At 44.4% G+C, this 129,838-nt stretch overlaps 11 protein-coding genes and 4 non-coding genes across 24 annotated transcripts; 11 read left to right on the top strand and 4 right to left on the bottom strand.

The window, feature by feature from the left end:
- Nucleotides 1-973: 973 nt before the first annotated feature.
- On the top strand, nt 974-11,098 carry man2a1 (mannosidase, alpha, class 2A, member 1). Its single transcript, XM_063889898.1, has 17 exons — nt 974-1,167; nt 2,254-2,440; nt 2,520-2,697; nt 3,013-3,203; nt 3,325-3,522; nt 4,547-4,661; nt 4,744-4,811; nt 5,236-5,404; nt 5,532-5,768; nt 5,873-6,001; nt 6,135-6,249; nt 6,844-6,977; nt 7,208-7,349; nt 8,616-8,761; nt 8,946-9,140; nt 9,671-9,781; nt 10,132-11,098. The coding sequence occupies exons 1-17, from the start codon at nt 1,047-1,049 to the stop codon at nt 10,321-10,323; spliced, it is 2,628 nt and encodes an 875-aa protein (XP_063745968.1). The 5' UTR covers nt 974-1,046; the 3' UTR covers nt 10,324-11,098.
- Nucleotides 11,099-12,680: 1,582 nt separating this feature from the next.
- Nucleotides 12,681-20,443, bottom strand: LOC134868728 (band 4.1-like protein 4). The gene is made up of 11 exons (XM_063890031.1): nt 20,434-20,443; nt 20,263-20,329; nt 20,104-20,172; nt 19,898-19,987; nt 19,379-19,442; nt 19,206-19,297; nt 19,039-19,083; nt 18,873-18,955; nt 18,282-18,348; nt 15,347-15,492; nt 12,681-15,112 (listed from the first exon to the last, which is right to left on the bottom strand). Exons 1-10 carry the CDS (start codon nt 20,441-20,443, stop codon nt 15,447-15,449), a joined length of 633 nt encoding a protein of 210 aa, XP_063746101.1. The 3' UTR covers nt 12,681-15,112; nt 15,347-15,446.
- Nucleotides 20,444-25,836: 5,393 nt separating this feature from the next.
- On the bottom strand, nt 25,837-33,502 carry fsd1l (fibronectin type III and SPRY domain containing 1-like). Of its 6 annotated transcripts, none has more exons than XM_063889367.1 (13): nt 32,907-33,487; nt 31,834-31,929; nt 31,621-31,752; nt 31,376-31,471; nt 31,230-31,252; nt 30,921-31,042; nt 30,379-30,594; nt 30,174-30,272; nt 29,877-30,006; nt 29,107-29,195; nt 28,650-28,904; nt 27,186-27,274; nt 25,837-26,909 (listed from the first exon to the last, which is right to left on the bottom strand). In XM_063889367.1, the coding sequence occupies exons 1-13, from the start codon at nt 32,919-32,921 to the stop codon at nt 26,808-26,810; spliced, it is 1,464 nt and encodes a 487-aa protein (XP_063745437.1). In that variant the 5' UTR covers nt 32,922-33,487; the 3' UTR covers nt 25,837-26,807. The 6 variants fall into 6 exon arrangements, with proteins under 6 accessions (XP_063745437.1, XP_063745436.1, XP_063745435.1 ...); XM_063889366.1 differs by having other exon boundaries at nt 29,107-29,192; nt 31,376-31,477; nt 32,907-33,475; XM_063889365.1 differs by having other exon boundaries at nt 31,376-31,477; nt 32,907-33,474.
- Nucleotides 33,503-35,128: 1,626 nt separating this feature from the next.
- Nucleotides 35,129-61,063, bottom strand: apc (APC regulator of WNT signaling pathway). Its single transcript, XM_063889364.1, is given in 17 exon segments — nt 35,129-35,807; nt 35,809-36,748; nt 36,750-40,451; nt 40,770-40,984; nt 41,091-41,207; nt 41,463-41,540; nt 41,616-41,755; nt 45,244-45,339; nt 45,486-45,864; nt 46,840-46,926; nt 47,017-47,061; nt 47,215-47,277; nt 47,379-47,492; nt 47,786-47,894; nt 48,014-48,267; nt 55,452-55,607; nt 60,850-61,063. Coding segments are annotated over 16 exon segments (6,561 nt in total). The 5' UTR covers nt 55,587-55,607; nt 60,850-61,063; the 3' UTR covers nt 35,129-35,720.
- A 721-nt stretch (nt 61,064-61,784) lies between these two features.
- Nucleotides 61,785-70,882, top strand: fktn (fukutin). Of its 5 annotated transcripts, XM_063889141.1 has the most exons (11): nt 61,785-61,961; nt 62,602-62,747; nt 63,538-63,615; nt 63,719-63,919; nt 64,001-64,147; nt 64,525-64,655; nt 64,732-64,864; nt 64,970-65,099; nt 67,813-67,946; nt 68,056-68,180; nt 70,056-70,882. In XM_063889141.1, exons 2-11 carry the CDS (start codon nt 62,652-62,654, stop codon nt 70,267-70,269), a joined length of 1,389 nt encoding a protein of 462 aa, XP_063745211.1. In that variant the 5' UTR covers nt 61,785-61,961; nt 62,602-62,651; the 3' UTR covers nt 70,270-70,882. The 5 variants fall into 5 exon arrangements, with proteins under 5 accessions (XP_063745211.1, XP_063745212.1, XP_063745210.1 ...); XM_063889142.1 differs by lacking the exon at nt 61,785-61,961 and having other exon boundaries at nt 62,369-62,747; nt 63,722-63,919; XM_063889140.1 differs by lacking the exon at nt 61,785-61,961 and having other exon boundaries at nt 62,370-62,747.
- On the bottom strand, nt 70,727-71,678 carry ufc1 (ubiquitin-fold modifier conjugating enzyme 1). The gene has a single exon (XM_063889145.1). The coding sequence runs from the start codon at nt 71,520-71,522 to the stop codon at nt 71,004-71,006; it is 519 nt and encodes a 172-aa protein (XP_063745215.1). The 5' UTR covers nt 71,523-71,678; the 3' UTR covers nt 70,727-71,003.
- A 495-nt stretch (nt 71,679-72,173) lies between these two features.
- Nucleotides 72,174-81,414, top strand: ythdc1 (YTH N6-methyladenosine RNA binding protein C1). The gene is given in 19 exon segments (XM_063889139.1): nt 72,174-72,489; nt 74,122-74,223; nt 74,347-74,507; nt 74,509-74,643; nt 75,037-75,397; nt 75,481-75,543; nt 75,634-75,728; nt 75,831-75,939; nt 76,409-76,526; nt 76,757-76,841; nt 76,913-77,067; nt 79,231-79,310; nt 79,748-79,784; nt 80,039-80,078; nt 80,156-80,197; nt 80,199-80,222; nt 80,310-80,333; nt 80,335-80,499; nt 80,583-81,414. Coding segments are annotated over 19 exon segments (2,013 nt in total). The 5' UTR covers nt 72,174-72,461; the 3' UTR covers nt 80,772-81,414.
- A 1,565-nt stretch (nt 81,415-82,979) lies between these two features.
- On the top strand, nt 82,980-85,407 carry LOC134868649 (protein phosphatase 1 regulatory subunit 3B-like). Its single transcript, XM_063889928.1, has 2 exons — nt 82,980-83,095; nt 84,049-85,407. Exon 2 carries the CDS (start codon nt 84,061-84,063, stop codon nt 84,739-84,741), a length of 681 nt encoding a protein of 226 aa, XP_063745998.1. The 5' UTR covers nt 82,980-83,095; nt 84,049-84,060; the 3' UTR covers nt 84,742-85,407.
- A 1,607-nt stretch (nt 85,408-87,014) lies between these two features.
- On the top strand, nt 87,015-100,203 carry mfhas1 (multifunctional ROCO family signaling regulator 1). The gene is made up of 5 exons (XM_063890144.1): nt 87,015-88,326; nt 89,763-91,481; nt 91,795-92,500; nt 95,998-96,557; nt 98,883-100,203. Exons 1-4 carry the CDS (start codon nt 87,853-87,855, stop codon nt 96,177-96,179), a joined length of 3,081 nt encoding a protein of 1,026 aa, XP_063746214.1. The 5' UTR covers nt 87,015-87,852; the 3' UTR covers nt 96,180-96,557; nt 98,883-100,203.
- A 1,113-nt stretch (nt 100,204-101,316) lies between these two features.
- Nucleotides 101,317-104,349, top strand: rpl17 (ribosomal protein L17). The gene is made up of 7 exons (XM_063889907.1): nt 101,317-101,380; nt 101,794-101,843; nt 102,020-102,060; nt 103,271-103,405; nt 103,563-103,661; nt 103,916-104,107; nt 104,279-104,349. The coding sequence occupies exons 2-7, from the start codon at nt 101,804-101,806 to the stop codon at nt 104,324-104,326; spliced, it is 555 nt and encodes a 184-aa protein (XP_063745977.1). The 5' UTR covers nt 101,317-101,380; nt 101,794-101,803; the 3' UTR covers nt 104,327-104,349.
- Nucleotides 101,886-101,952, top strand: LOC134869006 (small nucleolar RNA SNORD58). Its single transcript, XR_010166367.1, has one exon. It is a non-coding gene; the product is annotated as a small nucleolar RNA SNORD58 (small nucleolar RNA).
- On the top strand, nt 102,689-102,753 carry LOC134869007 (small nucleolar RNA SNORD58). Its single transcript, XR_010166368.1, has one exon. It is a non-coding gene; the product is annotated as a small nucleolar RNA SNORD58 (small nucleolar RNA).
- LOC134869008 (small nucleolar RNA SNORD58) lies at nt 103,760-103,824 on the top strand. The gene has a single exon (XR_010166369.1). It is a non-coding gene; the product is annotated as a small nucleolar RNA SNORD58 (small nucleolar RNA).
- LOC134869005 (small nucleolar RNA SNORD58) lies at nt 104,147-104,211 on the top strand. The gene has a single exon (XR_010166366.1). It is a non-coding gene; the product is annotated as a small nucleolar RNA SNORD58 (small nucleolar RNA).
- A 1,288-nt stretch (nt 104,350-105,637) lies between the features above and the next one.
- nkx6.1 (NK6 homeobox 1) lies at nt 105,638-112,426 on the top strand. Its single transcript, XM_063890033.1, has 4 exons — nt 105,638-105,770; nt 107,533-108,030; nt 109,734-109,906; nt 111,826-112,426. The coding sequence occupies exons 1-4, from the start codon at nt 105,638-105,640 to the stop codon at nt 112,063-112,065; spliced, it is 1,044 nt and encodes a 347-aa protein (XP_063746103.1). The 3' UTR covers nt 112,066-112,426.
- The last annotated feature ends 17,412 nt before the right edge of the window (nt 112,427-129,838 follow it).

Here is a 129,838-nt window from a genome sequence, read left to right on the forward strand (position 1 = left end):
TGATTTTTTTTCAGGGGTAATCAGTATTGTGTCTCTACTTTAAAGAGTCCTCACCTGCTGATGTTCAGGTGTGTATCAGTATGTAGTGTCTCTACTGTAAAGAGTCCTCACCTGCTGATGTTCAGGTGTGTATCAGTATGTAGAGTCTCTACTTTAAAGAGTCCTCACCTGCTGATGTTCAGGTGTGTATCAGTATGTAGTGTCTCTACTTTAAAGAGTCCTCTCCTGCTGATGTTCAGGTGTATATCAGTATGTAGAGTCTCTACTTTAAAGAGTCCTCTCCTGCTGATGTTCAGGTGTATATCAGTATGTAGCGTCTCTACTTTAAAGAGTCCTCTCCTGCTGATGTTCAGGTGTATATCAGTATGTAGTGTCTCTACTTTAAAGAGTCCCTTCCTGCTGATGTTCAGGTGTATATCAGTATGTAGAGTCTCTACTTTAAAGAGTCCTCTCCTGCTGATGTTCAGGTGTATATCAGTATGTAGAGTCTCTACTTTAAAGAGTCCTCTCCTGCTGATGTTCAGGTGTATATCAGTATGTAGAGTCTCTACTTTAAAGAGTCCTCTCCTGCTGATGTTCAGGTGTGTATCAGTATGTAGAGTCTCTACTTTAAAGAGTCCTCTCCTGCTGATGTTCAGGTGTATATCAGTATGTAGAGTCTCTACTTTAAAGAGTCCTCTCCTGCTGATGTTCAGGTGTATACGTTTGAAAATGAATCTGAAAAGATCTGGACCATTCAGAAAAAACTGTGGAGTTCTTTAACAAACAGAATTCTGAAAGAAGATTGGTATCCCAACAAAAGGTAAATTCTTAAAGTATGAATTCTAAGATAAATTTGATGACCAAACAGTTTTTGTTTTCTAGATGTGTGAATATGTTTGTGTCCAACAGGAAGTGAAATTTGTTTTCCTTTTTAAGTTAGATTTAAACTCAGGATATTGTAATCTTTAATGCGGACGATGTCATTAAAGGTTTGCTAACATCTGTCTGCAGGTGTGAAGCCGAGCAGCGGTTGGGCGATTGACCCGTTTGGCCACTCCCCCTCCATGGCCTACCTGCTGAAGGGGGCGGGGCTTAGCAACATGGTCATCCAGCGCGTTCACTACGCCGTCAAGAAGGAATTCGCCCGGCAACAGACGCTGGAGTTCCGGTGGCGGCAGAGTTGGGGTGGGTCGCTGTACGAGTCATCATATAAATACTGCAGTATTCAGTGCTCTGAGGGAGTACTAGTACTACAGAAACATATAATAATATATAAAGAAATAATAAATATTGTCCAAGGGATCTGAAATCAAATTAAATCAAGTAGTTTCTTTCTCTTTTTGAATAAAATTGTTTATATTAAATAAAAAGGTTTTAATTTATATTTAGTGACTATTTTTTAATATTGACACTGAGGTGTTCTATTGTTGTTATTGATGGGGTGAACATAAACAAAGCTTTACTGATGAGTTAAAAGAGAAGGTCTAAAACATACCTTTAAAGAAGATATATTTAAGAAACTGTTTAGCGTGAGGACAGAACACGAGTATTTACACCAAATTAAAATATTCAAAAGAACGTAAGCGCTCTGAATCAGTGCTGCTGCGGTACACAACAGACACACGGTTCCGTTGGGTCTTGCCGGAGGGCGTATCTGACACTTGGGGTTAACGCGACCGACAACCAATCACATTAATCTCCCACCTCCGGACACTCAAAGCAAAACAGCCCGCTTTCTAGAGCTGGATTATTGGGAAAATGGATTTATATGAAGATTTATGGCATTAATGTCTACGGCGCTATTCTATGCAACATGCCATGCTAGCTTAATATACTGTCCGCCTGCTAGCTGTCCGTTCAGTGTTAAAGTACACTGAATATAAACTCCCCAAACACACACATTCCAGTTTCACCTACTGTTTCTGCCACCTCCCTCCATGCCTGGTTCCTCCTGTTTGTGTTCCTACACTTATCATTTTTCTTCCGTTTCTGGGTAAATGAGGAAATGAGTTGGGCTATGGCTCTCCCCACATTTTTACATACACGATTTGATTGGGTGGCACTTCCGTCAACGCTTGAAAAGTTGAACTTTTCTCAACTTTCGACGCGAGCAACGGAGCCGACGCGACGGAACCACAATGCAGTTCAGCAACGTCAAGCGTTAACGGAACGGAACCGTGTACACCGGCCGTTTCAGAGCGGAGGGCAGACCAAGCATCTGTCAGGACTGAGCTGTCAATCATTTCTCTGAGATTCTGTTTGATGTTTCAGACTCCTCCCCCCGCAGTGACATCACGTGTCACATGATGCCATTTTACAGCTACGACGTGCCGCACACCTGCGGTCCCGACCCGGCCGTCTGCTGTCAGTTTGACTTCCACCGGCTGCCCGGGGGGCGGGTCTTCTGCCCCTGGAGGATCCCCCCGCAGCCAATCACAGAGCAGAACGTCCAGGAGAGGTGCCAATGAGCCTGGTTATTATCAGCGTTACCATTATGGGATCTTCTCATGTTCAATCTTTTATTCAAATAAACTCAGGGCCCTCCTGCTGTTGGACCAGTACCGCAGGAAATCCCGCCTCTTCCGGTCTCCGGTGCTGTTCGTTCCTCTCGGAGACGACTTCCGCTTCGTGGAGTCGAGCGAGTGGGACGCTCAGTTCAGAAACTACCAGAAACTCTTCGACTTCTTCCAGACGCGCCCCGAGCTGCACGTCAAGGTCCCCAGGGTCTTTACCCGTCTTCATGTGTCCCTACCTGTCTCTCTGACTGTCTCTCTGACTGTCTCTGTACCTGTCTCTACCTGTCTCTGTCACTGTCTCTGTCCCTGTCTCTCTAACTGTCCCTACCTGTCTCTCTCCCTGTCTCTCTAACTGTCCCTACCTGTCTCTCTCCCTGTCTCTCTCACTGTCTCTCTAACTGTCTCTACCTGTCTCTCTGACTTTCTCTCTCACTGTCTCTCTAACTGTCTCTACCTGTCTCTCTGACTTTCTCTCTACCTGTCTCTCTCACTGTCTCTTCTTGTCTGTTGTCAGGCTCGTTTCGGGACGCTCTCAGATTACTTCGAGGCTCTGCAGCGCCGCCTGGTGGCGAGGGGGACGGCGCTGCCGACGGTCCGCGGCGACTTCTTCACGTACGCAGACCGGGACGATCACTACTGGAGCGGATACTTCACCTCCAGACCGTTCTACAAACGCCTGGACCGCACGCTGGAGGCCACGCTGCGGTGCGCCTCGGGATGACCTTTAAATGGATTTAAAATAAAAAGAATCATACTTCAGTCGTGTGTGTGTATTAACATTTATAATGTTTTTACTTATTTCTTCTGTCTCTGTTTCTCCCGACAGAGCCACAGAGATCCTCTTCACTCTCACGCTGGCTGAAATGCGTCGTTTCCATGGCGATGGTCGTCTGGTCACAGGATTCCCGGCGCGGGATCACTTCCTGTGTCTGACGGAGGGGAGGCGGAGCTTAGCTCTGTTCCAGCATCATGACGCCGTCACGGGCACAGCCCGCGACCCCGTCGTCATCGACTACGGCACCAGGTGGCTACTTCCTGTTAGCATGGAAATATGTTAGCACAACAACACACTAGCATGTTAGCATGTAGTCAGTTAACGTTGGGAGATTAACCCCCCCCCCCCCCCCCCCCCCCCCCCCCGCAAACAATACATACATACAGGTATATAGATAAATAAATACTGACAGCCAGTGCAGAATGCTACGCTGCTGCCAAGCTAATCTCTCTTCGGTTTAATATCGAACTCTCAGCTCAGAGAACAGATTGAACATATTCAAGTGGACAATAATTTGCATACGCATTATCGGAATGCAAAGTGGGGGGGGGGGGCATGTCCCCAGCGTCCCCAGTATAGACAGCTATGGATACCAGGTACACACGTTTGGACACAAGCTTCCTGTTCGCACTTTAGCTTTGGCTCCTTGTTTATTAATTGTGAACACGTGATGACAGATCGATGAAAGTCTTTATGTAACAGATGTTTATGTTATTTTATATTTTGGACAGTTTTATTTGGGGAAGATTATCCGAACTTCATGACTTTTTAGCATCTTTAGCGTTAGCATGTGTTTTGTCTCATTTGTCCCTCCATGCTTTCCGTTGAAGGACGACGTCGCCACTGACAACGGTAACAGGAACCGCCGCGCTGACTGTTAGCTGTTAGAATTAGCTTCCCAGCATACCCATTCATTTAGTATTAGCATCTAACATTAGCTTCCCTCCATTAACCATCTGTGTTAGATTTAAAGAGATGTGGAGATTTAAATAATCATCCCAAACTTTTATTAATCAACCAAGTTAATATTTTATAAGAAATGAACCCTTCGTAGTATTTGTGTTTATTTCCATCACAATAACACTTTATAGATAACGGAGAGATCTGACTTCAGACTGACTATTGAAACTAATGTTTGTCACTTTTTTATTTTAAAGAAAATGTATTAATTAGAAATACCATCGTTTAATTCGGAAAAATATCTTGAGCTCAGGAAATAAATAATAATATTAACTTAAACGCAGAGTGATTCAATAATTGTGTTGTCGGGCAGATTGTTCGAGTCCATCCTGAAGCTGCGGCAGGTTCTGCAGAGCTCCGCCCACTGGCTGCTCCTATTGGACAAGAGCCAGTATCACCACGACCAATCAAAACCCTTCCTGCTCACGGTGACCTTTAAGCTTTTGATATTGAAATTAAATACGATAAAACATTTCGATGAAAACACAGATGTAATAAATCCTGTTTTAGGACGATGTGATGTCGGCACAGGACGCGCTGCCGCAGAAAACCAAGCTAACGCTGAGCGACGAGCCCAGGTGAGGGGCGGGGCTTTACGAGGGGGTGGGGCATATATAGAGGGGAGGGGCTTGGGTAGAAAGGGGAGGGGCGTACAGACAGTCATTAGCAGCATTTATTATAACAATAATAATGTTTTGTTTAAATTATTTTAAGGTCATTAAGAGTCTTTTCATTGATAATTATTATTTGTATTATTCTTTTAAAGTTCAATTATACTATATTTAAGTGTTCTGAAAGATTTGTGTTACTGTTTCTAATGAACTAATAACAGAAATAATTTTTATATTTCTTTATTTTTTATTTTATTTGGTTGTTCCTGTTTCACAGTAGACATGTTGTTATGCTAAGCTAACTGAGGTTATTAACGTATGCTTTGTAATTTAATATTTTCAGGTTGGTTGTTACTAACGGTTTTATTTATTCCCGATGTTTTTGCGCCAGGACGTTGATCGTCTTCAACCCGACGGAGCAGATGCGATCGTCGGTCGTTAGCTTCGTTGTCGATTCTCCGGACGCTCGAGTAATCAACGCAGAATCTGGTCAACCAATGGCTGCGCAGATCTCTGCTGTGTGGACGGAGCCAAGCCGGGCGTCCGCAGAGAGCTTTCAGGTGATTTAAACAACGATATCATTAAATGATTATTATACTTGTATCAACAATTACAGTTTGATAACAGAGATAATTAATAATCAGTGTGTTGATGTCTATAATTATATGAATATTTCATCTCCTGCAGCTTGACTTCCTGTCTGAACTTCCTCCTCTGTCTCTGGTCGTGTATCATGTGACCCGATCCTCTGCTGGCTCCGCACCCCGGGCTCGGTACACCTTGCATCGCCGCGGCAACCCTCCTACCATTCAGAGCGAGCATTTCCAGATGTCCCGCCCCGATGGACCTGAGGCCAATGCCCCCCTGTCGCTAAGCAACAAGCACATCCAAATATGGAGCTCCCCGGAAACAGGCCTGCTGCAGGTCGGATTTTCAAAATAAAAGCCTTTCAGAGAATTAGAAACACACTTTATAAAATGTGATCTTCAAACCTGGGATTCCTGAAACTGATCTTATGTGACGAGCAGAAGCTGCGTCTTCGTTCGGGTCTGGAGCGCCGGGTCCAGGTCCGCTTTCTGTGGTATGGAACCAGAACTGGAGCCAACCGGGACAAGAGCGGAGCGTACCTGTTCCTGCCGGGGGAGGAGGGCGCCCAGGTGAGACAAAACCAGAGCCAGGGTCAGAATCGGAGCCAGAGTCAGAGCCAGAGCAAAAATCAGAGCCAGAGTCAGAACCAGAACCAGTCTGACCAGGTATACAGGAAAAACTAACTGCCTCCCCCCCCAACAGGTGTACTCCTCCTCAGAACCTCCCCTGGTCCGGGTCTCCAGAGGACCGCTCTACTCTGACATCACTTCATGTCTCCCTCACGTGACCCACACAGTGCGGCTCTACCACCTGGACGGTACCAGCTCTACTTCTCTTACTGACTTCACAGTTCCTCTTCAGGTCCACTGACATGTTTACAGGGTCCAGGTTAAGATCACCTGTGAGCCAGCAGCTGATCCCAGCAGCCAATCAGAGAGCAGTGTCACACCTGAGACTGTGACTGATAACTAAGGGTTAGAGAGAGAGATGCAGATCTCACCTGTACCTGAGAGCAGCGTATCATCAACGTGCAGCTGGACCTGCAGACCGGAGTCTGAGTTCTGATCAGCTCTGGACCTGCAGACGCTGCACACTGCAGAACCTGCAGACGCTGCATGCTGCAGAACCGGAGGCTGAGCAGCAACAGGAACAGAATGTTCTTTCAGAATTTTAAAATAATAATAATTTTCAGAAAAGTCAGAATCCTAAAATCTCTAAATAAAATCACACTTTTGAGATTTTCAGAATAAAATTGTTGTTGAGTTTAGGAGAAATCTGTAGACAAACAAAGTTAGTGAGATAAAGCCCTGGAGGTTTTATTTGAGATGAATATTTAACCTTGTGTGTTTCAACTTAAATCTAATTTAAATTAAGTTGAAAAATAAAAGTCTCCCGTCTGCGTCCACCCCAGGGCATGCTGGGAGATCCCTGGAGATTTCCAACATGGTGGACATCAGGTCGCAGGTCAACCGCGAGCTCGTGATGCAGCTCGTCTCCGACGTTGCCAGTGGCAACCGTTTCCACACCGACCTCAACAGTTTCCAGGTTCGCTGCCTCCTGCTTTTATTTTGAAAGTCAAAGCTGACACTTCACGCAGTTTATTTATTATTTACTTTTATTTATGGTTTTATTGATTAATGATAATGTATTGTTTTTTTTACTTTTTATAGAAAGCTCATTGATTATTTGTTATTTCTTTATTGTTTATTTATTAATGGTTAATTTGATTGATTGTTTATTGATATAGAACTTTAATGTGTGTTGTTGATGTTTAGATGCAGCAGCGTCGCACCCTCTCTAAACTCCCCCTGCAGGCCAACTTCTACCCCATGACCTCAGCAGCATTTCTGCAGGACATCGAGACCCGCCTCACCCTGCTGTCGGCTCAGAGCCAGGGGGTGGCATCCCTCAAACCAGGTGAGTCAGGGTCGCATCCCTCAAACCAGGCGAGTCAGGGTCGCATCATTCACACCAGGTGAGATAGGGGGTCGCATCCCTCAAACCAGGCGAGTCAGGGTCGCATCATTCACACCAGGTGAGATAGGGGGTCGCATCCCTCAAACCAGGCGAGTCAGGGTCGCATCATTCACACCAGGTGAGATAGGGGGTCGCATCCCTCAAACCAGGCGAGTCAGGGTCGCATCCCTCACACCAGGTGAGATAGGGGGTCGCATCCCTCAAACCAGGTGAAATAGGGGGTCGCATCCCTCAAACCAGGTGAGATAGGGGGTCGCATCCCTCAAACCAGGTGAGATAGGGGGTGGCATCCCTCAAACCAGTTGAGATAGGCCGTCGCATCCCTCAAACCAGGTGAGATAGGGGGTCGCATCCCTCAAACCAGGTGAGATAGGGGGTCGCATCCCTCAAACCAGGTGAGATAGGGGGTGGCATCCCTCAAACCAGTTGAGTCAGGGTCGCATCCCTCACACCAGGTGAGATAGGGGGTCACATCCCTCACACCAGGTGAGATAGGGGGTCACATCCCTCACACCAGGTGAGATAGGGGGTCGCATCCCTCAAACCAAATGAGTCAGGGTCGCATCCCTCACACCAGGTGAAATAGGGGGTTGTATCCCTCACATCAGGTGAGATAGGGGGTCGCATCCCTCACACCAGGTGAAATAGGGGGTCGCATCCCTCACACCAGGTGAGATAGGGGGTCGCATCCCTCACACCAGGTGAGATAGGGGGTCGCATCCCTCACACCAGGTGAGATAGGGGGTCGCATCCCTCACACCAGGTGAGATAGGGGGTCGCATCCCTCACACCAGGTGAGTCAGAGGGTCGCATCCCTCACACCAGGTGAGATACGGAGTCGCATCCCTCACACCAGGTGAGTCAGAGGGTCGCATCCCTCACACCAGGTGAGTCAGAGGGTCTCATCCCTCACACCAGGTGAATCAGAGGGTCTCATCCCTCACACCAGGTGAATCAGAGGGTCTCATCCCTCACACCAGGTGAGCCAGAGGGTCGCATCCCTCACACCAGGTGAGCCAGAGGGTCGCATCCCTCACACCAGGTGAGCCAGAGGGTCGCATCCCTCACACCAGGTGAGCCAGGGTTGTACCTCTTTTTTACACTTTCACCTGTCTCACCAGTGTCTCACTTGTCTCTCACCTGTCTCGCCTGTGTCTCCCCTGTGTCTCACCTGTCTCCCCTGTCTCTCACCTGTCTCCCCTGCAGGTGAGCTGGAGCTGGTGTTGGACCGGCGGCTGCAGCAAGACGATAACCGTGGACTCGGTCAGGGAGTGACGGACAACAAGAGGACGGCCAGTCTCTACCAGCTGCTGCTGGAGGACCAGAGGGGGGGACAGGTGAAGGGGGCACAGGTGAACTCATCCAGAAAGAAAGATTTAATTCCAGTTAAAGTCGTCTAGTGTCTTTGATTTTGCGATCCTCGTTTATTATTACGTCTTTTTAGTTTGGATATATTTTACTATTTGTATTCATTTATTTGTTTTATTTGAAGTTTGCTCTCAATTGTTTTGTTTTGTATCTGTTGTTCTCGGACAGGAAGTGGGCGGGGCCTCAAGTGAACACCTGTCTCTGCTCGCCCACCTGACCTCGCTCTCCCTCTCACACCCGCCAATCACCATGGTTGCCCCGGGCACCGTCCAGGTGCCGAAGCTCCGCCCCTTCCTGCCGCTGCGCTCCTCGCTGCCGTGCGACGTTCACCTGCTGAACCTGCGTACGCTGGAGGACCCGCAGGTAACCCACATATCATCACAAGATGTTAGAGCCATTCTTGGTTTAGACCATTTAGATTCACTTTTGTATGCCACTTTTCTGTTTAGAATATTATTAGTTATTGAATAACTTATTTAATGATATATCTTTGTGCGCATGTCTGTGTGCCCTTACATAGCGGGGCAACCCCACACAGCGGGGCCTCAGACGGAGCCAGCATAATGTTTTTGACCGTGCTCTTTTTGTAATTGTTTGGACACGGAGACATACCTTTTATTTTACGTTAAAACAAGAAAGCCTATGTTCGTTTGTATGCCGGATCAACCGAATAAATCTGATTCAACTCGATGATCTCGGTTCGTGTTTTTTGGTGCGTCACGAATCCCGGCATCTCGAGAGGGGCCTTTTAATTCGAAAAGGAAAGGACTAAAACGCCACGACACAAGACATTAAAGTAGAAAATACACAAAGCCTAGGATTCACTTTTGAATACGTCTAAAGTTTATTGTTTACATTAAATGTCACTAATAAATGTTGTTTGTGATCAACAGGAAACAGGAAGTCCATCACGGGAAGTGGCTCTGCTCCTCCACAGGAAGGGCTTTGACTGTAGCTCCGCCCCCGACCCTGCATTGCAGTGCACGTGGAGTGCACATGAGGAGGTGCTCTCACACACACACACACACACACACACACACTAATTTATTCAGTATTTCTTTAAATAATTTTCTTAATTATTTAAGATTTTTAAACATCTTCTCAAAATGTCCTAGAAATTAAGATAATTAAATATCCGTTTTTTATTTTCTTTCAACATGATCGTTCTGTATTTTATTAAATGAAATTTTAACAATTGGTCTTCTTTATCTTTAATAATAATAATCATTGACAAACGGCCAAAAGTTTTATAAAATAACTGTTACCACTCCTCTACTCTGTATTCCTTTATAATATTTATATAGAATATATATCAAATATACTGTAGATGAAAACGATACTGTATATATTTCAGGTGGATCTGGACGTTCTGTTCGCTCCGCTCCGCTTCTCTTCGCTCCGCCGCTCCGGCCTCACTCTGCTGCGACAGGACGACGAGCCTAAATCTGCCCAGCAACATCAACCAGAGTCTGCCCGGCAACAGCAGCCACGCATCACCAGCCTGCGACCAATGGAAATCAGTGCTTTCCGTGTGGAGATCGAATGAGAAATGAGTAAAAAGTTAAAAATCCACCCAAACTCCACGACATAAATACAGATAAATGTTCAAAATCAAAAGAATTGTGGAATTAAAATAACAAAATGATATGCAGAAAAACATTATCAATACAAATATATAAATGTATCAGACTTTTAATCTGGAATTAAAAAGGGAAAAATATAAACATTTACAAAGTAAAAAAAGGGAGGGCAGTTTGTTTTCTATTTCAAAATCCTTGAAAAATTCACATTTTTGCACCATAAATACACCTTCACCAGAAAACAGGTCAGTCTGGAGGTCAACGGAACAATATGTGAAAAACACTGAAGTCTACCGACAACACTAAAGGACGTGTGTGTGTGTGTGTGTGTGTGTGTGTGTGTGTGTGTGTGTGTGTGTGTGTGTGTGTGTGTGTGTGTGTGTGTGTGTGTGTGTGTGTGTGTGTGTGTGTGTGTGTGTGTGTGTGTGTGTGTGTGTGGGGACTTCCTGTAACTGCTGTTACTGAATGTGAAGTTGTGTGTAAACTGTATTTTATTTTGTAATTTTACTGAATGTAAATGACTACTTTAAATAATTGATGCTTTTATTTTGTAATTTTCTGCTTTACTGTGAAAGCGACACTTGGGAAAGTAATAAATCTTCGGGTAATTTTTTCAATTTAGAAACTATATATTTTCTTGGGTTTATTAATGAGAAATTAAGTATTTAAGATTGTATTCCTTCTTGTTTATTTTGGGATAGCTTCCTGGTTTTATTTTGAAATAAATTATTTTTAATTGTTCCGTTTTGTTGACTAATTCTGTAGTTAAGATTTGTTAAAAGAGCTTCGTTATGACGTTTCTGTCAGCACCTGTGGTCCCTTCTGTACCCAGCATGCACCTGGTGGCTTTCCTTCAGCCTGTGGTGTGATTTCACGGTACGGTCGAATTGTCAAAAAGTCAGCTCGTATCTTCTATTCTGTTGTGTTCAAAATTTCTCAACGAGGCAAGGAGTCCAAACGAAGTAGTAAGGTTATGATAAAGCTGATTTATTTCCATTTCATGAAGAAACACATTCTCAATATTGAGGTTTCTGGGTTTAGTGAGCCACAGGCTGCAGGTACTGTCTTTCATTTCCACCCAGAGCCTCGACATGTGACATCACACCATATTTATACTTTGTGAAAGAGAACAGGGGCGGTCCTTTGTGACATGTTATATGTATGTTTGTGAGTGTGGTGCGTGTTGTTTTCTGGTTGAGGACAGGCGGAGTCCTCGCCTCTTGGATCCCCGAGTTCCGGGTCTGCATCACTTAATCCTCCTCTTCTCTATCATATCTTTCCTCTCATGTGCAGCACCACTATCTCTGTCTGCCCTCTCTTTGGCCTCTTGGCTTTCTCTCACAATTCTGGAATGTGCAGTTAGTGTTCAGCCAGCAAGCTAACGTTAATTTCAGCTGTTAGCCAGCAAGCTAACATTAATTTCAGCTATTAGCCAGCAAGCTAACGATAAATTCAGCTGTGAGCCAGCAAGCTAACGATAAATTCAGCTATTAGCCAGCAAGCTAACGATAAATTCAGCTGTGAGCCAGCAAGCTAACGTTAATTTCAGCTATTAGCCAGCAAGCTAACGTTAATTTCAGCTATTAGCCAGCAAGCTAACATTAATTTCAGCTATTAGCCAGCAAGCTAACGTTAATTTCAGCTATTAGCCAGCAAGCTAACGTTAAGTGCAACTGTAAACCAGCAGGCTAACGTTAAGTTCAGCTGTTAGCCTGCAAGCTAACGTTAAGTTCAGCTGTTAGCCAGCAAGCTAACGTTAAGTTCAGCTGTTAGCCAGCAAGCTAACGTTAAGTTCAGCTGTTAGCCAGCAAGCTAACGTTAAGTTCAGCTGTTAGCCAGCAAGCTAAAAGCAAGACTCTGAACTTTATCCCTGATTATTTTACTGTATCATTATATGTTTGATCAGAAGTGATTATATGTTATTCTTGAATATTTCTGTTTCTGAAATGAACTTTATATCTGATTATTAAACTGTAATTCCTTTAATAACATGTGTTTCATAAATAATAGAATGAACCCTGCATCTTCACGTCAGGAACATTAATATCATGCTTTCAGTTCAATTCACTAAATTCAACCCTGTGCTGTGATTCTGTCCCGGAGACTATAACTATATAGATATACAACATGTATTCAGGATCAAACGGATGTCTGCATGAAGGGAAAACATGTGGTTTATCTTCAGACTCTTTTACAAAATATGAATAAAGGTAAAACACAGTGTGAAAAACGTATATAAACACGTATTTGAAAAAAACGATTTTAAAGTCAGAAAAATGAAAATGAATTATAGTTTGTGAGAGGAACGAACTCAGACACAAGATACAGACACATTTTATTGCTAGAGGCCACACACACACACACACACTTATGTGTACCATCATGTAAACAGTACAAATGTGACGGTTGCCTCAGGGGCTTCTGGGTAATCCACAGGAAGTGTCAGTCGCCGTGGTAACAGGAAGAGGCGGAACCATCTTCGAACTAAAAAGAAAAACAACATTGAGACATTTTGTTAATCTCGACTACCCCAATATAAACCATCTCATATTTATTCAAGCTACGTTAGCCTCCTTTAGCTTAGCGGTGGTGACGTGAAGTCATGTGACCGTGCTGTAGTTCCTTTATAGCCCAACATTAGCCTCCTTTAGCTTAGCGGTGGTGACGTGAAGTCATGTGACCGTGCTGTAGTTCCTTTATAGCCCCACATTAGCCACCTTTAGCTTAGCGGTGGTGACGTGAAGTCATGTGACCGTGCTGTAGTTCCTTTATAGCCCCACATTAGCCACCTTTAGCTTAGCGGTGGTGACGTGAAGTCATGTGACCGTGCTGTAGTTCCTTTATAGCCCAACATTAGCCTCCTTTAGCTTAGCGGTGGTGACGTGAAGTCATGTGACCGTGCTGTAGTTCCTTTATAATCCAACATTAGCCTCCTTTAGCTTAGCGGTGGTGACGTGAAGTCATGTGACCGTGCTGTAGTTCCTTTACAGCCCAACATTAGCCTCCTTTAGCTTAGCGGTGGTGACGTGAAGTCATGTGACCGTGCTGTAGTTCCTTTATAGCCCCACATTAGCCACCTTTAGCTTAGCGGTGGTGACGGGAAGTCATGTGACCATGCTGTAGTTCTTTTATAGCCCCACATTAGCCACCTTTAGCTTAGCGGTGGTGACGTGAAGTCATGTGACCGTGCTGTAGTTCCTTTATAGCCCAACATTAGCCTCCTTTAGCTTAGCGGTGGTGACGTGAAGTCATGTGACCGTGCTGTAGTTCCTTTATAGCCCAACATTAGCCTCCTTTAGCTTAGCGGTGGTGACGTGGAGTCATGTGACCGTGCTGTAGTTCCTTTATAGCCCAACATTAGCCACCTTTAGCTTAGCGGTGGTGACGTGAAGTCATGTGACCATGCTGTAGTTCCTTTATAGCCCAACATTAGCCTCCTTTAGCTTAGCGGTGGTGACGTGAAGTCATGTGACCATGCTGTAGTTCCTTTATAGCCCAACATTAGCCTCCTTTAGCTTAGCGGTGGTGACGTGAAGTCATGTGACCGTGCTGTAGTTCCTTTATAGCCCAACATTAGCCTCCTTTAGCTTAGCGGTGGTGACGTGGAGTCATGTGACCGTGCTGTAGTTCCTTTATAGCCCCACATTAGCCACCTTTAGCTTAGCGGTGGTGACGTGAAGTCATGTGACCGTGCTGTAGTTCCTTTATAGCCCAACATTAGCCTCCTTTAGCTTAGCGGTGGTGACGTGAAGTCATGTGACCGTGCTGTAGTTCCTTTATAGCCCAACATTAGCCTCCTTTAGCTTAGCGGTGGTGACGTGAAGTCATGTGACCGTGCTGTAGTTCCTTTATAGCCCAACATTAGCCTCCTTTAGCTTAGCGGTGGTGACGTGAAGTCATGTGACCGTGCTGTAGTTCCTTTATAGCCCAACATTAGCCTCCTTTAGCTTAGCGGTGGTGACGTGAAGTCATGTGACCGTGCTGTAGTTCCTTTATAGCCCAACATTAGCCTCCTTTAGCTTAGCGGTGGTGACGTGGAGTCATGTGACCGTGCTGTAGTTCCTTTATAGCCCAACATTAGCCACCTTTAGCTTAGCGGTGGTGACGTGAAGTCATGTGACCGTGCTGTAGTTCCTTTATAGCCCAACATTAGCCTCCTTTAGCTTAGCGGTGGTGACGTGAAGTCATGTGACCGTGCTGTAGTTCCTTTATAGCCCAACATTAGCCTCCTTTAGCTTAGCGGTGGTGACGTGGAGTCATGTGACCGTGCTGTAGTTCCTTTATAGCCCCACATTAGCCACCTTTAGCTTAGCGGTGGTGACGTGAAGTCATGTGACCGTGCTGTAGTTCCTTTATAGCCCAACATTAGCCTCCTTTAGCTTAGCGGTGGTGACGTGAAGTCATGTGACCATGCTGTAGTTCCTTTATAGCCCAACATTAGCCTCCTTTAGCTTAGCGGTGGTGACGTGAAGTCATGTGACCATGCTGTATTTCCTTTATAGCCCCACATTAGCCGCCTTTAGCTTAGCGGTGGTGACGTGGAGTCATGTGACCGTGCTGTAGTTCCTTTATAGCCCCACATTAGCCACCTTTAGCTTAGCGGTGGTGACGTGAAGTCATGTGACCGTGCTGTAGTTCCTTTATAGCCCAACATTAGCCTCCTTTAGCTTAGTGGTGGTGACGGGAAGTCATGTGACCATGCTGTAGTTCCTTTATAGCCCAACATTTGACATCACACACGCGTCAGGACTCCATCTATAGAGGAGATAGCATAAGCATTAGCGTTAACATTAGCATTGGTGGTCTGGTGCGCTAACATCACACAGCTAGCATTAGCGTTAGCACAGATGATGTTCATTTATAATCTGCAGTCAGATCTCCGGTCCTCAGAACCATCGCTGGATACAAACAGGAAGTAGATCAGTACAGAAGAGGGGGGGAGGGGGGGGATGTTCTGTCAGTAGTGGTGAATTAATAAAGTTTGGTTACCGGCTCCTTCTCCTTCTTCTTCTGCGGCGATCGCTCGTCGTCTGCTTTGATTCGCTGCCGCTGCTCATGTTTCCGTGGGAACGAGACCTGACCAATCACATCAGATTATCCTGTTTGGTCGGTCTCCATCCAGACTCCGGCTCCGCCTCAAAGAAACACAGAAAACATTTCATTATTAATTAATTTATGATTCTATTTATTTAGTACGGCGTGTCTTAATACCAAGAATGCAAAGAACGGACTTGTGTACTTGGGGAGAACGTTCTTGCAAGTTGTTCTTGGAAGAATGAACTTGCAAGTTGACGAGCACACAGAGCGCTGTTGGCGGTTTGACACGATGCATACTTGCGCAATACACCCAGCACACAGGCCGCCTGTAGTTCTCCAAAATAATATAAAATTTAAAATATCTTACAGTTGTGCGCCTGCTGTTCGTCTGCCATTGTACTTTTTATTCTGTGTGGTAGCGGGAAAAGACGGGTCTGTTAGGCGCTCTGTGAGCATGACTGGCCGACTGGCAACCCAGCTACCTCCGCAAGCATTTGTGGAGCTTCTCACCTCCGAAAACGTTTAAGCAGATTTTGAATTCGCCATCGATTTTCGTAAAACGGCTAATATTTGAAATCTAAACCCTTGATTTCTCGCCTCAAAGTGAATTTGTAGTGATGAAATAGCATACGAAAATAGTAAAAACGTACCGTTGTTCAACGGCGTCGAGTAATTTTCCGCTCCTCGATTGAATGCCGAAATGAATGCTGGGATATATTCGCTGCCGAGTTAACACAAGTTAGCATCCGATGCATCTTTGGTAAAATTGGCGTGTCGAGAACGTTTCCGGGAATACAGTGGGGCAAAAAAGTATTTAGTCAGCCACCAATTGTGCAAGTTCTCCCATTTAAAAAGATGAGAGAGGCCTGTAATTTTTATCATAGGTATACCTCAACTATGAGAGACAGAATGGGGGAAACAATCCAGGAAATCACATTGTAGGATTTTAAAGAATTTATTTCAAATGATTGTGGAAAATAAGTATTTGGTCAATAACAAAAGTTCATCTCAATACTTTGTTATATACCCTTTGTTGGCAATGACAGAGGTCAAAGGTTTTCTGTAAGTCTTCACAAGGTTTCCACACTGTTGCTGGTATTTTGGCCCATTCCTCCATGCAGATCTCCTCTAAAGCAGGGATGTTTTGGGGCTGTCGCTGGGCAACACGGACTTTCAACTCCCTCCAAAGATTTTCTATGGGGTTGAGATCTGGAGACTGGCTAGGCCACTCCAGGACCTTGAAATGCTTCTTACGAAGCCACTCCTTCGTTGCCCTGGCGGTGTGTTTGGGATCACTGTCATGCTGAAAGACCCAGCCACGCTTCATCTTCAGTGCCCTTGCTGATGGAAGGAGGTTTTCACTCAAAATCTCACGATACATGGCCCCATTGATTCTTTCCTTTACACGGATCAGTCGTCCTGGTCCCTTTGCAGAAAAACAGCCCCAAAGCATGATGTTTCCCCCCCCATGCTTCACAGTAGGTATGGTGTTCTTTGGAGGCAACTCTGCATTCTTTCTCCTCCAAACACGACCGAGTTGAGTTTTTACCAAAAAGTTCTATTTTGGTTTCATCTGACCATATGACATTCTCCCAATCCTCTTCTGGATCATCCAAATGCCCTCTAGCAAACTTCAGACAGGCCTGGACATGTACTGGCTTAAGCAGGGGGACACGTCTGGAACTGCAGGATTGAAGTCCCTGGCGGCGTAGTGTGTTACTGATGGTAGCCTCTGTTACTTTGGTCCCAGCTCTCTACAGGTCATTCACTAGGTCCCCCCGTGTGGTTCTGGCATTTTTGCTCACCGTTCTTGTGATCATTTTGACCCCACGGGGTGAGATCTTGCGTGGAGCCCCAGATCGAGGGAGATTAGCAGTGGTCTTGTATGTCTTCCATTTTCTAATAATTGCTCCCACAGTTGATTTCTTCACACCAAGCTGCTTACCTATTGCAGATTCAGTTTTCCCAGCCTGGTGCAGGTCTACAATTTTGTCTCTGGTCTCATTTGACAGCTCTTTTGTTTTAGCCATAGTGGAGTTAGGAGTATGACTGTTTGAGGTTGTGGACAGGTGTCTTTTATACTGATAACGAGTTCAAAAAGGTGCCATTAATACAGGTAACGAGTGGAGGACAGAGGAGCCTCTTAAAGAAGAAGTTACAGGTCTGTGAGAGCCAGACATCTTGCTTGTTTGTAGGTGACCAAATACTTATTTTACCGAGGAATTTATAATGAATTCTTTAAAAATCCTACAATGTGATTTCCTGGATTTTTTTTTCTCATTCTGTCTCTCATAGTTGAGGTGTACCTATGATAACAATGACAGGCCTCTCTCATCTTTTTAAATGGGAGAACTTGCACAATTGGTGGCTGACTAAATACTTTTTTGCCCCACTGTACATCCGGGAACTTTATCCGTTGTTGGTGAAAGCGAACTTGGGTTTGGGACAGTACTTGGGCAGCAAGAGACGACGTTTCACAAGAACACGAGAACAGACAAGAACACACACACACACATACACACACACACACACACACACACACACACATACACATACACACACACACACACACACACACACACACACACACACAAACACACACATATACACACACACACACACACACGCATGAAGACACACACGAACACACACACGCATGAAGACACACACGAACACACACACACATGGACACATTTCACCACACACACTTTTACTATGATTTCTCCTTATCCTTTGACCTGCAGGCACAGGGTCACAGGGTCAGCAGTGACAGTGAACTTTGCCATGTGTTTCTGTGATAGATGAAGGACCTAACACTGATTAAAGGAGGAACACAAACAAATGTTATCACATGACTTCATGATGACCAATCAGATCCCTCTCTCACCTCTGAACAACAGGGGGCGCTGTCTGAATCTCCATTGGTCTTTCCGGGAGACTCGCCCTCTGATTGGCTGGAGGAGACGAGGCGGAGACAAACACATTATATAGTAAATAAACAAATAGAAGGAGGAGGAGGAGGAGGAGGAGAGGAAGGGGAAGTGGGGAGGAGGAGGAGGAGGAGGAGAGGAAGGGGAAGTGGGGAGGAGGAGGAGGAGGAGGGGAAGGGGGGAGGAGGAGGAGGAGCAGGAGGAGGAGGAGGAGGGGAAGGGGGAGGGGGAGGGGGAGGGGGAGGAGGAGGAGCAGGAGGAGGAGGAGGAGGGGAAGGGGAAGGGGAAGAGGGGAGGAGGAGGAGGAGGGGAAGGGGAAGGGGGGAGGGGGAGGAGGAAGAGGAGGAGGAGGAGGAGAGGAAGGGGAAGTGGGGAGGAGGAGGAGGAGGAGGAGGAGGAGGAGGAGGAGGAGGAGGGGAAGGGGGGAGGGGCAGGAGGAGGAGGAGGAGGCGAAGGGGAAGGGGGGAGGAGGAGCAGGAGCAGGAGGAGGAGGAGGAGCAGGAGGAGGGGAAGGGGAAATATTAATATTATAATAATAATGAACATACTGTGTTTTCTGGTTGTTCTGTTGATGGTTTTGTTTCTCAACAAGCCCACGTTCAGCCGAGGAGGAGCGGGCGAGCGAGAAACACTTCAGTGATGGAGAGACAGAGTGTGTATTTGATCAGAAAAATAAAAATCACTTTAAACTCTAAAAATGATCCTGAGATTTACCTGCTGTGTTTCAGCCTGAACGTTAACGGATTCAACGCAGACATCCTGAAAACATGACACAATGTGAGCTCATCTGTGTGTGTGTGTGTGTGTGTGTGTGTGTGTGTGTGTGTGTGTGTGTGTGTGTGTGTGTGTGTGTGTGTGTGTGTGTGTGTGTGTGTGTGTACCTAAAGAATGCGTGATGTTCAACACAACCCCTCCACAGACGTTTACAGTCAGATCGATTTAAGGCATGGAAGAGGTAGGACGTCTCTGAACCCTGAAATACACACACACACACACACACTTTACTAACATTAGCAGTATTGTTAGCATTAGCATGATTAGCGGGGTTACTCACATCTTTGGTGGCGACTCTGAGTTCGAAGGTCTCGTCTCTGAAATGAAGTTTAGAGATTTTCTGCCTGAAGAAAAAGATGTGTTTAAATTATTCCGATGTTTGTTATTTATTGTTACCTGTAAACATGTTTTCATTAAGCACATTTTAATTTGTTAATTTATATCATTGAAACATATATTTCTGTTATTTATCTTAAAGAAAACATCTTAACATTGTGTTTGATTATTAAAAGATATATTTATACTTCAACACATTAAACACAAAAACATTTGTTTTTAATCATATTTATTCAAATACATTTATGTTGTTTATTTATGGTTATTCAAACTTGTATTTATATTTGTATTTTTATAATTGCGAGAATATATTTTTGGTGTTTCTTTTTTTATAAATCAAACATATTTATTTATAAATTAACGCTCAGCGAAGATATTGTAGAGGTCTCTCTCTGACAGAAATCACAGACTTTATATTTGTATTTAACAGAGAACAAAGACAGACGAGAGGTCTCACTCCTACCAGAAATATATCCCCACCAGTTCTGTGTTCCTGTAGACCAGTACAGGGGCCGGCGTGGGGACCCAGGAAGAACTCCGCCCGCCCCTCCCCCTGAAACACACACAATTAATTTTTTAATAATAACTAAATATGTGAACTGACAAAGACAAAAAGCAAGATATAAACTGAATAAAATACAGTAAATTTAAGAAAGTGTTTCTTCTCACGTAGACGGGGAACAGAGAGACTCCGAACATCTGCAGAGCGCTGCAAAGGGACAGGAAGTGACGCTGCGCCTGGGGACCGGAAACACCGCTGCACACGGAGAGATTATATTAAATTATAATAAATTATTTTATATATTAATTATATTACTATCACTGTACCTGAGGGTTTCACACAAGGTCTTTATTTCCTCAGTCGGCTCCGCCTCGCTGCGCTCTCCTCCATCCACTGCAGGGGTTAGGGTAAAGATAAGGTTTTCATAATCAAGGACTGCTATACTCACTGAAACAAATCAGTGAAGGAATAAACATCTGACACCAAAGTGTTGTTACCGTGCAGCATCAGGGCGGAGAGGCGGGGCTGCAGATGGGGGGGGGGGGGGGGGGGTTGGCACGGCAGGCGGCCATGACGGACGTCCTGACGTACCTGCAGGTACAACTGACACCTGCGGAACACAGTGACATCACTATGAGATCTATCAGCAGCAGAGGACTCTTTAAAGTAGAGACGCTACATACTGATATACACCTGAACATCAGCAGGAGAGGACTCTTTAAAGTAGAGACACTACATACTGATATACACCTGAACATCAGCAGGAGAGGACTCTTTAAAGTAGAGACACTACATACTGATATACACCTGAACATCAGCAGGAGAGGACTCTTTAAAGTAGAGACTCTACATACTGATATACACCTGAACATCAGCAGGAGAGGACTCTTTAAAGTAGAGACACTACATACTGATATACACCTGAACATCAGCAGGAGAGGACTCTTTAAAGTAGAGACTCTACATACTGATATACACCTGAACATCAGCAGGAGAGGACTCTTTAAAGTAGAGACTCTACATACTGATATACACCTGAACATCAGGAGAGGACTCTTTAAAGTAGAGACGCTACATACTGATATACACCTGAACATCAGCAGGAGAGGACTCTTTAAAGTAGAGACACTACATACTGATATACACCTGAACATCAGCAGGAGAGGACTCTTTAAAGTAGAGACACTACTGATATACACCTGAACATCAGCAGGAGAGGACTCTTTAAAGTAGAGACACTACATACTGATATACACCTGAACATCAGCAGGAGAGGACTCTTTAAAGTAGAGACTCTACATACTGATATACACCTGAACATCAGCAGGAGAGGACTCTTTAAAGTAGAGACGCTACATACTGACATACACCTGAACATCAGCAGGAGAGGACTCTTTAAAGTAGAGACACTACATACTGATATACACCTGAACATCAGCAGGAGAGGACTCTTTAAAGTAGAGACTCTACATACTGATATACACCTGAACATCAGCAGGAGAGGACTCTTTAAAGTAGAGACTCTACATACTGATATACACCTGAACATCAGCAGGAGAGGACTCTTTAAAGTAGAGACACTACATACTGATATACACCTGAACATCAGCAGGAGAGGACTCTTTAAAGTAGAGACTCTACATACTGATATACACCTGAACATCAGCAGGAGAGGACTCTTTAAAGTAGAGACTCTACATACTGATATACACCTGAACATCAGGAGAGGACTCTTTAAAGTAGAGACGCTACATACTGATATACACCTGAACATCAGCAGGAGAGGACTCTTTAAAGTAGAGACACTACATACTGATATACACCTGAACATCAGCAGGAGAGGACTCTTTAAAGTAGAGACACTACTGATATACACCTGAACATCAGCAGGAGAGGACTCTTTAAAGTAGAGACACTACATACTGATATACACCTGAACATCAGCAGGAGAGGACTCTTTAAAGTAGAGACTCTACATACTGATATACACCTGAACATCAGCAGGAGAGGACTCTTTAAAGTAGAGACGCTACATACTGACATACACCTGAACATCAGCAGGAGAGGACTCTTTAAAGTAGAGACACTACATACTGATATACACCTGAACATCAGCAGGAGAGGACTCTTTAAAGTAGAGACTCTACATACTGATATACACCTGAACATCAGCAGGAGAGGACTCTTTAAAGTAGAGACTCTACATACTGATATACACCTGAACATCAGCAGGAGAGGATTCTTTAAAGTAGAGACACTACATACTGATATACACCTGAACATCAGCAGGAGAGGACTCTTTAAAGTAGAGACACTACATACTGATATACACCTGAACATCAGCAGGAGAGGACTCTTTAAAGTAGAGATACTACATACTGATATACACCTGAACATCAGCAGGAGAGGACTCTTTAAAGGAACTTTAACCTAACATTAGGGATCATTATAAACTTCACAGCGTAGACTCATCCTCCAACTTTGACGGATCCTAAGCATAAAACTTCACCCCGAAATAGAAATGTACGGTGGCCCGACTGTGACAAACAGAGACAAAGAGAAAACTGTTTTATAAATTAAATTACAAAGTTTATTTGTCATATCATTTATTATACCAACAAAGCAAACAGACAAGGATTTTCTTTCTTTAAAAATGTAATACAGATATCATTTATCTGAAAACCAATTTCATTTTTTAAAATGATTTTAGATTAAATTAATTTACGTCCCGAGGTCTCGATGCTGTGAGAGTTTTCTGAGGATCCAACCAAGTCTGAAAATACATCAAGTTATTATTTTATCTAATTTTAGGCAGCTAAAAGCACTTCATCACAACTTTAAATAAAATGTGTTTTGAAAACAGAAAATAAATCATTAAAGTACATAATATTAATAATATTATTAATATTAATAATAATATTAATAATAGTATTTATAATATTAATAATAATATTATAAATACTATTATTAATATTATTAATAATAGTATTATTATTGTTATTATTATTAATATTATTATTAACAATAATAATATTAATAATAATATTAATATTATTAATATTAATATTAATAATAATAACAATAATAACAATAATAATAATAATATTAACAACAATAATTAACAATAACAATAATAATAATAATAATATTAATAATAATAATAACACTAATAATAATAATAATAATAATAATAACAATAAACACTAATAATAATAATAACAATAATAATAACAATAATAACAACAATAATAATAATAACAATAAAAATAATAATAACACTAATAATAATAACAAGCAATAATAATAATAACAACAATAATAATAATAATAATAACACTAATAATAATAATAACACTAATAATAATAATTATAATAACAACAATAATAATAATAATAATAATAACAACAATAATAATAAAAATAATAACACTAATAATAATAATAACAACAATAATAATAATAATAATAACTAATAATAATAATAACAATAACAATAATAATAACAATAATAATAATAACAATAATAATAATATACTTATAATAATAATAATAATAATAATAATAACAATAATAATAACAATATAATAATAGATAATAATAATAACAATAATAATAACACTAATAATAAATAATATAATAATAAAAACAATAATAATAACACTAATAATAATAACTAATAATAATAAATAATATACACTAATAATAATAATAATAATAACAATAATAATAATAATAACAATAATAATAATAATTATAAGAATAACAATAAACAACAATAATAATAACAACAATAAAAAGAATGATAATAAATTAATAATAATAATAATAATAACAATAATAATAACAATAATAACAACAATAATAATAAATGAATAATAATATCAATAATAACAATAATAATAATAACAAGAATAATAACAATATTAACAATAATAATAATAATAATAACACTAATAATGATAATAATAACACTAATAATAATAATACACTAATAATAAATAACAATAATAATAACAACAATAATAATAATAATAACACTAATAATAATAACAACAATAATAATAACAACAATAATAAATAATGATAAAAATATAAAAAATACATATACTTTTAAAACTTTAAACTAAATTTACTAATTTGTAGAACAAAAAAAACGCATTTTAAAAGATGTAGTTTCAAAGGTTCTGTCTATCCTTACTGCTTGCTGATTTTTGTTGCAGAATCTCAAACCGAAGAATTCAACTTGACGGATTTTTAGGTGAAAAAACACGATCTGCAAGATGGCCGCCGTCTTCGAAGACTTCTGAGGACACAGAGAGGTAATAAATAAATGATAAAAAACATAAAATGATTATTATAAATGTCAATAGAACACCTTTATTTGAGCTATTTATATTTATTTTACCTCATGATAACTCGCCCTGATGCCCTGCTCTGACGTCAGGCAGATTTTGCTCTCGTCCAATAGGAGTACTTCTCCATAGAAATCTTCCCGGTTGCCACGGAAACACGCCATTGTTACTAAGCACGAAAGAAAGTCACATAAATTGAACGAGAAATCAACCAATCAGGTTCAGCTTAGGTTCAGAAAAAATTGTCAAGTGTTTGTCAAAGTGTTTGTTTGTGTGCCCCCCCCCCCGAAATAAACGTTAATTAAATGTAACTTTGAGTAAGACAACGTCATTATCATTAGTTTACCCTCCCCTCCTCTCCTCCTTCTCTGACGCGCTCTGTTGTTCTGTTGCCATGCAGACAACCCCCTGGCCCCGCCCCCTCCCCTGTCTCATTTAAATGTTCTGTTTTCGTTTCTTAATTAATCATTTTTATATTCAGATTGTTTGATTTTCTCATCATTCAGTCTGAAATATTTTAGATTTTTTGAACATAATGATTATAGAATAATGATGATTTTAAATTAAAAGTCGATGATAAATGTGAGCAACAAATCCGGGTACTTTATCCTCTAGGCAAAGGCCCGCCCCCTTTTGGGGGTGGAAACACTCATTGTCTTGTACCTGGCGGGAAATACTGATCCATTAAGAAACCTGCGTTCTTTTATCTACAAGGAGCCTGGATATGAGGGTCAGACCGGATGACATTACCCAAGTTAGTGGAGATCCATGATCGATTCCTGGTTTGATTTGAGTAAATATGGGATGGATGTCCAGTGGGTCTGCCGGGGGACCAGTGGCAGGCTGCAGGCTGACTGAGATTTCTGAATTACCTGTGAGGTATATCTTGTAGTGATGTTTGTGAAGATGATGAAGAAGTCTCGGAGACACCAGCTTGTATATAATAAGGTTTATTACAACAGCGTAGTATCAGACACCAACACGGGCCATACGAGGTTCCCAGAGACAATTGTGGAAGTCCCCCCGAACTGTCTTTGTGCATACAAGTTATGGGAGAAAAATGTGTGTGTGCATCCAAAGTGTGTGTGCTCACAGGAGGTAATCAATGACAATGCATGCCTCACTAAGTGACATGTGTCCGTTCATATTCCACTCTCCTATCACCCAACATTCCTCTTACCCTACCTTTGACCTCAGAGAGTATCTACCTTTGTATATCACCAGATTTGATACACCACACATCCTTTCTTTACGCTCCTTTCTTCTGGAGAGGAAGTGAAGGAACCGGAGCTCTGGATCTATTTGTTGTTGGAGGAGCGATATCTGACTAAACCAAAAAACCTGATGTGATGGATAGTTCACTAACATTACGTTGTGTATAACGATGATTTCATCTTTAATTTAAAGGTGAATAGTCTATTTTTAACTTCTGTCAACAATACAACACCTTCTGCGGTTTTTCTAATTGAAAGCCTTCATATAAAGGGAACAAAGCAAGACTTTTTCATGTGAAAGTCAAACCTTCGACACAAATTATTTGAAATATAGTTTTTACAGCATCAATGACATTTATTTTTCAGTTTATCAAAATATTTGTTGATATAAAACATTTACACACGATAATAAATTAACACAATAGTTCTGTTTTCTGTCAAACTTTTGTGATTTTAACATTTAATTCAATACAAACAGGAAATAAAAATCATTCAGTCAAAAACTGGAAGTTCTCACCTTCGAAATAAGAGCCAGAAAGAATGCACAACACTAATTTAGTCTTTGACAATAAAAGTAGTTCACATAATTAAACACAGAACCTCTGATAGGTTTCAAAACGAAGTACATCTTGGAAGAAATGTCAAAATAAAAGCCAGGCGAAATACAAGACATTAACTCTAACGAGGTCTTTCACATAAATTAAACAGGATTTTATAGGTTTCAAAATAAAGGACATCTTGTTAGAAATTTCACAATAAAAGCCAGTCGAAAGGCATGACAATATTAAAGTCTTTCAAACTATTAAAAACATATATTCCTCATGAATTTCAAAATAATGTATGCGTTGTTACAGCCTTCAAAATAAAAGCTAGAAGGAATGCAACACAATAACTGAAGACATCTTTCAGAATAAAAGTATTTTAGGTTCTAATGAGAATTGATCAGAATGCAAGCCACACCCAAAGAAAAGAATAGTAGATTTTCTAAATAAAAGCCACTTTTTTCTGTTGCTTCTCCAGCTTTGACATAAAGTGACATTCCCTTCACAATAAAAGCACTCAAACTTAATGTATGGCTTCAGGTCCAGAATTTCATAATCGAACAGGAAATAAAATATATATTTTTTGTATTATATCATTTAATTTAAATATTTATTCTAGATGTTTAATATCAACAATTCACAGGTAATACATCTGTAATAACATTTACTGTAATAAATTAAAACTCATAACTACAAATGTATAAAAGAATAAATGAATGATAATTAACAGCAGTGAAATGGAAGCAGCTGATTGGAGGTGGATCTACGGTGACAGGTTGCTCAGGCTCTGATTGGTCGAGAGGAAATTAGCCATGAAGCTTGGCACCTGCAGGCCTGTCGTCAAGGCAATACCACCGCACCAAACCTGCAACGCAGTTTTAATAGTCAGGTTTAATACGGCCAGTACTGGAGCCACAGATGCAGTCATGTATGAGGTATTAGTACGATTACATGCGTACATATTTTTTAAATAAAGACCAGTTTGTGGCAACCTTCAAAATAAAAGTATGCCATTCAAAAAATCTGTTGCACTAAAACTAAAGCTTAAAATTATGACCTTCAAAATAAAAAATGGCCATAATGTTTAATAGTTCAAATTCAAATAATAATAAGATTTAAGTTATGTTGGTTCAGTACTGACGGTGAAGGCGGGGACGAGTGGCTGGCTGAACTTTGTTTTGAAGGAGTGAAGAAGACGAAGACGATCGACATCGATGAAGAGTAAATCTCCTGAAACAGAGACGTCAATAACTGAATAAAATACCAAAATATTAATACTGTAAATGTATATATATATATACACACAGTATCTCACTAAAGTGAGTACACCCTAAGTGAAAATGGCCAAATTTTGCCCAATTAGCCATTCCCCTCCCCGGTGTCATGTGACTCGTTAAGGTCTCAGGTGTGATGGGGAGCAGGTGAGATGGGGAGCAGGTGAGTTACATCTGGTGTTTCGCTCTCACACTCTCTCATACTGGTCACTGGAAGTTCAACATGGCACCTCATGGCAAAGAACTCTGAGGATCTGAAAGAAAGAGCTGTTGCTCTACATAAAGACGGCCTAGGCTATAAGAAGAGAGAGCACCCTGAAACTGAGCTGCAGCACGGTGGCCCAGACCATACAGCTGTTTAACAGGACCGGTTCCACTCAGAACAGGCCTCGCCACGGTCCACCAAAGAGGTTGAGTGCACGTGCTCAGCGTCATGTCCAGAGGCTGTCTCTTGAAAATAGACGTATGACTGCTGCCAGCATTGCTGCAGAGGTGAAAGGGGTGGGGGGTCAGTCTGTCGGTGCTCAGACCATACGCTGCACACTGTATCAAATGGGTCTGCATGGCTGTCGTCCCAGAAAGAAGCCTCTAATAAAGATGATGGACAAGAAAGCCCACAAACAGTTTGCTGAAGACAAGCAGACTAAGGACATGGATTACTGGAACCACGTCCTGTGGTCTGATGAGACCAAGGTAAACTCATTTGGGTCAGATGGTGCCAAGTGTGTCTTGGCTACAGTCGAGCATGGTGGTGGGAGTGTCTGGGTTTGGGGCTGATGAGTGCTCCCGGCTGTGGGGAGCTACAGTTCATTGAGGGAACCATGAAGGCCCACATGTACTGTGACATACTGAAGCGGAGCATGATCCCCTCCCTTCAGAAACTGGGCTGCATGGCAGTATTCCAACATGATACCGACCCCAAACACACCTCCAAGAGGACCACTGCCTTACTAAAGAGACTGAGGGTAAAGGTGATGGACTGGCCAAGCATGTCTCCAGACATAAATATATACACACACACAGTATATATATTTATACATGATACTAATATATATATACTGTATATATAAATATATTTATATATATAAATATATTTGTATATATAAATATATTTATATATATAAATATATTTATATATATAAATATATTTATTTTTAGCTTACATATGCATTCTGCATTTTGTATATTTTGAGAGTAATTGCCGTTGTCTCATTTTGTTAGTTATTTTATTCAAAAGGTGTGTGTTTTCGGTTGTACATGTTGTGTATTAAGCTCAATAAAAATTTGATCACAAAAAAATATATATATGGAGCAGAATATTTTCTCTGTACCGTTGTCGTAGTCGCAGTAGATTCCTATTCGCTGAGGCAGCGGCCAATCAAGCGCCTTCGCCCGGTTGTTGTGCTTGGCAGCGAGCGAGCTCTGCAGCCATTGGCTTGCATAGAAACACCAGGAACCAGAGCTTTTTCCTAATTGGTCGAAGCGTCCGAGGGTAGAGCGATAGGCCACGCCCACACTGAAGGACTTCCAGTCAGCGAGGGGGCGGAGCTCCCAGTAGTGGCCGCCGCCCACCATCTCCTGGTCGCCTAAATAATATACATTATCTTCATTTGAATCGGTACAGATCTCAGAACCCGGCTTAGGGACCACAGGTGAAGAAAATAAGAATAAAACCATTCATTAAAATGTTGAAATATGAATGAATTATAAAATATGAACGATTTTATTCTTTATATTTAACAGATATTTTGTAAAGCATTAGCATTAGCATTAGTTAGCATTACTCACCCAGCACGGTGTACGACTCTCCGGCGAATCGGTCGCGTGCGCCTCGACTCCCTGCCGTCTTATTGGGTGAGGGCGTGGCGCTCCTGCTGCTGATAAATACGATACAGGTTTAAGTGGAAAATATTTAAAACCCTTTCAACTGAGAGTGAGTAAAAGTGAGGAACCAGGAAGTGAAACAGCCAATGAGACGAGCCGAAGCGATGACGCAGCGAGATGAAAAAATGTGAATAAAACTCATAATATTAAATTAAATGGATTTAATAAGATTTATAATTATTATTCTCTACACATATTTTAACTAAATACAAAACATCTTAAGAAACAAAAATAAAAGTTAGTTTTTCTATTTATAATAAATCTAACAGAAATGGTTAATATATAAAATATTCATTATTTCTTATTTATTTAATGATGTATTATTACTAATTGAAATGTTTCTTTCATTGGAAAACACAACACGAATAAATGGTGCCACAAACAGATCTGAATATTAAATAAGGTGCAAATGATGTCAGCGGTTGCAGTGATGTGATTGGCTGAGCAGGAAATGGCGGATGGAGAACGTAATTGGTCAGCGAAGACGTTTCTACCTGAGCGTGTGGCAGCGGACGCAGTACGGAGACTGAAGAGGGACAAAAAGGTCAGCAGCAGAAAGCAAACTGAGATTAATGAGAGTTTAAATGTCCAGCGTCCGGCGGGTGACCTGGGAGAAAAGGCCACCAGTGAAAAGCTGCAGAACAGACTACAACTCCCACGATGCCCAGCGGTACCTGCTCTTGTTCTCTTTTCCTCTCAGCCGGGCGTCGTGACCTTTGACCCCCTGCGGCTCCCAGCTCACCATGTCGCCCCGAACCCTCAGCTCAGCGTGAGCCGACGCCGCATCGAACCCAAACGTATAGGCTGAAATATAAGGAGAGGAAATCACATTAAAATAAACAGTAACTAATAAAACACACATTTAAAAACAACAACAATAACTTAGACGATAAAGAAACATTCAAACCATTATTTATATTATATGGAGCAATACAAATAATACTGCAGTAAAAACAAAGTATAAAACCCACCTCTGGTCTCCATGGTGACGGGCTCGGAGAAGTCGCCGGCGGCCGCTTTGTTCCTCGCTCGGACGCGAACGACCACGAAGCGGGAATCGAACTTCAGACCTGAAAATAACTTCATGTTTTAATATTTGATATCAAATCATTTAAATCATTCAACATTTTCAGATTTGATATAAACTCTTTGAATATTGCATCGTCTGATTCTCACCTGAGACGGTGGCGTGAGTCTCTGTGATGTCAGGGATTTTTTCCCAGGATGCCTCTCCGGCGGCCCTCAGCGAATCCTCACGGTTTGTCTTCCTGTATTCCAGATCGTAGCGTTCGATTCGTCCGCCGTCGCCGTCGCCGGCTGGTCGCCAGGCCACCGTGATGCTGTTGTCCCGGGCAACACAGCCGGAGGCGTTAATCTCCGGAGCTCTGGGAACTGAGAGGAAGACTTTCAAAATAAAATACCGATATTCATCCTGAGCGGGAAACAGGCTGTGAGGAAACGGTTCCTCTTACACTGGCGGATCATTTTATACATTTGTAAAAAACACACAAATTAAAATAAATGATACATTGACTGAAACACAAAGTAAAACAATTCTTACAAATAATAAATAAAACCAGGCAAAAAGAAAACACAAACAAAAAGTACAAATTAAAGACTCAATTAAGAACAACAAAAATGTTAGAGAAGAATTTAAAAAATGACAAAATATTAAAATAAAAAACAGTAAAACAGAAAGCACAGAAGGAGAGAATCACCGGGCAGGAAGTGGAGTCTCTGAAGTCCCGCCCTCTCTGCGCTGAAGTCGACGGTGAACTGCGACATGTTCTCCGACACCGCCGGACGGGTCGTCAGGCGGAACGCCGGGGCCATGGTTACCCTAGCAACGGGGGTTAAAGCTGAGTTGTGATTGGGTAAAACGTGTTAGTGGTTCTACCAATTTAATTAAAAAGTGTTAAATAAAAATCAAATAAAGCAAAAACAACAAAGAAAGAGCAAAATAAATAAACTGTTAAAGATCCCACCAACAAAGTATTTCATAACTCAAACTGAACGGTTTGACAAACCTCTCTTTGATTTGTTTCGCTGCCTGAAAAGAAAACAGAGGAACAAACTCAGCTTTTAAATCAAAAATGTATAATTGTATTTATAGTTTATTTTATGTTTGCTTGAAATTTGTCTTGTACATGTCATCATTATCCTCCCTTCCCACCTTGAGGAATTCTTCTTCATTGGTGATCGTCAGCGTTTGGTTTGCGAACTCAAGGAGTTCTTCGCCCGACCGCAGGGCGAACTTCCCCTCCGACATCTGCTTCTGAGGACACAAACCACAGCGTTTCAATATTATCAATTCATTTATACAAACAATGATAGAGTCAAAAAATGTAGAAACGGACAGAAAAGTCAAAATTAAATGAAAATTAAATATTTCTAATTAGAATAAGTGTCCGTCTCCACCTGAAGCTCCGCCTCTTTCCTCCGCTTCTCCTCTGTGATGACATCACGGAGCCCCGCCCCTCTCTCCTCCAAGGCCGAGTTTAGCTGTTCGAGCTCCGCCTCCAGCTCTGACATCACCTTACATGACTCCTCCTGATTGAACAGAAAACTTTCCTTAAATTAAAAAGAATAAAACCCCTCCCCGTTCTAACTCTGAGCCAATCAGCTGCTGACCTGCAGGCCCATCAGTGTGTTGTCGACGGTTTCCAGGAAGGTTTGCAGCTCTTCATTCTTATTGGCTAGTGTGCTGATGATCCGGCACAGAGCTTCCTGTTTGACACACACGAGATTATATTTATGAAATATTTAAAATCTCAGATTCATTTATATTATTGGATATAAACCAAGTAGACCTGTACGTGTGATCTATAAACGTCTGGAACACATTCAGTTGCATATTTATGGTATGTAGGCATTTAAAATATATTATAAAATGAACATATTTATATTATATTTTAGAAATATTAAAATCTATATAATCCATTTTTACAACAATAAAAATGTGATTTAATGATATTATGTTTATTTATATATTTAGTTTCAGCCCTGTGTGTGTGTGTGTGTGTGTCACACGTCAAGTTACTGACAGAGGTCGAGTTACCTGTAGAATAGAACACCTGATATTTATTGAAACACACAGGTAGGAACACCTCACAGAGCTATCCAGTGCTAGCTGTAGCAGAGGCTAATCTTAATCTGTAATCTCATGCAAAGTGAACCAGAGACACAGACATGCTAACAGCTAACCGGATCTCATGGAGAGTCCTCCGTTCGTTCCTATGAAGCCGCTCAAAGGCGCATGAAGCTATAATGTACCCGGATATGGGCCCACAGAGCATGCGCAGTGAAACTGGAACACACACACACACACACACACACACACACACACACACACACACACACACACACACACACACACACACACACACACACACACACACACACACACACACACACACACACACACACACACACACACACACACACACACACACACACACACACACACACAGAAATTGTTTTGCCCAACATGGCGTCATGCTACTTGCAGTACTACCGTTTGACCACTACAGAGGTTCCTAATATGGGCTTCAGCGGCCGGCAGTGGTTCAGGAGCTAACGGCTAACAGCTAATCCTGTCCTCTAACCTGCTGCACGGAGCGGCTTCTCTCCGGCAGAGGACCGGTGAGTTCACAGACTGACGGTCAACCCTCACATGAACACATGATGTTATATTCCATCCTCACCTTCTGAGAGTCCATCACCTGAGAGGACGCTTCCACAGTGACGACACCACTGTGAAAGCGTCCTCTCAGCTTCCGGTGTGGAGTTTCAAAATAATGGTCAGAAGCTTTCAGTAAAAAATTCACTTAAATGCAGGAAAATATATTTATACTCATTCTTAGAAATAATAACCCATTATATTTAAGTAAAATGATAATAGTTATATCTCTGTTATTATATAGCGCTATCATAATATAGTTTTGATGTATAATGTAATGTAATCTTTTCCAGAAAACGCGAGTATTTTGGGATATCTTTCATCATGAGAGTCTTCATTATTTGTATATCTATTATAAGTTTGAGTATTGTTGTTAGATAAAAGTTGATCATTATATTATATTTATAATTATATGGATCTTCTGTGATGCACACAAATACTTCTATTTATGTCTTAAAGTTCAGGTGTATATCAGTATGTAGCGTCTCTACTTTAAAGAGTCCTCACCTGCTGATGTTCGGGTGTATATCAGTATGTAGCGTCTCTTCTTTAAAGAGTCCTCACCTGCTGATGTTCGGGTGTATATCAGTATGTAGCGTCTCTACTTTAAAGAGTCCTCTCCTGCTGATGTTCAGGTGTATATCAGTATGTAGAGTCTCTACTTTAAAGAGTCCTCTCCTGCTGATGTTCAGGTGTATATCAGTATGTAGAGTCTCTACTTTAAAGAGTCCTCTCCTGCTGATGTTCAGGTGTATATCAGTATGTAGTGTCTCTACTTTAAAGAGTCCTCTCCTGCTGATGTTCAGGTGTATATCAGTATGTAGAGTCTCTACTTTAAAGAGTCCTCTCCTGCTGATGTTCAGGTGTATATCAGTATGTAGTGTCTCTACTTTAAAGAGTCCTCTCCTGCTGATGTTCAGGTGTATATCAGTATGTAGTGTCTCTACTTTAAAGAGTCCTCTCCTGCTGATGTTCAGGTGTATATCAGTATGTAGTGTCTCTACTTTAAAGAGTCCTCACCTGCTGATGTTCGGGTGTATATCAGTATGTAGCGTCTCTACTTTAAAGAGTCCTCTCCTGCTGATGTTCAGGTGTATATCAGTATGTAGAGTCTCTACTTTAAAGAGTCCTCTCCTGCTGATGTTCAGGTGTATATCAGTATGTAGAGTCTCTACTTTAAAGAGTCCTCTCCTGCTGATGTTCAGGTGTATATCAGTATGTAGAGTCTCTACTTTAAAGAGTCCTCTCCTGCTGATGTTCAGGTGTATATCAGTATGTAGTGTCTCTACTTTAAAGAGTCCTCTCCTGCTGATGTTCAGGTGTATATCAGTATGTAGAGTCTCTACTTTAAAGAGTCCTCTCCTGCTGATGTTCAGGTGTATATCAGTATGTAGTGTCTCTACTTTAAAGAGTCCTCTCCTGCTGATGTTCAGGTGTATATCAGTTTGTAGTGTCTCTACTTTAAAGAGTCCTTTCCTGCTGATGTTCAGGTGTATATCAGTATGTAGCGTCTCTACTTTAAAGAGTCCTCTCCTGCTGATGTTCAGGTGTATATCAGTATGTAGAGTCTCTACTTTAAAGAGTCCTCTCCTGCTGATGTTCAGGTGTATATCAGTATGTAGAGTCTCTACTTTAAAGAGTCCTCTCCTGCTGATGTTCAGGTGTATATCAGTATGTAGAGTCTCTACTTTAAAGAGTCCTCTCCTGCTGATGTTCAGGTGTATATCAGTATGTAGAGTCTCTACTTTAAAGAGTCCTCTCCTGCTGATGTTCAGGTGTATATCAGTATGTAGTGTCTCTACTTTAAAGAGTCCTCTCCTGCTGATGTTCAGGTGTATATCAGTTTGTAGTGTCTCTACTTTAAAGAGTCCTTTCCTGCTGATGTTCAGGTGTATATCAGTATGTAGCGTCTCTACTTTAAAGAGTCCTCTCCTGCTGATGTTCAGGTGTATATCAGTATGTAGAGTCTCTACTTTAAAGAGTCCTCTCCTGCTGATGTTCAGGTGTATATCAGTATGTAGTGTGTACACACACACACGCGCACACACACACACACACACACACACACACACACACACACACACACACACACACACACACACACACACACACACACACACACACACACACACACACACACACACACACACACACACACACACACACACACACACACACACACACACACACACACACACACACACACACACACACACACACACACACACACACACACACACACACACGTTTGCAGCTAAAATGTAGAATTTATTTAATAACATTTCACCAAAGACGTTCTCCTCCAGCACAGACAGTGAGTGACAGCATGAAGAGCACTGAGGAACTCTTTTTGGCAAAAAACATTTTAAATTATGTGCTTCAAAGTTAACAGGTTTTTAAGGTTTTACAGCATTAACTTACGTTACAGTGTTATCAGAGTCACTGAACCCCCCCAGAAACACTTACAGACGTCCCTCTGAGACCTGCACTGTTTGATAAACAGGAAGCGGATTCCCCCGTGTCTCGTTAGAAATAAATTAGTTTGTACGGCGGGAGAAACACCTGTCTCAGATCCAGACTCAGACACACAGCTAGCAGGAACAGCATCATCGTTATCACCATGGCATCGTTAAGGGGGCGGGGCCATGCAGGGACACAGGCAGAGGGGGCGGGGCTAAGCGCTACACATGGTTTTAGTAGTAGTGGTATAAAAACATAAAAAGTTCATGTAAAGTCATTCATTAAAAGCTGGACTGACAGGTGGGAGGAGCCAAGGAGGAGGGTGAGGGGCGGGGCTTAAATACTCCCTGTACAGTTTATATCTACACTGAGTCTCTTTTCAAACGGACGTCACAATGTACGAGCCACGCTCTCCCCCCGCCCCCCCGCCCTCCCCTCCTTTAGGTTCCCGCTTCTTGGTGACGGGGGGTGGGGATGAGTGATGGCCGCGTTGGGGGGGTTGTGGACGAAGAGGAAGAGGAGGTGGTGCTAGTGGTGGTGGTGGGCGGCGTGGGGGGGGCGGAGGTGGTGATTTCGGCGCTGCTCTTCCTCGGGCTCGGTGTGTAGTTAAAGGGGGAGACCCGGGCCGCCACTGCGCCGCGAGGCTGCGACCCGCCACGCTGTGGGGGGGGCTGCTGCTGCTGAGGGGGAGTCTGCAGTTGCGGGGGGGTCTGTGGTTTGTCATCCAGACTCTCACAGCTGCGGCGCAGGTTGAGGTTGGAGGACGAGGACGAGGTGGAGGACGGGATCTTTGAGGGGGCAGGGCTGATGACGGGGGGGCCGTTGGGGGAGCGGGGGTTGTTGACAGGACAGTCTTCCAATCGGACCCAAACGTCTTCCGCTCTGTCGCTGAAGCCCCGCCCCTCTCCCCCGCTCTTCGCCCTCCTCCACGTCCCCTTCCTGTCCTCCTGGCCTCGCCCCTCCTGGCTCCGCCCCTTCTCACTGGACTCTGAGGACGCAGACAGGACGGAGGAGGAGCTTCCTGTTCTCTTCCAGGTCCCGACCCGAGGCAGCGAGGTTGAATGTTTCCCGCTGCTCCCCCCCCCGCCCCCGCTGCTGCCACTTTCACGCTTCCAGGTGCCGGTGCGGCTGAAGCGTGATGATGTCACTTCCTGTGGACGTGCCGGGCTCTCGGAGTGCGAGCGGTTGAGGTCGTGTCTGCGCGGGGTGTCAGGGCTGGTAGGAGACTCTGGTGCCCCCGCGGACTCCTCCAGCTTCCTCTTCAGGGTGGGGCTCGGAGCCTCTTTGATGAAGGTCGACTGCCGGACCAGCGCCGGCGGCTTCTCTGGCTCTGCCTTCGGTTTCTTTGCGGCCGCGGAGCCACCAACACGAGACGCCGACTCGCTCCTGGGGATCCCGCCGCTCCTCGACATCCCCGCTCTGTTTGGCTGGTCTGGACGCTGAAGATGATGAGGATGAAGCACTTCCTGGAGATGCGGTGCGTGGCAGCATCTTCCCTGCCTTCTGATTGGCTGTGGAGGAGCGTGATGGGGTGGAGTCTCGAGAGGAGCCTCGCTCGGCGTCGCTGCTTCCCGGGGGTTTGGCGGCGGGCAAGGCTCTGGGTTTGCTCCTCCCCCTCGCTGATGGCTCCGCCCGAGGCTTCCCGGTGATCAGACTCCGGTAAACCTTCTTCCCACCACGCAGCGCCTTCGCCTCTTCCTCCTCCTCTTGTTCCTCCTTCTTCTTCTTGGCTTCCAGAGTGCTGCGCTCGCCGGGCTTCAGGATTCGCCCCCCTCGCTTCCCCTCCTCCTTCTCCCCCTCCTCTGCGCTGTGATTGGACGGTGGCAGGCGGAACGGTGAGCCGACAGACTTGAGCGACAGCACCGAGTCGGAGTCAGATGACGGCTGGCGGGATAGTGGTGCAGCGGCAGCAGCGTTCAGGCTGCTGACGATGGAGTTCGCTCCTTCCTGGATTGCCTTCCAATCAAAAGACTCTGAGTCGGGGGAGGCGGGGCTCCGCGGCCCCTCTGAAGGCTCCTCTTCGGCTAATATTCCGTCGTCTCCTTTAGGAAGAGACAGCTGCGTGGAGGCGGCGGCCTTCTTCTTCTTCTTGGGCATGGCGGAGCTGATGCACTCCTGCAGGAGGTCGTCCTCGGAGTCGATGCTCAGAGAGGACAAGGAGGAGTTCCTCGAGAAGCAGACGGGCGTGTCTTCCACGTGGAACGCTTTCGGGGCGTAGCCGCTCGCCGCTGAAGGACGGGACTTCAACTCTTCCTGCGGGGAGGGAGACTTCCTGCCTGCTTTGCCTCCCTCCTGCGGCTCCAGCGGTGGGGGGGGTGCAGCGAACTCCTTGTTGTTGTTCTCCTGGTCGATGTCGCTCAGCGAGCTGAGAGAGGAATTCCTGGAGAAGCAGACGGGCGTGTCCTCGATGCAGAACTTCTGTCTCTCGTCCGGCGCCGGGGGGTTGGCAGCGGGTTTTGTTCGGGGAACAACTGCGGCCGTCTGCTGCTTCCTCTTCCTGTTGTCCTCCTCCCTCGCTCGCTTCTCTTCGTCCTTCTCTACGCCATCGTCTTCATCGAAGTCGAGCGAGCTGAGCGAGTCGTTGCGTGAGAAGCAGCATGGCGTGCCCTCGATGGGGGTGTAGTGATGGGGTGAGTCAAAGGAGAAGCCTGGCTTAGCTTTGGCTGCGGTTGCTGCAGCGATGCTGTAGGGCGCCCTCGGGGGCATCGGTTTCACCGGCGACGTTGGTTTCTTCTTCTGTGGGCCGAGCATAGGGGGGGCCGGGGGGGGAGGAGGGGGGGCCTGCAGCAGCTCGCCGGCCGCCGCTCTGACCGGCTTCCTGAGTCGGGCTTTAGGCATTGCGGCGCTGATGCACTCTGCCAAGATGTCGTCACCGTTCTCGCCCTCAGGAAGCCCTGCCCCCCTGCTCTGGTTCGAGGGTTGAGCTGTGGGCGCAGCTGCCTCCTCATTGGGCGGCGAGTCGATGGTGAGGTCACTCAGCGAGGTGGCGGTGGAGAAGTTGAGCGGCGTTCCCTCCACGCAGTAAATCCTCGGCACCTCTTCCGATGGGGCATCCTTCCTCTGCTGTAATTGGCTGCGGCCCTGCGGGGGGAGGAGCTTGTACACAGGAAGCTGGCTGGGTTTCCGCGGCTCCGGCGGCTGCTGCTTCTTTGGTTTCCGAGATGACTTGGGCATGGCCATGTTGATGCAGGCCTCTAGGATCTCGATGTCGTCGTCGTCATCCGACTCGTCCAGTTTTCCCGCCTCCTCCTTCCTCTCGTCGCTCGCACACCCCTCCTCCTCCTTCGCCATCTCCGCCATGATGTATGGCTCGTCCACACTGAGCGCGCTCAGACTGGACGCTCTGCTGAATCCATGCGGCGTGCTTTCTGTGGCGAAGTGCAGCATGACGTCAGCGCTGCTCTCCTCCTCCTGCTTCTTCTTCTCTTGCTTGTTGCCGGGCGGCGGCGGTGGCGTCTTGGCGCGACTCGGCGGCATAGTCTGCCCCGGGCTGTCGGGCAGATCGCTGGGACTCACGACGCCGCTCGGCACGCCGCTGCATGGCTCGCTGCTGCGGACCGACGAAGCGATGGAGGAGGTGGAGAAGCTGTCAAGCGAGCTGACGGATGTGCAGCGGCTGAACATCAGCGGTGTCTCCTGAGCGTACGGCGGCTCTGGGGGGCTCTTTGGAGTCCGAGCGCCGGATGATGTCACGTGGTGGTGGTGATGGTGGTGGCTGCGTCTCCCCCGGGAGGCAGCGGCAGCTGCAGCGGCAGCGGAGGAGGTCTGACTCTCCGCCTCCTTCTGCTTCCGCTGCTGCTCCTCCTTCTCGCTGACAGGAAGTGTGGGGTAGTCGCTGCCGCCCCCCCTCCTCTTCCTCCCGTCCTCTTCCTCCTCCTCCGATGACAGCGAGGACAGCGAGGAGCCCCTGGAGAAGCAGATGGGCGTGTCCTCCACACAGTATGTCTGCGGTGCTTCCTGGCTGCCTTTGGGTGGTGGACGCTTGGCGGGCGGTGGGGGGCGGAGCTTGTTAGCGGAGGAAGGCAGGGGAGAGGGCGCTGAGGGGGGGGCGCTACTCTCCTCGGGTTTGTACAGCGGTTTGCGGACGGCGTCGACGCCGTACTTCAGGCTGTAGTCGATGGGTTGCTCCGGTGCCGCCTCGACACTGAAGTTTGAAGAAGCTGTGGCGACATATCGTTGCTGAGGGGCGGACGCCATCCGGTTTCCTTTGGGAGCCGAACCGTCATTGCGGCGTCGCAAACACGCGTCCATTGGCTCGTCATCCTCGCTCTCAACGGCGCCTCGGTGGCTCGGGCTTTGCCGGCCGGAGTTCAGCTGCTCGTCGGAGTACTTCAGGCTGTAGTTGATGGGCGTGTCCAGCTCGCCGCCATCATCATCCGCCATGTGGTTGGCGCTGCGTATCTTGTGTGCCAGGTCGGCCGGGTACTTCCTGTAGACGCAGCACTTGTTGCCGCCATTTTCGTCAGAGGAGTAGAACGGCTCTGTGGACGGTTTCGTTTTGCCACGGTTTCCGTAGCCGTCGGCACTCGTCACGCTGTTCAGGCTGTCACTGGACGCCCGGACGCTGGGTGGGAAAACAGGCCGGGCGAACGGCTCCTCGCTCGTTCTCTTTGACCCATCCCCGTTCTTCGGGCTGGACAGCACCGGTGTGTTGGTGTAAGAGCGCGTTGGGCCGCCCACGCCCGCGGCGCCGTTGCAGCCCCTCCCCTTCCTGTGCGCCGCCTTCGGGCTCAGGTTGTCAATGTTGTCGAACGTCTCCGACAGCTGTTGGGATGCCAGCTCCTCGAATAACGCCTTCTGTTTGCGGGCGTGCAGCGAAGGGGCCCCGGCGCCCGGCGACACCACACTGGCGTCTTTGTAGCGTGCTGGCCGGTTGGCCATCAGGTTGCGCAGGGCGGCGGCGCTGCCCATAGCGATCATCTTGTGGCGGGAGTGGATGAGGTTGCGCAACATGCCAACAGCGCCCAGCTCCCACAATGCCTCCTGGTCTTTGGCGTCTCGGGCTGACAGGTTCCAAAGCGTGCCGCAGGCGTTCGACACGATGGTCAGACTGTGAGACTTCAGGTGCTGCAGCAGTGTCGGGAGGCAGCCGTGCTCACGCAGGATCTGCCTGCAAGGCAACGCACAGGTAGAAGAAACCATCAGCCATTAGTGGTGTCACACATTACAAGTCATGTGATCTCTACAGGTGTGCTCTACAGGTGATCTCTACAGGGCTGCTTTACAGGTAATCTCTACAGGTGTGCTCTACAGGTGATCTCTACAGGGCTGCTTTACAGGTAATCTCTACAGGTGTGCTCTACAGGTGATCTCTACAGGGCTGCTTTACAGGTAATCTCTACAGGTGATCTCTACAGGTGTGCTCTACCGGTGATCTCTACCGGTGTGCTCTACAGGTAATCTCTACAGCTGTTCTACAGGTGTTTACCTGTGTGCCTCGTTCGTGGCGATGAGGCTAGAGACGTTGCGCAGGATGCCTCCTCCGCTCTCGATGATGGCGAGAGTGTTGGTGTGGCTGCGGTGTGTCAGCGTTCCCACCAGGAAGGCCAGCGCTCCGTCCACAGCGCAGATATCGGCCTTGTTCTCCGTGCAGTGAGCCGACAGGTTCCAGAGAGCGCTGAGCACCGACTTCAGGGTGGACTCCTGGGGGAGGAGGAGAAAATCAGACACAGAGAGACAGAGACAGAGAGAGACAGACAGACCGACAGAGAGACAGACAGACATGAGGGCAGAATGGTTTTATTCTTACCTTCTGGACTTCCAGGGCGCAGCCGGTCAGCGCTCGGACACTGCCGACCTCCCGCAGCGTTTTCTTGCTGTTCACGTCGGCGCGCCACGACAAGTTCCTGAGCACGCTCGCTATCACCTGAAACAAGAAGTCATAATGTAAATGAAGGACAGTCCAGAGGACACGATTTTGGGATGTGATCAAAAGTTAAACACTTTTCTGAATTCTGACTTTAATATCAGACTTTTCAACAACAGACTTAGAGACGTTTCCACAGGTTGTTGTTATGAGAATTTGAAATGTGAATAAAGGTGGAGAGGGGCAGGATCTGGAGAATACCGAGACTAATGCACTATTCAAACACTAAAGTCGGTAAGAAGTGGAGGAGGTTACCTGCTGCAGGTCTTCACTGTCGGACTTCAGCTGCGCCACCATCGCCCTCATGCAGCCCTTCATGGAGCACAGTGTGGCCTGATGGGAAAACACTGAGTCAGAGGTGTGTGTGAGAAACATGAAGGTAGGCGTGCTGTGTGTGTTTCCTCTTACCTTGTTGGCCACGTCTCCAAAGGTGAGGTTGGTTAGGCCCATGCCGGCATAGCGTCGCAGCGTCACGCTGTAGTGATCGCTGCTCAGACCGAACATCTCACAGTCCACCTGCAGCAGCTCGGCCACCGCCTGCAGACCACCTGCAGGGCACACACACACACACACACACACACACACACACACACACACACACACAGACACACCACACAGTCGGAGAGACCACTTAACAATCAGCAAGACCAGAGAGACCAGTTAACAGTCAGAGAGACCAGAGAGACCAGTTAACAGTCAGAGAGACCAGAGAGACCAGTTAACAGTCAGAGAGACCAGTTAACAGTGAGAGAGACCAGAGAGACCAGTTAACAGTGAGAGAGACCAGAGAGACCGGTTAACAGTCAGCTAGACCAGAGGGACCAGTTAACAGTCAGAGAGACCGGTTAACAGTGAGAGAGACCAGAGAGACCAGTTAACAGTCAGAGAGACCAGAGAGACCGGTTAACAGTCAGCTAGACCAGAGAGACCAGTTAACAGTCAGAGAGACCGGTTAACAGTCAGCTATCAGAAAGACCGGTTAACAGTCAGAGAGACCGGCTAACAGTCAGAGAGACCAGAGAGACCAGTTAACAGTCAGAAAGACCGGTTAACAGTCAGCTATCAGAGAGACCGGTTAACAGTCAGAGAGACCGGTTAACAGTCAGCTAGACCAGAGAGACCAGTTAACAGTCAGAGAGACCGGTTAACAGTCAGCTAGACTAGAGAGACCAGTTAACAGTCAGAGAGACCAGAGAGACCAGTTAACAGTGAGAGAGACCAGAGAGACCAGTTAACAGTCAGAGAGACCAGAGAGACCGGTTAACAGTCAGCTAGACCAGAGAGACCAGTTAACAGTCAGAGAGACCGGTTAACAGTCAGCTATCAGAAAGACCGGTTAACAGTCAGAGAGACCGGCTAACAGTCAGAGAGACCAGAGAGACCAGTTAACAGTCAGAGAGACCGGTTAACAGTCAGCTATCAGAGAGACCGGTTAACAGTGAGAGAGACCAGTTAACAGTCAGCTAGACTAGAGAGACCAGTTAACAGTCAGAGAGACCAGTTAACAGTCAGCTAGACCAGAGGGACCAGTTAACAGTGAGAGAGACCAGAGAGACCAGTTAACAGTCAGAGAGACCAGAGAGACCGGTTAACAGTCAGCTAGACCAGAGAGACCAGTTAACAGTCAGAGAGACCGGTTAACAGTCAGCTATCAGAGAGACCGGTTAACAGTCAGAGAGACCGGTTAACAGTGAGAGAGACCAGTTAACAGTCAGCTAGACTAGAGAGACCAGTTAACAGTCAGAGAGACCGGTTAACAGTCAGCTAGACTAGAGAGACCAGTTAACAGTGAGAGAGACCAGAGAGACCAGTTAACAGTCAGAGAGACCATAGAGACCGGTTAACAGTCAGAGAGACCAGTTAACAGTGAGAGAGACCAGAGAGACCAGTTAACAGTGAGAGAGACCAGAGAGACCAGTTAACAGTCAGAGAGACCAGAGAGACCGGTTAACAGTCAGAGAGACCAGAGAGACCGGTTAACAGTCAAAGAGACCAGAGAGACCAGTTAACAGTCAAAGAGACCAGAGAGACCGGTTAACAATCAGAGAGACCGGCTAACAGTCAAAGAGACCAGAGAGACCAGTTAACAGTCAAAGAGACCAGAGAGACCGGTTAACAGTCAAAGAGACCAGAGAGACCAGTTAACAATCAGAGACCGGCTAACAGTCAAAGAGACCAGAGAGACCAGTTAACAATCAGAGAGACCGGCTAACAGTCAAAGAGACCAGAGAGACCAGTTAACAGTCAAAGAGACCAGAGAGACCGGTTAACAGTCAAAGAGACCAGAGAGACCAGTTAACAATCAGAGAGACCGGCTAACAGTCAAAGAGACCAGAGAGACCAGTTAACAGTCAAAGAGACCAGAGAGACCGGTTAACAGTCAAAGAGACCAGAGAGACCAGTTAACAGTCAGAGAGACCAGTTAACAGTCAAAGAGACCAGAGAGACCGGTTAACAGTCAAAGAGACCAGAGAGACCAGTTAACAATCAGAGAGACCGGCTAACAGTCAAAGAGACCAGAGAGACCAGTTAACAGTCAAAGAGACCAGAGAGACCAGTTAACAGTCAAAGAGACCAGAGAGACCAGTTAACAGTCAAAGAGACCAGAGAGATCGGTTAACAGTCAAAGAGACCAGAGAGACCGGTTAACAGTCAAAGAGACCAGAGAGACCAGTTAACAGTCAAAGAGACCAGAGAGACCGGTTAACAGTCAGAGAGACCAGAGAGACCGGTTAACAGTCAAAGAGACCAGAGAGACCAGTTAACAGTCAAAGAGACCAGAGAGACCGGTTAACAGTCAAAGAGACCAGAGAGACCAGTTAACAGTCAAAGAGACCAGAGAGACCGGTTAACAGTCAGAGAGACCAGTTAACAATCAGAGAGACCAGAGAGACCGGTTAACAATCAGAGAGACCAGAGAGACCAGTTAACAGTCAAAGAGACCAGAGAGACCGGTTAACAGTCAGAGAGACCAGAGAGACCAGTTAACAGTCAAAGAGACCAGAGAGACTGGTTAACAGTCAGAGAGACCAGTTAACAATCAGAGAGACCAGAGAGACCAGTTAACAATCAGAGAGACCAGTTAACAGTCAAAGAGACCAGAGAGACCGGTTAACAGTCAAAGAGACCAGAGAGACCAGTTAACAATCAGAGAGACCAGAGAGACCGGTTAACAATCAGAGAGACCAGAGAGACCAGTTAACAATCAGAGAGACCAGAGAGACCAGTTAACAATCAGAGAGACCAGAGAGACCGGTTAACAGTCAGAGAGACCAGCTAACAGTCAGAGAGACCGGTTAACAGTCAAAGAGACCAGAGAGACCGGTTAACAGTCAAAGAGACCAGAGAGACCGGTTAACAATCAGAGAGACCAGTTAACAATCAGAGAGACCAGAGAGACCAGTTAACAATCAGAGAGACCAGAGAGACCGGTTAACAATCAGAGAGACCAGAGAGACCAGTTAACAATCAGAGAGACCAGAGAGACCAGTTAACAATCAGAGAGACCAGAGAGACCAGTTAACAGTCAAAGAGACCAGAGAGACCAGTTAACAGTCAGAGAGACCAGCTAACAGTCAGAGAGACCGGTTACCAATCAGAGAGACCAGAGAGACCGGTTAACAGTCAAAGAGACCAGAGAGACCAGTTAACAGTCAGAGAGACCAGAGAGACCGGTTAACAATCAGAGAGACCAGTTAACAATCAGAGAGACCAGAGAGACCAGTTAACAATCAGAGAGACCAGAGAGACCAGTTAACAGTCAAAGAGACCAGAGAGACCAGTTAACAGTCAGAGAGACCAGAGAGACCGGTTAACAATCAGAGAGACCAGTTAACAATCAGAGAGACCAGAGAGACCAGTTAACAATCAGAGAGACCAGAGAGACCGGTTAACAATCAGAGAGACCAGTTAACAATCAGAGAGACCAGAGAGACCGGTTAACAGTCAGAGAGACCAGCTAACAGTCAGAGAGACCAGGTAACAGTCAGAGAGACCGGCTAACAGTCAGAGGAAACGGTGAGTCATGAAGGCTCACCGAGCTCGTTCATGGCGTGTCGGTGCTCTTCATCGAAGGAGAGCTTCATCAGGACGCAGACAGCCGGGCAGATCTGATGCTCCACCGGAGACGGCACTGAACACACAGCGATATATATTATATTACAGTCAGAATACTATACAGCTATTATTATTACACATTATGATTGTTTATGTGTGGTCATGTGGGTGCAGGCTGCCTGTGTGGGCTTCTGATTGGCAGGTGTGGGTAACATCACTCACTGGGGTTGTCCTCTTGGTCGATGCCCCTCTCGTGGTTCTCCTGCCAGCTCCAGCACTCCTCACAGTAATGCCTCACTTGTTCCAGAAGGTGGAGCACTCTGATCTCCCGCCGGCCTCTCTTATCGTCTGGCTGGCTGTGCACGATGTTATGCAGCGCCGCAGACGCCCGTGCACGAGCCTCCTTACTTCCGCGGGAATTACCTAGCAACAGGGAGTCCTTGTCGTTGCCGTGCAGCAGCTGGATGAGCAGCGGCAGGCAGCCGGACTGACGCATCGCGATGCACGAGTCCTGAGAGGAAGACATGGCGAGCAGCGTCCGCGACATGTCGTCCTTATCGTGAGTCCCCAGCATAGACAGCAGGCTGTACACCATCTCCACCTGCAGGGGGCGACACTGCACCGTTAATAACTGTATACACCCCCTCCACCTGCAGGGGGCGACACTGCACCGTTAATAACTGTATACACCACCTCCACCTGCAGGGGGCGACACTGCACCGTTAATAACTGTATACACCACCTCCACCTGCAGGGGGCGACACTGCACCGTTAATAACTGTATACACCACCTCCACCTGCAGGGGGCGACACTGCACCGGTAATAACTGTAACTTATACCACCTCCACCTGCAGGGGGCGACACTGCACCGTTAATAGGTGTACACACCACCTCCACCTGCAGGGGGCGACACAGCACCGTTAATAACTGTGTACACCACCTCCACCTGCAGGGGGCGACACAGCACCGTTAATAACTGTGTACACCACCTCCACCTGCAGGGGGCGACACAGCACCGGTAATAACTGTAACTTATACCACCTCCACCTGCAGGGGGCGACACTGCACCGGTAATAACTGTAACTTATACCACCTCCACCTGCAGGGGGCGACACAGCACCGTTAATAACGGTGTACACCACCTCCACCTGCAGGGGGCGACACAGCACCGTTAATAACTGTGTACACCACCTCCACCTGCAGGGGGCGACACAGCACCGTTAATAACTGTATACACCACCTCCACCTGCAGGGGGCGACACAGCACCGTTAATAACTGTGTACACCACCTCCACCTGCAGGGGGCGACACAGCACCGTTAATAACTGTGTACACCACCTCCACCTGCAGGGGGCGACACAGCACCGTTAATAACTGTGTACACCACCTCCACCTGCAGGGGGCGACACTGCAACCGTTAATAACTGTGTACACCACCTCCACCTGCAGGGGGCGACACAGCACCGTTAATAACTGTGTACACCACCTCCACCTGCAGGTTATTCTTTAAAGTGGGCTTGACAGTTCTGGTTGCTGATTGGTCGTTGAATGGATAAAATGGGCGGGGTTACTCGCCTTGGTTCCAAGGTGGCTGGTGATTCGTCGAGGCACGGAATAGCTCGCCTCATTGGCCGGCTCATGCTCCAACCGGCTGCTGGAGCTCTGCAGGAAGAAACATCAGAAACTTTAAATACATTTGTAATGTCAACAGCAGAAGAAGAGGAACTAGCCAACAGGAAACAGGAAGCTGACCTGAGCCCCAGGTAAGTCGCTGCTGTCGCTCTGAGCTTCGTCCCCCTGCAGACACAAGAGTTAAGAAATGAAACTGGTATATAAAAATATATGAATGTGTAAAAAAAAACCTCCATAATTTTGCACAATTTAAAAAGTAAAACAAAGAACAGTTCAGAGAGAGTTTTATTGAGGATTAGTTTTCAGGTGGAGGCTCACCTGCAGGCGAGCTCCCAGCCGCAGGATGTCCTTCTCGATCTGCTGGATGCGAGACACACGGGCCTGCAGAGACGAGAGAGACTCCTCTCAATCAGTATCTTAACGACAGGTGAGTTTACCTGAGCTCTGCTCTCCATCAGCATCTTCACGACAGGTGAGTTTACCTGAGCTCTCCTCTCCATCTCCTGACAGGATCCCAACTGCTCCTCCATCGCTGAGCGGATCTGACGAGCCTCGAACTCCAGCTGACGGCGACTCATGTCCGTCTGCAGGGTGAACTGACACACACACACACACACACACACACACACACACACACACAGAGTTATTTATAGCGTGTGTATGAATTGTGTGATTCCTGCATATATATTTTTTAGTACCTTGGTGAAACATTAAGCTGTCTTTGGCTCCTTCTGCTGTAACAATGCAAATTTCCCCTCTGTGGGACTATTAAAGGTATTCTGAATCTGAGTGAGTGTGTGTGATGGTATGTGTGTGTGTGTGTGTGTGTGTGTGTGTGTGTGTGTGTGTGTGTGTGTGTGTGTGTGTGTGTGTGTGTGTGATGCCTCACGTTCTCGGTGAGAGGCAGGCTGTCGATCCTCTTGGTGAGGTTCTGCAGCTGAGTGTAGTACCAGTCCTTCTCCTTCTCCTCCTTCTCCAGCTCAGCCAATAGGAGAGCTCTGTCAGGGGTGGCAGCCAATCACAGAGAAGAACACAGAGGAGCCAATCAGAGACAGACAAATCTTTTGTGCAATATATAATTATTACACTGTAATAACTGTGATATCTAAACCAGTACCTCTCCTTCTCCAGCTCCTCCAGGCAGCGCTCCGGCTCTCTGCCCGCTGAAGGAGCCCCTCTTCTGGGGAGGCTGCCGGCCGCCGCCCCCCCAGACGCTCCAGAGGAGGGTGGGGGCAGCGGAGTCTTGGCCCTGGGCTTAAACCCTGACGATTCCAGGCTCATCTCTTTTAGTCTCTCGATGAGCTCCAGCTGAGAGCCGGACGCCTCTCCGGACTCTTCTTCTATGGTGCCCTGCAGCTGCTTCAGCACTTCCTGTTGAGTCGAGAAAATAAAAGCCTTGAGTTTTCATCTTAAGTCTCTGAGGGGAGAGCGTTAGAGGAAGACACGTTAAACACTCAGAACAAAACGTATTAATCACAAATAGAAACACTGTGTCTCTGTCCTCAGATTTTCAGAATAAAACATCACAAACACTGCGTCTCTGTCCTCAGATTTTCAGAATAAAACATCACAAACACTGCGTCTCTGTCCTCAGATTTTCAGAATAAAACATCACAAACACTGTGTCTCTGTCCTCAGATTTTCAGAATAAAACATCACAAACACTGCGTCTCTGTCCTCAGATTTTCAGAATAAAACATCACAAACACTGCGTCTCTGTCCTCAGATTTTCAGAATAAAACATCACAAACACTGCGTCTCTGTCCTCAGATTTTCAGAATAAAACATCACAAACACTGCGTCTCTGTCCTCAGATTTATTTTCAGAATAAAACAATAGAATCACAAACACTGCGTCTCTGTCCTCAGATTTTCAGAATAAAACAATAGAATCACAAACACTGCGTCTCTGTCCTCAGATTTTCAGAATAAAACAATAGAATCACAAACACTGCGTCTCTGTCCTCAGATTTTCAGAATAAAACAATAGAATCACAAACACTGCGTCTCTGTCCTCAGATTTTCAGAATAAAACAATAGAATCAGAAACACTGTGTCTCTGTCCTCAGATTTTCAGAATAAAACATCACAAACACTGTGTCTCTGTCCTCAGATTTTCAGAATAAAACAATAGAATCAGAAACACTGTGTCTCTGTCCTCAGATTTTCAGAATAAAACACCAGAATCAAAAACACTGCGTCTCTGTCCTCAGATTTTCAGAATAAAACAATAGAATCACAAACACTGCATCTCTGTCCTCAGATTTTCAGAATAAAACAATAGAAACAGAAACGCTGCATCTCTGTCCTCAGATTTTCAGAATAAAACAATAGAAACAGAAACACTGCGTCTCTGTCCTCAGATTTTCAGAATAAAACAATAGAAACAGAAACGCTGCATCTCTGTCCTCAGATTTTCAGAATAAAACAATAGAAACAGAAACACTGCGTCTCTGTCCTCAGATTTTCAGAATAAAACAATAGAAACAAAAACACTGCGTCTCTGTCCTCAGATTTTCAGAGTAAAACATCAGAAACACTGCGTCTCTGTCCTCAGATTTTCAGAATAAAACATCAGAATCAAAAACACTGCGTTTCTGTCTTCAGATTTTCAGAATAAAACATATCAGGATCAGAAACGCTGCATCTCTGTCCTCAGATTTCCAGAATAAAACAATAGAAACAGAAACACTGCGTCTCTGTCCTCAGATTTTCAGAATAAAACAATAGAAACAGAAACACTGTGTCTCTGTCCTCAGATTTTCAGAGTAAAACATCAGAAACACTGCGTCTCTGTCCTCAGATTTTCAGAGTAAAACATCAGAAACACTGCGTCTCTGTCCTCAGATTTTCAGAATAAAACATCAGAATCAAAAACACTGCGTTTCTGTCTTCAGATTTTCAGAATAAAACATATCAGGATCAGAAACGCTGCATCTCTGTCCTCAGATTTCCAGAATAAAACAATAGAAACAGAAACACTGCGTCTCTGTCCTCAGATTTTCAGAATAAAACAATAGAATCAGAAACACTGCGTCTCTGTCCTCAGATTTTCAGAGTAAAACATCAGAAACACTGCGTCTCTGTCCTCAGATTTTCAGAGTAAAACATCAGAAACACTGCGTCTCTGTCCTCAGATTTTCAGAATAAAACATCAGAATCAAAAACACTGCGTTTCTGTCTTCAGATTTTCAGAATAAAACATATCAGGATCAGAAACGCTGCATCTCTGTCCTCAGATTTCCAGAATAAAACATATTAGGATCAGAAACGCTGCATCTCTGTCCTCAGATTTTCAGAATAAAACATATCAGGATCAGAAATGCTGCATCTCTGTCCTCAGATTTCCAGAATAAAACAATAGAAACAGAAACACTGCGTCTCTGTCCTCAGATTTTCAGAATAAAACAATAGAATCAGAAACACTGCGTCTCTGTCCTCAGATTTTCAGAGTAAAACATCAGAAACACTGTGTCTCTGTCATCAGATTTTCAGAGTAAAACATCAGAAACACTGCGTCTCTGTCCTCAGATTTCCAGAATAAAACATCAGAATCAAAAACACTGCGTTTCTGTCTTCAGATTTTCAGAATAAAACATATCAGGATCAGAAACGCTGCATCTCTGTCCTCAGATTTCCAGAATAAAACATATTAGGATCAGAAACGCTGCATCTCTGTCCTCAGATTTCCAGAATAAAACATATCAGGATCAGAAACGCTGCGTCTCTGCGTCGTTCCTCACCACGATGAGACGGCAGCGCTCGTACAGCGACATGATGGAGACTAAAACACTCACGCTGTTTTCTGCTCATCCACAGTAAACAGGAAACAGGAAGCAGGAAATGGGAAGTGAGGGTGAGTTGGAGAGGAAGGACGGGACAATAAAACTAAAAATAAAAAAGGGGAAGAACACAGACCAGAGAAGAAGAACACAGACCAGAGAAGAACCCAAACCAGAGAAGAAGAACACAGACCAGAGAAGAAGAACACAGACCAGAGAAGAACCCAAACCAGAGAAGAAGAACACAGACCAGAGAAGAAGAACACAGACCAGAGAAGAAGAACACAAACCAGAGAAGAACACAGACCAGAGAAGAAGAACACAAACCAGAGAAGAACACAGACCAGAGAAGAAGAACACAAACCAGAGAAGAAGAACACAGACCAGAGAAGAAGAACACAGACCAGAGAAGAAGAACACAAACCAGAGAAGAAGAACACAGACCAGAGAAGAAGAACACAGACCAGAGAAGAAGAACACAAACCAGAGAAGAAGAACACAGACCAGAGAAGAACACAGACCAGAGAGGAACACAGACCAGAGAAGAAGAACACAGACCAGAGAAGAAGAACACAGACCAGAGAAGAAGAACACAAACCAGAGAAGAACACAAACCAGAGAAGAAGAACACAAACCAGAGAAGAAAAACACAGACCAGAGAAGAAGAACACAGACCAGAGAAGAAGAACACAAACCAGAGAAGAAGAACACAGACCAGAGAAGAACACAGACCAGAGAAGAACACAGACCAGAGAAGAAGAACACAGACCAGGGAAGAAGAACACAGACCAGAGAAGAAGAACACAGACCAGAGAAGAACACAGACCAGAGAAGAAGAGCACAGACCAGAGAAGAAGAACACAAACCAGAGAAGAAGAACACAGACCAGAGAAGAAGAACACAAACCAGAGAAGAAGAACACAGACCAGAGAAGAAGAACACAGACCAGAGAAGAAGAACACAAACCAGAGAGGAAGAACACAGACCAGAGAGGAAGAACACAGACCAGAGAAGAAGAACACAGACCAGAGAAGAAGAACACAGACAGCAGAGATAGAAGAAGATGGAGCACACACTCACTTTCCTGAGTCCTGAGCTGCAAATCAAAGATCCTAAATCTCACAAACATCTCGCTCCCGACAACAACAAGGAGCCGCTGTACAGCGCAGCGTGTGATTGGTGGAAAAAAACACAGGCTATTCTGGGGTTATATGTTTGGGGGGTACCGTGAGCAGTATTTAGTGTGAGCAGTATTTACTGTGAGCAGTATTTACTGTGAGCAGTATTTACTCCGAGCAGTATTTCAGCAGTACTGTGAGCAGTATTTACTGTGAGCAGTATTTACTGTGAGCAGTATTTACTGTGAGCAGTATTACTGTGAGCAGTATTTACTGTGAGCAGTATTTACTGTGAGCAGTATTTACTCTGAGCAGTATTTACTGTGAGCAGTATTTACTCCGAGCAGTATTTACTGTGAGCAGTATTTACTGTGAGCAGTATTTACTCTGAGCAGTATTTACTGTGAGCAGTATTTACTGTGAGCAGTATTTCAGCAGTACTGTGAGCAGTATTTACTCCGAGCAGTATTTCAGCAGTACTGTGAGCAGTATTTACTGTGAGCAGTATTTACTGTGAGCAGTATTTACTCTGAGCAGTATTTACTGTGAGCAGTATTTCAGCAGTACTGTGAGCAGTATTTACTCCGAGCAGTATTTCAGCAGTACTGTGAGCAGTATTTACTGTGAGCAGTATTTACTGTGAGCAGTATTTACTCTGAGCAGTATTTACTGTGAGCAGTATTTCAGCAGTACTGTGAGTAGTATTTCAGCAGTACTGTGAGCAGTATTTACTGTGAGCAGTATTTACTCTGAGCAGTATTTACTGTGAGCAGTATTTACTGTGAGCAGTATTTACTGTGAGCAGTATTTCAGCAGTACTGTAAGCAGTATTTCATCAGTACTGTGAGCAGTATTTCAGCAGTACTGCGAGTAGTATTTCAGCAGTATTTCAGCAGTACTGTGAGCAGTATTTCAGCAGTACTCTGAGCAGTATTTCAGCAGTACTGCAAGTACTATTTCAGCAGTATTTCAGCAGTACTGTGAGCAGTATTTACTGTGAGCAGTATTTCAGCAGTACTGTGAGCAGTATTTAATGTGAGTAGTATTTACTGTGAGCAGTATTTCAGCAGTACTCTGAGCAGTATTTAATGTGAGTAGTATTTACTGTGAGCAGTATTTACTGTGAGCAGTATTTCAGCAGTACTCTGAGCAGTATTTAATGTGAGTAGTATTTACTGTGAGCAGTATTTAATGTGAGCAGTATTTACTGTGAGTAGTATTTCAGCAGTACTCTGAGCAGTATTTCAGTAGTACTGTGAGTACTATTTCAGCAGTACTGTGAGCAGTATTTCAGCAGTACTCTGAGCAGTATTTCAGCAGTACTGCAAGTACTATTTCAGCAGTATTTCAGCAGTACTGTGAGCAGTATTTACTGTGAGCAGTATTTCAGCAGTACTGTGAGCAGTATTTAATGTGAGTAGTATTTACTGTGAGCAGTATTTCAGCAGTACTCTGAGCAGTATTTAATGTGAGTAGTATTTACTGTGAGCAGTATTTACTGTGAGCAGTATTTCAGCAGTACTCTGAGCAGTATTTAATGTGAGTAGTATTTACTGTGAGCAGTATTTAATGTGAGCAGTATTTACTGTGAGTAGTATTTCAGCAGTACTCTGAGCAGTATTTCAGTAGTACTGTGAGTACTATTTCAGCAGTACTGTGAGCAGTATTTCATCAGTACTGTGAGCAGTATTTCAGCAGTACTGTGAGTAGTATTTCAGCAGTATTTCAGCAGTACTGTGAGCAGTATTTCAGCAGTACTCTGAGCAGTATTTCAGCAGTATTTCAGCGGTACTGTGAGTAGTATTTCAGCAGTATTTCAGCAGTACTGTGAGCAGTATTTCAGCAGTACTCTGAGCAGTATTTCAGCAGTATTTCAGCAGTACTGTGAGTAGTATTTCAGCAGTATTTCAGCAGTACTGTGAGCAGTATTTCAGCAGTACTCTGAGCAGTATTTCAGCAGTACTGCAAGTACTATTTCAGCAGTATTTCAGCAGTACTATGAGCAGTATTTCAGCAGTACTCTGAGCAGTATTTCAGCAGTATTTCAGCAGTACTCTTGAGCAGTATTTCAGCAGTATTTCAGCAGTACTCTGATCAGTATTTCAGCAGTACTCTGAGCAGTATTTCAGCAGTATTTCAGCAGTACTCTGAGCAGTATTTCAGCAGTACTGTAAGTAGTATTTCAGCAGTGTTCTTGAGCAGTATTTCAGCAGTACTATGAGCAGTATTTCAGCAGTGTTCTTGAGCAGTATTTCAGCAGTATTTTAGCAGTACTCTTGAGCAGTATTTCAGCAGTATTTCAGCAGTAATCTGAGCAGTATTTCAGCAGTACTCTGAGCAGTATTTCAGCAGTATTTCAGCAGTACTCTGAGCAGTATTTCAGCAGTACTGTGAGTAGTATTTCAGCAGTACTCTGAGCTGTATTTCAGCAGTACTGCGAGTACTATTTCAGCAGTATTTCAGCAGTACTGTGAGTAGTATTTCAGCAGTACTCTGAGCAGTATTTCAGCAGTACTGCAAGTACTATTTCAGCAGTATTTCAGCAGTACTGTGAGTAGTATTTGAGCAGTACTCTGAGCAGTATTTCAGCAGTACTGTGAGTAGTATTTCAGCAGTACTCTGAGCAGTATTTGAGCAGTACTCTGAGCAGTACTCTGAGCAGTATTTCAGCAGTACTGTGAGCAGTATTTCAGCAGTACTCTGAGCAGTATTTCAGCAGTACTCTGAGCAGTAGTTCAGCAGTACTCTGAGCAGTAGTTCAGCAGTAATCTGATCAGTATTTCAGCAGTACTCTGCGTAGTATGTCAGTAGTACTCTGATCAGTATTTCAGCAGTACTCTGAGTAGTATGTCAGTAGTACTCTGATCAGTATTTCAGCAGTACTCTGAGTAGTATGTCAGTAGTACTCTGATCAGTATTTCAGCAGTACTCTGAGCAGTATTTCAGCAGTACTGTGAGCAGTATTTCAGCAGTACTCTGAGCAGTATTTCAGCAGTACTCTGCGCAGTATTTCAGCAGTACTGTGAGCAGTATTTCAGCAGTACTCTGAGCAGTACTGTGAGTAGTATTTCAGCAGTACTCTGAGCAGTATTTCAGCCGTATTCTGAGTAGTATTTCAGTAGTACTCTGAGCAATATTTCAGCAGTACTCTGAGCAGTATTTCAGTAGTACTCTGAGCAGTATTTCAGCAGTACTCTGAGTAGTACTGTGAGCAGTATTTCAGCAGCACTGTGAGCAGTATTTCAGCAGTATTTCAGCAGTACTCTGATCAGTATGTCAGCAGTACTCTGAGCAGTACAGGTAGTATTTCAGCAGTACTCTGAGTAGTATTTCAGCAGTACTCTGAGCAGTACAGGTAGTATTTCAGCAGTACTCTGAGCAGTACAGGTAGTATTTCAGCAGTACTCTGAGTAGTATTTCAGCAGTACTCTGAGCAGTACAGGTAGTATTTCAGCAGTACTCTGAGCAGTACAGGTAGTATTTCAGCAGTATTTCAGCAGTACTGTGAGCAGTACAGGTAGTATTTCAGCAGTACTCTGAGCAGTACAGGTAGTATTTCAGCAGTATTTCAGCAGTACTGTGAGCAGTACAGGTAGTATTTCAGCAGTATTTCAGCAGTACTGTGAGCAGTACAGGTAGTATTTCAGCAGTGCTACCTTCATATTCTCGGCCTCAGACTCAAGCAGCGTTAGGTGGTTGGAGTTGTCCTGCAGCTCCTGCCTCAGGGTGGTGTTCTCCATCTTCAACACCTCCACCTGTCTCAGCAGCTGATCGTACGACGCTGCCGCCATGACGGAGGAGCCGCCGCTGACCTGAGTGGAGACACAAAACACAATCATATTAAGAAACAAACATCTATTTATTAAATCTTTCTCTGTTTCAAATGAAAAGCTCTCTGGGCTCAAAAGGCTTTTATTGTGAAGGAACCTAAAGATGATTTACTGCAGTATTTTAGTACACCTCATTTATTCTGCGTCTTGCTGCACTGTTTACCATTTATTATCTGTATTATGTTTTAACTTCAGCTCCATAGAGGTGTTGTTACTGTGGGACTGAAGCAGAGAGCCTTCATTATTAACGCAGAATTTCATTTTCATAAAGATCAAACCTAGAAACCCACTTAAGAGTTTGTTGTGATTTCATAATCACAAATAGATTAAATCCTGGTGGAGAAGAACTTGTGTGTGTGTGAAGGTATGTGTGTGTGTGTCATGTGATGCCTCATTACAAACACTGATTTCCCTGTCTGCCTGTCACATGATTCAGCAGATGAACGCAACAGCTTTCAAACAGAGTTCACGACTGCATCAGAAGTACAGCACTGAGAAAGGATCACCATTTAAAAGTATTATTACATTATTAATTGTTAGGAAATAATATCAGTCTTTGAGTTATATTATTAAATTAACTTAAAATAATCATATCAATATTATTAAGTTCATTTTCAATGATTCCTACATTGCTTTAAATTACTGCAAAATAAACTAAATTATTATTGAATTATTTTAACATACGTGTGTCATCTTTAAAAGGATTTATACATTCCTGTGCAATTCATTTTAAACGTGATTCATTATTAAATGATTCCTCAATAGAAACCAGGTGTGTGTGTGTGTATTCCTCTCATCTGGAGGTTGATGCTTTGCATTATAGCTAACATCTTCAAACACATCCCCTTGGACACACACACGCCTCTGCAGTGCCTGATGTCCTCTCCTCAGAACTACAGGTCACCCAAAGAGAACTACAACTCCCAGACTCCCCTCTGCTGCCAGGATCAATCAGCCCATTGTGGTGGAGGACAACCAGAGAAACAGCCTCCATCCTCCATCACCAGTCAGCCATTTTCTCTCTCCTCCATCCTCTCCCCATCCCTGCTCTCTCCATCTCACCACACACACACACACACACACACACACACACACACACACACACACACACACACACACACACACACACACACACACACACACACACACACACACACACACACACACACACACACACACACACACACACACACACACACACACACACACACACACACACACACACACACACACACACACACACACACACACACGGCGGAGAAGCAGAGATCCAGCGAACACCAGACAATGACAGAAAAAAGAGGAACCTACGCTCATCCTCTACCCCCTCCTCTCCTCTCCTCCACCCCTCTGTCTCCCCTCCAGACACAAACACACACACACACACCCCCACAAACACACACACACCCCCACAGAGTTTGTGTTCTGAGGTAAACAGAGTAAAGAACAGATTAGGATGCAGAAAGAGAAAATGGCAGCTCACCCCATCGCTGTAGCCTCCATCACTCCCCGTCTCACTCTCTCCCCCTCCCACCCCGTCTGACAGTCAGCTGGGGCCTCCAACAGCCAATCAAGAGGCAGGACACAGAGGGGGGAGGGAGGGGGCTGCCTCTCCCTCCCCCCTCTGCTCCCAGAATGCCTTGCAGCAGCTGCAGACTGGGTTACTGACACACACACACACACACACACACACACACACACACACACACACTGCAGTCTGATCAATTACAGGGTTCAGGTCATGGATGCTGGACGCGTTACTTGATGATGGGCTGCAGGAGAGGACTGATATTAAAGACACTGGAGCGGATAAAACCAGATGAGATCCCGTTCCTGATTAAACCAAAGTGATTCAGTATGGAGCACAGAGTTCAGTAGAGCTTCACAGGTTGCCACTGGAATCCTCTTCCACTCCTCCATGACCACATCACAGAGCTGCTGGATGTTACAGACCTTGTGCTCCTCCACCCTCCGTCTGAGAATGCCCCACAGATGCTCCACAGGGTTTATGTCTGGAGACATGCTTGGCCAGTCCATCACCTTTACCCTCAGTCTCTTTAGTAAGGCAGTGGTCCTCTTGGAGGTGTGTTTGGGGTCGGTATCATGTTGGAATACTGCCATGCAGCCCAGTTTCTGAAGGGAGGGGATCATGCTCCGCTTCAGTATGTCACAGTACATGTGGGCCTTCATGGTTCCCTCAATGAACTGTAGCTCCACACAGCCGGGAGCACTCATCAGCCCCAAACCCAGACACTCCCACCACCATGCTCGACTGTAGCCAAGACACACTTGACACCATCTGACCCAAATGAGTTTACCTTGGTCTCATCAGACCACAGGACGTGGTTCCAGTAATCCATGTCCTTAGTCTGCTTGTCTTCAGCAAACTGTTTGTGGGCTTTCTTGTCCATCATCTTTATTAGAGGCTTCTTTCTGGGACGACAGCCATGCAGACCCATTTGATACAGTGGGCGGCGTATGGTCTGAGCACCGACAGACTGACCCCCCACCCCTTTCACCTCTGCAGCAATGCTGGCAGCAGTCATACGTCTATTTTCAAGAGACAGCCTCTGGACATGACGCTGAGCACGTGCACTCAACCTCTTTGGTGGACCGTGGCGAGGCCTGTTCTGAGTGGAACCGGTCCTGTTAAACCGAAGTATGGTCTGGGCCACCGTGCTGCAGCTCAGTTTCAGGGTGCTCTCTCTTCTTATAGCCTAGGCCGTCTTTATGTAGAGCAACAGCTCTTTCTTTCAGATCCTCAGAGAGTTCTTTGCCATGAGGTGCCATGTTGAACTTCCAGTGACCAGTATGAGAGAGTGTGAGAGCAAAACACCAGATGTAACTCACCTGCTCCCCATCTCACCTGCTACCCATCACACCTGAGACCTTAACGAGTCACATGACACCGGGGAGGGGAATGGCTAATTGGGCAAAATTGGGCCATTCTCACTTAGGGTGTACTCACCTTGTTGCAGCGGGTTAGACATTAATGGCTGTGTTGAGTTATTTTGAGGGCTCAGCAAATGTACCCTGTTATCCCAGCTGTACACTGACTACTCTACACTGGATCAGAGGCTCATCTCTTCAGGGTTGTCCCAGGAGAAGATATAATAACATATACACAAAGGGGAGGGGGTACTCGCTTTAGTGAGATACTGTGTGTGTGTACACACACACACACACACACACACACACAAATGTGTGTTTGGTAGATTATTTCTTTGGTGTAACAAACGTACCTTTTTAAATGGTGCTACATCTGTGAGGAACATGCATTTGTGGGAGTAGCCGCAAAGCTGAGTATGTGGGTTGCGCCCATGAAAAATGTGACAAATCTCCTCTGCCACTGTGATTCTACGATCCAAGAGCCGGAGGCAGGATCTGGACTCAGCAATGAACATAATGTTCCTCCACATGTTGAGGTTCCATTAAGGCCGACAGTGAAGGGCAGTCCAGGCAGGCCTCCTGGCGGCCGTACGAGAGCGCTGATTGGCTGCTGTTTAGCAGAGGAGATCTGTCACGTTTTCCATAGGCACAACCCACACACTCCGCTAGGTAAGAAAAGGTAAGAAAACAGGCTTTCCACGTTATAAGATTTCTTGCCAAAATGCTTTGTTACAACATAGAAATAATCTGCCAAACACACATTTCATATAAACTTAACACAAAAAGGAAGGAAATGTGTGTTTTCTAGATATCCCGAGCAGTCCTCCCCCAGAAACCATAGCGACAACAGTCCTCCAGAACCAAGTCCTCACCAGAAACCATAGCGACAACCAGAAACCATAGCGACAACAGTCCTCACCCAGCAACCACAACAGTCCTCACCCAGAAACCATAGCGACAACAGTCCTCACCCAGAAACCATAGCGACAACAGTCCTCACCCAGAAACCATAGCGACAACAGTCCTCACCCAGAAACCATAGCGACAACAGTCCTCACCCAGAAACCATAGCATGACAACACCTGGCCAAAAGGTTTTGAGGTCAGGACCTCTTTAATTCCAGTTAATATGTGTGTGTGTGTGTGTGTGTGTGTGTGTATGTGTGTGTGTGTGTGTGTGTGTGACCATGTTTCCCCCACGGGGATCAATATAATGTTCCTGATCTGATCGACACACTGCTATTGTGGCGCAGCTCGGATCAACACATCGAGGTCATAGTGAGAACAACAGTAAACACCAATAACTAATACAGACAACAGTAAACACCAATAACTAATACAGACAACAGTAAACACCAATAACTAATACAGACAACAGTAAACAACAATAACTAATACAGACAACAGTAAACAACAATAACTAATACAGACAACAGTAAACAACAATAACTAATACAGACAACAGTAAACAACAATAACTAATACAGACAACAGTAAACAACAATAACTAATACAGACAACAGTAAACAACAATAACTAATACAGACAACAGTAAACAACTAATACAGACAACAGTAAACAACAATAACTAATACAGACAACAGTAAACAACAATAACTAATACAGACAACAGTAAACAACACTAACAGAGGAACAGACTGGAGATTACTGCGTGTCTCCAGTCTGGATTCAGCAGCTTGACATCAGTACTGCAGAGGAACTTCTCTAACAAAGACAACCTGCACCTCTCTCTTCTTCTGTGGTGTTCTCTCTCCTGTAGTTCTATAGTTAGTGCATGTCAATGGTCTGCAAACACTAAAAGCACTGTCCAGAGGAAGTTCCTCTCCCAGTAATTTACTGATATGAAGATTTCATTTAATTCTGATATATTGAACATAATCTATAGTACATTTTCCACATTCTTCTTTCTTATAGCTATCGTTATAACGCAAGTGTGTATATATATATGTATACTCTATATACGTACTACTTAGATACAGTATATATTCAGTACTCTAGCGTTAAGAAACTGTACTGTATCTATATGAATACTGTGCAGTATATACAAGTATACGTTTTTTTGACAAAAGCTATGTTAGCAGTTAGCCTCTAGCTCAACAGAACAACTCACCCGTTACTTTTCCCTCACTTTTCCCACAATAAATCCAGAACTACCGCAGGTCTGTTGGCTTATTAAACACCCTTTTTCCCGTCCACCCCACGGTTAGAGACGGTAACCGTTAAAACACCGTTAAAAAGGCCGTTAAAACACCGACTAACAACCAAAACAAACCGTAAGCATGAAGCTAACGGTTAGCATTAGCTCTGGTTCTTACCTTTAAAGACAAACAAAGAGCTCCAGAGTCACGGGAACATGACCAGGGATACCCTCTCTCAGCCGGTACCGAGCCGTGAGAGCCTCCAGTACCGGCTCCTGTCTCCGGACACAGCGGGAACAGAGTTACTAAAGTCAGGAGAAGTTTTCTCTCTCGGGCCTCACTGTGAGAAACTGCAGCTGGCCGCCATCTTGTGCCTTACTGAGCACCAGAGGTGGGGAAAGTATTCAGGTTCTTTTCCTAGAGTAAAAGTACTAATACATACTGTACAAATACTAATACTCACTGTACACATACTAATACTCACTGTACACATACTCCAAGTAACAGCACTGCATCAAGGGGCATACTTAGGTACAAGTACTTTAGTACGATGAGGAAAATGTACTTGAATTATTCAGAGTTAAAGTAATTTATATTTTAAAGCAAATCTTCACTTTTAAGAAGCTGGAACTGTGCAATATTTTTGAACATTAAACCTCTTTATTCCGATTAATGTTCTGCTAACCCACACTGTTTGATAGTTTAATCCAGCCCAAATAGTGTTGTGTCTTCTGTAAAGTTGTGTAATTGTTGTATATATTTTTGTATTTTGTTGTAACAGTAAGCTGTCTTTGATTCTTTTTTGCTGTAACAAATGAAAATGTCCCCTCTGTGGGACGATTAAAGGATCCTGATTCTGATGTAATAGTCTAAATGCTAATCAGCGGGGTTAACCCTAACCCTTTTTGCAAGGTTATATTGTTCGTAGCATTTAAAAGAAGCCTATTTAAATCTATTTATTATAGAAAACATAACTGTATTACTTAAGTACACTCTTTAATATTTGAGAAGCAGATCATGTGTTTGTTGTGATTTAAATCTCTTTATTATAGAAACCATCTCTAACTTTAGTACAACAACAAAGCTTCTCACAAACTGTTTCCTCCATGCTTTTATTCTGAAGGTCCCAGCAACAGGAAGTTGGGTAGCTTTTGGAGCAGCAGCAAAAACATCACCATTAAAAATAAATAGAATACAATATAAAGTATTGCGGCTACTATTGGAGCTTAGCCAATAGCATTGATAGCCAACCCCTATCAATGCAGCTCTGAGACACCTCTGGAGGTCAGGTGAGAGAGACGCTCTTTCATACTGGGTCACAAGGAAGTGGGGGTGGGGGGGCATATCACAAACAGAAAGCTATACAAAAGGAAATAGCAATACCCGTTTCAGTTGGAAAGGGAGAAGGAAAAGCAATAATTAAGTTTGGCAATCTGTCAGAAAGGGTGGGAGGAAGACCAGTAAGGGAGGGTCTACCACAGAAATCAGTCCAAGACCTATAAAGAGAGGAGGGAGGGGGGGGGGGGGGGGGGAGCCATGTTTATAATGAGGAGAAGTGAACCTGAAGGATGCAGGGGGGTGGAGGGAAAGAAACCTGGAGCACATCATGTTACATTACATTATACTATAACAGTTAAAACAGAGAGGTAGACTGGAAACAGACCAGGAAGGCCCTCTTTCAGTATTTAGGTGAAACGGGGCTGACTGGAAGAATTTAAACTCAGGTCTATTCCCACAGTTGGTGATAGGGAGGCCTGGGGACACACACTCCTGTACACTAGGTGGCAGTATTAACCTTTTAAGAGGTTTGCAATTCGCCAATAACAGAGAGAAGAAGAAGCAGGAAGTTGGGGTTTTAAAGATGGCGCCGGTTCTCTCCACTGCTCGGCTCATGTTTTTCCCGCGTGTTTTCCCCGCCGTTATTACCAGAGCACCGGTGAGGGTGTGATGAGGATCCGGTTACCGAGCAGAGTCACCGGATGCCTCGCGCTCACCGGACGGTGTTATGGCTGCTGGTCGCGTGCAGCTCCGCGTTCCTGCTGTTCCAGCTATACTACTTCCGGAACTTCAGCAAGGTGAGAACCGGAAACTACAATAAACAACAAATACAGCTTGTTTGTATTTTTTTATTTTAATATGTTCTAACCTAATTTTTTGGTTAATATATTCCCACATTTTCTGAGTTGATCCTCTAAATATTCCACATTTTTTAAATATAAATCTCCTAAAATATTCCAAATGTTCTTTTTTATTTAAATTTATATTAAATTTTTTTAAATCACAAAAATATAGTCCAGATGTATTTATTTATTTGAATTTACAAAAAAAGACTTAATTTTTATTGATTTATTTAAATATTCCATCTCTTGTTATAAATATGTCTATTATATATTCTTTTATAAATATCCATATATATTTCAAAAATATAAAATGTAGTTCACTTTTTATTATTCACAAAAAAGGAAAGGTTAGATTAATTTTTTATTTAAATGTTCCGTATTTTCTATAAATATGATATTTTTTTAATATTATATATTCCAAAAGGTTCCAACAATGTTTAAATATATATATTCAAAAATTCAAAGATTTCTGAAAAAATAAAAAAATTCCACCTTATTTTAATTCACTAAATGTCTGTAAAGAACAGAATATTTTAAATTAAAGAGACCTTAAAAGTACAAAACCATCAAAAACTTCCCTCTATGTAAATGGAGGAAATGTATTTCTTTACTAAAACATTTTAATTGGGTTGTCAAACAAAACAAGAAATACAAATAATTATTCTTTCTACACTGCTGCAGTTTGTCCTTATTTATTTTTGTGTATTTAAACGACTTCATGTTTCTATCGATAACTTAAAGCCAGTATCATAACCCTCTCCTGCAGCCGGGCCCTCACATCCTGAGCCGCACGGGTCACCTGACGGCGAGCGACGTCCAATGGGTGAGCAGCGCTAACGTCAGCAGCAGAAGAAAAAGGCTTTTATTTTGTAGTCAAACTGCTTCTGGTAACGTTGCCATGGCAATGCTCTGTGTTGTCCCCGCAGCAGACGGTGAAGACGTTCCTGGCGTTAGCACGGCGCTTCGGGCTGCCGCTGTTCCTCGCCGACACTGCCGCGCTCACGCTGCTCTCACATGATGCTTTGCGGCAGCGTGACCAGCTGGTGCGCGAGCCGCATTGCAGCTTCCTGTGCACCGGCCGGCCAATCACAGCCTTCGCTTTGCACGCCAACCTTTGGAAGTACGAGGTGAGTGTCTCCTGGTGTATGGTATCAATTAACCAATCACAGTCCTGAGTTCTTATTCCACTGATGATCACGCTCTCACAGGCCGGCTTCCTATTGGCTGCTGAGCAGAAAGGCTTTGAGGTGATGGAGCTGCGCGGAGACGACCCGCGATTGGCCAGTCTGGACACGCTGTCAGGAAACCAGATCCCCCTCCACTTCCTGCTCCGCCTCCACAGTTACATCATCCAGGTGGGTTGGGTTACCTGACTCAATAACACACATGTGGTGCAGGTGGGGTTGGAAATACCTGTGTTCTGCAGGTGGTGTTGGAAATACCTGTGTTCTGCAGGTGGTGTTAGATATCCCCGTGTGTTCTGCAGGTGGTGTTAGGTGGAGTTAGATATCCCTGTGTGTTCTGCAGGTGGTGTTAGGTGGAGTTAGATATCCCTGTGTGTTCTGCAGGTGGTGTTAGGTGGAGTTACATATCCCTGTGTGTTCTGCAGGTGGTGTAAGGTGGAGTTAGATATCCCTGTGTGTTCTGCAGGTGGTGTAAGGTGGAGTAAGATATCCCTGTGTGTTCTGCAGGTGGTGTAAGGTGGAGTAAGATATCCCTGTGTGTTCTGCAGGTGGTGTTCCTGTACGAGCGCAGTGGGAACTACCTGTGGCATGGAGCGCTACGCCTGAAATCCGACATGGACCGAAGCTTCGCTCCCTTCAAACTGCTCGACTACGGACGCCATGCCGGAGCTTACAACCGGTATAACCTCGCCTGATACTGGCACAGTGAGCTGTTGTTGTTTATTCATAGTTGTTTGTGTTGGCGCCCCCTGCAGGCCGGAACTCGTCCTTACGGTCCTGGACGGCCTCGACGTCCGAGTCCCCCGAAACGTTTCCCGTTTTCTCTCGGAACAGAAGCACGCTCGCTTCTTGGAGTGCCGACACCGAGACGCACGCAACTTCCTGCAGGTCAGACGGGCTTTTATTGTGAAAGGGAGAAAAACTGAAAAGCCTATTTTTGGATATTTGGAAGGATTTTAGAGAGAAAGTTAAATTAAAGGAAATGTTCCGCAGCTGTATCCGGACGACTCCTCTCCTGAGGCGGTGGATTTTCGGCGGAAAGTGAAGTCGTTGCTTCATTTGGCAGCTCGGACACTCGCTCCCCTCAACATCCCATTCTGGCTGAGCAGCGGCACCTGCCTGGGTAACATGCTAACGTTATAGCATAGCATCAAATAACATGCTAACATTACTGCTGAAAGACATATAACATGCTAACGTTACTGTACAAAGACATATAACATGCTAACGTTACTGCACAAAGACATATAACATGCTAACGTTACTGCACAAAGACATATAACATGCTAACGTTACTGCACAAAGACATATAACATGCTAACGTTACTGCACAAAGACATGTAACATGCTAACGTTACTGTACAAAGACATATAACATGCTAACGTTACTGCACAAAGACATGTAACATGCTAACGTTACTGCACAAAGACATATAACATGCTAACGTTACTGTACAAAGACATAACATGCTAACGTTACTGTACAAAGACATATAACATGCTAACGTTACTGCACAAAGACATATAACATGCTAACGTTACTGCACAAAGACATGTAACATGCTAACGTTACTGTACAAAGACATATAACATGCTAACGTTACTGCACAAAGACATGTAACATGCTAACGTTACTGCACAAAGACATATAACATGCTAACGTTACTGTACAAAGACATAACATGCTAACGTTACTGTACAAAGACATATAACATGCTAACGTTACTGCACAAAGACATATAACATGCTAACGTTACTGCACAAAGACATATAACATGCTAACGTTACTGCACAAAGACATATAACATGCTAACGTTACTGCACAAACACATATAACATGCTAACGTTACTGCTCAAAGACATATAACATGCTAACGTTACTGCACAAAGACATGTAACATGCCAACGTTACTGCACAAAGACATGTAACATGCTAACGTTACTGCACAGACATGTAACATGCTAACGTTACTGCACAAAGACATTTAACATGCTAACGTTACTGCACAGACATATAACATGCTAACGTTACTGCTCAAAGACATATAACATGCTAACGTTACTGCACAGACATATAACATGCTAACGTTACTGCTCAAAGACATGTAACATGCTAACATTACTGCACAAAGACATATAACATGCCAACGTTACTGCACAGACATGTAACATGCTAACGTTACTGCACAAAGACATTTAACATGCTAACGTTACTGCACAGACATATAACATGCTAACGTTACTGCTCAAAGACATATAACATGCTAACGTTACTGCACAAAGACATATAACATGCTAACGTTACTGCACAAAGACATGTAACATGCTAACGTTACTGTACAAAGACATAACATGCTAACGTTACTGCACAAAGACATATACCATGCCAACGTTACCGCACAGACATATAACATGCTAACGTTACTGCTCAAAGACATATAACATGCTAACGTTACTGCACAGACATATAACATGCTAACGTTACTGCTCAAAGACATGTAACATGCTAACGTTACTGCACAAAGACATATAACATGCTAACGTTACTGCACAAAGACATGTAACATGCTAACGTTACTGCACAAAGACATGTAACATGCTAACGTTACTGCACAAAGACATGTAACATGCTAACGTTACTGCACAAAGACATGTAACATGCTAACGTTACTGCACAAAGACATATAACATGCTAACGTTACTGTACAAAGACATGTAACATGCTAACGTTACTGCACAAAGACATGTAACATGCTAACGTTACTGCACAAAGACATGTAACATGCTAACGTTACTGCACAAAGACATGTAACATGCTAACGTTACTGCACAAAGACATATAACATGCTAACGTTACTGCACAAACACATATAACATGCTAACGTTACTGCACAAAGACATATAACATGCTAACGTTACTGCACAAAGACATATAACATGCTAACGTTACTGCACAAAGACATGTAACATGCTAACGTTACTGCACAAAGACATGTAACATGCTAACGTTACTGCACAAAGACATGTAACATGCTAACGTTACTGCACAAACACATATAACATGCTAACGTTACTGCACAAACACATATAACATGCTAACGTTACTGCACAAAGACATATAACATGCTAACGTTACTGCACAAACACATATAACATGCTAACGTTACTGCACAAACACATATAACATGCTAACGTTACTGCACAAAGACATATAACATGCTAACGTTACTGCACAAAGACATATAACATGCTAACGTCACTGCACAAAGACATGTAACATGCTAACGTTACTGTACAAACACATGTAACATGCTAACGTTACTGCACAAAGACATGTAACATGCTAACGTTACTGCACAAAGACATGTAACATGCTAACGTTACTGCACAAAGACATATAACATGCTAACGTTACTGCACAAAGACATATAACATGCTAACGTCACTGCACAAAGACATATAACATGCTAACGTTACTGCTCAAAGACATGTAACATGCTAATGTTACTGCACAAAGACATGTAACATGCTAACGTTACTGCACAAAGACATGTAACATGCTAACGTTACTGCACAAAGACATATAACATGCTAACGTTACTGTACAAAGACATGTAACATGCTAACGTTACTGCACAAAGACATGTAACATGCTAACGTTACTGCACAAAGACATGTAACATGCTAACGTTACTGCACAAAGACATATAACATGCTAATGTTACTGCACAAAGACATGTAACATGCTAACGTTACTGCACAAAGACATTTAACAGTGGAGGACATTAAATGCTAACCCGTGTTGATTGGTTGTCTTCTGAAATGCGCCCCTGCAGGCTGGTTCAGGCAGTGCAGTGTGATCTCGTACAGCCGGGACGTCGATATCGGTATTTTTATCGCAGACTTCCGGTCGGACATCATCGCAGCGTTCAGGAATGCCGGGCTGTCGCTCAAACACAAGTTTGGAAAGGTGGGAACTTTTTTCTGTTGTTCTAACCTTAGATTTTCTCTACAGCTGTTCACTCTGACGCAGGTGAGTATTTACCTTGTTAAGGCATGTGTTTTATTTTGAAGGGCAGGTGGAGGACAGTCTGGAACTTTCCTTTCTGAGTGAAGACGTCAAACTGGACATTTTCTTTTTCTATGAGGACGGAGACACTGTGTGGAACGGAGGAACGCAGGCGAGGAGCGGCAGGAAGTTCAAGTAAATACAATCAATAGCCGATGATTGGCAAAACATTTACTGAGCAGCAGAGTGAGGAGAAGTCCCGGCAGACTGAAGGATTGTACGAGGGTTTTTTTTTTCTTCCAAAATGTGTTTATTGAAGCTTTTCTCAAGACACAAACAACCCACAATAAAAAACACAACCACTAACTGCAAAATAAAGGAAAGGGAGAAGAGAGAAACGAAATGATGGCACACACATTGGAACAGAGGTTGAAGGGTGATATGGCTTACTTATGCCCACTGGCTTAATGGAGGGGTAGTATCACTTTAGGGCATTGAGAAATTCTGGGCCCCTAACAAAGTCCAAAAAGGAAGTCCACATTTTTTCAAACAGAGTATTTTTCTTTCATTGAATATGTTATTTTTCCATTGCTATAACTTGAACAATGTCCTCTAGCCAGCATTTCGTAGTTGGTCTTTGTGTAGATTTCCAACATTTTGCAATTGTCCGTCTGGCTTGAAGTAGACTGAGGGTAACCATATTCATGTTGGCTTTGCTGAGGATAATTTCCTGAGGTATAAGTCCCAAAACACACATTTTGGGGCACATGGGAAGATTCACCTCAGAAGAAGTTGAAAGAATATTAATAACTTCTCTCCAGAAATTGTTGTAATTTTGTACAGGACCATAAACAATGGAATAGAGTCCCTTTATGTGCATCACATTTAAAACATACAGCAGGAATATTACCATTGAAATGATTCAGGACTACAGGAGTGATATATAGCCTCATAACCCACTTATATTGTAAATCTGAGACCTGAATTGTATGTTTGTGCCTGAGAAATGTTACAAATGGTTAGTCATTCAGGCTCAGTTAATTCTTCCTCTAGGTCAGCACACCAGGCAAGTCTCTTATAATCAGATGACTCCTGTGACCCTGACATTAGAGTCCTATAGAGAATAGAGATACGTCTTCTCTGGGGGTTAGGGCAAGCTACCACCTTTTATATTGCTGACAGATCAGGCAAGGTGAGTTTTTTTTTTGTCTTATAAATGAAGTCTCTAATTTGAAGGTACTTGAAAAAAATGTTTTGTCTGATATCTTCAAAAGACATAAGAACACCTCCATGAAAAAGATCTGATATTTTACAAATACCTTTGTCTGCCCAAAGTTTGAGTCCTCTGTCTTTTTCCCCTGGAGGGAAATTGTTGTTTCCCCAAATGGGTTTGAACTGGGACATTTTATGGGAAACATTTAGGTATTTATGAACTTCATGCCATACACGGATAGTATTTGAAACAAACGGATTGCCTGTGGCTTTCCGTAGTTTTGCCAGATCACTAGAGTAAAGATACAAATGTAGAGGTAGGTGAGAAGTTTCTCTCTCAATATGCACCCAAGAGAGGAATGAAGTAGATCTAAACCAAAAAGAGGTTGTCCACAGTTGGCTTGCCCAGTAGTACCATTTGAGGTTGGGGAGTTTCAGCCCAGCCCTGTCATAAGGTAAGTAGAGCAGGGAGAGACGCAGTCCTGCTCGTTTGTTATTCCGAATGAAATTTCTGAAAATGTTGGTCATATTTGAAAACAAGTTAGTTGGTGGTGGTAATGGTAAGCATTGGAATAGGTATAAAAATGTAGGTAGGACATTAATTTTAAGGATATTAATTCTGCCAATCAATGAAATAGGCATTGCTGACCACCTCTTAACGAGGCTAGTCACTCCTAATATCACTGGATCATAATTAGTGGATACAAGGTCATCTGTTGTAGGTGTGATTTTGATCCCCAGATATATAAAACTTCCAACATTATTAAATGTGGTCACTACTGGGGGGGTATGATGCTTTTTAGTTTGGTACACCTTCCCTCATTTGTTTTAATTGATAACGTTCCTGTTTCTCTTCAGGTACAGCTTCCCCCCGTTCTCTCTGTGCTGGGCAGAGCTTCTGGAGCTGAAAGTTCGTGTTCCCTGTGAAACTCTCGACTACGTGACGGCGAACTATGGCGCCATGTGGAGCGTCCCGGTGAGGAGCTGGGACTGGAAGTCGTCGCCTAGCAACGTGCAGCAAAACGGGGTGTGGCCTGTATCGGAGTGGGCGGAGCTTATCCAAGTTTATTAGAACTACAAATAAAGAGGAAAACTGATGTTTTTTATTCTGAACGCTTCCTGCAGAGGACCCCACCTGCTGCTGCATCATCTTCATATGAATACAGGGATATCATTCATTGATACCTGAGAGCAGACCTTCCTCTGGTATGATAGGACAGCATGTCGATTATAAATAACATTCACATGTACAGAGTGCATTTTCAAAAGCTTAATTTCTGTATGTCTTCCTGTGCAACGCTATCACAATAAACAGGATATGGTGAAAAAAATGTGCAAATATTAGGTGAAGCAAAGACCAAAAGAGAGTTGGAAATGAGGTGATCAGATATTAAGAAAACCCCTGTGTTCATGCTCTCATCGTCATGTGTTCACGAGCACCTCTGTCAGATCCTGGTTAAGCTTCACCGGACCAACAAGGTCATTTGTTTGTGCTAAATTATTTTTTATGATTCAGTAAAACCTCATCATCACTTCCAAAAAAACACTTCAGTTTTTTATTTTTATAATTTACTTTTTATTTCAGCCCCACCTCAGTTCATCATCACTTCAGTTTCAGGTCCACCTTACCATTCTGTTTGTGTTAAATTATATTTCATAATTAAAATAAAGTCTCATCACCAGTTTATTTCTCTGTGTTCAGTTTCAGAGACTTTCCATCAGAACTGCAGGAAACTCTCAGTTTCAGAGACGTTCCATCAGAACTGCAGGAAACTCTCAGTTTCAGGTGTTTATTAGTCTGTGAAGTCACTCTGCCGCTGCTGCGTCACTCTGCTGCTCCCTGTGCACCACGAGCCCTTTGCCGATCAGGTCCGGAATTTCCACCGCGAGCCAGGGCGCGAGCCCCAGCGCCATAAGGTGCGCCAGCCCAAAGCGCGGCGCGTTGCGCGCCCAGAGTGGCGCGAAGTGATCAGTGAGGCAGATCTTCCCACCGCGGTACATCTTCGCGGTCTTCCCGTCCAGCTCCGGTATCGCCACCTCCGGGGCGGTTACCGGATAGGTTACCGGGATGTCGAACTCTACGCGGAACTCGTACCTCAGCAGCTCGTGGATGAACCAGCAGCTGCCGCTCCAACGCGTCCCGTCTGCATTGCTCTCCAGGCGGAACCAGTCACTGTCTGCCGCCTTGTTCGCCTCCACCGAGCGAATCAGCGCCTGGTATTCCTCTTTCAGCCGCGCGGGCCACAGCGCGCGGTCCCGCGGCCCCGCGTGCGTCTTCAGCAGCGGTACCTGCGACACTGCCCTGCGCGTGGCCTCGTCCGCCATCTGAAGGAGAGCTTTAAATAAAGCCGGTTTTAAAATAATTTAAACTCGGGTTTAAACTACAAAAGTTCAACTACAGTCCGAGGTTCCGTCTAACTGACGTGGATTTCCGCTCCGACCGTGCTCAGAGCAACACAAAGCACATCCTGTACGGGATTTTCAAAACAAAGGCTGAGCTAATTTAAAGGCGCAGTCCTTTATCAGTCTGTGTTTACATAGCGCCACTTACCGTAGGATCGAACACACTGACACCAGCATATACCAGGGGTTTCATACTCTCCCTTGTTTGTTAGTTGATGTGTTTCTTTGTTATGAGGTTGCACTGTGAGCGTGATGGATGAATGTATTTGTATTGCTCTCAGGGTTTGTTTTTTCTTCAGGTTCATGCTGTTTCCTTGTGTTATGTTGTAAAGAGTATTGTGTGATATAGAACAGAGCAGAGCAGGTGACCTCCAGAGGAGAGAAACCGGCTGTAGAGTACTCCCTGATGGAGTCTGTGTTCAAACACAGGGCTGGATCTCTGGATGTCTGACGCTAACAGGTTCTCCTACCACCGTGTGGTACATGGTTTCATTTGGTGTTCGTTTTGTTTGTATATTTATACTTTTTTTTTTTTTATTGAGCTGCTGCAATGTAAAAATGTCCCAAATTGGGATCAATGAAGTGTCTGTCTGTCTGTCGGTCCGTCCGTCCGTCCATCCATCTATCTGCATGGACTGGTTTGGTAGCAGTAAGTGAATAAGTAGCAGCCTCCGGCCGGGGGGGGGCGCTGCTGGAGGAGCAGAAGAAGAAGAAGCTCCAACAACAGATCACTCCGCCATTTCCTCTCTGCTCCGCTCGCGGAGTTGTTTCTTTATATCTTTATTTCGTGTTTAAATCGGAACATCTGCTCACCTGCAGCGTTACCTGAGCGCGAGACAGGAGCACGTGAGAGCGGCTGTGATGGCGGCCGAGCGGCGCGAGGACAAAGGTGAGGCGCGAGCTGACTAATCTGTTAGCATTAGCTTAGCATTAGTGTTAGCATGTTGCTATCTTTGTTCTGCTGCAAAGGTTTCACCTCCCTTACCCAGCAGCTGTAGTTTCCTGAGGCCCCCCCAGCCACGCTACAGGAATACATTTCAGACATTAAACATGAAATAGTGCGGGAGAAGCGAACTGTAAACATAAATAAATAGTCAGATGCTGTTGTTGTTCTGAGGCAGGTTGTTTGTAGGTTCAAACACACGAGGGGAATGTGCTGCACAAACATGAACACAGATCAGAGCTTAGAAAAGGACAAATGCATCAAAACTGTTTACAAAACTGTGGGGAAGTATCGCGATATTTACGTAGGCTATAACTACGAGTTTACATGGAATAATATGTGCAGTGTTGGTATGACAGCATGGAGACATCTTAGTGTAGCTGGGATCAGTAATCAGTGGGGGGTCCATTTATTATTTTAAACACATTCACATGTGACTAATTAGTTAACATTCTATTCTATCTTCTATCTATCTTAACATGATAGTTAACGACCAGCAGCTATAGCTCCAAACAGACTCCCCTCAGAAATAATGTGAAACTGTATTCATCTTGGCAGAGTGGAATAAGGAGAGCTCGGTATATTGAGCTGACATACCGTGAACCTCAAATACAGTTGTTTCCTCCTTCACGTGCAAATCATGAATATGCATGACAGCGGTAAAACGGGGAATTACAACACTCCCTGTGTGTGACGTCACACACGGTAGTCCAGCCCCAACATCTGCACACATCAGCTGCTGGAACACGAACGCTAACACTCACCACTCCGTAACCCTGCTCTCTGACCTCCGACCAACTGGCTGTTCTTCAGATCATCGGTTTCCTCCTCCGATAAAGGCTCAGACTGTAAGGTTGAGGCAAACAGCCTCCATGGTTCCTCTCACAGTTTAGCAAACTTCACTTACTTCTGCGGGCTCTGAGGCAGCCAGCGGTTGCTCTTTGTAAACCAGCCAATCAGAGCAGAGCTCGTCATCATTATTTAAATGATCCCCAAATAAGACAATCAGCTCGTTTCATTCTGGGACCAAATCACACATCTGGAACTTTTTTGGATCAAAGTTATATACCTTCTTTGTAGACATCAGAGAACATTTAAATATCAGATAGTTCTGTTGTCATGATACCAACATTTGCGTTTCGATACCGATACCAAGTCAAGAATTGCGATTTCGATACTTTTCTTAAAAAAAGGGAAACCGTCCTAAATGTCATTATTGTGCTTTATTTCCAACCTGGAGGAGAAAAATCAGTCAAAGTACTTATAGTAGATGAACTACATTATTCAAAAGTTTACATTAACTTTGGATAATAGTACAACTAAACGGAGCGCTCTCCCTCTCCCCCTCTCCCCCTCTCCTGACAGCCAGTCGTATCCGTCTCGTGCAGCTCAATGATCCAGTACTGAGTGACAGTGAAGAGTAATATTAATAACTAGTTTAGCTCGTTGCAGATGGAGATGAGATAGTTAAGTGTGTTAGGTCTTTAACTTGAAGTAGGTGTTTTGCTCCGCACACCGGTCCCGTCACAGCGGGCGGATGCTGACTGGTCAATGATGTAACTTCTGTTCTTGTTTAAGATGGAGAGTTAAATGTTCTGGAAGATATTCTGACTGAAGCTCCAGATCAGGACGACGAGCTGTACAACCCGGAGACGGAGCGCGCCGTCAGCGATAAGAAAGGTGCGTCTGCAGAAACGCTGGATTCACCTTTTTAATAATTAATAACTATTAATGTTAGTGATACTTGAATCTCATTTAACATTAAATAGCACTGACATGTGAACCCTGCGCTGTCTCTGTCAGGAACCAAGAGGAAGAGCGAGCGCTCCGACAGCCGGGACCTGAAGAGGCTCCGCCCCTCTGCCGGCCATGCCCCCGCACGGTCCTCTTCCACCAATAAGAGGGCTTCAGGCCCGCCCCCCTCCGCTTCTAAGAAGGTGGCCTCCAGCCCCCGCGCTCGCCACCCCCCCCGCCAGCTACCGCCATGAATACTATGAGGAGAGGAAGGGCAGACGAGGAGCGCGGGAGCCAATCAGGAGCCGGGCGGGGGAGGAGCCCCGCAGGAGGGAACCCCCAAGGAGCCTGGAGGGCCTGAGCCAGGTAAGACTCAAAATGTTAAACAGACACAAACAAACAAAACAGACAACAACACAGCACCCATCAGCCAATCACGTTCACTCGGCACCCATCAGCCAATCACGTTCACTCGGCACCCATCAGCCAATCACGTTCACTCGGCACCCATCAGCCAATCACGTTCACACGGCACCCATCAGCCAATCACGTTCACTCGGCACCCATCAGCCAATCACGTTCACTCGGCACCCATCAGCCAATCACGTTCACTCAGCACCATTAGCCAATCACGTTCACTCAGCACCCATCAGCCAATCACGTTCACTCAGCACCCATCAGCCAATCACGTTCACTCAGCACCCATCAGCCAATCACGTTCACTCAGCACCCCAATCACCACTTCCTGTCTGTGTGCAGAAGCTTCGGAGAGCCAGTCCCGCCCCCCCAGAGGACGACCGGTCGGAGAGCGAGGCGCCGCCGGAGTTTGGGTCGGATGCAGGATCAGGAAGCTCCTCCCCCACTGCCTCCCACGCAGAGGAGGAGGAAGAGGAGGAGGAAGAGGAGGAAGAAGAAGAGGGCATGGAAGAGGAGGAAGAGGAAGAGGAGGAGGAGGAAGGAGAGAAAGAGGACGAGGAGGAGGAGGAAGAGTACGAGCGCCGTGGCGAAGGAAACGACTACGACACTCGCAGCGAGGCGGGAGACTCTCGCTCCGCCTCCTCCGTCAGCTTCTCCGACGACGGGGAGTCGGTTCACTCAGGCTCCGCCTCCGAGGCCTCAGGTAACGGGAAGAAGCTAAATACTTTCTAAACTTCACCTCTCAAGGAGTGGGAGCTGACTGAGTCTGTGCTTTTATTTTGAAAGGTTCAGAGAAGAAGCAGGAGAAGCTGTCGTCGTCGGTCCGAGCTGTGCGCAAAGGGATGGAGAGTAAGACTTTTATAATCCGATCACAGCTTCTGTCCATCATTCAGATTACATTACTTTCCCTCTGAAGTAATCGGATTACTCTTGTTTCAGCTCCAACCAGCAAGCTGCGCTACATCCTGCGAGACGCTCGCTTCTTCCTCATCAAGAGCAACAACCACGAGAATGTCTCTCTGGCCAAAGCTAAGGTCTGTTTACCTCTGTGTTTGTTGTTGTTTACCTCTGTATTCCTTGTGGTGTTTGTTGACTACGTGTGTGTCTTTGTTGACGTGTAACACGTGTTCCTTCAGGGCGTGTGGTCGACGCTGCCGGTGAATGAGAAGAAACTGAACGCAGCGTTCCGCTCGGCGAGAAGCGTCGTCCTCGTCTTTTCCGTGAGGGAGAGCGGCAAATTCCAAGGTGATCCTCCTGTTAGCCTCCCTCTGCTAGCCTTCCACTGTTACCCTCCCTCTGTAAGCCTCCCTCCCTTAGCCTCCCTCCCTTAGCCTCCCTCCCTTAGCCTCCCTCCGTAAGCCTCCCTCCGTAAGCCTCCCTCCCTTAGCCTCCCTCCCTTAGCCTCCCTATGCTAGCCTCCCTCCCTTAGCCTCCCTCCCTTAGCCTCCCTCCGTAAGCCTCCCTCCCTTAGCCTCCCTCTGCTAGCCTCCCTCGGTTAGCCTCCCACCGTTAGCCTCCCTCCATTAGCCTCCCACCGTTAGCCTCCCTCCGTTAGCCTCCCTCCGCTAGCCTCCCTCTGCTAGCCTCCCTCTGCTAGCCTCCCTCCGTTAGCCTCCCACCGTTAGCCTTCCACTGTTAGCCTCCCTCCGTTAGCCTCCCTCCGTTAGCCTCCCTCCGTCAGCCTTCAGAGGTTCTAACCCGGTCTTCTCTTCAGGTTTCGCCCGGCTGTCATCAGAGTCTCATCACGGTGGCTCTCCGATCCACTGGGTTCTTCCTGCCGGCATGAACGCTAAGATGCTAGGCGGGGTGTTCAAGATCGACTGGCTCTGCAGGTAAACAGCTGAGATGCAGGAGAGCTAACGTAGCTGTCAAATCCAGATGAACATAAAACAGATGCTAGAGAGAGTTAGAGCGTGTTTAATATGCTAACAGGAACGGTATGCTAACAGTGATGGAGTAGAGTATGATGGAGTTCCTGGACTTATTGTCTTGTGTTTTATATCTGAAAGCCCCATCTCGGTTCTAACGGATGCTGTGTGAAATATGTCCTTTTATTTTGAAGGAGGGAGCTTCCCTTCACGAAGACAGCCCACCTGTCCAACCCCTGGAACGAGCAGAAGCCAGTTAAGATCGGACGAGACGGACAGGTGCACTCCAGCCCCTCCCTCAGTATTGAAATGCTTCAGGAGTTTTTCTCTAACCTTTAACCCTCTCTCAGGAGATCCAGCCGGAGGTCGGCGCTCAGCTCTGTGCTCTGTTCCCATTGGACGAGAGCGTGGATGTCCACCAGGTCGCTCGCCGAGTTCGTCACAAGCGCCAGACGCCGTCGGAGCCGCGTCCTCGAGGTCGTCCGCCGCAGCGCGAGCCGGGAAGGTTAGCCAATCACCAAGCTCCTCCTCCCGCTTCCTGTTCTTCTTCTTCTCCTGCTGCGACCATGGCGCCGCCCGCCGCCGGACCACGGAGATGCCCGTTAGCCGGCGGCTAGCTAGCATCGCAGCTGGCATCGCTGGCTCTCTGGTTGTTGTTGTTGTTTTTCCAGTTCGGAGTTTTCCACCGGAGTGACACCTCGCTCTGCGTCCTCAAAGTCAGGCAGGAGGTAGAAGCCTCACTGGGGGGGTGCACGGTTAACAGAGGCTCAGATTAATTTAAATGAAGGAGTAAGTAACAAGGTTTCACTTCCTGTGGTTACTCTGCAGATTCTTCCTCACAGGAAGTAAACAGGGTTGGCTTTCAGCCGGACTATGGCTGACCTTTCAGAATAAAAGCAGAGAGGACGAGCGTCACTGGACTGACGGAGGGGGGAGAGGCGGGGGGGGGGGGGGGAGCAGAGAGGGAGGGACCGACCCAGCGGACTGATCTGGTTTTTGAGAGGTGGTGGTTGGTCACGCAGGGGGCGTGGCCTCTGGACTGTAACCAATGAGAGAGGGGAGTGTACGTGGGGGCGGGGCTTCCTCACTTTATCCAATGAGGTAAAATTACAGGAAAAGATGGACAGGATTTAAAAAGTATTTCCTGTTGGACTGAAAGAGTGAGGACCCCCCCCCCCCCCCTCACTGAAAGGACAGTTATCGTCCCCCTCCTCCCCAGTACACACACACACACACTGAATCAGGACCTAAGAACTGTTGATGTGTGTGCGCGTGTGTGTGTGTGTGTGTGTGTCGCTCTTATGAACTGAAATAGGTGTGTGAGGAAACAAGTTCTGTCGCTTTAAGGACTGCTGGAGGGGGCGGGGCGTTGAGAGGGGGCGGGGCTGTGGTTAATGATTGACAGGACTGCACCATCATCATCACCATCATCACCCCCTCCACCCTTTCAAAATAAGAGGGTTTATAAAAAGCCTCACATGGACTGAGGAGAGAACTGTTGTTAATGTCAGAGTGTCCTCCAGCGGAGCGGTATGTGTCCTCCAGAGGCTTCTTCTTCTTCGTTTGTTTTTTTTATTGTGTGTGTGTGTGTGTGTGTGTGTGTGTGTGAAGCTAATGTGTCAACATGTGCTCTGGCTTTGGGAACCAGTGTCAGAAAACAGCCGGATTAAAGATTCCCTCAGACGAACAGGAAGTAGAATCAGAAACTGAAAATAATCTCAGGTTTTGATCAGTGTTTCTGTTTAAAATCACAGTCGATCTTTGGGTTTAAACGTGACAAAACAGTTGTTTAACTTCCTCTAAAGTCTTCCTGGGGAGCTAAACAGAATGAGGCTAAACTTTATAAACATCGAAAGCGAAATCAGTGAATGTGACAGCAGGTCGGCCATCTTTGGAGGGAACCAGCGACCCTGTCACTGGCTGTAAACACTTTAAACATGCTGGGTAGAATCCCCCCCCCCCCCTCACCGATGGATCCAACAGGATCAGGTATTATTATTGTAAACAGGAACTGCTGAGTGTGTGTGGGCCTACAGGACGTACTGGGAGCAGGATAGAAACAGGAAGTATGGCAGCTTACCCTCTGGGATATTAATGATGCTCTGAGTTAGCGTAGCATTAGCTGTCTGACCGCGACAGGCTTTAAACCTCAGAGCTTTTCTTTCTGGAGACGCTTATATTCCCCACACACTTTATTCATTTCTGATGCTGACAGATGAGCAGCTGATATATACTGATCAGTATAAATATATATGTTTTTTTATTCACGGCTGATGGGGTTGTAGCGCTGTCCTCCAAAGATGCCCCCCCCAGAATGCAGTGCCTCCTGTTCCCTTTAATTGAGCCAGGGTCAGTCTGCAGGCTTCAGAGGTGAGGTGCTAATGAGTCCAGAGGTGAACACATGAAATATAAGCCGGCTGTCAGAGAGGACGTGCTAACGCAGAGTCTGCTGGAGGTGTAGATGCACTTGTGTGTCCAGGTGGGGGGGGGGGGGGGGTAATGACAGAATGAGTACCTGTAGTTTAACTCCAGTGAAGCGTGTGGGTGAGTAAACGGGAAGTACTGTGAGATTCTCCTCCAGGTTAAATGTGAGCACGGTGTGTTTCCAGGAGTGTGTATCACTGTGTGTGTGTGTGTGTGTGTGTGTTAACGGTGTACTGTCTGCTAGGCGTCGTCCTGAAGAGTTCGATGTCCATGGCAGGAAGCGGCCGCGAGCCGACGGTCCACCCGACTTCAACCAGCGAGCAGGTCGTTATCTGATAAGCCCCCCCGCTGTTAAATATCCCGCTATCATTCAAGCGTTATTAACCTGTGAAGTCTTTCAGGGAGATTATTCAGCATCTAATTATTCTAGTTATTTTAAAGTCAAGTTTGATTACTTTTTAGATGAAGTTCTTTTCTTTTTAATTTGTTTATTTTTTATACTTTTTATGACTTTTCAGTCTTGCTTATACATTTTATGTATAAATAATATTTTCTCACTAAGTTATTTTACATTTTTTATGTTGATTTGAGTTATTTGAAGGTTTATTCGAATGAATGAATGGAATTTTAGTTCATAGCGTCTGAAGATGGTTCTAAAGTGTTTGTCTGGACAGCAGTTTCTGTTTGTCCTTGATCTCCAGCCCGGAGCTGAAGGAGAGAAATGTAAAGATTAACAGAAGAATTTATTATTTCATTTTTAGGGTTCATCCAGGACCTTCGTAACCAGCCTGTGGACAGGTGAGTGGAGAAGAGTCTCAGAGATTAGGTCTGAGAAAAGGTTAAATTCTGAGGAAAATTCTAGAACTGAGAAGAAGACCAAAAAATCTGAGAGAAATATATTGAAGTCAAATTTGAGAAAAAGAAACTGAGGAAAAGTAAAAACAAAATGAGGAAATAATTCTGAGATTAAAATGAAAGTCTGAGCAGACAGAAGTTTGTGTTCTTCACTTTGTAAAACTTTGAAAATCATTTAGATTTGAACTTTGTTTCAGACGGTTCTCCAGCGTGAGGCGAGACGTGTTTCTCAACGGGGTGAGTTACACGTTAGCTTAACATTTACCTGTATTCCTGTTAGCTTAGCTTAAACTTCACTGTGCTTCCTGTTTCAGTCCTATAACGACTACATGAGGGACTACCATCACAGCGTGGGCCCCCCCCGCTCCCTGGCAGACTCTGGTGACCCCCCCCCCCCCCCTTCATATCATCTCTCAGTAAATATAAATGTATTATTGTTCATCACAGTGACGGGTGTTTGTTCTGCAGGCGGCGTACCCCGGTGTCGAGCAGCCCCCCCCCCCATCACCCCCCCTACTACCATCACAGCCACCCCCCTCCACCCCCCCACCAGGCATACCATCACCACCATCCCCCGATGCCGCCTCATGAGGCTCCGCCTCCCCGCTTCCGAGACAAGCAGCGAGCGCCACCACACCGCGCCTTCGCCTCCAGCCCGGTTAGTCACATGACCTCTCCGCTCTAAAGTTAGGGTCTCTCTGACCTCTGACCTAACCTTTCCTGTGTTTTCCCTTCATGCAGCACGACTACGACATGCGCGTGGACGACTTCCTGCGGCGGACGCAGGCGGTGGTCAGCAGCCGGAGGGAGAGAGACAGGCAGAGAGAGAGAGAGAGAGGCGGACCACGGCGGGAGAGAGAAAGGGAGAGGGGGAGGGACAGAGAGAGGGAGAGAGAGAGAGACAAGGAGAGGGGGAGGTACCGCCGCTGAACCGCAGGGCTTTTATTTTGAAAGTCAGCTGTGGGTGTTACCTGTTTTTTGTTAGGAGAATTATGAATTGATGACGTCATCGGTTGCTCTGCGGAGTGAATATAGATAAACTGTCAAAATAAATAAATAATGAAACCAGGTGAGAAACTTCATTTCCCAGAATCCTCTCTGTTGAGTCGCCTTTAGAATCCCAGATTTAGATGTTTTTCAGTATTTCTGAAGCTCAGGTGATCTGAGAGGTCTCACAGAGCCGAACAGGAAACCAGAAAATGTGCTTTATTTTTCTGTAGTTGCTTCTCTTATCTACAGGTGAGACAGCTTCCTGTGAACTCCTTCAAAGTAAAAGACAATCTTTGAAAACCTCCTGATTTTTATTTGTATTCATTTTAAACATGGTTTCTCTTCTTAACGTTAGATTCATTTATTTATTTAGTTTCCTGGTTCACCTTAGACTCCCTGAGCTTCAGTTTAAAGAGAATCACGTTTTATTTTGCTGAAAATCTGCTTCCTGTTTTTTTAAGTGCAATTTCCTGTTTGCTCCTCTCTGATTGGTTGTTACCGTGGTGACCAAATGTCAGCTGACTGAAGGTTAAGACTTTGTTTCCTGTCTGTTTTTGTACAAAATAAAAACTAAAATCTTAAATCCGAGGATTTCTTTCAGGTAATGTGATCAAAGTTGATCAGGTAACTAGTGATGTAATCTGATCGATATTAAAGATGATCAGGTAACTAGTGATGTAATCTGATCGATATTAAAGATGATCAGGTAACTAGTGATGTAATCTGATCGATATTAAAGATGATCAGGTAACTAGTGATGTAATCTGATCGATATTAAAGATGATCAGGTAACTAGTGATATAATCTGATCGATATTAAAGATGATCAGGTAACTAGTGATATAATCTGATCGATATTAAGGTGATCAGGTAACTAGTGATGTAATCTGATCGATATTAAAGATGATCAGGTAACTAGTGATATAATCTGATCGATATTAAGGTGATCAGGTAACTAGTGATGTAATCTGATCGATATTAAAGATGATCAGGTAACTAGTGATGTAATCTGATCGATATTAAAGATGATCAGGTAACTAGTGATGTAATCTGATCGATATTAAAGATGATCAGGTAACTAGTGATATAATCTGATCGATATTAAGGTGATCAGGTAACTAGTGATGTAATCTGATCGATATTAAAGATGATCAGGTAACTAGTGATGTAATCTGATCGATATTAAAGATGATCAGGTAACTAGTGATATAATCTGATCGATATTAAAATGATCAGGTAACTAGTGATGTAATCTGATCGATATTAAAGATGATCAGGTAACTAGTGATATAATCTGATCGATATTAAAGATGATCAGGTAACTAGTGATATAATCTGATCGATATTAAGGTGATCAGGTAACTAGTGATGTAATCTGATCGATATTAAAGGTGATCAGGTAACTAGTGATATAATCTGATCGATATTAAGGTGATCAGGTAACTAGTGATGTAATCTGATCGATATTAAAGGTGATCAGGTAACTAGTGATGTAATCTGATCGATATTAAAGGTGATCAGGTACCCCCCCCCCGTGCTTTAAAGCATCATTTCAAATTTCCACATATGGTGCGTTCAAATTTCCACATATGGTGCGTTCAGGGACAGACTGTAACCCTGAGTAAATATTTACAGGATTACATTCAGACCTGTTTCATAAGGCTGCTCCACAGAGACTCATTATGGTCAATAACTAACCTGTCCACACAACCCCCCTCATACACATGCTAACAGTACATATCTGTGTCTATACATGTATAAACATGGCTGGGAAATAAAGCTCTGAATAAATAAATGGGTTCTTATTTTTAACTTTTTATTCTGAAATATTCTTCTGGCAAAGGGACTGCTAATGAGAAATAGCATTTAAGCTAACGAAGGTACTTTTGATTCAGTGTGGATTGATAACGCTTTTGGAATAAAGCTCAATAAATCATAAAGTAAACAAAAGCAGCTTTTATGGACAACATTTTCACAAATAATAACGAGTGGAAATGACTTCGATATTTGTAATTTAGAAATTAGGTTAAATCTCGTTTTTACACCAATGAGTTTCCATAGTTCCCAGCCGCGCCCCTCTGACGTGGCCATCACTCCGGCAGCTCGTCCTCTGATTGGCTGTGCGCAGGTGTTCACGTGAAGCCGGTGTGCTCCTCTCTGTGGTCTCGAAACAGAAGTAAGACACTTTCAGAGCGCGAGAGAGCCCCTCGCGAGCGACAGACCATCGGGAACCCGGCGCATGTTGCTCCTCACGAGCGGCTGCAGGTAAAACGACTTCTAGTCCGGTTTTAACTGCCAGGTTCTGGTTCTGGGTCTGAAGAGATGGAACTTTGGGAGGCTGTTTCTGACATTTGAGGGACTCATTTATACTTCTGCATTTGGAAGCTACATTCTTTTTACTCCTTTTATTTTACAGAATATTTTTACAAGTTACTTTTTTTCTTTAAACTAGTCAGTCCTAAACCCGTTTTAAACCAGTCAGTCCTAAACCCGTTTTAAACCAGTCAGTCCTAAACCCGTTTTAAACCAGTCAGTCCTAAACCCGTTTTAAACCAGTCAGTCCTAAACCCGTTTTAAACCAGTCAGTCCTAAACCCGTTTTAAACCAGTCTCTCTTTCGCATTTAGTCTGAGCAGCTGAATATGAATCCATGTGTCTCTAGTTATTAATCTCCTGAAGGGAGGGGGGGCGGGACAGGTTCATCCGAGGTCACGTTGGGGGGGAACAGGTTCATCTGAGTCCAGTTTCAAACATGACCGTACTCAGGATTTATAAATACCCAGGTCCAAAACCCTCCTGCTATAGGGGGGATCAGGGTCTTCTGCATGCCCCCGTAGGGACCTGGCTTGGGAACTGGAAGGTCACTGGTTCAGGTCCCTGAAAGACCAAGGTCTACTGAGGTGTCGCTGAGTAAGGCACCGTCCTCTACACTGCTCCCTCAGCGCCGTACATATGGCAGCCCACTGCTCCCAGCACTGGGATGGGTCAGATGCAGAGTGTTCCTCTCTGTGGGACCAGTAAGGGCTCCTCTGTGGGTCGTGGTGTAGTGACGGGGGATCTGAATGTTGAGGTTAACTGCTCTGAGACTGGGGGGGGGGGCGATTAAGAGGGTCCTCTGGTTCTGGTACCATAGCAGAGCCACTGCAGAGCTCAGGGACCCCCCCCAGCAGAGTGCTTTGTGAGGTCCTGATATGAAGACCTGTTCCCCTCTCTCCTCAGCGCCCCCCCTTCATGCCCGTCGACATGCTGCCTCTCTTCCTGTCCCCGTCCTCTGAGGATTTCCTCTACGCCTCGTCTCCTGAAATCCGAGAAACGTCTTCGGCCTGTGGCGGCCCGGCTGGGGTAGACCCATCCTGCAGGAAGACCAGGAAGCAGGTGACATTTGCAGACCATCGGGGCCTCTCTCTGACCCGGGTCAGGGTCTTCTGTCCGTTCAGCGATGTCCGGATCCCCCTGAGGGTCTGGCAGAGTCTCAGCACCTCCCTTCAGGACTCTCAGGACCCTCTGGTCCTGGACTTCGACCCGCCGGCCTCAGACTACCTGAGTTTCCGGTGGCGGCTGGATTCGGGCCTGGTGTGTCTGGCCCGGTGTGTGCTGGGGGGGGGGCTGCTGAGCGGGACGGTGCGGGTCAGGAACGTGGGCTTCCAGAAGGCGGTGAGGCTGCGGCTCACGCTGGATGGCTGGCGGACTCACCGGGACCTGGACTGCGACTTTGTGATAGACCCGTACCCAAGCGCCGGCAGCGACTCCTTCTCCTTCAGCGCCGAGCTGCCCCCCCGACTGCAGCACGCAGAGTTTGCCGTGTGCTACCAGGTGGGGGGGCAGGAGTACTGGGACAGCAACCAGGGCCAGAACTACCGCATGGTCCCGGCCTCCATGAAGACCCGCCGCCCCCCCCACCAGCGGGTCTGACTGCGACCGGTACGGCAGCCCCTCCCGCTCTCACGGGACCCTCCCTGATTGGCCGAGCTACGCCGGGTACGAGAACACGGGGCCGTACTACTGACAGGAAGTGAGGTCACGTGACTTTACTGACCAAGCCTCTCGAGAGAAACAACTCGACTAAAAACCTGCAGCTGGACCGGGTCCAGCTGGACCGGGTCTGCTGGGTCCTGCTCAGAATGAAATGTAATAACCAGAGGAGAGCAGTTTATTTGAGAGGCTGAAACTCCTGCAGGAGAGGTTGTATTTTATGATCTCTTTCTGCAGCCTTCAGGCAGCTCCTCCGCTGACGGGGAGCAGCTCCTCCGCTGACGGGGAGCAGCTCCTCCGCTGACGGGGAGACATAGAAACCTTTAACTGTGAATTGATTTTTAATATTTGCAGATTTCTCAACCCTTTATCTCTGCTCCCAGCCGGCTCCCAGAGCCCAGGTTACACCAGACCCAACATCAGCCTGACTTCCGCAGAAGCACGAGTTCAGAGTCTCAGTGAATATTCATTTATTCTTATTTTAAATGATATCCCATCATGTGATCACTGTTTATCTGAGAAATGCTGCTCAATAAGATCCTTTTTAATTATTAAATGTCATTAAATGTTTGAAATGTATTTGCTGTCTGTACAAAGGGATGAAAAATAAATAAAGTGAAATATTTTTATAATTTTGGCTTCAGATGTTTCGTTTGGTTTTTCATATACAACAGTCAATAACAACTTCATTCAGAAAACAATTTTAAAACTGAAAATATACAAATAAAACATTTAAAAACAACTTAACAAAAATGAAAACTGCAGAAAATAAAACGATAAAAACTGAAAAATGTTTAAAAAGAAGAGAAAAACCTGCAGTAATACAGAAAGAACTGGTAGAAACATTAAAGACTTGTTTTGAATGTGATTAAACAGTTTGTGTCCCCTGCAATTTTATAAAAACTTTTTTCTAAATTCAAACTCTGATTTTGTTCAGGCAAACATTACCTTAAGAATATTACAAACGATATGCCTGAACACTCAGAAACGCTGCCTCTCCTGCCCTGAAGGGGGCGTCAGAGTCCTGGTTGTTATTATTGAACTCTGTCCTGTCTACCTTTTCATTTACATCACACAATTAAATTATATATAAATGTATATATATATATATATGCTGAATACACACTGATAAATAAAAGCACAAAGTGTGGTTCTTTGGGTTTAACAAATCAATTATTTTGTCAAAATATGTCATACACAAATACCAGTTGTTGCTGAAACAATATATGTTTTATTGTAGGAGAAATATTACATTATATTACAAGAATAAAAAAGACTGCAAAAAAAGGAAGAAATACTGCAGCTTACGGAAGAGGATTAGGGCCACCTGAAATATGTGTGGCCCTAATCCTCTTCCGTAGCAGCTTCATCAAATAAACAACACAAATAAATGACAAATCATGGCAAATACAAATGATGCTTCTTTAATCAAGTGTTTTTATAGAACATTTTAAACAACAATAAACAACAATAAACAACAATAAACAACAATAAACAACAACTAAAATAATAATAACATTTTATTTTTACCCCCGTCCCCAGTCCTAACCTCTCCAGCAGAAGGGCGGATGAAGTGAGCAGGAGGGGGGGATAGGGAGAGGGAGAGGGAGAGAGAGCGAGAGAGGAGGAGAGGGAGAGAGAGAGAGAGAGAGATAGGAGGAGAGAGAGAGAGAGAGGAGGGAGAGAGAGAGAGAGAGAGAGAGGGCGGGGAGAGGCAGAGGGAGAGAGAGCGAGAGAGCAGGGAGAGGGAGATAGAGAGAGAGATAGGAGGGAGAGAGAGAGAGGAGGGAGAGAGAGGGCGGGGAGAGGCAGAGGGAGAGAGAGCGAGAGAGCAGGGAGAGGGAGAGAGAGAGAGAGAGAGAAAGAGAGAGAGGGCGGGGAGAGGCAGAGGGAGAGAGAGCGAGAGAGCAGGGAGAGAGAGAGAGATAGGAGGGAGAGAGAGAGGAGGGAGAGAGAAAGAGAGAGAGGGCGGGGAGAGGCAGAGGGAGAGAGAGCGAGAGAGGAGGGAGAGAGAGAGAGAGATAGGAGGGAGAGAGAGAGAGAGAGAGGAGGGAGAGAGAGAGAGAGGGCGGGGATAGGGAGAGGGAGGGCAGGGATAGGGAGAGGGAGGGCGGAGAGAGGGAGAGAGAGGGCGGAGAGAGGGAGAGAGAGGGCGGGGAGAGGGAGGGAGCATCCGGGATCTGACGCAGTGATCTCCACTCCCTGCAGGAAGAGGGACCAGGCTGCAGAGCTCCAGGAAAACACGCAGATATTACCCGGGCAGAGAGCTCCAGAGGACGGCTTGAGGAGAACCATGAGGCCCTGGAGGAGAGGAGAGAGACCTGTGGTGTGGCGCTCAAAGAGCAGACTGATCCTGGACCTGTACCCGGAGTCTGGAGCTCAGAGAACGGACTGATCCCGGTTTGTGTTCATTGTGTTCGGACAGCAGGAGGGGAGGATGCTGCACATGCTCCCGAAGAAAAGCTGCTTTTCCCCGGGACTAACGCTGAGACACCCCCCCTCTGGATCCTGCAGCCCGCTGTCCACCATGCTGAACGCCCCGTGAAAACTCTCCATGATAACAACAAGGTGGAGGGGGGGGGGGCATGGATATAAAGAGAGCTGGAGCTCGGTTCACCTCTATGGAGCTGCTCAGGGGCGCATGAAGCCCAGAACACCCACTCTGGAGAGCGGGAGTACCCGGATGCTGGCCCACAGAGCATGCGCAGTGGAGTTTCCCTTAAGCCCCGCCTTCTGTCAGTCAGACGAATGAGTTATGAGTAAATAACTCTGGATTCAGATTGTAGAGACTTTCCAGCTTTGACTACCTGAGGATTTAAAAAATGACTAAACAAGAGCCCGTGCTGGGGAGTTTATTCAGCTCAACAATGTAAGTCAATGGGGAGGAGTATTTTTGGGCCAAAATGACGTCACGGAAGTTGTAGTGCCACCGTTTGGCCACAACGGAAGATTTGCTTCACTGTCCGGAGCACTTCCTGGTGGTTCCTTTACAAACCAAAATACACCCCCCCCCCTCTCTGTTTCCTGAAGCAGAACTATGTTGCCCCCCCCATGAAAACACTTCATGACAACAAGGAGGAGGAGGAGGGTGCCCCCACGGAGGAGGGCGCCCCCATGGAGGAGGACCTGAAGGCGGCCCGGATGTGGCGGGATGCTGCCCTGAGATCCAGGAAGCTGCGGAGCGACCAGCGCCAGCTGACCCTGAGCTCCAAAGACAACCAGATTGTCTTGCCGGAGGACGTGTCCCAGGTGGAGGTCCTGAACCTGGGAAACAATGCCCTGCAGGACCTGCCTGACGTACTGGGATCGAGCCTCAGCAATCTGCGGGTCCTGGTGCTGCGCAGAAACCGGTTCTCCACAGTTCCCCGGGTGGTGCTGGAGCTGGGCCAGCTGGTGGAGCTGGACCTGAGCCACAACCTCCTGCTGGGTCTACCTGAAGACCTGGGCCGGCTGAAGGCCCTGAAGAAGCTGTGCGTCAGCCACAACCAGATCCAGGTCCTACCCGGTCAGATCGGGGCCCTGCAGGTGAAGTAGAACCTCCATACTACATGTGAACACACATAGATACTAAGATAAAGATTAGATTTACTTCCTTGATCCCAATTTATTAAAGTTTCCTCACAGTGAAGGCAGTGCACACAAGGTTTCAAAGGTTCAAAGGTGTTATTGGTCATATGCACAGCAGATACAGCATATAGGTTGGCAATGAAATCTCATGTCCCATGCTCCTCCAACAACTCAACATACATGGTGCAGATAAGATAAATAAAATAGTGCAAAAAGAGAGAAGAATATTTACAGTAACAACAGTAAAGATTTGAGGATGTGAAATATATACATATGTGGAATACATTGAGAGTATTTACACACTTTACTCTGTGGAATGAGGAGGTATGGGCAGATGCATATATTATGTATAACAGATGTTATGTATAATATATAGGTATGTGTACTATAAACAGATATGTATGGCAGATGTGTATAATATATATATATATATATATATATATGTATGTGTGTACTATAAACAGATGTGAGTAGACATTCACACAGCTCAGGAGTTCAGCAGTCTTATAGCCTGTGGTATAAAACTGTCTCTGAGTCTGGTGGTCTTGGTCCGGATGCTGCGGTACCGTCTGCCAGACGGCAGCAGACAGAACAGATTGTTGCTGGGGTGATGGGGGTCCTTTAATATCCTACCGGCCTTCTTCCTACACCGCTGGGTGTAGAGGTCCTCCATGGATGGCAGCTCCGTCCTGGTGATGTGCTGAGCAGTTTTCACCACCCTCTGTAGAGTCTTACGGTTGAGGGCGGTGCAACTGCCATACCAGGCGGTGATGCAGCCAGTCAGGATACTCTCGATGGTGCACCTGTAGAAGTTGCAGAGTATCCTGGAGTCCATGTTGAACTTCCGCAGCCTGCGGAGGAAGAAGAGCCGCTGTCGAGCCGTCTTGGATATGACCCTGGTGTGATGTGTCCATGTCAGGTCCTCACTGATGTTTACCCCGAGGAACCTGAAGCTGCTGACTCTCTCCACAGGAGTCCCGTCGATGGTGATGGGTGTGTGTGCTTCTCTCTGCCTCTTCCTGTAGTCCACAATCAGCTCCTTTGTTTTGCTGACGTTGAGATGGAGGTTGTTGTCCTGGCACCAAGATGTCAGGGCTCTGACCTCCTCTCTGTACGCCGTCTCGTCGCCGTCTGTGATCAGGCCGATGACGGTCGTGTCGTCAGCAAACTTGATGATGGTGTTGGAGCTGTGTGTGGCCACGTCACAATTTGAGAGAGTAGAACACAAACAACCCAGGATCACCTGGAGGTCACCAGGAGGTCACCTGGAGGTCACCTGGAGGTTACCAGGACCTTGATGTTACAAAATATAGAATTTAAAGGACCTGAGTTCCAGTACAGAATAAATCCTGTTTGTCTCTCTGATATGAACATGGTGTTCTCCTCCCCTGCAGGTCCTGGAGGAGCTGGATCTGAGCTTCAATTCCCTGCAGGTCCTGCCCCGGACCCTCTGCAGCCTCATCAAGCTCCGGACTCTGGATGCTGACCACAACAAGCTGAACCAGTTCCCCCCCGAGATACTGTCCCTCTCCGAGCTTGAGGAGCTGGACCTCTCAGGGAACAGGTTCCAGGCCCTGCCGGCGGACATCCTGAAGCTGCGTAGCATCAAGATCCTGTGGCTCAGCAGTCTGAACCTGATCCAACTGCCGGACTCCTTTTGCCTCCTGCAGCAGTTGGAGAGCCTGATGCTGGACGGGAACCAGATTTCCTTCCTGCCAGAGGACTTCAGCAGGATGCAAAGACTGAAGATGCTGAACCTGTCCTCGAATGAGTTCCAGGACTTCCCAGAGGTCATCTTAAGCATCACAGGGCTGGAGGAGATCTACCTGAGCCGGAACAGACTGATCCAGATCCCAGAAGAGGTCGGGGGTCTGGTGAGGCTCGCCAACCTGTGGCTGGATAACAACCGCATCACATTCCTGCCGGACTCCATCGTGGACTTGGAGCGGCTGGAGGAACTGGTCCTACAGGGGAACCAGATCGCCATCCTGCCAGAGAACTTTGGGAAGCTGTCCAGGGTCAACATCTGGAAGGTGAAGGACAACCCTCTGATTCAGCCCCCCTACGAAGTCTGCATGAAGGGGATCCCCTACATCGCAGCCTACCAGAAGGAGCTGGCGGACTCGCAGCTTGCAGTAAAGCCGCGTCTGAAACTGGTCCTGATGGGGGCCAAGAACTCGGGGAAGACCCGACTCAGAAGTAGTGTGGTGGGCCCTCAGCAGGAGGTTCAGGACCTGCAGGGGGATGGGGGCATCGAGGTGACGGACTGGGTGGCAGACCGCGGCCTCACCTTCCTTGTCTATGACCTGTCAGGAAATCAGGACCTCATCAAACCCTTCCTGCTGTCCCCGGGGGCCCTGTACCTCCTCGTAGTGAACCTCCAAACCTACACCCCCAGGACCTTCTACACCCACGTTGGTTACTTCCTGCATGTCCTTGGGGCCAAAGTCCCCCATGCGGTGGTCCTGGTGGTTGGGACTCACTCGGACCTGTGCACAGAGGAGGATCTGGAGGAGAAAAGTCTAGACCTCCACCGGCAGATCGGCCTGCAGGAGCACCGGGACCTGCAGGTCCTGAGGGCCGAAGTCCTGCAGGTGGACCGCGCCCTGCAGCAGGGCTTCAGCGTCCGTTCCTCCAGCCCCCACGTGGTCTTCTACGGCGTCTCGGACCGGAACCTGAGGCGCAGGAAGTCCCAGCTGCAGTACATACTGAACCGGCGGCTGCAGGTCCTGTCGCCCTTGCTGAGGACAGGGGTCCACAGGAACCTGCAGAGGCTCCGGGAGAAGCTGATGCAAGTGGCGGACCACAGGGAGATCTTCCCGAACTTGCACCGCATCCTGCCCCGGTCCTGGCAAGTCCTAGAGGATCTGCACCTAGGGGCCCCCCAGCTGTGGCTCTCCTGGTGGGACTCGGCGAGGCTGGGTCTGCAGGCCGGTCTAACGGAGGATCGGCTGCAGAGCGCCCTGTCCTACCTACACGAGTCCGGCAAGCTGCTCCACTTTGAGGACTGCCCCCCCCTGAAGGACTACGTGTTCCACAACCTTCCCCGGTTCATCCAGATCCTGAACCTGTTCTTCATGTTCCTGGAACCAAAAACTCCCAGAAACCTGCAGGTGGGTTGGATCCAAACTCTATATTATCCTCATCATCATTATGAAATCTGCTGGTTTTAATTCCCTCTCTCTTCAGCTGCTTTACTGCGTCCTCTTTTGGCTTCGCTTCTTCCCCCACAGATATTCCAGAAATATTAACCATAATTCATCCAAATTTTACTAAAGAAGTTTTCACCTTTTACTTTTGGGTTTAGTGCGCTGACCCTCAGATCAGCTGAGCACCGGTTCAATCCCACACACCACAGTTCCTCCTCCAGTGGTTCAGGTTCAGGTTCAGGTTCCTATTGATGTAAATAAAGCTGTTGTCTTGCAGAGGGACGAGCTGCTGGACCGGCTGCTGTCTGGCGGTGGGGGGGGGAGTCTGGTGATGGACGACGAGACGGGGGAGGCCCTGAGGGTGATGCAGAACCAGGTGGAGGGCTTCCTGCAGGATGGCCTGCTGCCCTCCCCCCTGATCCGGCTGCTGCTGGGGCCCCTGATCCAGAGCCAGCAGGACCTGAGCCTGGTGATGGAGCTGCTGCAGAAGATGGGGGTCTGCTACTGCGTCAACAGGCCCCGGGGCCGGCCTCTGAACGGGGCCACGGTCTGGTACAAATTCCCCAGTTATGTGAGTGGCGAAGCCCCTCTGGGGGGGCCTTTGCTGCCCCCCCTGTCCGTGGAGCAGCTGCACATCCAGTATCGCTTCCACTTCCTGTTCCCCCCCGGTCTGTTTGAGCGCTTCAGCGTTCAGATCAACGGCCACGTGGTGCAGCGCTCCGACTGCCGGGACCGGGTCCTGGCGTACCGTGGGAAGGTCCCGGTGCTGGTGAGCCGGCAGCGGGGCCCTCTGAGGGGGGGTTCGCTGAGCATCGCCTCCCACGCCTCGCTGCCCAACATCTGGACGGCCTGGCAGGCGGTGACCCCCCTGCTGGAGGACCTGAACGCCCTGCTGCAGGAGTGGCCCGGCCTGCTGTGCTCGGTCCACATCCTCTGCTCCAAGTGCCTGAAGAGAGGGGCCCCCAGACCCCATGCCTTCCCAGGTAACCCCCCCTCAGCTTACTCTCGTATAGAGAAATACCTTGTCCTGTTTCATGTGAGGGGGGGCCGCTGAGCCGCTTCACGATACTGTCCGTTTTGGTTCTGGAATAAATCAGTTCCTATTATTAAGAATGAGTTATTCATATTTCTGTCCTCTGCAGCTGATCGATCAGACTGACGCAAAACACATTAGAGAGGCAGGGGGGGTACTGCTGTGTGTGTGTGTGTGTGTGTGTGTGTGTGTGTGTGTGTGTGTGTGTGTGTGTGTGTGTGTGTGTGTGTGTGTGTGTGTGTGTGTGTGTGTGTGTGTGTGTGTGTGTGTGTGTGTGTGTGTGTGTGTGTGTGTGTGTGTGTGTGTGTGTGTGGTGATGTCATCGCTGTCAGCAGCAGTTTTTTGGAGCTTCATTAAAATCTTAGCAAGAGAAAAACAACAGGTTCAGAACACACACACACACACACACACACACACACACACACACACACACTCAGAAAGACCAGATGAATAATAGAAACGCAGACGGATGTTTGCTCCGCAGCGACTTCACCATAACTCGCTAGAGCACGCTAACCCTTTGTTTCCAGTCTTTATGCTAAGCTAACGGGCTGCAGCCCCCCCCAGAGAGGACTGCACTCGGCTCATTAATTCAGTTAGGCATTGATTTATAACCCCACCCCCCCTGCCGGTCACTTCCTGTCTGCCTTATTGAAGCACTCTGAGCTTTTATTGTGGCGGGGTGATGTTATTCATCAGATCGTATTTCAGATCTACAGCGAGCTGATTTCAGACTCACTTTTTTTATATATCCTGTACTGGTTCTTCTGTACTGGTTCTTCTGTACTGGTTCTTCTGTACTGGTTCTTCAGGACTGGTTCTTCTGTACTGGTTCTTCAGGACTGTAGTGTTGGACTCTCAGGTTTGACTGCATGAACTTTAACACTTGTAAAAGGAATCTCTAAAAATAGGAATATGACTGTTTCAGGTTACAGAGAGATCAGGTGAACACACACACACACACACACACACACACACACACACACACACACACACACACACACACACACACACTCTCTTTCTCCTTGTATGGTGGTGGTATTGTGGCTGCAGAGCAAAGCGTGTAAACGTTTTGCTCTGCAGCCACATCATTGTAAGAGGTTTTTATTAAAAGAGTCCTCTCTACTGTGACATAATTAAACTCAGCTGTGAACATCAGCAGGAGAGGACTCTTTAAAGTAGAGACACTACATACTGATATACACCTGAACATCAGCAGGAGAGGACTCTTTAAAGTAGAGACGCTACATACTGATATACACCTGAACATCAGCAGGAGAGGACTCTTTAAAGTAGAGACACTACATACTGATATACACCTGAACATCAGCAGGAGAGGACTCTTTAAAGTAGAGACACTACATACTGATATACACCTGAACATCAGCAGGAGAGGACTCTTTAAAGTAGAGACTCTACATACTGATATACACCTGAACATCAGCAGGAGAGGACTCTTTAAAGTAGAGACACTACATACTGATATACACCTGAACATCAGCAGGAGAGGACTCTTTAAAGTAGAGACTCTACATACTGATATACACCTGAACATCAGCAGGAGAGGACTCTTTAAAGTAGAGACTCTACATACTGATATACACCTGAACATCAGCAGGAGAGGACTCTTTAAAGTAGAGACTCTACATACTGATATACACCTGAACATCAGCAGGAGAGGACTCTTTAAAGTAGAGACACTACATACTGATATACACCTGAACATCAGCAGGAGAGGACTCTTTAAAGTAGAGACTCTACATACTGATATACACCTGAACATCAGCAGGAGAGGACTCTTTAAAGTAGAGACTCTACATACTGATATACACCTGAACATCAGCAGGAGAGGACTCTTTAAAGTAGAGACGCTACATACTGATATACACCTGAACATCAGCAGGAGAGGACTCTTTAAAGTAGAGACTCTACATACTAATATACACCTGAACATCAGCAGGAGAGGACTCTTTAAAGTAGAGACACTACATACTGATATACACCTGAACATCAGCAGGAGAGGACTCTTTAAAGTAGAGACTCTACATACTGATATACACCTGAACATCAGCAGGAGAGGACTCTTTAAAGTAGAGACTCTACATACTGATATACACCTGAACATCAGCAGGAGAGGACTCTTTAAAGTAGAGACACTACATACTGATATACACCTGAACATCAGCAGGAGAGGACTCTTTAAAGTAGAGACACTACATACTGATATACACCTGAACATCAGCAGGAGAGGACTCTTTAAAGTAGAGACTCTACATACTGATATACACCTGAACATCAGCAGGAGAGGACTCTTTAAAGTAGAGACTCTACATACTGATATACACCTGAACATCAGCAGGAGAGGACTCTTTAAAGTAGAGACACTACATACTGACATACACCTGAACATCAGCAGGAGAGGACTCTTTAAAGTAGTCTCAGGAGAGTTTTGTGTCTGCAGGTTGAGACCTGCATATCTGACAGGAAGTGACATCATGAGTTGATCTCTCTGGTTGTAATCCTGTTACATCAGAGCAGTAATCTGAGTATTATCTCAGTCATGTGACCTGCAGGAGGCCGAGAAGGAAATAAATAAAGAGTCACCAGAGAAGAAGCTGTGCAGAAATCATTTTATCATTTTAAATAAAGGAAAGTTGAAAGAAATCCCCCAAAAAATCTGTTTTTAAACCAAAATGTTTTATAATTCATTTTTTATGTCAAAGCCAAAAAATGATGGTGATCTTTTTATTGAATCGATTGTTTCTCTTTGTGTGTGTGTGTGTGTGTGTGTGTGTGTGTGTGTGTGTGTGTGTGTGTGTGTGTGTGTGTGTGTGTGTGTGTGTGTGTGTGGTGTGTGTGTGTGTGTGTGTGTGTGTGTGTGTGTGTGTGTGTGTGTGTGTGTGTGTGTGTGTCTGTGTCCTGTTGCATCATGGGAGCTGCTTCGTTCTGTTTGGGCTGACCTGGATTAAACTCATTTTCCTGAGAATAATCCATAATCTGGTTCGAGGATCTGTCAGCCTGACCTCGATCTGCTGCAGGAACTCTATTTCAGGAGCAGGGAGTAAATATTTAAAGTGTCTGGAGGACGGTGACGCAGAGAGGAGACGCACATCTTTAAAGAGTCCTCTCCTGATCCTGTTTTTATATTTTGGAAAACAAATCTGAATTCTGAGAAAAAAGTCCAACTTGTGTGATTGGTCAGCCTCTCAGAGATGTCCCGCCCCTGAACCGTGTTCCTGAAGTAAACAAAGGAGAAACTGTTTTAATTTTAAACTCAATCAATGATAACAAACACATATTCTTATTCTGATATTCAATGATTCTCCTCCGTCACACCCAAGCACTGTCAGGAACATCTTTCATACGTTAATCAATAAATACTTTCAAATATGTGTGTGTGTGTGTGTGTGTGTGTGTGTGTGTGTGTGTGTGTGTGTGTGTGTGCAGGAGAGCTGCTGAGCCAGCCCCGCCCTGACGGGCTGCTGGAGGTGATCTGTCCTCAGGACGGAGCTGAGAGGGTCAACGTGGCTCTCATCTTCCCCCCACCCCCACCATCAGCAGCCCCGGCAACAACTGAGGACACACACCTGCAGCAACAACTGAGGACACACACCTGCAGCACCAGCTGAGGACACACACCTGCAGCACCAGCTGAGGACACACACCTGCAGCACCAGCTGAGGACACACACCTGCAGCACCAGCTGAGGACACACACCTGCAGCACCAGCTGAGGACACACACCTGCAGCACCTCCTTCTTCATCTGCACCAAAAACACCTGAACCTGCAGAACATCCACCTGCTGCCCCTCTACCTGTAAACCACCACCTGCATCACAACCACCTCCACCTCCTGCTGTACCTCCACCTGCACCTCCTCCACCTCCTGCTGTACCTCCACCTGCACCTCCTCCACCTCCTGTAACTCCTTCTGCACCTGTGCCTCCTGTAGCACCTGCACCCCCCCATTAGACTGAACGTCCAGCTGCAACAGCACTGCCTCACAGGTACATATCTGATAATGATGTATTTGTTCTCACAGAAACACATTACAGATATATATTTCTTGAGACGTTTTTACATTTTCTAATTGAAAACACTTCAAACTTCAGGTAATTATTTAAGTGTTGAAAATAATTAGAATTATTGTTATTCTTATTTATTTCTTACCAGAATAACCTTTTTATTATTATTGTTTATTTTATTACGTTTAGTATAATTTAGTTACTTTATTACTGTAATGATTGTTATTCCTTTATTTAATATATTCCTTTATTTAATATATTTCTTTATTTAATATATTCGTTTATTTAATATTTTCGTTTATTTAATATATTTCTTTATTTAATATATTCCTTTATTTAATATTTTCGTTTATTTAATATATTTCTTTATTTAATATATTTTATTTAATATATTTCTTTATTTAATATATTCGTTTATTTAATATATTCCTTTATTTAATATATTCGTTTATTTAATATATTCCTTTATTTAATATATTCGTTTATTTAATATATTCGTTTATTTAATATATTTCTTTATTTAATATATTCCTTTATTTAATATATTCCTTTATTTAATATATTCCTTTATTTAATATATTTTATTTAATATATTTCTTTATCTAATATATTCGTTTATTTAATATATTTCTTTATTTAATATATTCCTTTATTTAATATATTCGTTTATTTAATATATTCGTTTATTTAATATATTTCTTTATTTAATATATTCCTTTATTTAATATATTCCTTTATTTAATATATTTCTTTATTTAATATATTTTATTTAATATATTTCTTTATTTAATATATTCCTTTATTTAATATATTCCTTTATTTAATATATTCCTTTATTTAATATATTCCTTTATTTAATATATTCCTTTATTTAATATATTCCTTTATTTAATATATTCCTTTATCTAATATATTTTATTTAATATATTTCTTTATTTAATATATTTCTTTATCTAATATATTTTATTTAATATATTCTTTATTTAATATATTTTATTTAATATATTTCTTTATTTAATATATTCCTTTATCTAATATATTTTATTTAATATATTTCTTTATTTAATATATTCCTTTATTTAATATATTCCTTTATTTAATATATTCCTTTATCTAATATATTCTTTATCTAATATATTTTATTTAATATATTTCTTTATTTAATATATTTTATTTAATATATTTCTTTATTTAATATATTCCTTTATCTAATATATTTTATTTAATATATTTCTTTATTTAATATATTCCTTTATTTAATATATTTCTTTATTTAATATATTTCTTTATTTAATATATTCGTTTATTTAATATATTTCTTTATTTAATATATTCCTTTATCTAATATATTTTATTTAATATATTCCTTTATTTAATATATTCCTTTATTTAATATATTTCTTTATTTAATATATTCCTTTATTTAATATATTTTATTTAATATATTCCTTTATTTAATATATTTCTTTATTTAATATATTCCTTTATCTAATATATTTTATTTAATATATTTCTTTATTTAATATATTTCTTTATTTAATATATTCCTTTATTTAATATATTTCTTTATTTAATATATTCCTTTATCTAATATATTTCTTTATTTAATATATTTCTTTATTTAATATATTCCTTTATTTAATATATTCTTTATTTAATATATTTCTTTATTTAATATATTCCTTTATTTAATATATTCCTTTATTTAATATATTCCTTATTTAATATATTCCTTTATCTAATATATTTTATTTAATATATTTCTTTATTTAATATATTCCTTTATTTAATATATTTCTTTATTTAATATGTTCCTTTATTTAATATATTCCTTTATCTAATATATTTTATTTAATATATTTCTTTATTTAATATATTCCTTTATTTAATATATTCCTTTATTTAATATATTCCTTTATCTAATATATTTTATTTAATATATTTCTTTATTTAATATATTTCTTTATTTAATATATTTCTTTATTTAATATATTCCTTTATTTAATATATTCTTTATTTAATATATTCTTTATCTAATATATTTTATTTAATATATTTCTTTATTTAATATATTTCTTTATTTAATATATTCCTTTATTTAATATATTCCTTTATCTAATATATTTTATTTAATATATTTCTTTATTTAATATATTCCTTTATTTAATATATTCCTTTATTTAATATATTCCTTTATCTAATATATTCTTATTTAATATATTTCTTTATTTAATATATTCCTTTATTTAATATATTTCTTTATTTAATATGTTTCTTTATGTTTTATTATTCTCTGTTTTCTTGCAGGTTTGCAGGTTTGCTGTTTTTCTCGTTTTGGATTTGTAAGTGTTTCCCAGCAGCTTGAAGAACACAAACTTTGGCACCACGTCAAAATAAAACGTCTCTGGTGATTTTGTTCTGAAACTCTGAGACATTTAACTCTTCTGAGGTTTTTATGAGACGTGGACTGAGATATTCTGCAGAGTTTAGAGGACGAGTCCGTCTGTATGATCTGTGTCTGAAGAGGAGCTGCAGCTGTGGAAACATCGTTCAATGATTCAGAAAATACTATCTTAGATTGTCTGTGATGGACTGCTTTCTCTCAGCCGGACCACTTCCTCCACCGAGGTGATTCCTAACGAGCTGGTTCCTAACGAGCTGATTCCTACCGAGCTGGTTTATAACGAGCTGAGTGTTCCTGTTAAACAGATAAATAATATTTAATATATCCAGATGTGAGAGACAGCTGCAGCTCCATCAGAGCAGGAGGATAATCTGAGATGTACAGCTGGGGATTAAAGCCATTGGAGGTCATTAAAATGTGATATTATGGAGCTGATTACATTTCTAATTTCAAATGAGGAAAAAAAGCAATAAATATTTGAGATAAAAGTCATTTATTTGCCAAAAAATAAACTTGGATATTTTCTAAAATAAAGTCATAAATTAGCTATAAATTAAATAAATCTGGACAGAAATGAGTTAAGAGGTTGGTAAATTCACGAGTTTCTTCTCTTGCAAATGTAATAATTAAATCTTTAATAATATTTAGCTTTTTCAGGTAAATTTGTAAAAATAATGATTGTGAAGTTTCCAGTTTTATCTCCCAAAATCTTTACATTTTTAATATATATTTTTGAGATTTTTCTTGAGAATTTACCACCTGAATTTTGGGTTCCCTCAGACTATCCCCGCCCTCCTCTGACTCTTTAATTATTATATTGTCCTGACTCTGATCCTGGTCCCGTTCCTGGTCCCGTTCCTGGTCCCGGTCCTGGTCCCGGTCCTGCTCCCGGTCCTGCTCCCGGTCCTGCTCCCGGTCCTCGTCCTGGTCCTGGTCCTGGTCCTGGTCCTCTGTGTATAAAGGGTAAAGTGTGTTTGAGTCTGGTCTAAATCTGACGAGGGTTTCCTCGACTCTCAGATATTTATCTCCTGCTTCACTTTTCCTCCGATCGTTTCTCACTGAGCTGTTGTAAATAAAATCTTTATTTTTGTAAGTGGATTATTAACAGTGAAAGGGCGTGCATGTGAGCGTGCGTGCACACACACACACACACACACACACACACACTTTTATATTGAGTGTCACACAACAGGATATACCAAATAAACCAAGAACTGGCTTTAAGACGCGTGTGTGTCTTTATTATCTATGTATTGGTCTGTATTTACCAGTCTAACTATATAAGTTCAATTACTTTAATACAGGAGCATAAACACACTTTATCTTCAGGCCAATTTGAGTTTATTTTCATGTCTTTTTTGAGGTTGTCATGTAAAAACCTTTTTCTTTCAATGAATAATTTAAAACATGTAATTGGGATTCCTCCACTTTAATAACATGATATATATATTTTTACCATACATTTAATCAGTTTTATTATATATTTTATATTTGATAATCATGTTTTATTCTTGAAATTCTCACAAAAATGCAGTGAAATTGGGTTAAAACATTTGTATTTACAGTTATCTTTGTAAATATAATATAATTCATAAATTCGAAGTGAATGTAATGTGCTGAAGAGAGTGGAGAGACCCGGATGTGATGCAGTTAAAGGGAACAGCTGTCCACACACACGTCCTGCAGCAAGAGGTTTGTGTGTGTTGTTTATTTATCACAGTTTTTAATATGTTTACACTTATTATGCACGAGAAATAACCTTTGCACAAGGTATGGCATCTGGAAACATTAAAAACATAAATCCAAAAATAAATATTTGACTTAAATTTGTTGATTTATGTAACTTTATGCAAAATTAAATATTGTATTAAATTACTTTTTGACATATTGTGCAAAACAACTCATGCAATTACTGTTGGAGTTTAAATAAAAGGTAGAATATTTTTACACATAACACTTTATGCACTATTGTTGAATTACATAATAGTGACGTTTAATAATTATTAGCTAATTTTATTACGTTTTTTATTTATAATAATTCAATATAAGTGATTATTTCAGTGACCGATTTTATATTATTTTCTTTTTTTTATTTTCTACAAAATAAAAGTTAAAATGTAATAACCAAGAGTAATTGAGAACTAATTGCTAAATATTGATTTCCTATTCTTATTTATATATTTATTTAAGAACCTAAATCACCTTCTGATGCATCCTTTTTCTGATTTAAAACACTGTTTCTGGTTGTTTGTATATAAATAAAAATATAAATAAATATAAACATGAAATGCCCCGCAGTGACGCGCCTCCTCCTCCGGCCTGCAGGGGGCGGTGCGGCTTAAAGAGGCGGAAACCCGGCTCCCTGTCCCCGGCTCTTCCTCTTCCCTCCGCGGCCTCAGAGGTAGGACAACATTCTGATCATCTGGAACACAATCTGCTTTAAATCAATTATAAATCTTCTCCATCCTGATTATTAAACACTATCCGTTTCTTTAACAAAGTCTGAACTCATCGGAGGATGTTATATTTCTGTGTTTTGAGGAAGGATTATAGTTTAATGTGGATTTTAAGGAGACGCCGGTTTGGTGGCTAACACGTTAGCTGTCCGCCATGTTGGATCAAACTGCTGTTTTTAAACCCGTTTGTTTTAACTCGAAATCCTCCACGTGTTTCATTTCGTTTAGTGTAGACCAGGGTTCATTCTCAGGGTGTTTGTGGGTTAGTTATAACGCTGTAATTGAGCTAATGCTAGCAGGAGTCGCGTTGAGTCGCATCTTTAACAGACTTTAGTTTAATAACGTTTTGTTTCCTCAGATATCTGAAGATGGTCCGCTACTCTCTAGACCCCGAGAACCCCACCAAATGTGAGTAAAGAAGCAAGACGTGTTTAAATACCGACTGTAAAGTGGCTGTGATGACTTCTTAGGACACCTTTGGATTACAAATGAAACCACTCTATGCAAACTGAGCTGCAGTTTGGTTTAATATATTTAGTGTGAATAAAGAGCTGCTTTAATAAGGTTATTTTATTTCCTCACAGCATGCAAGTCCCGGGGCTCCAACCTGCGCGTGCACTTCAAGGTAAGACTGCAGACACTGTGTGGGCTTCACTGTCTGCAGGAAGCTTCTGTGTTAGACCATCCTCACGTTGGGGTCTTTAATGTGTTTCCAGTGTAATATTCCCTCAAACCAGCGACGCTTGGTTTAATCCTCATTATGAGAAACTGCAGGGGGGGAAACCTGAGAAATGATCATTAAAAGAGGTGCTGTGTAGATTTGTAATGCTGGTTCACCTTTAATCCTCACCTCACATATGTTTAATGATTAGAAAGCAGTTTGGTGTTTCTCAAACATGAGAAAGGTGCTGGGAAACATTAACTGCATTAAAAGTGAAGTATCTAAAACTTGCGCAGCATTATGACACATCAGGAAACCTTTGAATTACTTTAATAATAATATAAGAAATACCTGTTGAGGTCAGGACCAGGTAGATTACTTCTCAATCAACATGTGTAATATGAAACGGCTGTATTGTCAGAGTGACTGCACATGAAATGCTTTAAATAAAGACTATAAATCAGACTACCTGAGCAGTGGGGGGGCTGGGAGATGCTTGAGTTTTGGAAAGGTGCGGTTACCTGTGTACTGATAGTGTGTATCGGACAGAAGTACACTGTGTGTAGTTTCCCCTGGCTGTGTGTGGGGGGATCTGCTGTGATGACATATTAGGACACCTTTGAATCCTCGTGAAACTCAATCAGAAATCTGAGCGGCTCCTCCCCCACACTGAGGATGAGATTTATTTTACATGTCACATTTTATTCAGAGACCTTCAAAAGTCTGAAATGGTTTTGAAGTAATGCGTGATGTTTGAGTCTGAGAGCTGCTGCTGAATAATACAGATCAGATGTCTCTGTTGCCGGGTAGAAACCTGCATCTGTTTGAATAATGGAAGTGAACTGATTTGAATCTGAAAGCATTAAAGTGTGAGCTTGTAACGGAAGATAAACTCATGATGTATAGATCAGACCCCTGCAGGAGCAGCGATCAGGGTCCCTCAGACTGAGACCCCCTGAGGCTCTGAAGGAACCAGCAGATACTGCAGGGTCTGTCTCAAGAAGACATGCCATCCTTGCACCAAGTGTTGTTGTCTCTGCTCCTCCTGTTGTTGTTGTTGTCTCTGCTCCTCCTGATGTTGTTGTCTCTGCTCCTCCTGTTGTTGTTGCCTCTGCTCCTCCTGTCGTTGTCTCTGCTCCTCCTGTTGATTTTTGGACGCTTGTCTCGTCACCAGAACACCCGTGAGACAGCTCAGGCGATCAAAGGGATGCACATCCGTAAAGCCAACAAGTACCTGCGTGACGTGGTTGTGAAGCACCAGTGTGTCCCCTTCAGACGCTACAACGGTGGGGTGGGCCGCTGCGCTCAGGTAACCCACCTTCATATATTACCCATCATGCACCTCTGTTCTGCTGCCAGGGTTATCTCTGTATCCTTAGGACACCTTTGGATTCAGGATGAAACTAACTTCTGGTCTGAGCTGCTGCAGAGATCCTCTCTTTAAAGAGTTACACTTTGTGTTTCAGGCCAAACAGTTCGGCTGGACTCAGGGGCGCTGGCCCAAGAAGAGCGCAGAGTTCCTGCTGCACATGCTGAAGAATGCCGAGAGCAATGCCGAGCTCAAGGTACACACACACACACACACACTCACTCATCTATAACTGTCATTCTGCAAGGCGCTGACTTAAGGAGTGCTTTAAGGCGGCAGGTTTAGGGTGGGGAGCTGCTGTGATGACACATTAGGACACCTTTGAACCCTCATGAAACTGAATCAGAAACCTGAGCGGCTCCCCCACACACTGAGGATTACGTTAGTAGATTAGGAGGGTTCAGTATGACCCCAGGCTCTGTCAGATATTAACCCCTGCCCCCCCTGCAGGGTCTTGACGTTGACTCCCTGGTGATTGAACACATCCAAGTGAACAAAGCCCCGAAGATGCGCAGGCGGACGTACCGCGCTCACGGGCGCATCAACCCCTACATGAGCTCCCCGTGCCACATCGAGATGATCCTCACCGAGAAGGAGACCATCGTCCCCAAGCCGGAGGAGGAGGTGGCCCAGAAGAAGAAGGTATCACTACATTAGACACTGATGTATATTAATAACCCGCTGCAGTGATTACAGCTTAGGACACCTTTGGATCAACCATGAAAACAAACTCTACTCTGAGCAGCTCTTACAGTGGTGACTGTAATTCCACTTCCTGTCTGCAGCGGCCTGACTTCCTGTTGTGTGTTTCAGGTTTCACAGAAGAAGCTGAAGAAGCAGAAGCTGATGGCACGAGAGTAAATAATAAACTCCACTTCATCACCGCCCCGTCTCAGGCTCTGTTTGTCTTCTGATGGTTTAAGGTTCTTAAAGACGTGTCTTTAGTTCAGGGTTTATTTTGGTAATGCTGTCTTCAATGAGATAACCCTCATTTCTACTATAATGCTAAAGTATGATGGTCATTTTATTTATATCGGAGAACTTCAGGCTCATATTTCTGATACAAGAACATTTCACTGAGGTGAGGTTTATACGTAAAATATTTAGAAAATCACTTTACTATAAAGTTTAAGTATTGAATTTACTTTGTTTTCAAGGGAAAATAAACTCCAATATAACGTGTGTATTTGTGTTTCTGGTTTTGAAAGTACGGGAGTAGATGCTGGTAGTGGTTAGCTGGTCAGCTCTTATGATTGGTCAAGCTCTTATGATTGGTCAACCGCTTAGAGATGTCCCACCCCTCAGCCTCTCATGTATAATGTGTCCCGACGCCAGCCAATAGGATGTCTCTCTTTCCTCGCACTGCAGGGTTTAGTTTCCTATAAAGACTTGATATTTATTGAAGTGACACAGGGACTTCCTTTTGGTCCAACAGATTGAACGCAAACAAATATGATTTATTTTGACTAAGATATACTGTTAAACCTCTACGAAAAATATTCAGGGATTTTTTCAAATATATTTAAAAATATGAGTTAAAACAGTCGTCCATAAATATAAAATAATGATACTATAAAATATTAACTTTGATTTCGGTCAAAGAAAGTAACAGCAGTGCAGCTGAAGACACTGAGAGAAAGTGAAGACAGCCAACAGAACACCGGCAGTGTCGGGAAGAACAGGTCCTAATGGGATTCACCTCAACTACGGACAACCCTCCCAAGGAACTGGGCTTTCTTTGCTTGGAGTCAGAGGAAGGATAAAATAGTGGGACGTTTCTAAAAGTAGAAATTTAGATTAAAAGTTAAACAAGTCATATTTAGGAAAAACTGGACAGAGCCTTCCTTATCAGTCTCTTCCTGTCAGCCCCAGCAGAACACACCATAGAAGGTGGCTGATCCTGAAGGAGTACCCCCTGCCCCCCAAAGGACCTCAGTGTCTTCAGCACTTTGAAATGGTAATACATTTGTCGAAATAAAATACCTAATCTATATTCAGTCATTAGCAACGAATCTAATAAAGATTGGAATGGAGTGAAGGAGAAGTATAAAATCAAACCATTGGCAGTTTCGCTGTGCAGTGATGTGTCTCACAGCAGGGGGCGCTGCTGCTCTGCCCTGTGCAGTGATGTGTCTCACAGCAGGGGGCGCTGCTGCTCTTCCCTGTGCAGTGATGTGTCTCACAGCAGGGGGCGCTGCTGCCCTGCACTGTGCAGTGATGTGTCTCACAGCAGGGGGCGCTGCTGCCCTGCCCTGTGCAGTGATGTGTCTCACAGCAGGGGGCGCTGCTGCTCTGCACATCACAGGTTCTTAACAGACAACTTTCTCTGACGGGTTTAATAAAGAGTACCTGCAGACCACCTGACCACTCAGGTGTGGACCTCTGTCCTCCAGGATTGACTCTTTATAAAGCATACAGAATAAATAATCTCCCAAATGAGTTTGAAGCAACTTTATAAAAAACTGTATCCTAATTAACTCCACAAGTCTGACTGCGTTCTGAAAATGATGGTCAATAGTAAACCTGATTCTGAATAAAAAAAGGAACAACGGTTGAGCGATTTTACAGATTGATCCCAGATGTTATGAATTTGAATAAACACCAACATCTTAATGAAAGGATCATCATTATGTTCTCATGGAAAAACATGATAGCAGGTTAATTTCCACAAACATAAATGAGCCTTTATACCAACAGGAAGTCAAGACTTTAATATGTTTATTAAATATGAAATAACAAACAATCTGAACTTTTGCACTCGACAGGAAAGCGAACAGTAACTCAGACTGAGGCTGTTTCATCTTCAGATGAGAGGATTCCTCTCGGTGTTGAAATGAGCTTTCCTTTAGTGTGCATTTGTAAATCCATTCTGTGAGTAGAGACGTGTTCTCTGTAAAGTGAGGATCCATGATTTACGTTGATATTTCTTACAGTTTCTCACTTTGATAATCTTGCATCTCTGATTGGTTGTTCTGCGGATCTTTATGATCAACCTGTCTCTTTTGGTGATTTATTTGATATTTTCAGATATTGTGTGACTTGCCTTAAGGTTTTGCGATCTTTGTAGACATGTTTCGACTCTTTAACTTCTATTTTGTCCCATTTCATTGTTTTTCTCACTTAATAGTTATTTTACGTCGTTTTTTGCCTCTTTTTTTGGCAGCTTAGCATCTGATTTCAGACCTTCCTCGTCCTTTTTCTTATATTTTGTCATTTGGCTGAAGTAACATCAGTAGTAGTAGACTTCTATACAGTCGGTCTTCTTTCCGCCCCCTGCTGGTTGTTGGAGGGATGTAGGTTAAAGGTCAGCATTAGCTAACTCTCAAAGTCAACGTATGACCTGCAGGTGAGGGTCACCTGAGCCTCGAGCTAGCACAACTGCTAAAGAGCTAATCTGCTAGCACACTTGCTGCCGGCTGGACACGATGTGAAGAAGCTTTTTGCCACGATAAAAGAAATCTGAATGTTAATCTAAAAACTCACAAAAGGAGTAATTAAACAATGATATTAACACAACTAAATAATAAATACATAATCTAACAATGAAAAGCAAAGAAAGGTAATTCATATTAATGATCAAATATATTCTGCATAATTTGTGAAACCTCAAACAAAAAACTGCCGGGAGAGAACAGAGTATTTCTAACAACGAATAAATAAATACATTTACAGAATTAAATTGAACTAATTATTATTCAAACATAAAAAAATCACTCTCATTTTTAATGAAAACTGATCCTTTAAATAAATAACCTTAATGTCAGATTTGATTAATTATATGAATTATTAGCTCTTCCAGGATTAGTGTCGAGCCTCGTAGCCAATCAGGAGGCTCCCCTAAATCCAGCGGCCTACGTCACCTTCTGATGAGCCAATCAGCGTAACCACCCTCCCTCCCACCCCCCGTGGTGTCCTGAGTAAAGTTTGCTGTGCATCTCATAGACAGCACGATCATGTTTTATTATCTCACACACTCCTCACACACTCTCTCTCTCTCCCTCACACACACCTCCTCACACACCCCTCACACTCTCTCCTCACACACTCTCTGGATGTCCCGGCCTGAGATGGACTGTGCTGCCGGTCTTGGAGCTCCAGTTTCCCGGTGGTCCTGGTTGTGATGTTAGCGATGGACCGACAGAGCTTCCTCCTCAGCACCCCCCCCCTGGCCGCTCTACACAGCATGGCTGAGATGAAGACCCCCCCCCTGTACCCGGCCTTCTCCTCCCCGGGATCCGGGTCCTCCTCCACTTCCCCGAACCCGGGCGGAGTGGCGGGCTCCTCCCCGGGCCTGAAGAGCTGCTCCTCGGCTCTCTTCTCCTCCGCGACCCCCCACGGGATTAACGACATCCTGAGCCGGCCCTCTGCGCTGCTGCTGCCCGGCGGGTCCTCTTCCCCGGGGCTCTTGTCCTCTGCGCTGCCCCGGTGTCCACCCCCCGGGCTCTATTTCAGCCCCCGGTACCCGAAGCCCCTGACGGAACTGCCGGGCCGGACCCCCATCTTCTGGCCGGGGGTCCTGCAGAGCCCCCCGCACTGGAGGGACGCGCGGTTCTCCTGCTCCCCCCGTGAGACTGATTTATATTATATCTTATATTATATTATATTATATATACTAAATATAAGATATAATATAATATAATATAACATCTTATATTATATATCTTATATTTAGTATATATAATATAAGATGTTATATTATATATACTAAATATAACATCTTATATTATATATACTAAATATTATATATAGTATATATAATATTTAGTATATATAATATAAGATGTTATATTATATATACTAAATATATAGTATATATAATATTTAGTATATATAATATAAGATGTTATATTATATATCTTATATATTATATATAAGATATATAATATATATTATATATAAGATATATAATATATATTATATATCTTATATATAATATATATTATATATCTTATAATATATATTATATATAAGATATATAATATATATCTTATATATAAGATATATATTATATATAAGATATATAATATATATCTTATATATAATATATATTATATATCTTATATATATATTATATATCTTATATAATATATAATATATATTATATAAGATATATAATATATATTATATATCTTATATAATATATATTATATATCTTATATTGAATATCTGAGGAGACAACCCGGATATTCGTTAAATTAATTCAGTGATTAAAAAAGCATCCTGGTTCATTTAAATAATATTACTTAGTTTCCTTAAGAGTTAATATATTCACATTTTAAATATGAAAGCATCTTTAAATGTATGAGACTAATAAAATGCTCTTTGTGCAAACAGGTGATTCTTAAAATATATTTACATTTAAAACAAATCAGACGAATCAGAGCTGAAGGTGGTCCTTCACATTCAGAGCCTCTCTATTCTTCCTGTTCAAACCCTCTGTTTGCACACAGAGAAACACAATGAAAAGCGGAGTGTAAATATGTAAATTATAAAAGCCTTTCAGATAATAAAGTCTCTGCAGGCCGGAGAGCAGTCTGCTTATTTTGATCAATAAAGAGGAAATACTGAAATAATTTAAAGCCAAATTCAATTAATTTATCACCGCGATTCATCAACTTCGTGGGGAAAACGAGCTGTGTTTATTCCTCTCCACTTTTACTTATGTCTAAATGTTCCTGCATCACGTTTACTAATGTCTAAATGTTCCTGCATCACTTTTACTAATGTCTAAATGTTCCTGCATCACTTTTACTAATGTCTAAATGTTCCTGCATCACTTTTACTAATGTCTAAATGTTCCTGCATCACTTTTACTAATGTCTAAATGTTCCTGCATCACTTTTACTAATGTCTAAATGTTCCTGCATCACTTTTACTAATGTCTAAATGTTCCTGCATCACTTTAATTCATTCACAGTTTCTCTCAGATTGTGAATGTGCGGTTTTTATTCGTCATGCTCTTTTGTCTCAAAGGACTTTTTTGGACCATTTTTTATGCACTTAATTCCTCAAAGTCGTATCTACCTCGCGCACCGTTATTCCTTCTGCTCCTATTGGTGCATAAATGATGTTTTAGCACATTGTGGTTCCCCGAGATCCTGAATGTCTGCAGAAACCGCCTCTCTGTTTTACGGTGTTCTGCCTCCAGTGTGTTTGTGTGTGTTTGTGTGTGTGTGTGTGTGTGTGTGTGTGTGTGTGTGTGTGTGTGTGTGTGTGTGTGTGTGTGTGTGTTGGTGTTTATTAACAAGAGTGTGTGTTCCTGCTGCAGACCACGGCTCGGTGCTGCTGGATAAGGACGGGAAGCGGAAGCACACCCGGCCCACTTTCTCCGGGCAGCAGATTTTCGCTCTGGAGAAAACCTTCGAGCAAACCAAATACCTGGCGGGACCGGAGCGCGCGAGGCTGGCCTATTCTCTGGGAATGACCGAGAGCCAGGTCAAGGTACGAACACACACACACACACACACACACACACACACACACACACACACACACACACACACACACACACACACACACACACACACACACACACACACACACACACACACACACACGCTCCTAAATGATGTTTATTCTCATGCATTTTCAACATGCTCTCTGCACGGTGAAAAAAAGGCAGAACCAAGCTACATCTCACCTCAGGCATTCAACAATCCAACAGATATACTTAGGTTTAAACACTCCGCACAACACACACTTCTCAACATGCATTCAGTGTGTTGAAGAGCAGGAGAAAACCTGCAGATCAAAATAATGATTCTGAAAAACACACTGAATTTAATGCGTTCAAAATAACATGAATGAATCCATTCTGACTCAAAAACACATTTCCTAAAATGCATTTCAGAAATCCACTTTTACAAAAATCTAAATCCTGAAAAAGATAAAAGCGATTTTAGGTTTAAAGTGTCTTAAACGCGCCTTCCTCCAGACTGAAGAAACTGAATTCATTGGTCAGGTATTCTCTAAACACACCCTGCTCCTTTACTCAGTATTTCAACATTTCCTCTGATTGTATGTAAACTATACCCCCCAACCCTAACCCCCCCCCCCCCCCCCATCACCTCACTTTAACTCATGTTATTTTGAAGCTTAACTTCTTTAAATACATTTCATTTAATGCAGTAAGACGTTATGAATCTTACAGAGTTTCTGTAAATCAGGAGCAGCTGGTTCTGCAGGGTTAGGGACATATTCCTCTGATCCAGATCCAGGACATTAACCAGGAGGACAGGGACCGGACCGGACCGGACCGGACCGGACCTCTGGAGCCGTGTGTGAGCGCATGGGGCTGTCTGCCGCGCGGGAAGTAAAAAGTAGACTCCTTCCTCCTGCAGCATGAGTTTAGTGCCAGGGTTTGGACCTGCAGAACCCCGGGACAGAGAGCTCTGCCTGTCTCAGTCTTTTTGTTGATCCGGTAGATTCTTCAGTTTGTGGTTCTGCTGCACCGGATCTGATCGTTTTTTATTAAGCCATGCAGAGTCCAGGTCTCAGGAGCCCCCTTCCGTCCCGTGTCTCTGCAACTTCAAATATCACAGCTTTTATTTCCCTCATCCTGCAGACTGACTCTGAGGTCTGTGAGATCAGAACTCTGCGGGGTTTATTCTATAGTTTTCTGAAGCACCGAATATATTTTTGACTGACTTCAGTTTATAGAGTTTTATTTTGATCCTTCAGAGTCTCAGATAAATCCTGTTCACACAGACTCCTACACCGAGTGAGTTTTCAATGGTAACTCATGCAGAAAGTGAGTTCTGTGTGTTTGAATTCTGTATCCTGAGGCTCAGTTAGTGGACCTGGAGACAGAGCCGGAGGACAGGAGCGGACTCTGTGTGTTTCTGTCTGAGTGAACCCGGGAGGTAGTTCTATGAGGAGGCAGAGGCAGAGGACTGCTGCACAGCTGGCTTTCTGGAGCCCCAAATACAGGTTTTAATTTCAGCGTTAAAGGACCGGACTCTGTTCTGGGCCTGTGGGTCTGAAGGAGAGAGCGGACCTCTGCTCCACAGTGTTGATTTGTTACGGCTCGAAATAAATAAAACATCATGTAAAAATTAAAAGTAAAAAGTGTGACTCATGTCTTCAGGTGATTGATCAGCTGGTCTGTGTGTGTGGAAATACATCCTGATATTTTCAGTTTACATATCCAGGAGCTGATCCTGCTCACCAGGAGCTCTGCGCCAGGTTTCCTGCAGGTTCAGATTCTGAAAGCCAAACCGGGCCCACTCTGCCTGAGAGCGTCTCTTTACTCCCTCACCCTGCAGACCGCTGCATCAGGTGTTTGTGTGTGTGTGTGTGTGTGTGTGTGTGTGTGTGTTAATGACCGAGTTTATTAATGTGTGGGTTATCTGTGCGTACAGGTGTGGTTCCAGAACCGGAGGACCAAGTGGAGGAAGAAGCACGCGGCGGAAATGGCGACCGCGAAGAAGAAGCAGGACTCTGAGACGGAGCGCCTGAAGGGGGGGTCTGATGAAGAGGAGGAGGACGAAGATTATAACAAACCTCTGGACCCCAACTCTGACGACGAGAAGCTGCATGTGTTGCTCAAGAAGCACAAGCCCGTGCACGCGCTGCACGCTTCGGACAATGACAGCTCCTAATCTGCACATAAAAAATTACATTTATTTTATTCTTAATTTCTTTTGTTTTTATTTGTTTTTATTTCTGTTTCTGGAGGTGAACACGAACTCTCCGAGTTGCACATTTTCAGATTATAAGGATTTTCTTTTTTGCAAGCCGATGGATCCGTTCGGTTCTTCTTCGGTAGACTTTCGGTTCCGGTTTTTCGACGGACCTCCGGCTCCGGTTCGACGGACCTCCGGATCCTGTTCGACGGACCTCAGGCTTCGATTTGGACTCTTGTAAATAAGAAAAGCCCCCGCTGTGACTCTCCGTGTTTTTGTACAGACCAGCTTTCATTTCCTTTTGTATTCACTGCAGAGACTCCAGTCGGTTCCTGAACGCACCACATGTACATACCCCCCCCACCATTATTTATATGTGTGTGAAGCCTGTGTATCACGGCGGGTTCAAATGTAATGCACTTTTATTTAATAAAATCTCAAATACTTCCTGTTGTCCCCCCCCCCCCATCAGTACGCCTTAATTAACTCACCTGGTTAATTGACTCACTCATTAATTAATGACGTCATTTAGTCATTAACCAATTCATTAATTTAACAGTCCATTTATCATCTGATTTAATTAAATACATTTTTTTTTCTGCTGCAAAGCTGTTTTCAAATATCGCATAATCATATGTATTATTATTATGGGATATTCTGCTGGGATCATTTTAGATCATTTTGTTTTTGGTTTTGAATTTTTTAATCTTAAATTCAAACTTTAAAACATTTCTGATACTTTTTACGGATCAGATATTAATAAGAAATGATTTTATTAACCGGTCTTTAAATAAAACAGAGGCGTTTAATAATTAAAAAACACTAAAGTGAGAATTAATAATAAAAAGTGTTGCCGGGCAGATTCAGAGCTCTGATTAAAAGCAGCCAGGCGTCTCAGCAGCTGCTCATCCAATCAATCCTCCATCTGAGCTGCAGATAAAATACATTCATTAATGAAGAAATGGAAACTTCTGGAAGGTTTTAAATGCAGCATTTGTGTTTCGACCACAAAAAGAACAATCTTAAAGTATGTATTTTTCAAGCCGGATAAAAACCAAACATGCAGATTTTTAAAAATTAAATCAGCATTTTTACAGAGAAATGAAAAAACACAATCTTTATTTTCATTTCTGTATTCGATTAATTCACGGTGAAGCTGCAATTCAAACATAAAACATGCATTCAAATGTTAAGGGTTTTCTCTCATTTGTTGGATTAATTGACTGAATTGATTTGACAGTGGGCTCCTAATAACACATGAATACTGCTGAGTAATATCTGTTCACATATATGTGTAAGAAGTAAAACAAGCTCAAGTTTCAGGTGGGGCCGTAGTATATAATACTTTTAGAATTAGCTGGGGGCCCCTGGGCTGTAGTTTGGACCCCCCTGCTCTAAAACATCAGTCCACCCTCAGATTTAATAATCAGTAATTAAATTAAAAAGCACTAAAAGGCTGACCTTCACACTGTGACTCGGCAGTTTGAGTCATGACGCGGTGGTTTTCTGCAGCTAGAAGGTGACTTTTTATCCGAAAAAATTAAAACAAGAGAAAAGAAGCTTGAGAAATAAACACAGAAACAATGGAGGCGTTAAATACTTCCAGTTTCCTGTCCCAGAGGAGGGAATACAACAGGAAATATAAAAGTGAAACAGATCATTTGTATGTTTATAGACTGGTTAATAGTTGAATCAAATATTAGAATATTGTTATAAAAAATGAATAAAGAAAGTATGACAGAACTGTAGATTTAATCTGTGCAGATTAAACATCACCCTCGCTCTCTGAGCCGGCGACATCACTTTCTGTGTTCCAGGTGTAAACAACATGCCCCCCCCCCCTCAGGGACCCTGCAGCATCTGTTCACTTCATGTCAGCATGCACCCCCCCCCCACTACCAGCCTCCAGAAAACATAAAGCCTGGGGTGCTAGTTCCACGTCGAGTCAGAGCTTTGGATCATTAATCAGAAAAACTCATTTCCTCTTCAGTGATGAAGTGAATCACGAGGCTGGAACAATGTGGGCAGCATCTTCAGAGAGAGAAATATCCGATGTGATACACAAATAAAAAGTTCATACATTTTGAAAATGTTGTAGAAAAAAATCTGAAAATGACTCCTTTGTTTACTTCCTGAACATAGTGACATCACTACTTCACCACATCGTAGGTGGGGCGGGACATTGCTAAGCGGTTGACCAATCACAACAGAGCCGGACAGCTGACCATCAGAGCAGACTGGCTCTGGTTTCAGACAGAGGGTTAAAGAGGTGCTGCAAAAATATGCAAATGAGGCTGACAAATGAAATCTGACACAAACAGTTTGAATGAAATAAACAAATACTGTGGATTTAAGATGTTTCCTTCAGTCTGACAGAAAGCAGGTTACAGAAATACTTTAACACCCATCATCAGACCTGCAGTGTGTCAGGGAGCTGCAGGTGGCTCTCCTGTAGCTCAGCACCTGCTGCTCAGACTGATGTCTCTATAGAGACCTCTGAAGGATCCATGTTCTCTAGCAGATTACATACAAGGACATGTGTCGGGGGGTCCTTATCTCCCTGCAACAGCCTGCAGGCCGGAGATAAGGAGGCTCCTCCATGATGATGAGGAGAAGGAGTATCACTGAGCGGAGCCTCCATTGACCTGCAGAATGACTACAGAGATTCAGAAAAGAGAAAGAAGTCAAACAAACATCTCCAGATATTAAACCTCTTTATGATTTCTGAAGTAACAAGCTAACGTTGGTGCTATAAAGGAACCACAGCACGGTCACATGACTTCACGCCTCCACCGCTAAGCTAAAGGAGGCTAATGTTGGGCTATAAAGGAACCACAGCACGGTCACATGACTTCACGCCTCCACCGCTAAGCTAAAGGAGGCTAATGTTGGGCTATAAAGGAACCACAGCACGGTCACATGACTTCACGCCTCCACCGCTAAGCTAAAGGAGGCTAATGTTGGGCTATAAAGGAACCACAGCACGGTCACATGACTTCACGCCTCCACCGCTAAGCTAAAGGAGGCTAATGTTGGGCTATAAAGGAACTACAGCACGGTCACATGACTTCACGCCTCCACCGCTAAGCTAAAGGAGGCTAATGTTGGGCTATAAAAGAACCACAGCACGGTCACATGACTTCACGTCACCACCGCTAAGCTAAAGGAGGCTAATGTTGGGCTATAAAGGAACTACAGCACGGTCACATGACTTCACGTCTCCACCGCTAAGCTAAAGGAGGCTAATGTTGGGCTATAAAGGAACTACAGCACGGTCACATGACTTCACGTCTCCACCGCTAAGCTAAAGGAGGCTAATGTTGGGCTATAAAGGAACTACAGCACGGTCACATGATGATGTATTTTATTCCAACTTCCCATTGAAATCCAACACCCAAGACTCATTTCACACACTGTGTTGAGCTCAATGTGTGTGTGTTTTTTTGTGTGTGTGTCTCAGGTAGAGCTCACCTGCTGCTTTTGGAGCGTGGAAATATAATCTGTATTCATTCAGAGATAATCTCCTTTAATCAGAATCAGAAGTACTTTATTTTTCCCAAACTGATGATGTGTCACCTCTACCTCTCACAAACACACACACACACACACACACACACACACACACACACACACACACACACACACACACACACACACACACACACACACACACACACACACATACACATACACATACACACATACACACACACACACACACACAGACACACACACACACACACATACACACACACACACACACACACACACACACACACACACACACACACACACACACACACACACACACACACACACACACACACACAATCCCGTTTTACGTCTCTCTTAACATCTGTGTGTTACTAATATTTCCATGTTCAGGTTCTTTATCTTCCTCCTGTGTTCCTCAGTAATCTGACAGCTTCAGTGTTTCACATTTTAAACGAAATAATAAATAAGCATGTCGTTGAATATTACAAATATCTGTAAAAAGTCAGTAAAGTTCTGATTGAATTTGCTTCTTTATTTATCAAGCTTTGTTTTCCTATTGAGTTATTCTAAAAGTGTCTACAATTCTTTTCCTTATTATTTATTTAAAAGTCTTACTTCTCTTTGATTTTGGCTGATTATTATTTTCAATTTTTAAAATGTTTCATTTCAGTTCTTTAAAGCAGCCCCCGGTGTCTGAGAAAAGAGAACTCTGTCCTGTGATTAATGACGATGCAGAGCTGGTCGTGGCCTCCCGCAGGATCCCCCTCCCCTCCCGCAGGACGCCCCCCCCTATTTTATTAGCACTAGCCGCTAAAATAACCTGTTAACACGAATCATAGTGCAGCAATAATAACCTCCTCAATCATATTTTAAAAGTCACGTCAAGCCGGCCGCAGTAATTCATCTCTATGCAAATACAGGGGGGGGGGGGTCAGCCCATTAGCGGGGGGGTTATTAAAACGCATCTCCAGCTGCTTATAAAACACTGAGAATTATAGCAACTATTAGGCTAACATACGGACAGCATGCACTCTGCAAATAAAGAGGCACATAAAGAGGCAGGTCGGGGGGGGGGGGGGCACTCAGAGGAGATAAGAATCACAGCCTGATTATACATGCATTTATAGGGGGGGGGGGGGGTCATAAATAAAGAGGACACTGAGAAGGTAATAAACTGCTTTAATGGAATTAAAACAATGGAGACGGATCGCTGAGGAGCTGCAGAACCTCTGCAGGAGAACCTTTGTAGGAGAACCTGTGCAGGAGAACCTGTGCAGGAGAACCTCTGCAGGAGAACCTTTGCAGGAGAACCTCTGCAGGAGAACCTCTGTAGGAGAACCTCTGCAGGAGAACCTTTGCAGGAGAACCTCTGCAGGAGAACCTCTGCAGGAGAACCTCTGCAGGAGAACCTCTGCAGGATAACCTTTGCAGGATAACCTCTGTAGGAGAACCTCTGTAGGAGAACCTCTGCAGGAGAACCTTTGCAGGAGAACCTCTGCAGGAGAACCTTTGCAGGATAACCTCTGTAGGAGAACCTCTGTAGGATAACCTCTGTAGGAGAACCTCTGTAGGAGAACCTCTGCAGGAGAACCTCTGCAGGAGAACCTCTGCAGGAGCGTCCCTTCTGGAACATGTGATTCACATCTTTACTGAAACACGACGAGTGACAGTATGAACTTGATCTAACTCTCAGATTCCTGACGGAGAGGAGAACCTCTGCAGGAGAACCTCTGCAGGAGAACCTCTGTAGGAGAACCTCTGTAGGAGAACCAGCAGGAGATTTTCATTGAAGAATCAAAGAGTTTCAGACTTGACAAAATCTTCAAATATTCCGGACATTTTGATGATTGCAACAAACCCAGAGCCTCAGCCTCACCAAGACAGAGATATATCAGGCTGAGAGGAGAGCGCCGTGTCTTCTGTGTCTTCTGTGTCTTCTGTGTCTTCTGTGTCTTCTGTGTCTTTCTGTGTCTTCTGTGTCTTCTGTGTCTTCTGTGTCTTTCTGTGTCTTCTGTGTCTTCTGTGTCTTCTGTGTCTTCTGTGTACATTTTGTGTCTTTCTGTGTCTTCTGTGTCTTCTGTGTCTTCTGTGTCTTCTGTGTCTTTCTGTGTCTTCTGTGTCTTCTGTGTCTTCTGTGTCTTCTGTGTCTTCTGTGTCTTTCTGTGTCTTCTGTGTCTTTCTGTGTCTTCTGTGTCTTCTGTGTCTTCTGTGTCTTCTGTGTCTTCTGTGTCTTCTGTGTCTTCTGTGTCTTCTGTGTCTTCTGTGTCTTCTGTGTACATTTTGTGTAGTTTTATAATAAAGTCGATGTGTTCTTTGTCTCTGAGAGAGGCATGTTGTAGTGGTAGCCCCTGTGTGCTGAGTGCAGTAGTACATCATGTACTGCCGTACGTTCCCTGTATCTTGTATATCGTGTATTGCAGTATATCCTGCAGTAGTATTGCAGTATATCCTGCAGTAGTATTGCAGTATATCCTGCAGTAGTATTGCAGTATATCCTGCAGTAGTATTGCAGTATATCCTGCAGTAGTATTGCAGTATATCCTGCAGTAGTATTGCAGTATATCCTGCAGTAGTATTGCAGTATATCCTGCAGTAGTATTGCAGTATATCCCGCAGTAGTATTGCAGTATATCCTGCAGTAGTATTGCAGTTTATCCTGCAGTAGTATTGCAGTTTATCCTGCAGTAGTATTGCAGTATATCCCGCAGTAGTATTGCAGTATATCCTGCAGTAGTATTGCAGTATATCCTGCAGTAGTATTGCAGTTTATCCTGCAGTAGTATTGCAGTTTATCCCGCAGTAGTATTGCAGTTTATCCTGCAGTAGTATTGCAGTATATCCCGCAGTAGTATTGCAGTATATCCCGCAGTAGTATTGCAGTATATCCTGCAGTAGTATTGCAGTATATCCTGCAGTAGTATTGCAGTATATCCTGCAGTAGTATTGCAGTTTATCCTGCAGTAGTATTGCAGTATATCCCGCAGTAGTATTGCAGTATATCCCGCAGTAGTATTGCAGTATATCCCGCAGTAGTATTGCAGTATATCCTGCAGTACTATTGCAGTATATCCTGCAGTAGTATTGCAGTATATCCTGCAGTAGTATTGCAGTATATCCTGCAGTAGTATTGCAGTATATCCCGCAGTAGTATTGCAGTATATCCCGCAGTAGTATTGCAGTATATCCTGCAGTAGTATTGCAGTATATCCTGCAGTAGTATTGCAGTATATCCTGCAGTAGTATTGCAGTATATCCTGCAGTAGTATTGCAGTATATCCCGCAGTAGTATTGCAGTATATCCTGCAGTAGTATTGCAGTATATCCTGCAGTAGTACCCGGTGTCCCTCAGTGTCTCCCAGTTGCTGCAGACCCCTCTCTGTTATGGACTCATTAATCCCCCGCGGATCATTAGCCTCTCAGATCTGTTTCTGATGCTGATGATGCACAAGGTCTCTGAATGCATCCCATAATGCACAGGACCCCCACCCCCCCGTCCCCCCGTCACTCCATTACAGATCTGAGACACATGATGAAGCAACATTAAATAAGAGCAGATGAGACATCACTCAGGAAACACCATGAACAGGAAGTCCTGGAGGACGTTGAAGAGGCGTTCTGGAAAAGAGAAGCAGGTATTATATTTACCAAGAGGGAATATTTAGGATGAAATATTATTTGTCTTTCCATATATTTTTAAACACATCTTCTTTAGCTGAATCATTATTTTATTCTTTATAAATGAAAATGTATTTGCTGTGATTTTAATATCCTTATTCTATAATTCAGACTCTACTTATTTTCTCTCCTTCTGTTGTTCAAATAAACATTCATCTTGTATCTGTATTGTTTTATTGTACTTTCTAGACTTTCCAACTTCTTGCAGATCTCTTCAAACATTTGTATTTTATTTTATTCTATGTTTAGGTTTATGGAAAGTTTTTATACAGGAAACAAAGCTCAGCTGAAGTTGTCCAATACGTCTCACGGTGTCTAAAGTGAGAGGAATGTGAAACCGTATAAAGGATTTAGTCGACGTGTGAATTCAGACTCAGATTTCACCACGGTTAATCACATTATAACCCCCCCCCACCCCCCCCCCCCCAGCAGTAATGCATTATTTACAGATTTTATGGAAAAAAACTGATTTGATCTGAAATGTTGCCGCGACCCAGGACTGAGAGAGAGGAGGAACACATTAAATACACATGTCAATAACAATCAGGGATGACTGGAGATACATTTCATTTGAAAAGCTTTAGGTTTATTCTAGTTATTTCACGTTTATATTTGAACTTTTGAAAGTCTTTCAGGGTGTATTCTAAAATATATTTTAATATATCTAAAAGCCGTGACAGGAACCACACCCTCTCAGGTATTTCTTCCACCTGATGTAAAGTGTTTGAAACATTGAATAGAAAGTTAGGAATCTTAAGTGAGGTAAATTTAAAGTCATGTGGTTTTAAATAATTCACATATTTTACAAGTTACTCTGGGGATTGAATGAATATTTGCAGGAATTGGATATTAGAATCCTACTTTAGTTGACATTAAACCAAAGAAAGTCTCAGAAATGGGAGATTGGAGTCTGTTTCTGATTTGTTTGGTGTGAATGTGAAAGATCTAGCATTACTCCTGCTCTCACTTGTAGTTCATCGCAGTATTTGATCTAAAACTTAACTTTAAACCTGAAAATGATACTATTTTAGACGTTTACATAATCCACCATTTCAGATTTTCCATAGAAGTTAAGTTGAGGAATTACTAAATATTGCTTAGTTTGGATATTAGAATCATACTGATGACATGCTACTATTCAAAGCTTTTAGCTGGAGGATATGCGCAGAAGCACAGCACAAGAGCTGGTTCTGAATTATAGGTTGGATGTTTTGGTTCTGAACAGTAAAATATATCTCCTTCCTCTGAGGGCTATATCTCAGCGCAGTGTGACACATGCGTTAAGGATTTGGTTAAAGCGTCTCTTTTAGAAAATCAATGAGATGTTTTTGCTGTAAAAACACCATGAATATGATCATTATGGTACAAACGTATCGTAAGTCTTATTTAATTATATATATAGGTCAAGCAATTACTTCCCTGGTTTGATTTCCCAGTATGATAACTACGGCTGTCTTTCCCAGGCTTTAGTAACACCTTCAATACAAAAGAGAGCTTCAGGCAGATGATCATGCAGATGTTACCTGATATAATTAACATGCCTTATGTCCCTGTGTTACCTGCTCCTCTGTATAAATGACGTGTTGTTTTGTGAGGGGGGGTCAGATCCTGTACCACATTGGTTGTGCAGGTTATCTGGCCTCCAGCTGGACCTGCTTCTGTTGAATGCTCTTTATTAAATAACATTACTTTGATTTGAAGCCTGAAGATTTGTTCTTTTCTTACCAGAAGGTGATTAAGTGTGGAGTTTCCACAACAATCATAATGAGACTCGTATCTTCAGTAGGAACCAATGGAAGGTATTGTTGATTTGACTCTGTATGTCACATTCAGGACAATAAGAGACATATTTAAACCTTATATTCTTTACCTTCTTTCCCAGTTTGGTTGCAGAATGACTGGGGAAGTTCGGCTCGGGAAGTTCAATTAAAATCATCATTTTGTTGACTTTGTTCTAAAAAAGCTTCCTGACGGTTTGCTGAAGCCCTGAGATGTGCACCTGAGCCCGGTTCCTCTGGGGGGGTCCAGAGCTGCGACAGATCTCTAATGATTGAAGGCTCTTTGTGTCACTGGAGCCTCACGATGTGACCTTGTCTATCCGGCCGACCCGCCTCCTCTGTTTGGTTTATTGAGTGACCGCAGACATACCGCTGCACCTCCGTCCGCTGAAATGGGTTTTCATTTTTTATTGGCAGGCGGCTGACGGCTTGTTTAGTCGGGGCTCTTTACACTTTAACAGCTCGCCGCATCAGGAGCCGTTTTACTGGCCGCCGTAAAGACGAATGAAATCAAGAGGAAAGCTCAGCAGAAACCCAGAGGAAGGTGTTGAGCTTCTTCCTCCTCCTTAACGTGACCACCGGACAGAGCTAACAGAGGCGTGGGAGCGGGTCACTGTACCTGACGGGGGGTAACAGTTATTACAGATGTTCAGAGGACTCTCAGATCAGAAAACCAGTATTTCAGACTTCCTTTGGAGGTTTGTTCGTGCATACTCATGGACGGTTGTGTTGGTATGTTACATGATTTGGTTCTTCCTGTAAGCAATCCAAAACTATCAGCCAATCAGCAAATTCCCAAAACAAGACCCTGTGACTGAAACTAGATGCATCAGGTCTACAGAGTATTAATATGACCAAACTACAGCAGAGAGGGAACGGCCCTACAGATCCCAGAGGAAAGTGAAGGCCTCTGGTGTCTCTTTGAACAGGCCTTCCTTGTGGGTCAGAACCAGTAGCAGGGATAAAGACCTCCCCCCCCCTGCGGTATCCCCCATGTGTCAGACACCCTGACAATAAATTAGTGTATGAAAGTGGTGGTGGGGGGGGGCCTCTGAACCTCAGCCCCTCCCGGTATGGATTATGGAGATGCCTGGCTGTATTATGAGTCTTCAGTATCGATCCAGATATAGAAATACTGAGGCCTATTCCACTGTGGAGATTGAATTAGAGCTGGGGGGGGGGGGGGGCGACCTCTGAGCTCTGACCCGGTCTGTCTGGTCATCGGGGGGGCACTTAGCTCTGGTTCTGGTCAGATCGATGATTCGCTGACTGCGTGAGGAGGTCAGAAAACAGGCTCAGAAAAGCTCAAAAGAAAAGGTCCCTGTCTTCAAAGTAACGACTAAGAGACACTGCTGCAAAGAAATGGACGACTATCAGCACGACTCAAGGAATGACCAGAAAACCCGAGCTGTGTAGGAAGCGATGCGGTACTAAACTGAACCCCACAAGCGTCCTGCAGGACCTCCAGACCTCAGGCTGGAGTTATGGAAATGAAGATGCTGTCTCAGGGAAATGATGCATCTTTAATATTAACTCAATGATGTTTCCCTTTCTCTCAGACGCTAGCATTCAATCACTTCTTCTTCTTCCTCGTCTGGAAATCCAATATCCGACCCTTTTTATTCTGAACTGTTCTCTGTTTTCAGAAGCATTGACACACACACTGAGTTCTCAGCTCACACACAGGAAGCCTTTCTTCTTCTCCTCTCACGGACGTCTTGTGACTGTCCTTTCTGCGTATCATATCTAACACCTGAGGTATCCTGATAATCACAATTAACCCACCAAAGTGTGTGTGTGTGTGTGTGTGTGTGTGTGTGTGTGTGTGTGTGTGTGTGTGTGTGTGTGTGTGTGTGTGTGTGAACATGTCTCATAACTCTGTGTCCAATCACATCCTCAGGTATGTGCAGGACCCCCCCACCCCACCGTGGGAACCCTGTAGAGCCGCTCACTGAGGAATATCCTCCTCACTACTGAGACTGTGCAGAATAACTTCAGGCACCACTCAGGGGGGGGGGGGGGTAATCAGAAATGATTCGTTTGAAGGAGAGCAGGGAGATCCTCCGTCAGGATGTCAGATATCAGGGAGCAGTCAGCTGACTCTGAGTATTCTCCAGGTATAAATGTCTAACTTTAGTTGGTGTTTCAAAAAATGTATATTAACTTGTTGGAAATGAATGTACGTTTATGCGTTTCGGCCCCCCAGAAAACCCCCAGATCGGGGGGGGGGGGGGGGGGGGTCCTCAGGAGTCTGATGTGGTGAAGGAATCAGGATGCAGGAACCAGCTGCAGAATGTGAACCAACTTTGCGAACCAGACAACAACCCAACAACAAAAGCACTGTTTGGAAATGTAAACAAACCCCCCCTTCCCTGAAACTGCTACTGAGTGCTCCCCAGGGACTCCTTTCACTGTCGCACCGCTCCAGTGCCCCACACCGTCCGGCGCTGCGTGGCATTGGATGTAAAATACCAACATGAACCTGGTGTCTTTAGCAGGGACTCTGGTGTGTTCGTCCCTTCAGGAGGTTTTATAGAGTGCTTCCTGCAGACTCTGATCTGTGAAACCTCTTTATGTGCGGAGCGTTAGCAGCTGATGCTAAGCTAATGCTAGTGTGGGGTCCAAGCTCTCAGTTGATCAGCAGCAGCTCGGCGACCTGTGACCCCATCAGACGGGATAAAGAGCCTCAGTGATCTGATAGGTCGATAAGTGTTCCTGCAGAGCTGGGAGCGCTCAGTTCTGCGGGTCGATACCCGTCCTGCGGATCCTCTAAGGCCTCAGATGATCAGACGCTGGATCACGCTTACACTCATCGCTCATCGTTCCTCCGCCAGGTACACGCCATCTACAGGACACTCTCTGGGCCAAGTCCCCGAAAGACCAATTGCTACCGTGGTGTCCCTGAGCAAGGCATCCTCCCCTAAATTGCTCCCCGGGCGCCGTACATATTGCAGCCCACTGCTCCCAGCACTAGGATGGGTCAGATGCAGAACTCTCGATTTCCCCACGGGTTAATGAAAGTACATCTTTCTTAAAAGGAATTACAAAACAAACTGATCTGTACAAATATTGTGAACTGTAAAACTTTAAATCCACCATTTATTCTCCTGCTCCTCCTCCTGTTCCTCCTCTTATTCCTCCTCCTGCTCCTCCTCCTGTTCCTCCTCTTATTCCTCCTCCTGCTCCTCCTCTTGTTCCTACCACTGCTCCTCCTCCTGTTCCTCCTCCTGTTCCTCCTCTTATTCCTCCTCCTGCTCCTCCTCTTGTTCCTCTTCCTCCTCTTGTTCCTTCCACTGCTCCTCCTCCTGTTCCTCCTCCTGCTCCTCCTCCTGTTCCTCCTCCTGCTCCTCCTCTTATTCCTCCTCCTGGTCCTCCTCCTGCTCCTCCTCCTGTTCCTCCTCTTATTCCTCCTCCTGCTCCTCCTCTTGTTCCTCTTCCTCCTCTTGTTCCTACCACTGCTCCTCCTCCTGTTCCTCCTCCTGCTCCTCCTCCTGTTCCTCTTATTCCTCCTCCTGCTCCTCCTCTTCTTCCTCTTCCTCCTCTTGTTCCTACCACTGCTCCTCCTCCTGTTCCTCCTCCTGCTCCTCCTCCTGTTCCTCCTCTTATTCCTCCTCCTGCTCCTCCTCTTGTTCCTTCCACTGCTCCTCCTCCTGTTCCTCCTCCTGCTCCTCCTCCTGTTCCTCCTCTTATTCCTCCTCCTGCTCCTCCTCTTGTTCCTTCCACTGCTCCTCCTCCTGTTCCTCCTCCTGCTCCTCCTCCTGTTCCTCCTCCTGCTCCTCCTCTTGTTCCTCTTCCTCCTCTTGTTCCTACCACTGCTCCTCCTCCTGTTCCTCCTCCTGCTCCTCCTCCTGCTCCTCCTCCTGTTCCTGTTCCTCCCCTGCTCCTCCTCCTGTTCCTCCTCCTGTTCCTCCTCCTGCTCCTCCTGTTCCCACCACTGCTCCTCCTCCTGCTCTTCCTCCTGTTCCTGTTCCTCCCCCTGCTCCTCCTCCTGTCCCTCCTCCTGCTCCTCCCCCTGCTCCTCCTCCTGCTCCTCCTCCTGATTGTTGGGTTATCAGATATAAAGGTAGATCTGTGTGAGAGGAGTTGGGTTATTGGAAACATATCTGCAGGTAGTTCAGACAATAGAGCCATAAATAAGCCTGTGTGTGTGTGTGTGTGTGTGTGTGTGTGTGTGTGTGTGTGTGTGTGTGTGTGTGTGTGTGTGTGTGTGTGCAGGTTATCTATCAGCAGATGTGATGTTGAGATGTCCTCTTACAGCCGCAGTGTGACAGATCCTCTGACCCCGGGGAGCCACACTTAAAGAGTGTGTGTCCGTCACACTCTGATAGATTGGAAGTGTGACATTAAAATGGAAATTACTCAGGGGACGGGGACGGGGGACGGGGGGGGGGCGACCTTTGACCTCCGTCTGAGACCACAGAGAGAGAAACCCCTCGGTGAGAGTGACAAAGAGCCGGAGCTGGAAGAAAAACACCAGAACACTGTACCACGATAAATACACCTGTACCACGAATAAATACACCTGTACCACGATAAATACACCTGTCCACGATAAATACACCTGTACCCGATAAATACACCTGTACCACGATAAATACCACCTGTACCGCGATAAATACACCTGTACCACGATAAATACACCTGTACCGCAATAAATACACCTGTACCACGATAAATACACCTGTACCGCGATAAATACACCTGTACCACGATAAATACACCTGTACCACGATAAATACACCTGTACCGCGATAAATACACCTGTAAATACACCCTGTAAATACACCTGTACCACGACAAATACACCTGTACCACGATAAATACACCTGTACCACGATAAATACACCTGTACCGCGATAAATACACCTGTAATACACCTGTACCACGATAAATACACCTGTACCACGATAAAACAACTGTACCACGATAAATACACCTGTACCACGATAAATACACCTGTAATACACCTGTACCACGATAAATACACCTGTACCACGATAAATCACCTGTACCACGATAAATACACCTGTACCGCGATAAATACACCTGTACGATAAATACACCTGTACCACGATTAAATACACCTGTACGATAAATACACCTGTAAATACACCTGTAAATACACCTGTAAATACACCTGTAAATACACCTGTACCACGATAAATACACCTGTACCGCCGATAAATACACCTGTACCACGATAAATACACCTGCAGAAAAATACCCCCTGTCCGCGATAAAAAACCCCTTCCACAAAAATACCCCCTTACCACGAAAAATACCCGTACCAAAAAATACACCGTCCCACGAAAAATACACCTGACACGTAATACACTGTCCCGCGATAAAAAACCCTGAGCTAAATACACCTTACGCGATAAATAACCTGTACCGCGTAAATAACCTGTACGTAAAAACCCCGTCCCCGCGAAAAATACCCCTTAAATACATGTAGATAAATACCCTGTCCCACAAAAAATACCCCTTACCGAAAAAATACACCTTCCCACGTAAATACCCTGTCACGATAAATCACCTGTCCCGCGATAAATACACCTGTCCCCACAAAAATAACCTGTATACCTGTCCACGATAAATAACCTCCGTCCCACGATAAAAAACCCTGTCCCGGATAAAACACCTGCCCCCGGATAATAACCTGTACCACATAAATACACCAGTCCCGATAAAACACCTGTCGCGAAAATCACTGTACCCGATAAAATACCCTGTACCAGATAAATACCCCTGTCAAAAAAACAACTGTCACATAAATACACCTGTACCCAGATAAATACCTGTACCGCGATAAATACACTGTACCGCGATAAATAACCTTTTACGACCCGTACTGTCCCCGCGATAAATACACTGTACCGCGAAAAAATACACCTGTACCGCGATAAAAACACCGTACCGCGATAAATACCACCTGTACCCAAAAAAACCTGTCCCGCGAAAAACATTTTAAAAATCCCCTGCCCTGCGATAAAATACACCTGTACGCGTTTAAACACTGTAAATCCCTTACGCATAAATACCCTGTCCGCGAAAAATACACCTTACCCGTAAATACACTGTACCGCGAAAAATACCCCTTTCCACGATAAAACCCCTGTACCCCGAAAAAAACCCTGTAAATACACCTGTACTGCGTAAAACCCCGAAAACATGCCCTGCGAAATCCCCCTGTACCCGATAAAGACCCCTGTAAATACACCGCCTGCGAAAAATACACTTTCCCCGCGTTAAATACACCTGTAAAAACCCGTACTGCGATAAAAACCTGTACCGCGAAAAATACACGTACCCGCGATAAATAAATGCCCCGCGTTAAATACACACCTGTCCCAGTAAAAAAAACCTGTACCGCGTTAAATTTACCGTAATCACCGTATTCGATAAAACCCTAAAAATCACCTGTTGCGATAAAAAACCCCCTGTACCGGATAAAGACCCCTGACCGCGAAAAGACACCTGTAAATACACTGTACGCGATAAGGACCCGAAAAAACCCCTGTCCTGCGATAAATACATGTACCGATAATACCCTTTTTCCGCGATAAAGACCCCTGAAATCCTGTACTGCATAAATAACCTGTACGCGATAAAGACCTGAAAATCACCTGTCCCCGCGATAAATAAAACCTGAAATACACCGTGTGCGATAAATACACTGTATTTGCGATAAACACCTGTGCTGCGAAAATACCCCTTACGCGATAAATACCCTGTACCGGATAAATACCCTTACCGGATAAATAACCGCCCCGCGATAATCCCCCGAAAATCCCGTCCGAAAATACACCTGTACTGCGAAAAATACCCTGAAAATACCCCTGTGTGCAAAAAAATACCCTGTACTGCGATAAAATAACCTGTCCCCGCGATAAATTTTAAACCTGTCCTGCGATAAAACCCTGTCCCGCGATAAATACCCCGTAATTACCTGTCTGCGATAAAGACACCTGTAAATACCCCGTCTGCGTAAATACACCGGTAAATACACCTGTACTGCGATAAAACACTGAAAATACACCTTACTGCGTAAATCACCTGTCCCGCGTAAATACCCCTGTAAAAAACCCCTGCCCCTGCGATAAATACACTAAAATCCCCTGATGCGATAAAGAAAATGAAATCCCTTACGGTTTTTATAACCCCCTTGAAAAATACCCCTGTACTGCGAAAAAAGCCCCGTAATACACCTGTACTGCGAAAAATACCCCTGTACCGCGATAAATACACCGTAAATAACCCCTGTGCGCGATAAATCCCCCTTTTTAATACACCTGTCTGCGAAAAAGGGCACCTGGTTGGAGTGAGAAAGAGGGGCCCCGGGATGGCTCCCGTGCTCGAGCTCCTCACCAACCCCAAAATTTTGTGTTTTTATTTTTTTTTAACTTTTTTTGAAATGAACCCCCCCAAAGCGACCCCTATATCCAATTGATGGAAAACAACTTTTTACACATCAGGTCGTGGTGGACAAAAATCCACGAGACCTGCAAACAAAAAGAGTTCTGTGTTTACCTTTCTGGAGCTCTATGTGGAGGCAGGAGGAAGAGACCACGAGGGATCCGGGCCGGGGTCCTGGTAGGTGAGGAAAAATGAAAAAAAGGCCTCCTCTACCCATTTACTTCTGGCAAATGGGCCCAAACCCGGATAATAAGCTGGCGAACCCGTAGCAGGGGTGGATTTCAAGGGATTAAGACCTGTAATGTTTTGGTTTTTACGGGGGACTTGGCTCGACCCCACGATACCGGGCGCCGCCCCTTGCTCCACACGGATTCCATTCTCGCCGGACGGGCAATAAATCAGGGAAGGCAAGGGAAAGGGTCGCTTTTGATTAACAAAAAATGGGGGTCAGTGTGGGATCATTTTTCGGACTGTTTTCCCCCCCCTAGGCACATCATGATCGGGTGCCCGGCCTTTTTTTTTTGCCGAGGGAGTTACATGGTTTTCTACAGCGGTAGTTCCCCCGCACGCTGACAACCACAGCGTGGAGGAGCTGTATGGGTTATCGCGACAGAGATTTTCGGCCGAGGCCGCATTTATTGTGGCCCGGGGGTTTTTAAAAAGCCAACATGAGAAGTCCTGCCCAAATATATCAACTCAGCTGCCCACCGCGGGGGAAAAACGGCCATGTTTCACTCCTTTCCCGGGATGGTATAAAGCCCTCCCCCCCCCCCCTTCGGCAAGTCAGACCACTATCTCTTTTTGCCCCCGTTTACCGGGGGATGAAAAGGGACGACCTGTGACAAGGGGGCAGTGCGCGTTGGTCGAGCGTCTCTCTGCTCCCCGCCACTGCTTTGGCATCACGGAGTGGTGTGTTTTGAGGAGGCGAATAAACACACACTGACGCGGGATTTGCAAATTTGGCAAAGCATCGTGCGTCGTGCCGCGTTATGTCGGCATTCCCAAATGAGAAGCCCCGGATAAAAAGGGGAGGTCCGAGCTAACTTAAAGCCGGGGCCCTGCGCAAGCGGCGGGGATTTGGTGAGTACGGAATTCCCCGGTATGCACTCCGGAGGATTAGCAGTGCGAAAAAAAACAATACAGGGGCAAGGGGAGTCGAACTCAAGGGGTCCAAACCCCGAAAAATTTTGGTTGGACTAAAAACAATAACAGACACAAAGGACAACGAGTGGTGGAGGAAGTTCTGCATCTCTCCCAGATGAATAAACTTTTTGCACGCTTTTAGAAGCCCCCCGGGTGTGGAGGGACAAAAGGCCCAGGATCCCCGCTCAGGTTTTTCCATGCGATGTTTAGATCTCTAAAAGGGAAAACCCCCACTCCCCAAC

This window comes from Eleginops maclovinus, chromosome 8, assembly GCF_036324505.1.
Source record: "Eleginops maclovinus isolate JMC-PN-2008 ecotype Puerto Natales chromosome 8, JC_Emac_rtc_rv5, whole genome shotgun sequence".
Lineage (NCBI taxonomy): Eukaryota > Metazoa > Chordata > Actinopteri > Perciformes > Eleginopidae > Eleginops > Eleginops maclovinus.

Excerpts from the sequence above, each read along its gene's own strand:
- man2a1 (XM_063889898.1), top strand. The coding sequence starts at position 1,047 with ATGGCCTACCTGCTGAAGGGGGCGGGGCTTAGCAACATGGTCATCCAG. Across the intron at positions 1,168-2,253 it reads CCGGTGGCGGCAGAGTTGGG|ACTCCTCCCCCCGCAGTGAC; the intron begins GTGGGTCGCTGT and ends TTGATGTTTCAG. Across the intron at positions 8,762-8,945 it reads GACAGGTGAAGGGGGCACAG|GAAGTGGGCGGGGCCTCAAG; the intron begins GTGAACTCATCC and ends GTTCTCGGACAG.
- LOC134868728 (XM_063890031.1), bottom strand. Across the intron at positions 20,173-20,262 it reads ACCTTGTGTGAAACCCTCAG|GCGCAGCGTCACTTCCTGTC; the intron begins GTACAGTGATAG and ends TCCGGTCCCCAG. Across the intron at positions 18,956-19,038 it reads TTCAGGCTGAAACACAGCAG|TGTTTCTCGCTCGCCCGCTC; the intron begins GTAAATCTCAGG and ends CCATCACTGAAG.
- fsd1l (XM_063889365.1), bottom strand. Across the intron at positions 31,478-31,620 it reads GGAAAGAGGCGGAGCTTCAG|AAGCAGATGTCGGAGGGGAA; the intron begins GTGGAGACGGAC and ends TTGTGTCCTCAG. Across the intron at positions 31,253-31,375 it reads ATGAAGAAGAATTCCTCAAG|GCAGCGAAACAAATCAAAGA; the intron begins GTGGGAAGGGAG and ends TTTTCTTTTCAG.
- fktn (XM_063889141.1), top strand. The coding sequence starts at position 62,652 with ATGCCTCGCGCTCACCGGACGGTGTTATGGCTGCTGGTCGCGTGCAGC. Across the intron at positions 62,748-63,537 it reads ACTTCCGGAACTTCAGCAAG|TATCATAACCCTCTCCTGCA; the intron begins GTGAGAACCGGA and ends ACTTAAAGCCAG. Across the intron at positions 63,616-63,718 it reads CGGCGAGCGACGTCCAATGG|CAGACGGTGAAGACGTTCCT; the intron begins GTGAGCAGCGCT and ends TTGTCCCCGCAG.
- ufc1 (XM_063889145.1), bottom strand. The coding sequence starts at position 71,522 with ATGGCGGACGAGGCCACGCGCAGGGCAGTGTCGCAGGTACCGCTGCTG.
- LOC134868649 (XM_063889928.1), top strand. The coding sequence starts at position 84,061 with ATGCCCGTCGACATGCTGCCTCTCTTCCTGTCCCCGTCCTCTGAGGAT.
- mfhas1 (XM_063890144.1), top strand. The coding sequence starts at position 87,853 with ATGAAAACACTTCATGACAACAAGGAGGAGGAGGAGGGTGCCCCCACG. Across the intron at positions 91,482-91,794 it reads AAACTCCCAGAAACCTGCAG|AGGGACGAGCTGCTGGACCG; the intron begins GTGGGTTGGATC and ends GTTGTCTTGCAG. Across the intron at positions 92,501-95,997 it reads CAGACCCCATGCCTTCCCAG|GAGAGCTGCTGAGCCAGCCC; the intron begins GTAACCCCCCCT and ends GTGTGTGTGCAG.
- rpl17 (XM_063889907.1), top strand. The coding sequence starts at position 101,804 with ATGGTCCGCTACTCTCTAGACCCCGAGAACCCCACCAAAT. Across the intron at positions 101,844-102,019 it reads CCCCGAGAACCCCACCAAAT|CATGCAAGTCCCGGGGCTCC; the intron begins GTGAGTAAAGAA and ends ATTTCCTCACAG. Across the intron at positions 103,406-103,562 it reads GGGTGGGCCGCTGCGCTCAG|GCCAAACAGTTCGGCTGGAC; the intron begins GTAACCCACCTT and ends TTTGTGTTTCAG.
- nkx6.1 (XM_063890033.1), top strand. The coding sequence starts at position 105,638 with ATGTGTCTCACAGCAGGGGGCGCTGCTGCCCTGCACTGTGCAGTGATG. Across the intron at positions 108,031-109,733 it reads GCGGTTCTCCTGCTCCCCCC|ACCACGGCTCGGTGCTGCTG; the intron begins GTGAGACTGATT and ends TTCCTGCTGCAG. Across the intron at positions 109,907-111,825 it reads TGACCGAGAGCCAGGTCAAG|GTGTGGTTCCAGAACCGGAG; the intron begins GTACGAACACAC and ends CTGTGCGTACAG.